At 37.5% G+C, this 128,032-nt stretch overlaps 1 protein-coding gene across 1 annotated transcript; it reads right to left on the bottom strand.

Annotated features, from left to right (window-relative positions):
• Positions 1-13,273: 13,273 nt before the first annotated feature.
• cntn1a (contactin 1a) lies at positions 13,274-111,103 on the bottom strand. Its single transcript, XM_062992964.1, has 24 exons — positions 110,996-111,103; positions 57,161-57,285; positions 53,494-53,529; positions 49,750-49,876; positions 45,075-45,256; positions 44,744-44,839; positions 43,550-43,765; positions 42,719-42,818; positions 42,115-42,296; positions 39,807-39,931; positions 37,761-37,878; positions 36,347-36,497; positions 35,609-35,736; positions 33,296-33,468; positions 29,688-29,820; positions 23,152-23,313; positions 21,348-21,497; positions 19,742-19,812; positions 19,423-19,657; positions 18,787-18,890; positions 16,263-16,446; positions 16,031-16,149; positions 15,005-15,161; positions 13,274-13,363 (listed from the first exon to the last, which is right to left on the bottom strand). The coding sequence occupies exons 2-24, from the start codon at positions 57,213-57,215 to the stop codon at positions 13,287-13,289; spliced, it is 3,081 nt and encodes a 1,026-aa protein (XP_062849034.1). The 5' UTR covers positions 57,216-57,285; positions 110,996-111,103; the 3' UTR covers positions 13,274-13,286.
• Between the last annotated feature and the right edge of the window lie 16,929 nt (positions 111,104-128,032).

Below are 128,032 nucleotides of genomic sequence, written 5' to 3' on the forward strand. Positions count from 1 at the left end.
AAACGTGCCGGCAAAATTACAGCAGACCCCTCTCATCCTGGACATCACCTTTTTCAAACTCTTCCATCTGGCAGAAGACTCAGGACAATAAAAACAAACACATCCAGACACGCTAACAGCTTTTTCCCCAGAGCTGTAACACTTTTTAACCAAAGTTGTTCTGTTGGGCAAATGTTGGTAAATACTGGTTAACAGTCCGTGTGCTGTCGGGTCTGTTAAATATGTTCTATGTTACATGTCATACATCTGTAATTATCTGTACTATTATGTGTATTGTTTGTACTACTATGTGGACGATTGTGTGTATTATTGTGTGTATCACCAAAGCAAATTCCTCGTATGTGTAACATACCTGGCGAAATAAAGTTATTCTGATTCTGATTCTGATTAAGGGATTTCTTTATTGCCAGCACCTGTTTCTTGCCACAGGTGGGTTTAAGCAGGAATGAAATCTAATTCTTCCTTACAATGTACTAAGGTGCAAATAATTGTGTCCAGTCCATTTCTGGAATTCTGTGTGAAGTGTTATCAGATTTACTTTTTTTACCCAGCTTTGTGTTGTTCTAATGTAAACCAAAACAATTAACGTGCAAATACCAAAGTAATTGCAACACTTTTTGGAGGAAGTGGTGCATTTTCTGAAAAAAAGTGCAGGGATGCCAGTTTTTTGGCCATGACTGTAGATAAAATGCTAATTTAAAATATGCAAAAGTTACTTTTCAGCAATTGTAATGTTCAGAATATTGAAGCTTGTCCCTTTTTTATAGTTAGAGCAATTTTATATTTAGAGCAATTTAATTGCAGCCATCTGTGAGGTCAAGTACAGTAACAAAAGTAATGGGACACCTATTCTAATTTTTAAATTCATGTGTTTTAGCCACAACAATTGTTTACACAACAGGTGTATTAAATCAATAATATAAAGGAAATGTCATCCATCCAACTTTGCAGCAATAGTTTAGGGAAGGCCCTTTCCTTTTTCAACATGACTGTGCATAAAGCAAAGTCTATAAAGACATGAAGAAAAGCTTGTTTTAAAGAAACTCCAGTAGCTGGAACTGGAACCTTAATTGAGTTTTTTCTTACCCAGTGCCAAGCCATTCAAATGCTTTTTTGACTAAATGGTCACAAATTCCCACAGATATACTTCAAAGTCTTGTGAAAAACCTTTTATTTAAACAGATCCCACAAAAGTCACTTTTTGACACTTGTCTCACCTGTACCTTGGAATTGCTTGTTTAATTGAATCTGTTTTGTCAGCATCATCCTTAAATGAGCTTTGATGTGTTGTCCCAGAATGGCGGTCACACACTCAAGGTCCAAAAAACGACACTTTCGTAGCACACAAAGCCTGGTCCTTCTGTTGAATAAATCCATACAAACCTGTCCACTCTTGCTGAATTGAACAAATGTCCACTTTAGTGCGTTTAGCTGCTGTACTATACTAACTTTGCACAAACTTGAAACTGACTCTCTCCAGACACCCTGATTATTCACTGGAGTAAACTACTCCATCCAAATTTAACTGCTCACTGTGAGGATCCAACCAATAAGGCATAGTCCTGTGTTTGAATACTTTTATTGTACAAGGGATCTTCAAAAGGTTTTCACACTTTTATATTTTGGTTGGAAATGGTGAGGGTGGGAGGAGTAGTTATTGGTCATGTCGGAGAGACTGAGAGAGCGCTTATAATCTGAATTTAGCACTATCTGATTTCCACCTTTTTGGACCACTCGAAGCTTTAGGGGGAAGAAGATTTTCATGTGATGATGTGAAAGCTGCGGTGCATCAGTGGCTAAACGCTCAACCAAAACATTTTTTGCTGATGGCATTAAAAAGTTGGTACAACGCTGGAAAAAAAGTAACGGAGGGTGACTAGGAAGAAAAGTGATGTAATTTGTTTTTGAAAGTTTTTGAAGAACCCTCGTATATGCTATTACAATTCAGCGTGCCTGACAATCATGTCCAACGTGTGAGATGTGGCACATGTACCACAGGTTGCCGACCCCTGTGTTATAGATTTCTAGTACTTGAGGCATTAATGTAGAAGAAAACCGGCTAGCACTCTGACTAAGGGTCAGTGTAGTATGCTGTCTACACTACTGAAAAGGTATGCTGGAAAACAGAGGCTGGAGTGACATTGGTTTGTGTTCCAGAATGTGGTGATTTGAATAGGCTTTTAAGACATGTTTAACATCACCATGTTGGATAACCACCTTAGATACATTGTTTCATTTGATTGAATTCAACAAACACTAATGTGGCCAACCTCAAATTAAATGTCTTAAAATGTGTTCGTTCAAAGGTGCATCATCTTAAAGTATGTATGACATACCTGTTCACGTTCACCTCCCATAATTCTAAATCCAAGTACATTGTTTATCCTGTGAAGAGTTACATTAAGCACTTCACCTTCTCCAATCTGTGTGAGAGGGAAAATAAACCTGTGAGACTAAAAATGATAGCGGGACTGTGCGTTTTAAAAATATATACACTGATCAGCCATAACATTAAAACCACCTCCTTGTTTCTACACTCACTGTCCATTTTATCAGCTCCACTTACCATATAGAAGCACTTTGTAGTTGTACAATTACTGACTGTAGTCCATCTGTTTCTCTGCATGCTTTGTTAGCCCCCTTTTATGCTGTTCTTCAATGGTCAGGACTCTCCCAGGACCACCACAGAGCAGGTATTATTTAGGTGGTGGATCATTCTCAGCACTGCAGTGACACTGACATGGTGATGGTGTGTTAGTGTGTGTTGTGCTGGTATGAGTGGATGAGACACAGCAGCGCTGATGAAGTTTTTAAACACCTCACTGTCACTGCTGGACTGAGAATAGTCCACCAACCAAATATATCCAGCCAACAGCGCCTCGTGGACAGCGTCCTGTGACCACTGATGAAGGTCTAGAAGATGACCAACTCAAACAGCAGCAATAGACGAGCGATCGTCTCTGACTTTAGATCTACGAGGTGGACCGACTAGGTAGGAGTGTCTAATAGAGTGGACAGTGAGTGGACCCGGTATTTAAAAACTCCAGCAGCGCTGCTGCGTCTGATCCACTCATACCAGCACAACACACACTAACACACCACCAATATGTCAATGTCACTGCAGTGCTGAGAATGATCCACCACCCAAATAATACCTGCTCTGTGGTGGTCCTGACCATTGAAGAACAGGGTGAAAGAAGGCTAATTGTAGAACTACAAAGTGCTTCTATATGGTAAGTGGAGCTGATAAAATGGACAGTGAGTGTAGAAACAAGGAGGAGGTTTTAATGTTATGGCTGATCAGTGTTACAAAGTGTTACATTTGTAGGAAGTAGATTAGCAGGCTATATTAAATGAAAGAAGAGACAGGTGGAAGATTTACCTGAGAGCGTTCTGTGATCGCCGTTGTGAAGTGCTGCTGTTTGTGCTGCCTTATCTTAGCTTGATGTTGAATTGATGTTAATCCGGTTAACAACACTGATTCCTTAATGGAGTCCTGCATTTCCCCGCTTCTGCTGTCCCACATCCTCACAGATCTGCTACAAATGTTATAGCACTGCACTATCTCAACTGAGTAAAGTTAGTTTAGTTTAACTTTACAGCGGTCTGCACTCACGCTGACAGGAACATCCCTCTCTCTCCACAATGTGCGCGCGCACTGCCGTGTGAGAGAGTTTTTTAAAGTAGCATTAGCTTCACAGTTTACTCCATTTGCGTTGTTATGCAGATTTTATGATTTTTAATAAAAACGTATTAGTATATCGTAGTAATTATTTATTTAACGTCATGTTTTACACACTGTGGTTACATTCATGACAGAAACGGTAGTTACAGTTTTTCTCAGTCGATTTGGTACATTTCTCACATCATGATTTACATTGGCATCACAACAAGTGCATTTCTCAAAACAGTTATTGCAAACAGCAAAACTCAATGAAATACCTGCAAAAGCACGTACCTCGCTCACAATTCTTTGTTTTTGCCTCAAAAGCAAATATTTATGTCAATCAACTTGTCAGTGCCATCAGAATGTCTAGTCTGTGTGTCATTGCCTATGAACAAGACAGTCAAAATACTTACTCATGTTGTCAGTGCAACAGTGTACACTGTAAGTATATTCTGATGGAAACTAGCTAACCTTTTGATTACAAGAACGCTGCACATTCTGTGGCATATCAATTGAAACAGTATGTGTTTCACACAAAATACAAACTTACACAGAACACAAAGTTACACATGACTGTATTTGGGAGACTGACAGCAAGAAATTGGACTGGAATCTAATTTATACAGTAATATTCTTTTACTGTATTGTTCACACTGCAATTTGTTGACAAAAAAATCAGATAGAAATTCAGGAAAGACAGACAACTGTTTGGCAGCACTCTATAACACAAAGGAAGAACTACAAAATTAGAAACTTACTCTAAACATTTAAAACAACCTGAGACAACAACTTAAGGAATTATAGTGCTTTCTTTTCTATACATCCTGACGCTCCTCTCTGTTGGGCCACATGTTTTCATCCACGTCACACTGGATATCTTCCCTTGCAATGCAGCATGGAAAGAATCTCCTGGAGTGCCTAATCCAGCCTCTGCAGGCATCTGCTGTGATATCCTCACAAGCCGCATCCATGGCAGTCAGCAGGTTCATCTGGGTGTGCGGCTGGTGATCGTACACCTTCCATCTCCAGGCTGAGAAGAACTCCTCAATTGGGTTCAGGAATGGGGAGTAGGGTGGGAGGAATTCCATCAGCATTCTATAATGAATGGCAAACCATTGCCTGATGGTGTTAGAGTGGCATGGACTCTCCTACCTCTTCCTCTGTTTTGTCCCCTCATTGGCTGTTCACCCTGTACACGGCCTTGTCTTTTCATTGTGAGACTTTGTGACATTGCAATGTTTTGTGTCTATATATGTTTGTCAATTGAAGGTTCATGAGATGTACCTCTGACCTATGGTTGAGAGCTGTTTGACCATTGGTTGATCTAAACCTTCACAAATTCCCCTTCTTAACTGAAAGCCAAGATTCACCTGAGAACAATTTAATCAATTTATAATAAATTACCAAAATTTACCAAAAAAGTTTCATAGAAATGTACAAATTATGCCTGAGAGATTATGACAACATGTTCAGCACTTTTGCATGTAATGACCTAGGCAATGACCCAAAGCCTAAATGTTTTGGAGGGTAAGACAATTCAACAGACAATCAGTAGAACACATTTTGATAAACATGACATAAGCAATTGATAATGCAAAAAACAGCAGACAATTGTACATGACCATTTGCATGAATGTACAAAAGCATTTGCAAAATGTGAAACACAATGAGAAAAGCTATTATGATCTGCACAAGTGACAAGGAGATGTGGAGATTGAATGAACAGTTTTGAGAATTTCAATTCTGATTTGAGAAATGAACCAAATCGACTGAGAAAAACTGTAATCATTACACAAGATTCATCAGTTCACAAGTTCAATGTCAAACACAGTCATGGACCATTTTGTATCTCCAATTCACCTCACTTGCATGTCTTTGGACTGTTGGAGGTAACTGGAGCTCCAGGAGGAATCACATGCATACATGGGGAGAACATTTACATTTTCAGCATTTAGCAGACGCTTTTATCCAAAGCGACTTACACAATGAGCAATTGAGGGTTAAGGGCCTTGCTCAGGAACCCAACAGTGGCTACTTGGTGGTGGCGGGGCTTGAACCGGCAACCTTCTGTTTACTAGTCCAGTACCTTAACCACTGAGCTATCACTGCCCCAGTAAAGCAAAAGAAAACTACATATTTTAAAAGCCCTTAAACTGTTAATTATTTACATTTACTGCATTAAGCAGATGCCATGCAAACATCCAAATAGAACATACAAACTTTACACAGAAAGAACCCGGACCGCTCCATAGGGTTGCCAACTTTCAGAACTGGAAATAAGGAACACCCTGGGCTTGTGGGTTGCGGAAGGCATAGGGTAGGAGGTGGAATGCTGGGTGTTTACCTGAGCGGGAACGGGGGGGCGGGGTAGGCAGTTAGGGTTGCACATATAAAACATATAACGGGTCTTACACCATCATAGGAACATTATCAAAATGTTTTATTTAGGCTGTTTAACATTTTTATTTTTATATTGTTTTCATTCTTTATAATAATAAATACCATATTTTTGAAAAACAACATGCATGAAGAACATGTAACATTTTTTTCTCAGTAGTGCAAACAACATCTTTACATAATCCGTCCTCACACTGACATGCAGCCCCAGTTCTGTACTGCATTGCTTAGGGGGGCAGTGAGAAAATCTGCGCCCCCATAGCGCCGGCCCTGCCAGTGTTACTTTAGTTTAGGGTGGAAAAATATGCGCGATGCGCTCTGCCCACTGCGCTACTCAAACAGCGGAGTCATAAACAGGTTGTTATGCTGATATGCCTGCGCACACACGGCGTTACTAAGACTAAAAGTGAACACCTAAAATAATAACCAAACGCTTTCTAAATTCCACGGTAGCAGCAGTTTCCTTCCGTTTCATACAGATCGCCCTGTCTCAGTCTAATCTGCAGCATTTCTCTCCCATTGCTAAAAATACGGAACAAAGTGCGTATCAGTTAAATACGGAATGCAGCGTTTAGTTTCCAAATAAGGAACGATTTCATATTTTGTGGGACGGTTGGCAACCCTACCGCTCCACCTGGGAATCTAACCTAGGACCTTCTTCTCACTGAGCCACGATGCCGCCTGTACATTCTGTTTTTAGACAGACAGACAGACACAGACAGACATATAGATGTGGTATGTGGTAGCAGAACATTATCAGTGTGTCCCTCAACTTCCATATGTTACGGGTTGGATCTTCATACAGTGCGTCCTGTTACATGGGTAAACAATGCACATTTGCTCCAACGTCCAGTCCCAATGTCTGCAGCAAAAGCCAGTTATAGGTGCTCTTGACAGCAAACAAAAGTGATAATTTTTGGCCTGTGACCACATAACCCCATTCACAGAAAGGTTTAATGCACTGGGTTATAACGCATTAATCTTATCACCAGTATTAAAAGTATGTGCAATTTGAGCCACAGTATGAGCCCTTCTGTTGGTATGTACCAGACATTATAGCCTTCATGTCCTCTGGCATCAATGAGTCTAGTTCATCATTAAAATATCCAGTCCAAGGTCTGTCTAAAACCCACCCTTTAGAAACTGCAACTAGCTCAAAATCGAAGGTGTCACAGATGTTTGAAGAAAACAGGCTATAAATGTAAAAAAAAAAAAAAAACTTACTTTGTAATTTTATATTCTAATTTATACTTTTTTGTGAATAATTTCTTTTACAATTGTATTATTGTTTACACTGTTAGTTTATCATTATATTATTAATATATTATAATATTTTATAATAATTTCAGATCCCAGTTAAGAACATTTAAAAGTAACACAACACTTCTTCTCCTGGGCCTTTGTCCCGCTCGGTTGCGGGGTCAGCTCTTCGGCGGATCATGATCCGCGCATCGATTTGGCACAATTTTTACGCCGGATGCCCTTCCTGACACAACCCTCCCTATTTAATCCGGGCTTGGGACCGGCGCTACAATGCACTGGTTTGTGCATCTAGCGGCTAGGTATCTATAGGACAATTCAGTGTTTCCAATTAGCCTGGTGGCATGTCTTTGGACTGTGGGAGGAAACCGGAGCACCCGGAGGAAACCCACGCGGACACGGGGAGAACATGCAAACTCCACACAGAAAGGACCCGGACCGCCCCACCTGGGGATCGAACCCAGGACCCTCTTGTTGTGAGGCGACAGTGCTACCCTCTAAGCCACCGTGCCACCCAAAAGTAACACAACACTAAATAAACTAAATTAGACTTTTTGACTTTTCCTCTCCTGTGGCCTGTACTCCTCTAATCCTTTTTTTTTTTTTTTTTTTACCAAGTTCAGCATCACAGTTCCAGAAGAAGCAAGTTGCCAACAGAGAAGCTTTCAAATCTGTGAGCTAGAAACAAGGTTAAACAGAAACACTCCCACATGTAGTGAATCAGCTGACAAGTCAATCATCTGCACTTCCATGGCCAAACATGGGAAGGCAGAAGGACATGATTCTATAATCAAGTCATGCTGCTGATCTCTACTGCAGGTAGGCTTGTCACACTGAAACTTAGAGAAAGCCATTCTACGCAAATTCATAATAGAGCTCTCTGGGCACAAGCTCATCTCAGATAGACCATGGAAACGTGCTTTAGTCTGATGAGTCCACGTTTCAGCTTGTTGTCAGGAAAAAATGGATGTTGATTCTTTGTGTCAAAAATAAAAAAGACCATACAAACTGTAATCCGTCAAAGGTGCAAGGTGGATTTGTGTCACAGTATGAGTTGCATCTGTGCTTTCTGCCCACAGCATTGGTGTGTTTCATATGTGTGAAGATATCATTGATGTATATTGGGATATATATCCTGTCATCAAGTCCATGGCTATTTCTGCCCATACTACAACTGCGTGGCTTCGTAGACACTGAGTGTGTGGTTAACTGGCCTGTCTTCAATCCAGATCTTTCTCCTACTAAAATATATGACACCTTATAAAGTAGGCAATCAGACTACGTCAAGCACAGACTATTGAGAAGCTGAAGTCTTGTATGAAATTCTAAATTTGTTTATTTTCAAAATAAAATTATGTTATGTTTCTGTTAAATACAATGTAGAAATGGGACTTATGTATCAATATACACACAGATGGGCCAAAATATTTAAAAAATCCACAAAACAATTGTGGTGTCTGGTACCAGGACATTACCACCAGGTCCTTAAAGTTCTATATGTTGGGAGTTGAAGTTTAAATTCTACACGAAAGGGTTCAATGCACTGAAAGCTAAGGCACATTCACCTCAACCTGTATTAAAATGATCTTCAATCAATGCCACAGTATGTACTCTTATGTTTGAGAGGGAGGACAACATCAAAAGGTGGAGTCTCACAGGACGATGTATCAAATATGGATACTATGAATTATCCATCAATGCAGACTCCTTAACTGGTAACCATTTGCAGCAGCACAAAGGTGGACTTTGCAGCATCAGAATAACTGGTATTTTTTATTATATAGTGTAAGAAAGGTTGCAGACTATACAAATACTAAAGATTTTCAAAGAAAACATGTTGGTTGGATTTGTTTTTATAAACTTTAATAGAGAAGAATGGCTCACAGGTTACATTTTACACATTTTCATTCAGGCTGAACACACTTTTATTGACTGACAGAGGCTGATAAGAAAAGTTAGATGAATCACCATCATTGCAAATGAGTATGGAGTTGTAATGCAACTATGATGAGTAATTTGTTTCCAGATCATGCATCTGACGGAAAACCATATTAGTACCAAAAATTGCTGAGTGCAATAATCAGATTAAAGGCTTTCATGCACTTGACAATTTTACATTAATGATACTGTTGGCTGAAGAAAACTGGAAAAGACAAAGCACTTTGTGGTAGTTTTTGAATATTATGAAATGTTGAAGCAAAGGCTAAAATGCACACATATTTAAGGAGACAGTCCATCTAAAAGCAAAATGTTTTACATATAAGTGGTAATACATGACAATAAATTAGCCTGATACTTGAAAAAAATAATCTAGTAGTAATACAATGGGGGCACCTTCTACTTGTATAAACATTTAGCTTCTTATCTTTGTCTTCAGATAGAGTTTTCCTTGAATATATCTGTGGAAATATCAAAATGCAGCATTTGTCATTAAATAAAGTCATACTACATGTATGCAGGACAATATTTCCAATGGGTTACATGTGAAACAATAATGTTACATTTAATAAAGCACTTAACAACAAATGACTCATATCACTCATGGGTTTGTTGATTTATGTCTCATAAGCAGTATTGCAGTGTTCATAAGAGTTTTGCACGTGGTAAATGCTTCAACAGATACACCCATCAGACATAACATCCTTAAGACATACTGAAGAATATACAAACAGACTAAAAAAGATTTTTTTTTATATCAGAATGAATTTCTAGGCATTTTTAAATTAACTGATGATTGATAATTGCTTCAATAATAATGGCTTACAATAAATATTCCTTGTTTATTTTATATATGTTAATGGAAAGCACTTTTAGATTTTACATCAGTAGCATGTCATGTCATGGCAGTTTTGGAATTATAATGATTTCTGGAACTCTACTTGATGTGTTAATGAATGGTTGGTACACACGTCATTGTTCAAAAAACAGTTGCAAAAACTATTTACATCTCAAGACTGCCATAACATATGTTCCTAACAAGTGTATGTAAACATTAACTGTAATTAAAAATGTTTTTTTTGGCATCCATCAAAAGTGCACTTTGAAATGGATGCCAAAATTGTTGGGACAGTATAGAAATGCAAATAAAAAAAAAAAAAGCCAGCAGTGTTTCTTACATTTACTTTGACTTTTCTCGCATTGCAGACAGTATGAACCCAAGATATTTTATGTTTTGACTGCTCAACTTAATTTTATTTGTTAATATACCTCCATTCCTGAATTTTAGGCCTGCAACATTCCAAAAACAGTTGGGACGTGGGCAATTTAGGGCTAGTAATAAAGTAATAATGTATTAATGTAATAATGATGTGATTTCAAACAGGTGATGTCAAAGCAGTATCCATGAAAGGTGCAAAAATGGACAGAGGATTTCCAGTTTGTCAACAAATAGGTGATATATTTATTCCTCTACAGTGAATAATATCATTATACAATTCAAGGAATCAGGAGGAATTTGAGTGTAAAGGGCAAGGGCACAAGGGCCCTCAGACAGCACTGCATCAAGAATCATCATATGTGATATGTTTTTATTATTTGCATTTTTCACACTGTTTAAACGTTCTCTGATTCAGTGTTGTAGATTTCACTTTTCCAGCCATGCTGCATTGCTTTTTAGGGCATATAACACTAACTTACAACATTTTATAACTGTGTTCACACCTTATAAAACATCTACTGCAACTGATGCACAAAATACAAAGATACAGTCAAAACGAAGGCATTCCCTTTTCTGAAAGGATTTTGGTTTGACAATAACAACTTATTAAGCACTGCTTTAGCATCACACAAGCCTGAACCCAAGGTAAGAATGATGGTCAAGGCTTGATCTTCTTAAGAACCACAGTGGATGCCATAGGTATCTTACAAAAAAACATGTACAGTGCCTTAAAAAAGTATTCAACCATTACCAACTTTTAATGACTATTTAGTCAGACTGCGCATTCAAATTCAGTAATGTGTGCTGCATCATGTTAAACCAAGTGGCCAAAACCTTTTAACAATTCAACAAATATTTACAGGTAACAGTGATATAATAAGAATTTTCTTATCACTTTTAAGACTAGCTTAGATCTCATATTACATTACATGGACAACTTAATTTCTTAATATTCAACACGTAAAAAAAGTAACTTTTTAAAACGAATACAGGGATAAATACCACATTCCTTTGTGAGGTCTCTAATCAGGGTAGACACTGTTAACAGAACAAATTACATATACCAATATTACCAAAGTAAATCCTTGGGCACTTAGTTCATTTCAATATAAAGGAGTGGAGAACCCAATAAATTACAACAGCACTGCATTTGTCAGGCTTAAGTTTATAGGCTGGTCAATAAACTACATAGGAAATTGGTAAAAATAGCCTTTAGGATATCAAAGTGACACTGTCATGCTGACTGAGATGCAGTCTTAAGCTTTACACTGACTTTAGAGGTTACACTGTACACATGGCCTTATTTTGCAGTCGCAGACAAAATTACTCATTGCAAAATATTTTCTTTGGTCATAAGTAAAGCCTGGCGGTCTTAGAGCATTCATTTCTACATGCTCACCAGTGGCCTATTTAGTGCTGCTGCGACCAGAGATCAGAAAGTGTCAGAAATTTTGCATCAACATCTCACAGTGATCAATGCTACAAGCCATGGTTATAAAAAAGATAACTAATGTCCTGTGTGGCCCAGTCGAGAGTCCTAGTCTTAACTGCATTCACCGTCTTTCCTGAGATGTTAAAACTGCTATACAACACCGCTCTCTAACAAAGCTGGCTAAAATTTGTAAAGAAGAATGGGCTAAAATTGCTTTATGTTGTGCAAATTGAAAACCTTTGCAACTAGGTAGTAAACAAGTGGGGTAAATACTTTTTCACTGTTAACATTTCAGTTTTCTTTATTTTAGCAGAAACAGTATATTTTTCTAGTCAAACTAATAATAAATTCTTGATGGTGAAACATCTTTATGAGAAAAAAGGAGGGTGGCTGAATATTTGTTAAAGCACTGTATGCAGACACAAACATGTGCATCCTGATAAAGTTAAAAGCATGGTTTGAAAATGTTTCTACATGTACAATACACATACAAGCACAATTACTCCCCCAGTATTGAAGTTCTGCAAAAATGATACTGTATAATAATTGTATTTAATCCACTGATCCTCAGTAAATCTGAGGCTACACATATCAACTCCAGCTCAATTCTTTTATGTAAGGGCTTTATAATAATCTACATTTTAAATTAAAATAATCCTTTTATTAGAGATATGTTAATATGGTAAAACAAATATAGTGAAATATATTAAAAGATCAATAGCTTATAAAATATTGCATATACATATACTAGCATGAAATAAATAGCTATATTGACTATTAGGTGTAACTTTCTGGTATAGCATTAAAATTTGCTTTGCCTGTGTTAACTAATGGAGGGGTGTATATTAGCTTGGAAATGAAACAGGGGCTGCAACTCATATACAAATTAAATGTAAAATAACTGTTACCCAGTTTTATGCTGATCCTGCATTAAACATCACCTGTGGGTAGAGAGAAAACAGCAAAATATGCATTCTTGCATCTCATGAATTCACTAGCTTAATGATCTGTGCTTCAGAATAAGCAAACATTTAGAGTTAAACTAACCCTCAAAACAATTATTGTATCTTTGTGTATTACAGTGGTCACTCTTTACCAAAAGCAGAGTAAGAGATATTGTAAGGCATACTGAATGAAAGAAAACTCCTTCAGTGCTGCTTCATGGTTAGACTGATACTGAATACAGAGAATCTTTTGAACACGGTCCATGTCCATTCAATATTTTTATGCTGTCTTTTCTTTCCACATCTTATTCCAGCTTGAAATATTCATTGCTGAGCATCTGAATTGGTAGAGTAAGTGTCCTGTAAGGCAACATCCTGGGAGAGTCCTTTTCACTGTATGAAGTGAAGACGGGAGGCATGGCGCCACATTCAGACTGCCAGGCTGAGTACTGCCACCAGGAGCAAGACACAGAGGCTGAGAGACTGGGCCACCATTACCCCTCCAGCTACACATACAAATCAGATGACAATGTTAATTTAGTTTTCAATAAATTAATTTTATATTTTTAAGTATATAGTTTTTTGTTCATTCCTGTATTTATGTATTTGTATCTATTTGTTTATATTGAATAGATAGATAGATAGATAGATAGATAGATAGATAGATAGATAGATAGATAGATAGATAGATAGATAGATAGATAGATAGATAGATAGATAGATAGATAGATAGAATTGTAAGTCAACATGTAAAGCAACATGTTAAAAATCTACCTACCTGGGCCCAAATGTATTATAAATGCAAGTGATAATAGAATATATGTATTTCAGCTTAAATTATACAACAGATTTGTCTCTATATCGAAGGTGGTGATTGATATTCCACAACTATAAGAAGGAAATGGTACCAGATGCAGGGTAAATGTAATGTAATGTAAGGTTATGTTACTTATTAATCATTTTTAAAGCAACAGCCAATTTACAAGGGCGTAACAGTTAATGTAATATAATGGAATGGAACAGAGCTGCAAACGTAATAGAGAATTTTTGATCTCTAATGTATCCTGGTCTAAGTCCAAGCATAGGAAATATTTTGATCTATTTAAGCTCAGTTTCATGGTGTAGCATACAAATTAAGATGAAGTGCAGATAGCTCAGAGAGTACAAAACAGGGGTGATCACTCACTTATATTTAGGGGCAATGTAAAGCAGCTACTTTACATTCTGCATGTTTTTGCAGGGGGAGAATGGAGTTCCAAGAGGAGAACACAACTTCTTAAAGACAGTGACCAAAGTTGAGACAGTGACTGACACTTTGTAGAAAGTAAAGGTGCTCTTCAATTTGTTTTAAGGTTTTTTGCATTTTTCCTCCAATTTTCCTCCCAATCTAGTGGTGTCCAATTACCACAATTGCATTACGCTCCTCTGTACTGATGCTGATCTCCACTCCTGACTGAGGAGAGCTGAACCTGACACACGCCCCTTCCGACACATGTGCAATACTGACTGCATCTTTTTACCTGCATGAGGCGAGTTCATATGTGGATAAGCTTTGTGTACAGAGAGACACAACCTGATCCTCATTATCCCCCGTCTCTGTGTAGGCACCTTCAATCAGCCAGCAGAGTTATGGGTAATCCCCTTCGGCACCCTCTGTGTTAGGCCTCCACCCTATAACACAGCTGAGATTCGAACCCATGAGTTTAAGATGTCAGCGTGTTTTACCACTGTGCCACCTGAGAGCTTATGGTGCAATTTTAATGGGCTTTATTGCAATTTCAACTGAAACAAGACAACATTTCTTTAGGACCATGGTGCAACACAACAAGTGCATTGTAGACTTGAGATTGGGAGGTTAAAGAAAACAAGTTTGGCATGTTGTTCGATTTTCTTTAATGTCTAGTTTTCTACCACCTCTCATATTATTGTCAGCAGGATTGAATTGTTTTCTTTTAATTGCCCCTAGGTGTGAGTGGGTGAAAGGTATGTGCAATGCCCTTGTGAATTGATTGGTGCCTTGCCCTAAGCATGTTCATGCTATGCATCCAACACTGGGCCCTCTGTGATATTAACCTCTGTGATACCTTTGATAAATAAATATCAGTACATTCTACATTTGTACAGTCATCTTTTGACACAGCATTTACCTGAGATGCGCACTTGTGCCACAGCTCCATCCCCTCCTTTGCTCTGTGCCCTCACCTCCACTAGGTAATTTCCATCTTTCTGCCTGGGCAGCTCTATATACTGTTTATTTGTAGTGTAGAGTTTCCAAGTACTTTGGTCTTCTGGTTTGTACAGAACCTGTAGAAGCAAGAACAATGCAACAATACGGTTGTAAAACTGTGTTAAATCACACTGAGTTGCAGTCCTGTGGTTTGTCATTTCTTCTAAATTATGGCAGACCTGTTTCTGGTAATAGGTAGATTATACCTAACAGGATAATCATTTTTTTTATCATATTTGGCAGTGAGCAATTAAATAAGAGCCAACAAACTGCCTTAGATTAGTTTTGTTATTAATATTACTACCATATTACACCGATCAGGCATAACATTATGACCACCTTCCTAATATTGTGTTGGTCCCACTTTTGCTTCCAAAACAGCTATGCAACTGTGATGCACTGTGTATTCTGACACCTTTCTATCAGAACCAGCATTAACTTCTTCAGCCATTTGAGCTATAGTAACTCGTCTGTTGGATCGGACCACACGGGCCAACCTTCGCTCCCCAGGTGCATCAATGAGCCTTGGCGCCCATGACCCTGTCGCCGGTTTACCACTGTTCCTTCCTTGGACCATTTTTGATAGATACTGACCACTGCAGACCGGGAACACCCCACAAGAGCTGCAGTTTTGGAGATGCTCTGACCCATTACAATTTGGCTCTTGTCAAACTCGCTCAAATCCTTACGCTTGCCCATTTTTCCGGCTTCTAACACATCAACTTTGAGGATAAAATGTTCACTTGCTGCCTAATATATCCCACCCACTAACAGGTGCCGTGATGAAGAGATAATTCACTTCACCTGTCCCCAAACCCCCTCAGGCCAAGTCTCCCAACACCTAAACCTTACAGAAAAAAATGCAGAAATACCCTGATCAGTGCTTAATATGTTTGTGTAGACTATTCAGATTAACATGGAACACTATGACTTTAACAGTCTGTACCTTATAGTTTTCAACTGTTGACTCATTGGCTAAAGACTGCACATGCTCCCAAGCAATTCTGACCATTTTCCCGCTGGGGTTCAACCTTGTGCTGATTATTTTTGGAGGCCGACTCGGAGCTGTAAAGAGAAGCGGTGTCATATATAGCACACATGCATATTGTACTTGGTATGATAACTGAAATGTTGTATGGTACTTGGAAAATGACAAATTTTCTGTGTTGGATGCTTACGAGCTTTTTCTGTGTGGATCTCACGTGGTTGGCTAGCTGGTCCAAATTCTGGTCCGTTGAATGCCTGTACCTCAATTACATAATGAGTATCAGGCTTCAGGTTATCCAGTCGAGTCTGGCTGTCTTTGCTGGAAATGCTCTGTTTTGAAACCTCATTCTTCATCGACTTCTTCCAGTACCTTACCTGCCACAAGCCACACATAAATACTTGACATAACAACATTTGTCCTGCTCTAGCAAATCTTAACAATTATTCCTTTAATTCTTAATTACCCATGAAGGCAAAAACATGATAATAAATAGTTAACATCTGTTTGATGGCTAGTACTGATTATAGAGGTTAATCTTGGCTCAGTTTTGTTACCAGAGCAAAAATGCACATTTCTCCCATGAAATTAGAACTTCTAATGGCTTGTGAACAGTTGTAGAGCTTGACAATGCAGCGTAATGACTTCTTTTGTTAGGTGAATTCTCTCCTACAGCACTACAAGTTAATCAAATCTTTTATTCTCTAATTAGTAGGGATTCCCTTAGTCACAGGGTCAATATGCTAGGCACAATATCTAGCTAATGACTCAGAGCAAGTGTTTGTCAAGGCATATCAGGTTAATGTCGAATACAAAAACTGACTAAATGCTGATCTACAGTACACACTGTAAATTGAACCTGACTAATGAGCAATGTGCCAAAGGTGCTCTATTGTTCTGTATTGTGATGCAAATCTCAGGTTGTGGCAAAAATTAGTGAAGAAGAGTGGAGAAGAAGCTTAGTGGGTCAGATCAAAGAATAAAGGTGATGCGCAGAGCTGCAGCAACTACAGAGGCAGATGTTTTAATACTTGGGGGTCTAGTCTACAAAGTAATGGAGAGTGTGGTAAAGAGGTGAAGAAGGGAGTGTAGGCAGTGTGGAGTGGATGGCGTAGAAAGGCATGAGTTATTGGTGATAAAAGGATATCTAACAGAGTAAAAGTAAAAGTTTACAAGAATGTAGTGAGGTCTGCTATGTTATATGGCTTGGGGAAAATGGCACCGATTAAAAAGACAGGGGCGGGGCTGGAGTTGGCAGAAAGGAAAATGAGATTCTTATTACAGTGGTAATTTGTTTAATATGTCTCTACATGTTTTGCACAGCTGGATTTGTGCAGTTTTTAACATTTTTCATGGTAGACTGTCAGACTGGATTGCAATGGTCTGTAAACTGCCATCTTCAGGCCTTTCCACAGATGATTGATGGCATTTAGGTCTGGGCTTTGGCTTGGCCACTCAAGGACATTTGGAGACTTGCCCCAAAGACACTCCAGTGTTGTACTGACAGTATGTTTTGGGTCATTGTCATGTTTAAAAATGAACTGTAGCACTTCTTGTGTTTCTGTGCTCTTTAACTCCAGGCTTCAAGTATAACCAAGAACTAACTGGGAAGCAACCAAGCCATATTTTGCATAGTTTAATCAAACCCTAAAATGTAGCCCAAAGGGGCCGGTTCCCTAATGGTTCCCTAAACACTATAGCTAGTGCTCATATCTAAAAGACCAATGGTCAGTTCATTTGGGTGATTATTGTAGAGCGGTTAAGGGCATACACTTATTGGGAACCAGCCGAGCCATAGTTTACATATTATTGGACAATTTGAACTATGATTTTGGGTAATTATTGGGTAATAACCATTAATAAATTCCAAACTGAGTATTGATGCATATGCAATGTTCCAGCAATTATTAAGAATTAAGGATTGTATCGCTAGAGTCATATTGCCAAGAAAGATAACCAGTCACTGAAATTTGCCTAAAGGTTCAGACTTAATTTCAAACCATGTTCTGCTAGAACATAACTAACACTTCAAACCCAAGTATGGTCTCGAAGGATGACCTTTAAGGAGAAAAAATCATCATGTACATCATGAACAGCATCATGTCAGACCAACATTGGCTAAAAACAAAATCCCCCACATGTTTTTGAACTATGATTTTTTGATGAACTATGATGAAATTATTGGGTGATAGAACACTTAATGAATTCCAAACTTGATGCATATGCATATGATCTTGATGCATATGTAATGTGCAGTAATGACTACGGATTGTGATTGAAATTTGCCTGAATGTTTGGACTTAATTTCAGGGCCGGTCATGAATTTGAATCTGCTAGAACATAAGTAACACTTCAAACCCAAGTATGGTCTTGGAGGATGACCTTTAAGGAAGAAAGAACATCATTAATGCATTCCAAACTGAATCTTGATGCATATGTAATGTACAGTAATGATTAAGGATTGTATTTGAAATTCGCCTGAAAGTTTAGACTTAAAGGAAGGGTTGTTTAAGGATGTTCTTATATTGGCTGCATTTACCCATCTCTCAGTTTTTACCAGTATCCTTATCCCTAAGCACCTCAATAGCTTCATGCTGCCACTGATGTAATGATGTAAAATGACTCTGTGTAGGACAAATATGCAGTAACAAAGGCATTCTGAACTGGGAGCAATTTATTTTTCATACTATACTACTCTACACAAGACTAAGACTTACCTGATAGCCCTCTACAGGCTGCTGTGTAAGAGGAAGCCAAGACACAATAGCAGTCGTTGCTGACAGGGCTCTGGCTTCTTCAATGATGGGGGCTTCGGAGGGTGCTGACAATACAGAAAATGGGCAAACATGTCAGTCACAATGTTTCACCTCACACTGGACTTTTATTCAGCCATCCAGCAAGCCATTAATCTCTATATTTACACACAGATCATTCTAATAATAAAAAAGGACAGTCATCATTAAATATATGAATTATTTTTTTGTTTATATTCCTCTGTATTCATGTATAGCAGTTAAAATAGTTTTTCTAGGTCAGTAAACATTGCAGTGTGACATTGCTTCTATCACACACATAGTATTGTTCTTAACTCACCAAGCAGTAAAAAGAAATTCTAATGAATATTAATATCTTCCTGAAGCATATCGATAAATTACTATAAAAACAGTAATTCATACTACCATGCAATTCAGTGCAATTTTTATTTGTAACATTTGTTTAGTGGGCTGGGCTGTATTTTAATGTTTTACAGTTTGTTACTTAAGGGGAGTACATAAGCAAACTTGTTATAGCTGTGATTACATAAAATACTGTATAAATGATGCATAAAATCCCCTCAGCAAACTGATACTCACCATCCTGAGCAGAGTATATGTCAGCAGTATTGCTGAAAGGTCCCTCTCCTTTGCTGTTGAAGGCTTTTACTTTTACATTGAACCTTGTGGCAGGAGGAATGGAGGGGTCTTTGTGGATGTAACGGCTGGCCTGAGGGTCAGCTATGGTCACCTTATGCCACTCAATCCCATCATGGGGCTTAAATGCGATGATGTAGCCAAAGTTATTGCCATAGTAGTACTTGGGCTGAACAGGCTAGAGACAGGGTAGAAAATACACTTTAAGCCTTAAAAGTGTGATAATAGTATTTTAAAAAAAGGAAAAGAAAAAACAATCTACCGTCCATGTGATGGTTAACTCTCTACTCATTCCATCACCTCCCCCAACACCTGAAGGTGCCACCACTGGCGCTAAAACAATAAATAAATGTGAGATGAGTACTAACAGTGATAAACATTCAGTGTCATTAAAAGTACTTGAAATCTTTGCATACTTTTCACATTTAATTGTATCAAAATGATAATTTCATTTCTTAAAAAAGTTATCCAACAGCAACTGACCCTATGAAAAATGTAATTAACCTAATACAATTGTGTTCACTTAGACTATACACACACCCAGGCATAATTGCTGCCTGTTACATTTTAACATCTCTTGAACTGAACCCCTCCAGAAAAGTGAAGCAGGCTAAAATATTTTAAGTAGCGCACTATGCCATAGATGAAGGAAATACTTTCTATGGGAGACTAAGAAGGTCACTCAACAATAATTCAGTACTGTTTCTTTAACCTTCCTTGATTAGGAAGTGTGCTTGAGATCAATGTCTTGATTTCCTGGAAAAATCCAAATATCACCAAGGTTCAATTTTACTACCTGATTTTATGTCTGTGTATTTATAATACCAGTCACACAGTCAAGATTGGCCATTCTTTCAGCTGATAAACATCCCCACATTGTCACTGTGGGGATACTATTCTGCAAAAGCCATAAAAAACCAACCACACAAACTGCTGATCTATATGGCCACTATGTATTTGTCACTCCATAGAACTGTGTCCCAAAACTTTGCATGCCTATAAAATTTATTCTGGTGTATTCCAGTCAACCCTTTCTGTGTTTATTGGTCAAGAGTGGCATGCATTGTAGAGTCCAGCCATGAAGGGTTTGATTGTAAAGTGATCTTATGGTTGCCACAGACACGTGTCCCAGCCTTTATCATGTCATCCCAGTTTTTGCAGTAACACAGTGTTTTTTTGGTTGCCTTAATGAGATTACTAAGGCATCTGGACAAAAAAATGGGCTTTTTTACCAAGATCAGGCAGGTTTGCTGTTGTGCCATAAGTTTGGGATTTCTGGACAATACTTCCAATGGTGTCTTTAGGAACGTTTAAGGTCTTGGAAATCTTCTTATACCCATTGCTCTTTCAGTGCAATGAAATGATCTCCTCCACTTTTTTCACCATGATTACAATATAAATTAAACACTTAAATCTCTGGGTGGTGTTAATATAACACATTACAAATTACACATTACATTCCCAATGGTTTAAGAGCAATGTTATTAAGGTAGGGATTGAATAAACATGGCAGTATAAACAAAATAATAATAATACTACATCAATAGTAATAATTCTACATCAATCATTTTTATTCATTTGCTGCATCAACTGATAAAGACTTAATTTAAAGCAAAGTGTGGATAAACATAGATAATGAGTAGTTCTCCAAACAGCCTTTGTGCATCAGCCAAACGGAACATTGTACAGTTATAACAATCTATAATCTCCCTGTACCTCTGTCTGTCTGTCTGTACCTCCCATAATGATTCAATGATCTTTTGTAACTGATACATGTTGTTAATTAGCAATTAACCTAATAAAAACACATTTTAAGAATTGATTTAATAACTTATATGTAAGTGACAGGATGGAGCTCAGGCACATACCTGCTTCCAGGGTGTTGATTTTGTGTAAGGGGTCACTAGGCTCTCCTGTACCCAGTGTATTTGTAGCAATAACCCGAAAATCATACTCCGTCCAAGGAATCAGATCAATTACTGTAGCTGTCTCTGCATTGCCTTCTATGATGGGAGGAGCTGTAAAGGTATACATAAGATAACATTAACTAGTCAGTGTACACTGTGTGACCTGTATACACACTGTACATTAGTTCCATCATTTAAAACCTTAATTAGCATAAACTCTTATTAAAATTACTGTAGGTTTTGAATTAACTGTGGACAATTACACAGGTGTACTTTACATATACAGTGAGGAAAATAAGTATTTGATCCCCTGCTGATTTTGTAAGTTTACCCCCTTACAAAGACTTGAACAGTCTATAATTTTTATGGAAGGTTTATGTTAACAGAGAGAGACAGAATATCAACAAAAAATCCAGAAAAAAAACATTAAATAAAAGTTATAAATTAATTTGTATTTAATTAAGGGAAATAAGTATTTGATCCCCTACCAACCAGCAAGAATTCTGACCCCCACAGACCGGTTATGTGCCCATGAGGCACACAAATTAGTCCTGTCCCTGTATAAAAGACTCCTGTCACAGAATCAGTTTCTTCCATTCAAATCTCTCGACCACCATGGGCAAGACCAAAGAGCTATCAAAGGACGTCAGGGACAAGATTGTAGACCTGCACAAGGCTGGAATGGGCTACAAGACCATCAGCAAGAAGCTTGGTGAGAAAGAGACCACTGTTGGCGCGATAATTCGAAAATGGAAGAAATACAAGATCACAGTCAATCGCCCTCACTCTGGAGCTCCATGCAAGATCTCACCTGGTGGGGTAAGAATGATTCTGAGAAAGGTGAGGTCAGCCCAGAATTACACGGGAGGAGCTTGTCAATGATCTCAAGGGAGCTGGGAGCAGAGAAATCCTGGATATGACCCCAAGAACACCAGTATTTCTTCCATTTTCGAATGATCGCACCAACAGTGGTCTCTTTCTCACCAAGCTTCTTGCTGATGGTCTTGTAGCCCATTCCAGCCTTGTGCAGGTCTACAATCTTGTCCCTGACGTCCTTTGATAGCTCTTTGGTCTTGCCCATGGTGGTCGAGAGATTTGAATGGAAGAAACTGATTCTGTGACAGGAGTCTTTTATACAGGGACAGGACTAATTTGTGTGCCTTTTGTGCACATAACCGGTCTGTGGGGGTCAGAATTCTTGCTGGTTGGTAGGGGATCAAATACTTATTTCCCTTAATTAAATACAAATTAATTTATAACTTTTATTTAATGTTTTTTTTTCTGGATTTTTTGTTGATATTCTGTCTCTCTCTGTTAAAATAAACCTTCCATAAAAATTATAGACTGTTCAAGTCTTTGTACGGGGGTAAACTTACAAAATCAGCAGGGGATCAAATACTTATTTTACCCACTATACATAATATAGTAATAAAAAACTGCATACATTTTTATTTATTTAATTTTTTTAATATATATTCTTAAATCTTAAGTCTTTAAAAATTTTACATTTATAATTAAAAAACATGTGATTCATGAACCATTATTTTTTTTGTGAAAATTAATGCAAGCAAATCTATAAAACAATTCTGAGCGTAAAAAATAATTATAATAATAAAGCACACTAATATGTACTGTAGTATATGATTAAGTCTCATAAAAATGAAATAAAGTATGCTGCACCAGCCAGCAAAAGCTTCTTTAAACGAGAGCTACACATATGTTCAGTCACTATAGGAGTTCTCTGAGCCAACACTAGTGTACTTACAAGTGACAGCATCTTTCCAGTCCTCCATGGTTTTGATCCCTCTGTACTGGACAGTGTATTTGGAGATAGGGCTATGGTTATCTGAGCCGTGACTCCAATGCAATTTCACAGTCCTTACCCCTTTGTCCACAACACGCACTCCTCCAGGAGCTCCAGGAGGACCTGAGAGTGAAATAAGAGCAAACTGTTTAATACAGGTAGGCTCACATCTGCATTTTTACTACGTAGCTAAAAAGTCTAGGTGTGGTTACAATAAAAAGCAATGGAAGCATCTAATATTTAGCTTAATGTTATCACATTTTAATGTACAGTGGATATAAAAAGATTACACATCCCTGTTACAATGCTGTGTTTTTGAGATGTAAAAACATCAGACCAAGATAAATAATTTTAGAACATTTCCACCGTTAATGTGATTTATAATCTGTACAATTCCATTAAAAAACCAACTGAAATCTTACAATAATTTGTTTGCGTGAATATGCACATCCCTAAACTGATACTTCGTTGAATCACCTTCTGATTTTATTCTAGCATTCAGTCTTTTTGGGTAGAAGTCTATCAGCATGGCACATCCTGACATGCCAATCTCTGCCCACTCGTTCTCGCAAAAGTGCTTAAAATTTGCCAGCTCTCCTGTGCAGAGCCTTTATCAAGTCACCCCACAGATTTTTAATTGGATTTTGGCTTGGACTCTGGCAGGGTCATTCCAAAATTTAGATTTTCTGGTGAAGCCATTCTTTTGTTGATGTGGAGACGATTTGCTTTAAACACATTAACATGCAGACACTGTAGTTTTTTAATATCTGTAATATTTACTATAAATCTGTTAAAGTATTTATGAGATTTTGGCGTTCAAAGAAAGCAAACCAAATACAAGCTCTCACTGGGACATTCAGTTTTTTTCACATATTGTAACTTAAACTACCAACTAAGTTCAATCTACCAACATTGAATGCAGAATCATTTCTTCACTTCCCCTACCCCTATTCTGACCATTAAAATACAAAGTTCTCATTATTTTCCTCTAGTATGTGAGACTTCCTATCTATTTAACTGGTCCATGTCACTGAGCATCTGGTGTATATATTCTATACATTCATATATTCTAAGTAGAAATAATGACCCCCCATTCTTCATTTATCTATCAGATAAGAAAGACAATCCCACCCTTTTTCTAATTTTTTCTCTAAGTCAGAAGCTCTAGCTCTAGCAATGTAACTGGGTAGATCAAAATAAAGGGCACTTCCCACTCACTTTAATCGCACTAGCTCACAGATGGCTAGAATTATCTGGCATCATATTATTAATAGAATAGACAGAAATGCTGTCCCTCCTACTTAATTTGCACATGTGCACTCTTTGTTAAATATAATACAATATAGTGTTAAGTAATAATAGTGGTAGCAGTAGTGTTAAGAAACAAAACATTATGCCAACAAAACACACTAATGTACATGGAGTGAAAACCAGGAAAAAACAAACACACTATTGGTATTAAAACCATATGTGTGTACAGTATATATATGTAGAGTTTTGTTTGTACTGTTTAGACAGTGGTAGAGATAGATCATGTAAGCAACTGATTCATACCATTTTCCACCATTTTTCTACAGAAATATATAATTTGTGATCAGGCATAACATTATGGCCACCTTTCTAATATTGTGTTGGTCCCCCTTTTGCTGCCAAAACCGCCCTGACCCATCGAGGCATGGCCTCCACTAGACCCCTGAAGGTGTTCTGTGGTAAGTTGCGAGGTGGGGCCTCCATGGATTGGACTTGTTTGTCCAGCACATCCCACAGATGCTCAATTGGATTAAGATCTGGGGAATTTGGAGGCCAAGTCAACACCTCAAACTTGTTGTTGTGCTCCTCAAACCATTCCTGAACCATTTTTGCTTTGTGGCAGGGAGCATTATCCTACTGAAAGAGGCCACAGCCATCAGGGAATACCGTTTCCATGAAAGGGTGTACACGGTCTGCAACAATGCTTAGGTAGGTGGTACGTGTCAAAGTAACATCCACATGGATGGCAGGACCCAAAGTTTTCCAGCAGAACATTGCCCAAAGCATCACACTGCCTCCGCCGGCTTGTCTTCTTCCCATAGTGCATCCTGGTGCCATGTGTTCCCCAGGTAAGCGACACACACACACCCGGCCATCCACGTGATGTAAAAGTAAACGTGATTTATCAGACCAGGCCACCGTCTTCAATTGCTCCGTGGTCCAGTTCTGATGATCACGTGCCCATTGTTGGAGCTTTCGGCGGTGGACAGGGGTCAGCATGGGCACCCTGACTGGTCTGCGGCTATGCAGCCCCATTGGCAACAAACTTTGACTGTGTATTCTGACACCTTTCTATCAGAACCAGCATTAACTTCTTCAGCAATTTGAGCTACAGTAGCTTGTCTGTTGGATCGGACCACAAGGGCCACATCTTTACAGTGATTTAATCTATAGAATGATATTGTTGTTGTTTTCTGTATTCATTTAATTTTCATCATCTGCTTTATCTTGGTCGGGGTTGTGGCGGGTCCGGTTCCCACCTGCTAAGCAAATTATGTCTGTGTAGATGCTTGGATTGTCAATAGCACAGCTGAGATTCGAATGTTGACCTCATATGTGGTGGGCAAGCGTAATACACTGCTGTGCCACCCGATCTCCTTTTTGCTATATTGCCAAGCCAAAAAAATCATTAAAACTATAAAATCTTTAAGAAGCTCAGACATTTTTAAACTGCAGTAAGCAACTGTATCCAGACCTGAGTATTACAAGTTTCAAAAGGGAGAGGGGAGGAGGACACAGTTTCCTGTCATAACTAGCAATTCCATGGCTCATGCGGTTGAAACTGTCCAAACTCACTTAGGAAACAGCTTTTTAATTCATCACACTGGCATATCTGTCCAAGATCTCATTTAAATACAGTGACTGTAGCTGATTGTGCTGATTTTGCAAAATGCTCACAACTTAAAACATTGGTTGTTGGCACACTAGTGAATATTTTCAGCATTCTAATGTCAACTGCCTGCCAAGATAAAAGTCTGCATGCAACAGTGGTCAGCAAATCTGTTGCTTGCCTTGTAACCACAGAATAGTATAGAGAAGAGCTGAAGATCAAAAAACAAGTACATACAGTGTATCACAAAAGTGAGTACACCCCTCACATTTCTGCAGATATTTAAGTATATCTTTTCATGGGACAACACTGACAAAATGACACTTTGACACAATGAAAAGTAGTCTGTGTGCAGCTTATATAACAGTGTAAATTTATTCTTCCCTCAAAATAACTCAATATACAGCCATTAATGTCTAAACCACCGGCAACAAAAGTGAGTACACCCCTTAGTGAAAGTTCCTGAAGTGTCAATATTTTGTGTGGCCACCATTATTTCCCAGAACTGCCTTAACTCTCCTGGGCATGGAGTTTACCAGAGCTTCACAGGTTGCCACTGGAATGCTTTTCCACTCCTCCATGACGACATCACGGAGCTGGCGGATATTCGAGACTTTGCGCTCCTCCACCTTCCGCTTGAGGATGCCCCAAAGATGTTCTATTGGGTTTAGGTCTGGAGACATGCTTGGCCAGTCCATCACCTTTACCCTCAGCCTCTTCAATAAAGCAGTGGTCGTCTTAGAGGTGTGTTTGGGGTCATTATCATGCTGGAACACTGCCCTGCGACCCAGTTTCCGGAGGGAGGGGATCATGCTCTGCTTCAGTATTTCACAGTACATATTGGAGTTCATGTGTCCCTCAATGAAATGTAACTCCCCAACACCTGCTGCACTCATGCAGCCCCAGACCATGGCATTCCCACCACCATGCTTGACTGTAGGCATGACACACTTATCTTTGTACTCCTCACCTGATTGCCGCCACACATGCTTGAGACCATCTGAACCAAACAAATTAATCTTGGTCTCATCAGACCATAGGACATGGTTCCAGTAATCCATGTCCTTTGTTGACATGTCTTCAGCAAACTGTTTGCGGGCTTTCTTGTGTAGAGACTTCAGAAGAGGCTTCCTTCTGGGGTGACAGCCATGCAGACCAATTTAATGTAGTGTGCGGCGTATGGTCTGAGCACTGACAGGCTGACCCCCCACCTTTTCAATCTCTGCAGCAATGCTGACAGCACTCCTGCGCCTATCTTTCAAAGACAGCAGTTGGATGTGACGCTGAGCACGTGCACTCAGCTTCTTTGGACGACCAACGCGAGGTCTGTTCTGAGTGGACCCTGCTCTTTTAAAACGCTGGATGATCTTGGCCACTGTGCTGCAGCTCAGTTTCAGGGTGTTGGCAATCTTCTTGTAGCCTTGGCCATCTTCATGTAGCGCAACAATTCGTCTTTTAAGATCCTCAGAGAGTTCTTTGCCATGAGGTGCCATGTTGGAACTTTCAGTGACCAGTATGAGAGAGTGTGAGAGCTGTACTACTAAATTGAACACACCTGCTCCCTATGCACACCTGAGACCTAGTAACACTAACAAATCACATGACATTTTGGAGGGAAAATGACAAGCAGTGCTCAATTTGGACATTTAGGGGTGTAGTCTCTTAGGGGTGTACTCACTTTTGTTGCCGGTGGTTTAGACATTAATGGCTGTATATTGAGTTATTTTGAGGGAAGAATAAATTTACACTGTTATATAAGCTGCACACAGACTACTTTTCATTGTGTCAAAGTGTCATTTTGCCAGTGTTGTCCCATGAAAAGATATACTTAAATATCTGCAGAAATGTGAGGGGTGTACTCACTTTTGTGATACACTGTATATATTGTTTCTAAATTCCATGTTGCACGTATCCCTTATCCAGATAGAGACTGACCATAATTATGTCTCCCTACACAGGAGACTTTCATAGCTCAGTGCTAGTTTTAGGTATCCAGGCTGACAAACCTGCCCCAATTAAAATAGCACAGCGTTTTTACACTTATTTGATGTATAACTTATTATCCACATTTCCCATAAAGCAGTGCTGCCAGCCATCAAACCCAGAGAGGAACATTTCTCTGGCTGTGCTGTACCCAAAGGCACACAGCATGTCAATAAGACCATAAAGTTTTCAGTGTAATTTTAAAATAGAACAGTACTTGCTGCGTTAACTTGAAGCAGGGTAGAAATACACCATCACACTCACATCAACTCACTGACACACCCCACTCCCAAAAGGCAATTTAAAGTAGCTAATTCATCTTCAATTTTTTGTACGTTGTAAAGAAACTGGAGTACTCAAAGAAAAAGGTGGACATGTAAAAATATAAGAAACTCTAAGATACTATTAAGCAAAGAATCTTGTCAGCACAGTCATAAAACACAATCTTTATTTAAATATAGGAACTTTGCAGATGCTTTTATCTGAATAATAATTGAGTATAAGCAAGCTTGCTCAAGAGCCCAATAGTGATCATTCTGTGATAGATACTGAACCCTCAACCTTCCAATAGTTTAGTATCTTAAGGACTGATCAACCACTGTGCAATAAATATCTTAACCACCTAATGAAAATGCAAAAAATGGAATTTATAAATACAAAAAATTAAAGACTCGTCTACTGTATTTATTTTTGTATTGGTGGCTAGGTAATATTCTTTCCTGCTTCATGTTGTTTTTTTTATATTAGGTTTTTAATGAGACACCTGCTGCCATCAAGGTAAAGTCTTTTCCTGAGTAGTTCATGATTATTTCAGCTAGAAAATACCAGGCCTCAGTCTGTTGGGCTTCGTTGACACAGAGTGCTTGTGCTTGACTGACCTGTCTGCAGTCTAGATCCGTCTCCTATTGAAAATGTATGGCATAGCATGAAATAGAGACATCGTCAACAATAAACTGAACAGTTGAAGTCTCGTATTAAGCAAGAATGGAGAAAAAATCCACTTGCAAAACTGCAACAATTAGTGTCCATTTCTGGGTTTGTACATGCAAGGCAAGGCAAGGCAAGGCAAGTTTATTTGTATAGCACCTTTCATACACAGTGGCAATTCAAAGTGCTTTACATAAGGAAAAAATTTATTAAAAGCATTAAAACATTCCTGAGATCTAGAACCTCAGAAAGACTTCTTGCAAACATTTAGTTACAATTAAGACAACATGAAATTCAAACAAGCGAGATAAAAAATTAAGGACATGAAAAATTATAAGAAAATATTGTAAAATATAACCTACAATTTAGGGAATATGAAATTAAAACAAGAGAGATAAAAAATTAAGGACATGAAAAATTAAAAGAAAATATTGTAAAATATAACCTACAATTTGGGGAATATGAAATTAAAACAAGAGAGATAAAAAATTAAGGACATGAAAAATTAAAAGAAAATATTGTAAAATATAACCTACAATTTAGGGAATATGAAATTAAAACAAGAGAGATAAAAAATTAAGAACATGAAAACTAAAAGAAAATATAGTAAAATATACCCTACAATTTAGAAGAGCATGAAATTTCTTCAAAGCTGAGTCAAAGAAAATGTAATTATTAGTACTTTCCTAGATAAAGTGTGTATGTCTCTGGTTTGTGTATGGTGTACCTCTAACCAGCAGCTCAGCAGAAGCAGTAACGTTGTCCACGGGTGTCTGGGCCATGCATGTGTAGTGGCCCACATGATGCAGCTGAGTGTCTTTAATCACCAGCTCACAGCTTGATATGCCTGGCTGACTATCCTGCAAAGACATTAACACACCAACATACACATTTAGATCTGACACGGCAGCTCATGATATTTAAGAATACTGATTATTGCGGACATTCACTAATTAAGCTTGTTCTACAAACCCAATTCTAAGAAAGCTAAGACAGCTACATGTTGCAGTGGCACAATGGGTAGTGCTGTCACCACACAGCAAGAAGGACCTGGGTTTGGATTCCTGGCCGGGCAGCTAGTGCCCTTTCTGTGTGAAGTTTGCATGATGCAAAGACATGCAGTCAGGCCAACTGGAGCAAGCTTCTAAAAATTGTGAGTGTGTGTGAATGTGTGTGTATGAGTGTTTATGTGTGCTCTGTGATGAACTGTCAACCTGTCCGGGGGTCTTTCCTGCCTCTTGCCCAATGAATCAGACCCACCACAACCCTTACAAATGATTGCTTTCTGTTTTATATTCATTTTATCTAATGTTATAACTGTTTTATTTAATTGGGTTTGAATTTTGTAATGCATTACAACAGTGGATTTAATTATTGTAAGCCTAGCAGAGAAAATAAATTCCAGCCATTTAGCTATAAGGTTCAGCCAAGATGGCTGTTAGCATTAGCAACAAAGTTTCTGATAAAATGCATCTTCAGGTCTCTCCTGTGAATATTCACAGTTTAAGCAATTCAGATTTGGCAGTGTTATAGAGTGTGGAAAGCACTATAACAGAGCAGTTGTAGCTGATAGTTAACCTACTGGACTAGTGATCAAAAGGTTGCAGTTTGGTTAAAAGTGCTTGCTAAATGCTGTAAATTTAAAACTAAGGCCAACTTATTGGGTCCCAAATAGCATCCCTCCCATCCAGTTAGAAATCACTTGTGTCCTTGACATCTCATTTTAAAAATAATACCCAACCGACACTAAATAATACACATTTTAGATAATCCCAAATTGTATATCACATCAACCAAAAGAGTATACTGTAATGTCTTTAACAACAGCATTAAGTGGTTCCAACAAGACCACAATAATTTACAAAAACTGCATAGGGTTCAATTAGCTTTGGCAATCACATCATCTCCTGGAATGTTGCATTATTCAAAAGAAATGCTATTTAGCAAAGTAAGCTCTGTAACTCTGCTAGAACACAAACAACATCAAATGGAACACTAACAACATCTAAGTGCAAAAAGCATCAAAGGTAAGTAGCTGTATAAAAGCAGCCTGCATCATCAGAGTGCATCATCCATCATTACTGCATTATAGATGCTTTCAGTAAGCAGGAAAAGGGAAATGATGTGTACATGCTTCCAGGCATGTGAGACTGAACTATGCCATGTGAGAGCTCATGCTTAACAGGTTTATTAAAAGTCGATGACTAAGGAAATCAGCGTTTAGTTTTGAAAGACATCAGTCATCATTCATAACTTAGTACAGTGTTTCTTGCCTTCTTTTAAACATGAACATGAACATTGTATTTAGTTTGCAAAAATATGGTACGGGTAAGAACATTTGGGAATTTAGAAAATAAATCACTTAAAAGCTTGATGCTGAGTCACATTCTAAAAACAAATAGTAATAATTAAAAGAAACCTGAGCAATTAGGTGAAGAAGCATATTGAGTGCATTTAAACAGATGGATTGCATAACAATGCACTTGTTTATTATCCAATTAAACTTCTAGTTTACTTCCTCTGATGCAAGTATTAACATACTAAGCATGCCCAATTAACCCTGATGTTAGACCAGCAACATAAAAAGTACTATATTTTTTAATGCATATCCACTTTAAAATTGCACCAGCAGCTGGATAATTTCACGGTATCAACAAAAAACATCTTACAACCCCTCTCTCTATTTTATGAGCTAAACCTATAATACAGAAGCACTCTGCACATATAATGTTACTGAATCTAATGTTTCATATATTGTCCCTCTGTTCTACCCTATCCAATAATTTTTCATTTTTCTTGTTCTCCGATGCAATTCATTTGTTTAAGAAAAGAATATAGATGCTTCAGTGGATCCCATTTGTCATGTTAGGTCACCTTACAATGGGAAATTAAAGACAATTTGCTAAAAGAAATAGAAAATTATACCCCATAGTTGATAAAAGCTCAACATGTCTTACTGTAGATCTCAAAAGCTGTAGATATAACAACAGCGTTGCAATTAGTTTTTTGGTGCCTGAATACCATTTAAACTATAAAATTCTTTAATTCTTTAAAATCCATAATAATTTGTTTATACAAGCAACATTGAGCCAATCGTTTAAAAATGAAAATGACAAGAAGCACAAATCATGACAAACAATATTAGCATCCCTGCATTTTTTCCAGAAAATGCACTACTTCTCCCAACAAAATTATTATTATTATAATTTTCGTATTAAAACAACACAAAATGCTGAGAAAATAGTCAGATCTTATATTATACTACACATAAATGGACTGCACAGAAGTATTTGCACCTTCTCAAATTTATGAGGAATAATTGGATTTCAATCAGGTAATGCTTCTTTAATTTGAAAAATTTAAACCCACCTGTGACAAGTAACTGGTGTAAAAATCACACTGCAATCAATGTAATTGGAAGAAAGCACAGAACTTGTACAAGGATGTAAGACCCAAAATTGGCAAAAGCATGGACAATCTCAAAATACTAGTCCATTTAAGGAGTAATAAATGTTCCTGTGTCCACTGTGCTCAATATGATCTTGATGATCTCTCATGGGACTGACCTTTCTGGATGTGGATGGAGAACAAAAATTGACAGAAGACTCCAAAAAAGGCTTATTTAAATGATGGATAGTAAACCTCAATTAAACTTCAAACTAATTTAAGCAGACCTGCTCACTATCCATCATCAGCAGCATTAAATGGGACGAGACCCAAAAGTGCTCCACCCACTGCTGACACAGAGACATAAAAAGCCAGAGCGGAGTTTGTCAGAACTTATATGAAGAGGCCAGAATCTTCTGAGATTGTTACATTTTCTGTTTAGTGTATCATTTACAGAAAACTGAATGAAGCCCTCAAAAAAAAAGGGCATGGTCTGTATGGTCAAACAAGTTGGAGGTTCACAGATGTTTTGGGGTTGCTTTGCTGCTTTTGGTATTGGGTGCCTTAATTGTGTGCATGGCATCATGGAATCTAAATACTAGATTGCAGTGCAGTGCAGTGTAGGTTCCAGTGTCTGAAAGCTGGATGACCCTAAGCATACTTCAAAAAGCATCCAAAATCTATTTAGGCAAAGTACTGGAAAGTTCTGAAGTGGCCGACAATAAGTCCAGATCTAAATGTCATCAAACACCTGTGGAGAGATCTCAAAATTTTTAAGTCTTATGTAAGGTTGCCAATATTTTTGGCCATCACTGTGCTGTAAACAATGTGTAAACTTATAACCTTAATTGTAAATAATATATAACTGGACACAATCAACCATAAACAGGGTCTAAAACATGTCAGTGCACTGACATCAGCATTGTTAAGTTTGATTCCGGCTCTCACCATTACAATCTGGTCATATTTTCCATCTTCTTCAATGTCTATAGCTTGGTCGTTGAGGGACCAGATGAAGGTAAGGTCAAGGATTAAGTCATGTGATGCAGCACACTGCATCCTGGCTATTTCGCCCATGCTCACATCAGCATTAGAAGGAGCCAGAGTTATCTTGGTGGCCTCTAAAAGACAGAGATAGAAAAAAAGTTTGAATATCCGTAGCAATCTTAGATAACTTTAGGCAAAAAACAAGGACACAATGAATAATGGATGTAAACAACTACCACTAGATCCCACCTGCAGATATCTACCTTCCACTAAATGGGTGTAATTCAATATATGATTAGTGCAGATGTTGTGATGGGCATGTTTACTAGCATGGGTTATGAAGCTAAATGATACTGCAAATACTGTATATACAAAGTTGTTCTTACACTCTATGAGGAGTTAAGTTTCCTGCAACCTCCAATAAAACCAACATTTTCATTGTCAAAAACATACCATGTGAACTGTGTATATAATGAACACTATAAATGACCAAAGGGTTTGAAATGAACTGGCACCATGTCCAGTTTGTATTTGTATGTTGTATTAGATGTATAACAGCAGAGGGCAGGGCAGAGTCATTTATAAACCTCAACCTGATGCATCCATTAGGAAGCATACTGTATTACCTTTCCTAACACTAAATATTTTAACGTTAAATTAAGTACACTGCAATACCAATTTAAACTTGATGCTTTTGAATTGATTTGAAAATATTAAATTATAAAATTTTACAAACAAACATATCATTCTATCCCATAATTCTTCCATCCCTACTCATTTTCCTATACACAAAATATACGTAAATTAATGTATCATACCAAACTTGGTTCTAACATAGTCATTTATAAGTGAAACGTATACATTTTGCTTATTTATGTTTTACCCATTAGTCTACCAGGGTCAGACTTTATCATTAACAACACCGTCAGAATCAAGACCAAACTCAGTATGCATTTTATAAGACAGTCTCTGCCTCCAGGGAGGCAAAGAAACAATAGTTACTAAAGCAGACTGCACCTAAACCATTACCCTATTATAATAAATACTATGTCTATTTAGTCCCTCACCAATAGTATAGTTACATACTATGTAGCACATAGTATATTCATTCACAGCCAGTATATCCATCATGCTATTTATGATCAGTTTGTTTGTTTGTTTATTGGGATTTTAACGTCATGTTTTACACTTTGGTTACATTCATGACCAGAACGGTAGTTACTCATTACACAAGGTTTATCAGTTCACAAGGTTATATTGAACACAGTCATGGACAATTTTGTATCTCCAATTCACCTCACTTGCATGTCTTTGGACTGTGGGAGGAAACCGTAGCACCCGGAGTAAACCCACGCAGACACGGGGAGAACATGCAAATTCCACACAGAAAGGACCAGGACCGCCCCACCTGGGGATCGAACCCAGGACCTTCTTGTTGTGAGGCGCCAGTGCTACCCACTTAGCCACCGTGCCGCCCATTTATGATCAGTACCCACCTGTTACAACCATTTATTTAAACTCACATGGCAAAAATCCCCAGATAACATGTTAGTCAAGTGTGATGATGTGGGCACTGAGGTAGCGCAGCTGTCTAATATTTTAGCCCACCACTGCTGAAATCAGAGTTCGACTTGCTGCTGTGCTATCCACCAGCTGGGCGCCCGTACACAGGTAGTCTCAGCCCTCCTCTGACAGTGTGAGGGGTGGTCATAACGGCATGATTTCAGTGGCTGGAAACCCGGAAAGAGATTGGAAGCATGAAATACTGTTTTCTTTATTTTGGTATCTGTAAATAATTAATTAGATGATAAGCCTAATTCTAGATTTGAAGATTAAGGTTGTTTACTAAAGTTGAATGCTTTGTTTGGCTTGTGTTACAGATTAAACTCTTCCTGCATTAATACTGTTAATATTCTATCTGGGTAGGTTTAGAGTTTATTTGCGTATGCCATATTTGACACCTTTGATCTTAAATCTTAAAAATGAAAGGATTTTAATTGGAAAGACAGTGTTTAGATGGTTTAAAAGATAAACAAAATATTAGGTTGTTTAAAGTATGAAAAATATATATCCAAAGTAAAACAAAAATATATCAGTCCAGTTAAGTTCATGAATAACTGTCAGTAATATATAACAAAATACTGAATCTTAAACAATGCTCCTGCATATTTTTGCCTTCAACTGGCAGCTTTGGCAAGACATTTTCTCATGAATAATGCATACAGCACAACATGAACATGCCGATTCACACAGCTTTAGTGTTTATCCTCTTACCTGTGACTGTAAGAGATCCAGTACTGTTGGCTTTGCCTCTGTTATTCTCAGCAAAGCAGGTGTATGTCCCCTCATCCAGCTTGGTAATATTACGAATTTCCAGACTTCCATCCATCCAGATAAAAATCCTACGACAATGTTTCATTTAATATACGTGTTCCTTTTTTAATACCAGTTATATTTATAAGGAATTGGAAGTTGCATAGTGTAATGCCACACCATAACTAACTGTTACTTTATAAAAAAAGAACAGCTTAAGCACAAATAAATAATCTGGTTATACTTTTGTAAAATAAACAGTAGAATAGTTTAGGAGCAGAATCCCACACCCCACCTACACAGATGATGTGTCTTGTAAAAATATTGCTCATGGCTTCATATTAGATGCCGTATGCGGTCACACTTTCATCAATTCATCAATAAAGCTGATGTCAAGTATGATCACTGGCATTACACCTGCTGTGATGTATGACATTATGACAGCTTTTATCAGATGTATAATTCGTGTGGCATAACCAAGACTTGGCTTCCATCTATGCCTTTAGTCACTTTTTTATCTCCCTGAGTATGTGTGAGTTTCATGACAATATTCAAGAAAAAATTCTTTTTAATACAAAAGTCTGATTTTATCCTTGTTTCTTTAGTAAAATTTGGCAATCATCAATCATGTGTACCACAATCATCTGACACAAAATCTTTAATAATGCAGTGTGGAAATGGCATATTTGTTTATTCAACCTGCTAGTGTTGGAGAGCAGCTCTGTGCCTTTGCTCCAAGAGAATACAGGTTTGGGTGCTGCTTTGGGTTTGCACTCAATCACCACATGTCCATTCTTGACTCCCAGCAGCCTCTTTTTCACTGGGTTCAATTCAAATGAAGGAGCACCCACTAACAACAGAAAAAATACAATTACAATGTACTTATTGACAATGCATGGAGTACTAGCTCTAAGTACATTTGCATGAGCTAGCAGCAAAGATGATAGGCTGGTTAGGACTAAGTGAGAAACTTCACATTAATAATCTGATCAGATATCACTAAGTTTTGTCAGATGTAAAATTATTTAAATACTTATTTAAACTTCATACTCAGAAATCCTAATTAAATATTTTACTAATTTACTGAGGCTATTCATTTAATGTACACCCCATTATCCAATTTATTATCAGACCCATAAAACCGTGCATGTGTGAAAACGCCTAGATGTGTCCTAAAGAACACACAGGGCATACATTGGTTACAAGACAAAATTAGTAGCATCAACAAATACTACTTAGTATTTAAACGTTTTTTTTCTATTTTATTTATGCATTTTCTCCCATAGTCAATTTGTCTTCCACTGCTGGGGATCCCTGATTGCAGTTGAGGTGGGTATGTTGCTGCTCACGCCTCCTCCGACCCATGTGCAACCCTTAGCGGAACCCTTTTTCACCTATACACTCTGCACAGGCGCCTCTCTATCTGCCAGTCAGGGTCCTGTCATCCCTCCCTAGCAGAGACATGGCTGCTGCATGAGCTGCCAATTATGATGCCGCTCAGCCAAACGGAGCCAACGCCGAGTTTCGAACCGAGGAGTTCAGAATAACCGAGGAGTTCAGGAATATCCCGCTGCACCACCTTCAAACTGTTTTTTTTTATTTGGAATGCAAAATGCTAACTATATTTTTCATAATTAAAAAATGGCAACAGCAGAGGCACTCGAATATAAACATGCTAACATCATTATTACTGTGCTTTAAAGAGAAAAGCAAGAAAAACACTGTGGCACTTATTAGAGCAACTTCACTATATAAATAGTTTAACTACATGCTACTGCATCACTACTGGCAACGTAAGTAAATTAACATCCACAACATACCCCCAAACACATTCAGTCATGCATTTAAAACTGACAGAAAAGTGGAACACCTGTGCTGATGAATACTGCCTGCCACCTCAATGACATTTTTTTCCTGTTTACAATCCCTGGGACATCTACAAAAGCCAGGTTTATTTCCTGAGCATATTCAAAAACGTGAAAGCAGGATAACAAGACATCTCCAGCATTATAAACAATTACTCTGTTTAAATCATACCAGCAACTAGTCAAATTTTTAACCTAAATCCAGATCGATCAGATGGTCCTACTTCCAAACCCATCTAGCAGCTTACCGAACACTCGTAGTTCAGCATTGGCATGTATCACCCCGTGACTGTTCTCAGCGATGCACTGGTACATTCCGGAGTCATCAAATGTCAGATTTGTGAAATGTAACTTGTGCTTGCCATACTGTCAGAAGCAAATAAACAACAATTAACATGGACTACATAATCAACATCAAACTGTCAGTGAACTGTTCTCTCTGCATATCTCTTTGAGGTAATATATTGTTTTCACATCATGTCTAAAATGTCTAAGTAAAAATGATCTTTTATAAATTATGAGCATATTTTCCCCAATACTGTTAACGTAATAGTGAAGCTATTTTAATTTTCTAGTAATAGGATGGTTGCATTGTTCCTTTTTATATCAATTGTAACAAGACCACTTTCCAAATTGATATTTCCTGCATGATGAAATTCTATAGATGCACACACACCAAGACTGCATTTAGTCCGATCCTAAAAGCATAACCAGATTAAATGTGGTAAATTTGTGACGCAAAACACCTGATCTGTTTAATACTGTTTATTATAACCACCGTTTACTGTTAAAAACAATATGATAACCTCAATATATATTATAAAGACTTTACATTACAGTTTTTTTGTGGTTTTAGTACATTAAACCATGTTAAGTTTACAATGTCCCACAAGAAGTGCTTTCACTCTTAATTTATTCAGTTCATTGTTTGATAGCTAAATATTTCACCGTTTTAATAAACAATAAAAGGTTCAGGCTTTAGGATGTTCTTTTCAAGCTGCACTTAGATGCATTTGTATGGAAGGCGCCTTTTGGCACGTCTGAGAGCCACCTATAAGCATACACATTGTTGATTATTATTGTATTACTTTGCCTGCATGCATTGTAAACCATAATATAGACAATTATTATAATTTCTGTCCTGCTCATCATGACACATGCATTCTGTCATCATGACGTGCCTGATTAGTGATTTCTATGTAAAAAAACAATCACACCATCTTTATTCAACAACTATATACTTTTTCTTAACATGGTTAAAGTTGTTACATAAAATCAATCCATAACCACTAATTCATTAGTCACAGCTTACTTCACTGTGTTAAAAATGGATCTCAGATCAGAACTACATGTTCTACAAACATTAACAAAAATGGTTTTAGGTATCAAGGGCTGTTTTACTACATAGGTTACTTATTTATTTTTGCATATGTATTGTCATAAGCACACTGTTGTTAAAACATGCAACCAACTCTATACCAAGACAAGTAGTTATTTTTTTCTCAGTGTTAATTACTATAGCCTAGCCTCTCTTTGAAAAACAGGCTTTTTCAAACTTCGAATTTCTATTAAATAGCATTTTAAATCAGTAATGACACTATGGTTTGGTTCTAATATGGCATACTATTTACCAAATTAAATGTGGTTTAACAACTATCTGCTTCATGCTTGCTTATCCATTCACTTCTACAGTCTCAGTTGAGCAGCAGAGTGAGTTTTACCCACAACCATTCACACTTCTTTACAACCAAATCCTTGAGGACTTAAGTGGATAAAACTGGTGGTTATAGTTTAGAAATTGACCTCTCTAAGCTCTGCTCATTAGTAGCATCTACCCAGCCATTTAAAGATTTAAAAAAAAAACAGGCTGTTTGAATAAAGTGGGGTTTTATTGATGAAGACTAAGAATTAGGCTGATTTAAATGTGGAGTGCATTCAGAGAGTAGATCCTGCTGTGCTATGCCCTGTGCATACACTGCCAGGCGTCTGGAGCTTAACTGTCTGTTGCCAAGGGTGTTATGCAATAGCGTCAGTACCCGATTGAAATTCAGAGAGTGAAGAACGGAAAAGTAAGTCTAGTAACTGCTGAGCAATCACAGTCTATTTGTTTATGTCCATTTGTAACTGTTGGCAAATTATACACACCATTCATAAACTGTTGTGAAACGTTCTGCAACTGGTGTAGCTTTGGCTAAATTAAATAAGAACACTGGCAACAAAATACCGTAAAATAAAAGTGTTAATAATGTCTTAATAATAACAGTCTAAAACAAGTAGGAAGTTGAGAGATTTACCTTTTGACCATTCCTTAGAATGTATACATGGGGTTTGGGTTTTCCACTGGCTAAGCAGGACATGGTGTAGTCAATGCCAATGTCCCTCTCACTACTACTAATGTGCTCTACCCATTGTGGAGCAGCTGGAAGAGAGAATAACATTTATGCCAAATATAACTAACAATGAAGTCTACACATGTTATAGAACAATATATATACACTGCCTGGTCAAAAAAAAAGGTCACCACCTGGATTTAACTAAGCAAATAGGTAAGAGCCTCCCATTGGATAATTACTGCATGGGTGATTATGTTTCAGCTGGCAACAAGTTATTTAACCCTAACTGATGCAGTAAGTAGCTTCTCATTTGTTAAACAACCATGTGGAAAGACACATCCTGTGGTCGTGGAAAAGATGTTAATCTGTTTCAGAAGGGTCAAATTATTAGCATGCATCAAGCAGAGAAAACATCTAAGGAGATTACTGAAACTACTAAAATCAAGTTAAGAACTGTCCAACGCATTATTAAAAAGTGGAAGGACAGTGGGGAAACATCATCTTCGAGGAAGGAATGTGGTCGGAAAATAATCTTGAATGATCGTGATCGGCGATCACTTAAACGTTTGGTGAAATCAAATGGTAGAAAAACTACAGCAGAACTCAGGGAAATGTTTAATAGTGAAAGTAAGAGCATTTCCACACACACAATGCAAAGGGAACTCAAGGGATTGGGACTAAACAGCTGTGTAGCCTTAAGGAAACCACTTGTCAGTGAGGCTAACCAGCAAAAACGACTTCAATTTGCTAGGAGGTATAAAGATTGGACTCTGGAGAAATGGAAGACGGTCATGTGGTCTGATGAGTCCAGATTTATCCTGTTCCAGAGTGATGGGCGCATCAGGGTAAGAAGAGAGGCGGCTGTACCCATCATGCCTAGTGGCTACCGTACAAGCCTGTGGAGGTAGTGCTATGATCTGGGGTTGCTGCAGTCGGTCAGGTCTAGGTTCAGCATTATGAGCCCAAAGAATGAGGTCAGCTGACTACCTGAATATACTGAACGACCAGGTTATTCCATCAATGGATTTTTTTCTTCCCTGATGGCACGGGCATATTCCAAGATGACAATGCCAGGATTCATCGGGCTCAAATTGTGAAAGATGGTTCAGGGAGCATGAGACATCATTTTCACACCATGGATTGGCCACCACAGAGTCCAGACCTGAACCCCATTGAGAATCTTTGGGATGTGCTGGAGAAGACTTTGCGCATTGGTCCAAATCTCCCATCATCAATACAAGATCTTGGGGAAAAATGTATGCAACTTTGGACAAAAATAAATGTTGTGACATTGCAGAAGCTTGTGGAAATGATGCCACAGCGAATGCATGCCGTAATCAAAGCTAAAGGCGGTCCAACCAAATATTAGAGTGTGTGACCTTTTTTTTGGCCAGGCAGTGTACATATACAGTATATATATATATATTCCCTGCTTATTCAAATGTTTTTAATGATTTTAGTTAGCCAATGTTTTTCTCCAAAGCAACTTAAGCAACCTGATGGCCTTGCTGGGTTGATGATGGTTCAACAACCTGAAATAACTAGCTAAAAGCATCCTGTGGTCACAACTGACACCGAAGATGGACTCAAGAAGGAATAAATCAAATTAGTCGGACTCCATTTATATGGCTACAGGATGTGCCAACAAGGTTGTTGTGTATAATAAAGTATACATTAAGTGTACAGTACCATATATGTAATGTAATCTTTGTGTGTAAAGGACGAGAACAAAGACCCTACTGAATGACCATTAATCCTACAGACAGCACTGCATAAAACATGCATGCTTTTCATTTTATTTATCAACCACTTTATCCTGGTCAGGGTTGTGGCATGCCCTGTTTTACCAGAAACATTAGGTGCAAAGCAGAACTACCATGAACAAGGCACCAGGCCACCCCTTCAGACATCTAATCTGTCTAAATGCTTAACCAGCCAATAGCACCACTGAGATTCAAACCCTGTGGTGGGCTAGCGTAATAGGCTGCTGCGTCACCCGTGTCTAGCTCCATGCTTTATGATGGATATCCCCACACTCACTCTAAAATACTTGCTGCATCCTCAAATGTTCCATTAGCACAGTACAAGCTATAACTGGTCAGTAAACCACCCCAAAAGTGTATTATGTATTTTAAATCCATATATCCAGTAAACATCTGTACATTATACATTACATAACAGTGAATATTAGATATGTTTTATTCTGTGATAAGATGCTACAACTAATTTGAATGAATTCAAAAACTCTTTCCCACAAGTGCAGTCTTACCTTCCACATAGAGGTGAGCTTTGTGCCAGTCCTTGCCTTTCGAGTTGATCACCTCACACTCATACATTCCCTCATCCTCATACTGCACGTTGTAGATGTGCAGCAGATTACCTGCTGTGCTGATCTCATGGTGGGCAGGTAGTGCTCCGTCTATCTTCCTCCATCCAATCAGGGGAACAGGACTGTCAAAAATAATTACATTTATTACATTTTAAATGATTACTTTTATATATTAAAAATACCAAAGACATACTTTTTATATTGTTTATTAAATAACCTTATCTAGCAAATTCTCTTCAACAGGCAACTAAAGATGTTACTTTATTCATTTGTGACTATCCCTTTTAGGCTATAGCTTTTTAGCCACCACATTGTTCTATCTTGGTTAAAGCATTTGCACTTGAGTTCTTTTTATTCTTGCAGGTGCAGGGCTTCACCTTTCTATTTGTGACACGTTAAACCTACACAAATTAAAGTTATGGGGTATCAATATATTTTATATTTACTGTTTTATAATAAAATATAATTGTATCAATAAGCATTGATAATGCTCCTAGGCTGTTATCGAAATACAGTAAAAGTAAATTACTTTAACTGCACCTACTTTCCTAATGCAAAACACTCCAGTGTGATGTTCAGGCCAACAAGTGCATACGTGTCGGGGAACTTCACATTTATATCGGCTGCATACTTCCGATTGGAACCTGTGGAGAAAGTATACATAACCATGCTAAGGCATCTGTTTCAATCCTATTACTCTCCTTAATCTGACAGCTCTGACATACTGTGCTAACAGTGACACTAACAAGTAAACACACTTAACTAAATATGACAGTAAATATAGACATTGCCTATGGTTTGTGTTGTTCTATAGGCATCAATTATAAATCAACATATGCATGCAAATCAGGAAAGAGTCATGCATAAAGACTGCTCTTTTGTATTTCACTCAGTACCACAAATATCTACAGGGTATCGACTGGAGGAGGGGTCTATGGACTTTAAGAAAGGATGATTGTGAAGGATCTGTGATGGCCATTCTGTTATCCAGACCTATCCAATTAACTGAATGTTAATGAGCTGCATGGAAGAATAGACAAAATGGTCTAGGAACCTTGAGAATCTGTCCACCAAGTTTCCTTGTTTTGTAAGCATTCTAGGAAGAAAAATTTGGCAAAGGAAGGTAGCACAGAGTACCATATCTAGGGGTGACTAAGGTTTGGTCAAATATGTTTAAGTAATTGAACTAATTTGAAATTTTTTACTCCTCTGTTTAAAGGAACCTGTTGGCCAAATGCTAGCAATAATTTAATTTTTTAATCTATGTAAAGTAAAACATCATATCCAGTGATACATGAATGCTATGTATCACTAAATTTCTTAATTCTAAGCAGTTTAATAATTGTGTGAAATTTTGATAAATGAAATGACATACGTTCAGAAGCATGAGGAAGTGGGATCAGAGGAATAAACTTGCTGAAGACGCTCTTAGCAATCGATGGGCTAGACACGAAGCAAGAGTAGTTTCCACTGTCAGTAGCATCTACTTTAGCAATGTAAAGATTTCCTGTTGTCTGAGATACAAAGCGTCGATCATCCAGAGGGACAAAGATGGGAAATTCATTCAACATCCAGCGAATGGTAAGGTCGTCTAAAAAGAAAAGAAAAGAAAAAAAAGTTTGTTTACTTGTGATGAATGTGGTGCAGGCTTTTGCATAAAACTAAAATATGTCATCTTACAATACTAGTATAATATCTTATAATGAGAAACATAAGATAAATTGGTTCATATTGCTTTTTAATACAATTAAGATGCTTATTGTGACATGGTGGTGCAACTGGTAGAGTGGGTTCTGTACAGCCACATAAGCCCTGGAAATTTGGATTCAATCCTCACCTCTAGTCAGTGTCTATAAGTAGTTTGACATGTTTCCTATCTGTCGGTGTCTTTTGAGTGTTCAGGTTTCCTTCAGTCTTTCAAATCATGTAAAGGTGGTCTGGCTGATCCACACTGCCTGTGAGTATGTGGTACCCTGTGCCCAGTGTTTCTGGTTAGATTGATCACTGGTTTGGGACCATGGTAGCCTATTGGGTAGATTTTTGGGCTATTAATTAAGAGATTGTGGTATTGCATTCTGGCTCTGCCACGCAGCAACTGTTGGGCTTGAGCAAGGCCCTTAACCCGCTTGGCTCCAGGGGTGCCGTACAATGGCTGACCCTGTGCTCGGACCCCAGCTTCCAAACAAGCACTGTACATTTGTACTGTACATGTGTATATGTATATATGACAAATAAAGGTGTTCTATTGTGTTTTAGAGTCAATGTCCTATTAATTAACCCTAGCCAGCATTAAACAGTTTACCTAGTTTCCTGCTAAACTTCAAAAAATAATTTTCTATACAAATAGTTTTTTACAATATAAATGATAGTGATGCCAAATTAGTTGCCAGTTAATTGCATCTAGGTGTAAGTAAGTACATTTGTAAGTGTGTAATGCCCTGCAGAGGATATGACCCTATCCAGTTTGTTTTGTACTTATAAATAGACAGCAAGAACCACACGTTTTAGTCTTTTTAGAAAAGTGCTTTTTGGTACAAGATCACGTGTGACTACAATACATTAAGTTTACCTGGGAAATGTAGAGGAGGGGCACATAAAAGTACCACTCCCTGACCCTCTTTTACTTGCACAGCTACTCGTTCCTCTGTGGAAAACATGTCCAGATCTATAGGCACACAGGATTTTAATGAATTACACTTATTTACACACCCTTTACTTTTCATACATTCCACAAACCAAAGGTTATCTAAAAACTCTTTTCAGCAAAAACTGCCAGTAGTTTTAATATGTATGAAATTTTAATAATACTAAAAATCTGATTAATGACAAATCAATTAAAAAAACTATTTAGCAAAATTAATTACACAATAGTGGGTCTTGGATCTGTCACTGTCACTCACATCCAAACAGGACAGAAGCCTCTTGGCTGATGATGGTGCCATACTTGTTGGTTGCCAGGCAGGAGTAGTTTCCAGTATGGTTGCTTTTATCAGGGTTGTTAATTAAAAGGTTTCCCCCCACCAGCCTGTAGTGGTCATTGCTTCCCTCATGGAACTCAATCTCTTTCTTATTCCGCATCCACCTGCAAACAGGAAAACAAATGGTACACTACATAGAGAAGATGGACTGAAACATACACCTGTTAGGTGCATGTTATAGTCTATAGACATTTCATAAACCTCCATAAGTTCATAAATATCTGCTGTGTCACCAATTAACATTTATCAATGTTGATTATTCATGTGATGGTGTTGAATGTTGGTGACATTCGTGTTAGTATAATTAACGCTGGCTTGACTGCACCTAATACAAAGCACAAAGCAGAAACTGGTATTCTGCCACAATTGGTAAAAATAACTCAAACTCCTGTTACCTTACAGCATGTCAAAAAATAAAATTTTCAAATGCAACAACTAAAAGAAAACTAGTCTCATAAATAATAAACTGCTAACACACAGGTGACATGATCAACAGTCAAGCAGGCTTACTTTATCATGGGCTTAAAGGCTGCCATTCTGGAAAAAGATTACGGTACCAAAATCAGCATTCTGAAGCTCAACTGAAGTTTGATCACATAAACCAAAAAAAAAAAAAAGCAGCGGTGGTTTTTGACATCCAGACGAATCTTCTCTACACAACAGTGATAGCTCGAGTTTACCTCGCAACCTTAGCAAACGCTTCTTAATGATCATAACCACATGAGCTCAAGAGTACTTCAAAAACCCTTGTCAGTAACACATTCATTGCTTACAAATGAAAGCTGAAACTTTAATACGCAAAGCAGAAACCACATGAGTATAACATCCAGAAAAATCACTGACTGCTCATTTTAGAAAAATTTATGCAAAGTAGAAATATGTGATGTGGTTCAACAAGTCCACCTCTTGAATTGTTTTGGAAATTAATTAACATTGTGTTTTTCAGATCAAAGAGGAAAAGAACCATTTTGTAACTAACATAAATGTTAAAAGCCAGCACCTTTCATAGGATGGGGGTGTCTTAGAGCTAATACCATTGTCAATCTTTACAAATGTAATTAATGCTGAGGGGTTCATATGCATTTTTGGGGCAGCATATAATGCCAACTAGCAAGAGTGGTAGCCTAGCGGGTAGAGCTTTGGGCTATCAACTGGAAGATTGGTGGTTCAAATCCAGGCTCTGCTGAGCATCCACTGTTGGGTCCTTAAACAAGACCCTTAACCCTCTCTGCTCCAGGGGCGCCATAAGTTGGCTGACCCTGCGCTCTGACCCCAGCTTCCAAACAAGCTGGGATATGCGAAGAAAGAATTTCATTGTACGGTACACCTGTATATATATAAATATATATTAGGGCTGTCGAAGTTAACGCGATAATAACGCATTAACGCGATCTCAATTTAACGCAATTTTAAAAAATAGTGCCGTTAACGCAAATTCTATACAGGAAAAATTTACCTATATAGGCAGTGAGTGCCATGTAGAATTACATCACGAAGACCCGCATTGTTATGTTTTGTACTTAACCACGAAATACAAATGACACTAGTTATGTGGAGAACGTGTTGTCTTTATTGCTTAATCCACAACTTGGAGCATCACACTTAAACATAACACGCCGTTACCCGCCGGTCACCTGATACACATATCAGCTCAGTGACGTACAGTGGTAACGTGATACGCAGATCACGTAAATGATATATATCACACGCATGATAATAATAAGCTTTTTTCTCTCTTAATTTTCCCTGACAAGTGAAAAACTAAATATAGCAACCTTAACATTATGAGGAAGAATTTCAAAGATATTCCTTTGCAATACTTTATCATTTCAAGAATATGATACAGACTGACCAACACTATTAAGCCAAATCAGCACTGAAAATTTACTTTACTTTTAATAGCCTTCTACAATGCTGGTGCTTCTTAAAACTGAATATTTTCTTTTAAACAGAAGTGTTATTTAAATTGTTTTCCAACAAAGTCCGCCCAATTTGGCGGATAACCGCCCAATCTGGCAACACTGGAACGCATTGTTATTATTATTGCGTTAACTTCGACAGCCCTAATAAAAACGTATTCTGATATCCAGTTAGCAGCGTAGGGTTTATATAGCAGCAGGTAGAATACGGTGAGAATAAGGTGCAAAAACAATGCAATATTGTGCAAAGATGCAAGTAATATAGTCACTAGTATGAGTTGTCAGAACCCAGGGAACAAGACTGTGTTGATTGTGAATGAGTTTTTGTGTATGTTAGTGTATGTACACCGATCAGCCATAACATTAAAACCACCTCCTTTAAAAAAAAAAGAAAAAAAGAAAAAAAGGCGATTAATCGCGATTAACTACATGAAATTCTGAGATTAATCGTGATTAAAAATTTTAATCGTTTGACAGCCCTAATATATATATATATATATATATATATATATACAGTATATACTGTATATGACAAATAAAGTGTATCATCTTCTTCTTCTATCCTCTTCTTGCTATGGTCAGATGAGTCTACATTTCAGATTGTTTTAAGAAACAACAGATGTAAACTTATCCATGCCAAGGACAAAAATGCCCATCCAAGCCAACATCTGTCATAGTATGGGTTGAATCAGTGCCCACACCATAACTGACTTGCATATTTTCGAAGGTACCATGGTTCCATGCTAGTCCATGGTTATTTCAGCTAGAAAATGCCCGATTTCATTCTGCATGCACTACAGCAGCATGGCTTCATGTAAACAGATTGTGTATGCTTGACTGGCCAGCCTGCAGTCCAGATCTGTCTCCTATTAAAAATGTGTGGCACATCATGAAAAGGAGAATCAGACATGGTGACCAAGGACTGTTAAGCAGCTGACATTAAGCAAGAATGTGTAAAAAGTACACTTGCAAAACTGCAACATTTAGTGTCCTCAGTTTCCAAACCATTAAAATTCTCATTAATAAGTAATGTGATGGAACACAGTGCTAAACATGCCTCTGTCCCAACTTTCTTTGAGTGTACTGCAGATATCAAATTCAAAAGTTGGTTATATTTACAAAATACAATTGATTGTATAAGACTATAATATAATAATAATGTATATAATAATAAGACTGGAAAACTTTTTTGTATTTGTAACTGATATTTCACAAGTTCTAAAATGCATTTTCTAAAATGTCCCAATGAGTACATATATATTCCTCAAAAAGTTTGTGCACTTTTTAAAACACTATTTATTAGGAATTTAAAAAACAAATTGCATCACATTTCTACAGTCATTGTCCGATGCATTTTTCCCGGCATTGTACCATCAGCAAAACATGTTTTTGGTTGAGTGCGTAGCCACTGATGCACTGCTGCTTTACATCATCATCACATGAAAATCTTCTTTCCCTTAAAGCTTCTTTGAGTGTCCAAAAAGGTGGAAATCAGATGGCGCTAAATCCAGACTATAAGGGGACTCTCTCAGTCTTTCAGACACGACTAATTACTACTTCTTTTTGCAGATCCCTCGTATATAGTGCATTTTCCTGTATTTATATAATGAGAAATTAGAAGCCCAGTTTAGTGGATTTTCGGATATGGCACCAGTCTGTTACACAAGCACACCACCACTGAAATCCATTTAAATCTCAGCAGTGCTATCGGCAGGATAGTGGCAGAACGATTAATCATCTGACAGAGGATGGCTAAAATCTGGCGATTGATTAATGCCATGCCCAGGTTTTTACCCAACACCCTAGCAAAACTGGACCTGTCGTAACCCTTAACACGATAAAGCCGTTGATGTAAATTAAATAAAAAAAATAAAGACCTTAAAAAGTTCTTCAACTGTCTTTATTACAAGTGCATTTAAATGTTTGGCTTTAAGTGCATGTAAACATGTTGACATGTAAACATGTCTGAACCTGATTTTTTTCAGTTAATGCAGTGAATGTAAACCCACTCAGTGCTGTGTTTATATAATTTGCATAAACTCAGAGTTTCTGTACTGTTATTACTTAATATCTCACCATCTGTTCTGGCAAGTGATACTCTACCCTGCAGATGCTCTTGTGGAGATGCCAGCTAGACAGGAAATAAGCTGAAAATAGGAAAACTACTTCTACAAATGGCCTCTGGCATTTAGGGCAGGTTGGAATAGAACGATGGTAACAGTGAGGTGATGGAGGGGAAAATTGAATTATGGAGGGAAGGCAGGTAGGAAAGGCAGAGTTATAGTCAGCGATTAATCTGAGGTGTAGAGAGTATAAAACCCCTCAAGGAAACAGAGTAAAAGAGAGCAGATGACAGTAGAGAGTCAAGGCCTATAGCTGACGAATAAGATGAATAAGCAGTCATGGAAGCCACTGAGAGAAATGGATGAGATGAATCACGAAGACCTTTTAGAAAGCAACACTATTGCAGAATGATGGAGTATAGAATTTTCAGATCTAGCCAGCACAGATTCCCCCTCTAGCTAATAATTTAACATGCAGTAATGTTGAATTTGAAATTTCAAGACCAAAACACTAAAGAACGATTGTGAATAGTATTGGATGCAATGTAGATGCATTTATTTGCAAGCTACCTATGAGACTAAAGCTCAGCATGAACAGTTAGGAGCATATGTTACTTGTATGTAGCAGGTGGGCTGGCTCGAGCTCGGCAGCTCATAATTATCTGGTCTTCCTGAGACTCTTCAGGGTAGATGGTGTCAACGGGCTGCTCCTCAAACACAGGTCCATATCCTGAGGATTCATCTGAAACAGAGCCAAACATGCCAGAGAAACAATCATACCTTACTTAACCAAACCAGGTATTTTATAATAAATCAATAAGCCACGAGAGGCCGTGCGTTACTGTGATTTTAGCACGGGGATGACGTTTTTGGCACGACGCGAAGCGGAGTGCCTAAAACTTCTTTCCCCGTGCTAAAATCATAACAGTAATGCACGGTCTCGAGTGGCTTATTGCTTTTATAAAACGGCGGTCAACAAAAAATATAATAAATACAACAATGTTTAATTCATAAATGTATTTATTGTGTATAAACTTACAATAAAGCATTCTTCCGCGACGCAAAATAGTTCGATTAACAGTGTTGCTAGGCAACATGAGGGCGAAAATAACATTAATTTTTTCTATTCAGTGGCGTATTAATATGGAATGATGTGAGGTGGTCATAGGTGTGCGTTTATCGGGGATTTTACAACGGCTTCGAACGCGGCTCAGCCAATCAGATTTTAGGACCGGAACTATCCGTTTTATAATTAAATTTTTACATTGATGATGAGGATTATAATATGGAAACACAGCATGGATTTCAATAGGTTATAATGATTACAGGCACTATATATCCATTTTAAATTAAATCTGCAACATGTTTAATAAACATAAAAAGCCTGACTACTTTCTGAAATCATTTTGTCTATATACAGTATATTTCAGAAAATCCCACCACTGACAACTGATCACACATTCAAACCCAGTCAAGGAAATTAATATGAACAGCTTTCACTGTCTACAAAATCTATCATTAATGATCATTAGTTGTTTTCACATAAACAGCTAGCATCATTTCTAAAACTACACCATATGAATTTTCGGCTTCAGTCAGTCTGCCAATTGTATTAGTGACATGTTAAGCAAATTAGCCTCAGTGAGCCACTGGAGAGCCAAACATCAAACTCCAGCCGTCACTCTGTCTGACACAAACAAGATGATGAATAAGTAATGGGCCAAAATGTCTTCTGCAATTAATTTCTGATCCTGTGTGTGTGTGTGTGTGTGTGTGTGTGTGCACATATGCTTCATATAGAATGTATTTTAATAGAAATAATAGTACATTTAAATGCTCAAAAACATAGGACAACATTTAATGAGCCATAAAACAAAAAGACACAGTTGAATGCTAAACTTCACTTTTTCTTACACCAAAATTTGTCATGTATTATTTTATTTTAGTTCATTGGAAAACAGGTGCAGGTATTTCAAACATATTCTGCAAAGTATGCAGGCATAAAAATAACCATTACATAATGTTATTATTTGGCATATGTATATATACTGTTTTTTTGTTGCAATTACACATTAGTAAAAGGACAGCAGTTTTTTTTACAAAACTATTAGCTATACTCATTATTTTTACATAAATAGTCTTCCCTGCATTTTAAGCAGCTGTTTGAAGCAGTTAAATAAAAAATCTACTGACAGACATGGGAATGGAACATTGGTAGCATTAACAGGAATACATACAGTGCCACTTAATCTTAACCATATATCAAGTAAAGTATCGCAGTTCACCTAGAAATATATTCTAGGACAAAGACAAGCCAGATTAAATCTGTCAACAGTTTAAGGCTCTGAGCAAACCACAGTGAAAATTACGAGTTATAACTATTCCTGGCCACATCTGGTCATCTGTTACACTGCAAAATGTGTGATGTAAAGAAATGCTGATTTTACATTATTTTAATTACAAAAAAGGTCATTTATAAAGAAATGTGTAAAGAAACAATGTACTAATGTACTAACTGTACACCCCGGCACCGAAAACAAGTGTTTTAATCCCTGTAATGTATGGGGAAAACAGATTAGTGAAAGTGTGTTATCTATTTTTCTCTGCTTTACCCAGATCTGAGTACATAAAACACACAAAAAATCAAAACAAGTTATAGATCATTTAAATTAGAACTGCTAAGCCCATATTAAAATATTCTACTACAATCATTGTCTTTCTTTTTAGCTCTGGTTTCAGAATAATTCATTAAAATAATGCGCCACCTGAGCGGCTGCTATTTGGTAACTTTTTTATGATGGCACTCATCTGCTAAATAAGAACATGATTTACGTTAAAATTGTCCCTGAAAAAAATGAATACAAATTTAAATAGTTACATAGTAAACATTTTTTTTTTAATTGTTGTTCATGGTATACATATAGCCCTCGCTTCATTGTACTCTTACTGATTCACTACCATTATCTTGGTCTGAGTCACAGTAGATTCAGTGCTACCTGAAAACAATGCTAAAGTTGCTTCCAGAAGCAGTTTGAAACTTGGTAGTGAGCTTACAAACTGATGAGAGATATTTTTATGCTATACACACTTCAGCACCTTTTTCTTAGTCTTGTTTTGTAAGCTACTACTTGTTTAAAGTTGCTAATCCTCCTATGTGTTTTGCTTGACTTAAAAGAGGGCAACTCTAGTAGGGCAGAAATTTAATATTAATTTTTTATTATTTTATTAATTTCCACAAATTGCTTTATCTTTATCGAGGTTGCTTTGGATCCAGCACCACCTGGAAACACTGGGTGCAGAGAAGAAAAATGCAAGTAAAGGACCATTAATTCAACTCTAATTAGAACTTGTAGATCATTAGAACTTGTATCATCTGAGCTTTATTCTAGTTAGGACTGTGGTGAAGACATCTGTAAATGCCATAAATGTAAGTGACTATATACTCAAACACCATTAAATATTTAACTAACAGTCTAACTTGCTGTATGTATATTTTTGACCCAGGTATATTTTTGGAAACAATGAGAAGTTTTGTGTGTTTTATTCTTTCACAGAAAAAGAACAGTTACGACAATCTATAATTTAAACGTCAGCTGAACAGCCATTACTTCAAGCCTTTGTTAATGGACCGTCGCACTTCACACAAACTAGTCAATGACAGTAACATATAATAACTACCCACATTATTCTGACACGTTCTGCAGAGTGAACACTGCAATAATACAAGCATTACCATCTCATCTCATAGCTCCTCAGGATTCAAAGCTGAATGCTAAAATCTGAATGCTAAACGCCTTGCTGTCAAAGAACATGCAATCCTATTAAAGCTTTGATGGAAAATGCAAATACAAAGTCTGAAATCAAAATGGTTGGTAAAATTATCATTCACTCTTCATATTGAGCTCTTTTCTGACTCTTTTCTAACTGAGAGAACAAAAGCTTTTCTGTATGCCGATAGTCTTTCAGTCTGTTGAACATGAATCATGGCCAAGCGACAAACATCCTTCTTTCTGTTGCCTCCCATTGCAGTGGCATTGGATCCTTATATAAAAGCTGTAGATTTATTTCAGATCAGATTCAGATCAGATTTGTTGTTTGATAGTTAAAGAGCTACAAGAATCTGTAGTAATGCTTTACCGGCACTCACAATCTTGCTAATTGGTCAAGTGCAATCAATTTTTCATACTGTTTGACTGCTTGTTGTGTTTGCTGGTACCACATTGACTGAAATAATTTTCTGGCTGGCACCAACTTCACAAAAACTTAGAATGGAAGGAACCACTTAACTGAAAGTGTGTGGATTTTAAAAGCAATATACTATAAATAAAGCTATTAGGAGAAAATATCAATATTACTCACCAAAGACTGACTGAGGTTCACCATAGGTAACAGCAGCTGAAAGAAGAAAAAAAATAGCAATAAAATAACGTCTGTGTTTTATAAGAGGAAAAAGCTTTGGGCTAAAACTAGAAATGTGAAGTAGTGTAGTGGAACTTACACTTCTATGTAACCACAAAACGTGCTTGCAAAAAGGTTTTCAGATTTAAGTTACAAATGCATCCACAGATTGCATTTTAAAAACCACACAATCCTAACATGGTCCAGTTTATTCTTTAATTTAATGTATTTACTCATACCGGCCATAATATTATAAGCTGTTAGATCAGCTCCGACCCATCAAGACATGGACTCCACAAGCAATTTGATGGAGTTATGTGGTATCTGGTACTATGACTTTACCAGCAGTTCCTTTAACCTTTGGACGTTGTGGTATTGATCATCCCACAGTGCATCCTGGTGCCATCTGTTCTATGGGTAAATGATACAGACATGGCTGCCCACATCTTAAACAAACAGGTTTTGCCTAACATTGTCCTTGTTCCAATAGCTACATGTCCAATAAAACTGTTTTCAATGTTGGACAGGAATTAGCATGGGCACTTTTACTGGCCCACCAGCATTTAAATGTTCTGCAACTTAAACCAGAGTAGCCCTTCTGTTGGTCTGTATCCATTGCCATAGCCTTCATGTCCCCTGGTATAAAAAAGTCTTGGCCGCCCAATAACCAGTCAGCATGTCTTTTCCCTCCTCAGATCACTGTCAATGGGTACAATGGGGATATAGGCAATCACCGCAGTTACAGTTGAACATTAATCCTTTTTTTAGAATAGCTTTCGAGAGTGTAAAGTAGGAATTAAAATGTTGCCTATTTAACTCAAACAGGATGACTTGAGAAGCAAAAAAGATCCCTCAGAACCCTCAGAACCAGTCGGGACTTGCAATGCACAAGCAGAAACCCAACCACACCAACTGGTGCACTCTATGGATAACATGGAGTTACAGATATGGTTTAATCCAGATAAGTAATGTCACTCCACCTCCGGGTCAATCCGCTTTCCCAAGACAGTTCTGTTGCAAGGCCCATAACTCCACAACACGGGATGAGTTCCCAAAAAGCTGTAGTATGTTGCCATCTCACACCAGTGGAAGACCAGACAAGACAGAGCGACCCAGTATTACGGTTTCAAAGAAAAGCAGGTGTGCAAACAAAGCAGCTGCCAAGTATGAAATGGAGAGACCCTGATTAAGAAAAACCTCCACCTGAAGAAAATTATCGCTTACAGGGCACAAGTGATTGACAAACAAGAGAAACTGAGCCGATAATCATCTGCTTCTCCATGCCCCCTCTGTCAGCCAAAATGGCAATGCAAAAAGGACACGGCTCTTAACATGGCACATAGCCACACTCATTCAGCAGCTGCCACATTACATTAGCAGTCATTAGATGTCAGTTAACCCGATAACCAACAATCTAAACGCGTCCCATCAAATTATATCTGAGTTCTATATCAACTCACATTTGCTTTATTTAATGAAAAAAAAAAACACTTTAACATTGTGAACATGATAGCAATGTAAAACAGTAAGTTGAACTTAAAACACTGTAAGCTAAACAGTTCAGCTTTTAGAATGTAGTTCGGAACGATTTGTTTCAGAATGTAGAGTGTCAAAATGTAAATGTGTATTCGGATTAAGCACTCACTAAACACACTAATGAATTGACATGCATTCAGTATATTAAAGCTTTCCCTGACAACATAAGTGTATTTAAAGATGATAATCACACTGCCATCTTTCTACTGGGACATGATGCAAAATATCCACATCTAGCGGCTATGTATCTATAGTACAATTCAGTGTTTCCAATTAGCCTGGTGGCATGTTTTTGGACTGTGGGAGGAAACCGGAGCACCCGGAGGAAACTCACGCGGACACGGGGAGAACATGCAAACTCCGCACAGAAAGGACCCGGACCGTCCCACCTGGGGATCGAACCCAGGACCTTCTTGCTGTGAGGTGACCGTGCTCCCCACTAAGCCACCGTGCCACCCAAAATATCCACATCATTTTTGTGAATAAAATAAGAAAGTTACCCATCCACAAATACAGATTTTGTACATGCAGTCAAACTTCATAGTGACACAAAACAGCTTCACTGTTGGTAATTTAAATAATGTAAGTATGCTGCATAATGCTACACTGGGGGCGGGTGCAGCATGACTGTGCTGTTACTCGTTAAAGATCTTTAGCTTCACTTCCAACTGGAATCAAGCGTCAGACATTTTTAACCAACAGCATTAATCAAACAATGACTTCTTTGCCGGTTATTGGCTAACCAGACAATCATTTATACCTCCAGGGCATTTTCTGTCTGGTATGAAATTGCTGCTCCCTATCATCTCTCCATTGAGTAATGTGAGGAGGCAGCTCTGTTTTAATCTGGATTTAATTAAGCTAGGCTTTAATACAAGGAACCAAATGCTGTGATAAAGTAGAATATGAAACAGAGAGGGTATGTGGCGGTGGGAAAGCACTGTAAAAATTCAATTTCAATTAGCAATTTGGCCTGACTTAGCATTTACCTATAAATAACCTTACTTACTACCTTAAAAATATTACATATCCTATCAATAGATCCGAAATTAAAGAAGTGTTATAGTAGTGTACAAGTGTGTTAGTAAAGCAAAATTAACATATTAGTTAAAGGCTGCTGTTTTTAGATGTCCCCTAGCAGGCTGCAGTACAATTTTGCTGCTACTGTCTAAGCTACTTTTTCCACAATCAGCTGGACTAGCCTTCCTTAGCCACCCTACACCCAAGACCAAAGGTATGTGGACACCCCCTCTAATTATTGAGTGCTGGTGTTTCAGCCACACAACTATATTAAATAAATTTTATGTGCTACCAAATTACAATTGGGGCAAAGGTTTTGGTAAGCCCCTATGCTGCTTCACCATTACTGTAACCCCAGTGCATAAAGTGAGGTCCAAAAAGACAAGGTTTAATGAACTTCATGTGAGTGAACATCAGTTGTTGACACAGCCCTGACCTCAACCAAACTGAAAACTTCTGAGATAAACTAAAAAACTGCTTATGAGCCAGGCATTCTAATCCAACATTACTCTCTGAACTCACAAACCTTTTTTGGATTTAATGAGCAGAAATTTCAACAGACTTACTTCGTAATCTTGTGAAAAGCCTATTGAAAAATAAAGGCTGTTAAAGTTTGCTCTCACTTTCCGTATCTATGTTAATGTGCATGGTTTTGGAATGGGATGTCCATTAGAATAGAATGGTGTGTACATACTTTTGGCCATACAGTTGGCCATATAAAAAAATGGGGCGGGGGCGGGGATAAACAAGTTTTATAATTTTGTGCAAATGGTTAGCAAATCTTAATAAAAAATAAGTAAACAAATTCTGCACATATTTAACAGACAGTTATTTTTTATTTATTAAATGTTATGTCCTGAAAAAGTTTATTACAATACTTTTTATTTTCCAACATGCATAAAATTATAAACAGCAGTAACATTTGCAAACAGTGCTATATCTTGATCCCTGTTAGAGATGTTTTTTCACTTAAAACAACAACAAAGAAACAGAAAATTTAACCAGGAATGTCGAAAGTATGTAAATGTGTGTACAGAGCTAAAAGAAGATTTGGGAATCACTGAATACTTACGATTAGAGGTAAGCATGAGGGAGAAAGCAAACAGGAGTGAGGTGAGCTGATGCATGGTTCTGGGGTGAAGGAGCTCCAGAAATATGGTTTACACCGGAATCTGTAGCGACATTAGCAGGTATTCCCTAAAAAAACAAATACATAAAACTACACATTAAAATATTAACCAAAACAGAATATAAACACAGGCAAAGACAGTGCACACTTGCTTACTGCTAATAGCATTAAAATGCCAATCTGTTTACATCTAAACATAATCAGCTCACACTCAATGTTACCATATAATCAATGGGTAGACTGGCAGTTCATTCATTCATTCATCTTGAGTAACGGTTTGTGGATCTTCCTTTTCTTTCTTTCTTCTAACATAATGTGGATATTTTGCATCATGTGAATTTCCCCACTGTGGGACTAATAAAGGATTATAAAGGATTATCTTATCTTATCATCTTATAATAACTGCACTAATGTTATCAGAAAAATCTTTAATATACAGACATCATCACAATTCATTGTTTAGTTACCATACCATGTTTAGTTACTGCTTATAATGGACTGCTGGCTTCTGCCTAAAATCTACATTCTGAATCAGAATCAGAATCAGAATCAGAATCGGGCTTTATTGGCCAAGTATGCTCACACATACAAGGAATTTGTTTTTGGTTACACAGATGCTTGCAGTGCACGAAAAATACAATACAGACAATCTTATTCACACAGCTCACTCTCTCTCTAACACACACATTCATACCTGTAAACATAGAAAACATTGTAAACATTTAGCATGTGCAATTTACATTGTAATTTTAAAAAGGTGCAGTTTTGTGCAATATAAAAACTATAGAAAATATAAAAATATATAAATATGAAATGGAAGTAAAGGTGAAAATCCTGTGTATGCCATTACATAAATGAAATAGGTAGTTTTTGATGTGCAAGTGTCCCGAGTATTAACAGTACAGTAGTGTTCAATTGTTCATGAGCGTAATGGAGTTTGGATAAAAGCTTCTCTGTAGCCTGGTCGTTCGGGTCTTCATGTGGCTGAAGCGTCGGCCTGATGGAAGGCACCGAAACAGGTGATGACCAGGGTGAAACGGGTCAGTGATGATTTTCTCTGCACGCTTCCTGGTTCTGGAGGCATGCAGGTCCAGCAGTGTGGGCAGCTTTACACCGATGGTCCTCTCTGCAGACTTGATGATGCGCTGCAGTCTCTTGGTGTCATGTTTTGTGATAGCGCTGCCCCACACTGTGATGGATGTGGTGACGATGGACTCTATGATGGCTGTGTAGAACTGCACCATCAGCTCTTGGGGTAGGTTGAACTTCCTCAGCTGGTACAGAAAGTACATCCTCTGTTGAGCCCTCTTGATGATGGAGTTGATGTTGCTGTCCCACTTCAGGTCCTTGGAGATCGTTGTGCCCAGGAACTTGTAGGACTCCACAGCCATCACAGTCCTGTCTAGGATGGTGAGTGCTGGCAGGGTTGGGGGTCTCCTCCTGAAGTCCACGGTCATCTCCACTGTTTTTGCTGTGTTCAGCTCCAGATTGTTCTGACTGCTCCAGAGGACAACCTGATCAACCACCCGTCTATAAGCAGACTCATCACTGTCACTGATGAGACCAATGACTGTAGTGTCATCTGCAAACTTCAGGATTTTAACAGAGGAGTCCATGGAGGTACAGTCATTTGTGTACAGCGAGAAGAGCAGTGGGGAGAGTACACAACCCTGTGGGGCACCTGTGCTGATGATTCTGGTCCCTGAAGTACACTTTCCCAGCCTCACCTGCTGTTTTCTGCCAGTAAGAAAGTCAGTTATCCACTGGCAGGTGGAGGCTGGTACGCTGAGTTCAGCCAGTTTGCTGTGTAATTGTCCTGGAATAATTGTGTTGAAGGCTGAGCTGAAGTCCAGGAACAGAATTCTTGCATAAGTTCCCGGGTGATCAAGGTGTTGAAGGATGAAGTGGAGACCCATGTTCACTGCATCGTCCACCGACCGGTTGGCCCGATAGGCAAATTGCAGGGGGTCTAGCAGGGGGTCCGTGATTTCCTTAATGTGGTTGAGAACCAGTCTTTCAAAGGACTTCATGACCACAGAGGTCAGGGCAACAGGTCTGTAGTCATTTAGTCCTGTGGTAGTTGCCTTTTTGGGAATGGGTATTATTGTGGAGCATTTAAAACAGGATGGAACCACACACAGCTCCAGTGATCTGTTGAAGATCTTAGTGAAGACAGGTGCAAGCTGGTCTGCACAGGTCCTCAGGCAGGAGGGAGAGATTCCATCAGGACCTGGGGCCTTCTTGACTTTCTGTTTTTTAAAAAGTCTCAGCACGTCTTCCTCGCAGATCTTCAGGGCAGGCTGGATGGGTGGCTGATAGTCAGATGGGTGTGAAGTGGTGTTGGATGGGAGCTCGTTGCTGGGCTGTTCAAACCTGCAGTAGAATCTGTTAAGGTCGTCGGCCAGTTGACGATCTCCCATTGTCTGTGTAGGTGGCCTTTTGTAGCTGGTGATGTTCTGCAGACACCTCCAGGCGGTTGATGGCTCATTTGTGGACATCATGCTGCTTAGCTTGTTGGAGTAGTTCTTCTTTGCAGCCTTGATCTCTTTGGTTAGGGTGTTCCTTGCCTGGTTGTACAGCGCCCGATCCCCACTTCTATATGCTACCTCCTTAGACCGGCGCAGCTGTTTCAATTTGGCATTAAACCAGGGCTTGTCATTATTATATTTAATGCGAGTCCTGGTGGGAACACAGATGTCTTCACAAAAGCTGATGTAAGATGTCACAGTGTCCGTGTGTTCATCCAGGCTGCTTGTGGCATCATCAAACACACACCAGTCTGTTAATTCCATGCAGTCCTGAAGCCTTTCTTTAGCCTCATTAGTCCATTTCTTCACCGTGCTGACCACAGGTTTGGCACACTTGAGCTTCTGTCTGTAGGTCGGGAGAAGATGAACTAAACAGTGGTCAGATAGTCCCAGTGCTGCACGAGGGACAGAGCGGTACCCACCTTTAAATACAGTATAGCAGTGATCTAAAATGTTGCTCTCCCTGGTGGGGCAGGTAACATGCTGTCTGTATTTAGGTAGTTCGTTGTTAAGTTTTGCTCTGTTAAAGTCCCCTAAGATGATGAAAACAGAGTCTGTGTGTTTGTGCTCCACGCTGAGGATCTGATCAGCGAGTGCGCTCAGTGCCTCGCGCGCGCACGCTTGAGGTGGAATGTAAACAGCAACAAGCACAACTGATGAAAACTCCCGCGGACAATAAAACGGAATGTTGCACTGGTTCTACTCATGGTCTATGTGTTCATCTTACTGTTCTACATCACTGCAAAATCTTTAGTCAATGCCTAAGGACTTTAGCATGTTGCCTTGCATCTACTGTACATGGATTTCCAAATTAAGCAGTGAAAGGCATATGGAGAAAACAGTCTGTACACACATGTCTCCATCCACCCACCAAATGCAGTGTGAATCACAATGATTTTAGAAGAGAAATATGACATGTACACACTGAAGTTGTTGATATATTGAGGTTGTCAAAAGAAGTAACACTGGCTATTAGTAAATATACCTGGATTTATCTTTTGGGGATATTTGAGGGAGTCAGGAAATCAAGAACATGGGCTTTAAAAACAAGAGGAGAAAGCATGTGAAAAGGGGTACAAGTAAAAAGCTTACAAGGGTTACATGGGTTATAAAACAATAAAACCTTCATATGTTATACTTGCATATAAAAATGCTATGAATGTACATTCAATTTAAATCTCTCTGCTTACACAATGTAAAAAGTAAATCCTCTATATTTTTCTTTACTTAAAGCATTTTAGTTACATGTCTTTATTCTGAAAAACTGCACAGCTATAACAAATTTATGTGAATAGTCCTATCAAAATGAGCATTTATAGATTTATACATTATAAGTTGATTTTATCTGATTTGGTTTATAACCAAACAGACCAAACTGCCATTTCTTATCTAATTCAATCAGCAGACTAATTCAATATCCACAGCAAGCCCACAGATGACTGTCAATGATAGTGATAATAAACCTCTGTATCAGTTTACTTTATCTAAGCATAGTGACTTATTTAAACCCTTTCTTTTTCTCATTAAATCAAAATCCCATCTATATGAAAAGCCATAAAATAGTTAATAATAAATGTATCCATAGCTTCTAGCAGCCCTTCTACAATGAAGTGGTTTTACTACCTCATCCTTTTCATCGACTGTCAATTATTCTACACAAATATAAATTTGCATCTGGCTATTCACTGTTGCATGGTAAACAAAATCATAAATACAGTACAATACATCAGCTTGCCATATATCTAACACACTCACATATGAATACTATACAGTGCATCAAAATGTGGTGATAGAGATCATCAATAAACCCTATATTTACAACAGCAGTGATTTTTTTTTACCTTACATTACCCATTTCGCTGTTCTCTACTAGTTCCTGACTTTAAGCAGAACACTGGTTGCTTGGCTTCATGACAAGGGCTGGCAGATTATATCCATGGCAAAGTAAATTATCTGGACACCAGTGTTAATTTCGTTGACGAATGATTTTCGTCATAGTTTTCGTCAACGAAAATTTTTTTCATGATGAAAACGAGACGACTAAATAAAAACTACAAAAAAAGATAAAAACTATGACGAAATGAATCGACACTTTCGTCAACGAATAAAAATGAGACGAAAATGTTTGGCAGAGACGACATCCAATCAGAACTGATTTAGTTTTGTGGAAGGTAGGGACAAGTTAGAAAGAGATCCAATCATAACTACTTTAGCGTATGTGGAGGGGCGGGACAAGCCGATTAGCCATCCAATCAGTACTAATCTTTTGCAGTACCGCGTTAAGACCACACTTGCACAAGTTTGATCTAAACCCGGGAAGACCAGACTAGCCTGTGAACTGTCTTTACTCATGGAACTAGGTTAACTCCACAATGTCAACAGGAAGAAAGAGGAGAGCCGATATCTGGACACATTTCTCATTGTGAAAAATAAGACGATGTGTAAACCATGTGGGGCGATCTAGGGTAAAAACACAACAAATCTGAAACATCTGGCACTGCTGGCAGTATAATGGCAACAATGTCACAGCTGCTTTTATGGTACCCAGTTTTATAAAGAATGTAATATGCAATTTGTTATGAACAATGCATATACTGTATGTTTCAGGCTGAGCAGGCCTACTGGACATTAATATTTTGTTATTGTTATGCTTAATAAGCAGGGTCAGGTAAATAAAGATGTTTGAAATAAGTTAAATCTGGTTTTGTGTGTATTGCACATTCAAACATTAATAATATTCCATAACTGGTTAAAAATGTTTTATTTTGTGTAAGTGTATATAATGACAAATAATTTAAGGGAAGTGATAAAAAAGCATTTACATTTTACACCCTTTACATTTATTTTAGGGCGGCACGGTGGCTAAGTGGGTTGCGCTGTCGCCTCACAGCAAGAAGGTCCTGGGTTCGATCCCCAGGTGGGGCGGTCCGAGTCCTTTCTGTGTGGAGTTTGCATGTTCTCCCCGTGTCTGCGTGAGTTTCCTCCGGGTGCTCCGGTTTCCTCCCACAGTCCAAAGACGTGCAAGTGAGGTGAATTGAAGATACTAAATTTGTCGATGACTGTGTTCGATATAAACTTGTGTAATGAGTAACTACCGTTCCTGTCATGAATGTAACCAATGTGTAAAAACATGACGTTAAAATCCTAATAAACTAACAAATATGTATTTTAGTCGACTGAATCGACTGTAGATTTAGTCGACTATATTCTTATGATAATTAGTCGACTAAAACTAGACTAAAACTAAAACAATTCAGATGACTAAATTATGACTAAAACTAAATCAAAATTTGCTGTCAAAATTAACACTGCTGGACACAACTTTACATATGTCACGCGGGGCTAAGGACGAGCTAAGGGGCGGACACACAGAGATGTAATAGAAAACAAAGGATTTATTAATAACAAAGGGCAAAACAAGGCAAACATAGCAAACATGGCAAAACAAAGAGCTAGCGTAACATGAGCTTGAAACATGGCTAGTAACAAGAGCTAGAAACATGGCTAGTAGTGATGTCAACCTCGAAACTTGTATTCGAAACTGATTCGATTCATTTGAAGCTCAGTGTTTCGAAACGTTGCTTCAAAGTCCGAATCAAAATGAAAGTCACGTGACTGTCCCGGAAAACGTTTCATTACGTCACGCTGTTTCGAAACGTTTTGAAACTGATCAATTGTATGTGTCAATGTATAATAAATATTGTATAGTCTGGTTGCACAAGCACTTCTCATTTTAACTGTATAATAAATAATGGTCAATGTCAAGGATACTCATATGACGGACTGATTTTTCATACCACTATCAAAACACACTTCTTTCAGTGATCTATAAGACAGATGTTACTGTTAGACCACTGATTGGACATTAGATGTCACTGTGATGCGATGATTCGAACGTTTCACAAGCTTGAATCTTTTTCCGAATCATTTGTTTCATTTGCTTCGATCTCTCAAAAGCCCCACTTATGCCATCACTAATGGCTAGTAACAAGAGCTAGAAACATGACTTGGTAACAAGAGCTAGAAACATGACTTGGTAACAAGAGCTAGAAACATGACTTGGTAACAAGAGCTAGAAACATGACTTGGTAACAAGAGCTAGAAACATGACTTGGTAACAAGAGCTAGAAACATGACTTGGTAACAAGAGCTAGAAACATGACTTAGTAACAAGAGCTAGAAACATGAATTAGTAACAAGAGCTAGAAACATGACTTAGTAACATGAGCTAGAAACATGACTTAGTAACAAGAGCTAGAAACATGACTTAGTAACAAGAGCTAGAAACATGACTTAGTAACAAGAGCTAGAAACATGACTTAGTAACATGAGCTAGAAACATGACTTAGTAACAAGAGCTAGAAACATGACTTAGTAACATGAGCTAGAAACATGACTGAGTAGCAAGAGCTAGAAACATGACACAACATGACTTAACATGACTTAACATGACTTAACATGACTTAACATGACTTAACATGACTTAACATGACTTAACAAAGCCAAAATAGTTCCCAACTCCGTGCTCCAGCGCACCTCTTAAATAGAGGGCAGCTGGAGCCAATTAGTCCCAGAGACCCAATCAGGAACGGGGGTGTGGCAGGAGACAGAGTGTTCATGGAGAAGAGGGGCGTGGCACACAGGAGCACACAGAGGGTTCAAGTGTGACAACATATTTAGGACATATCTTTTCAATCTCAATTTATAATATTGATACTATTGGGAGACTTTGGAAGCTGTCAATAAATTTATTATTTTTATTACTTTATTACTACTATTTTTAATTTTATGTTTTATTATTTTACTTTAGTACAAAATAAAGTCAGTTTAACTGTAATGGAAAGATGCTGACAGCTGATTACTGAATAGCTGAAGTGAAGTCCACAGCTTGCAAGGTATATTTCCAGAGAAATCCATGAATTCACTGAGACAGAGTCTGCCACTACTAGGCCATAACTTATGCACACTTCACGTGACAGCGTTGGCTAGCACAACACCTTGCTATCAGTATAGAGAATAATGGGCCACAAATAAAGCCATGCATTCATGATTTAGCTTCCTTCCAGACAGGGCAGTCAAGCCCTATCCTCATTGAGTATTGACAGTGCTACTTGTCACCCTAACACTCATTGTGTATACTGCACAGACGTCAAGCAGGGACAATGGCAACAGGGTCAGGGATACCAGGACCCCTGCATTAATGTGAATTGTAAGCTGTTTAAGAGTTTACAGCTTGCATTTAATGCAGAACAAAATCAATTACATGAAAATAATACAGTGCAGATTAATTAAATGCATGTTTACAGGGCACTACATTGAGTAAATTAATATATATAAAAAAAAAAACATATCACCCTATAACTTACTACACACTGTTTTAAGATGCTTATCTTACCATAATTCCAACCCTAACTGTAACCTCTAAAAATCCTTCATGATTCTGTCATTTTCCATATGAAATTGCATAAATAATTATAATAATAATAATTTTAATTCTTTTAATCAGTCAAGAAAAAAGCAGAAGACATTGTATAATTAAATGCTATAGAAAATCCCAATGTAAAAAGTAGGTAGCCACTTAATCTATGCACATTACAAGTACATTCATTGAATACAGACATTTCTATGAAAGCTAAGAAAAATTCTGACAGAAAACAAAAGGCAAAATAAAAAAGCTGTGACGGTGCTTAGATGTAATCTTCTTCCCCATATTTTTCAGCAGAATTTTAAATAACCTGCACAGTAATATCCAACTGCTGCTCTTTTGAAATGTGAAGATAAGCACTGTATTTGACCCTCTGTGCAAAATGGATGAAAGAAGCCCTTCCCCCATACTCTATATGTCTGTCATCCACTCTGCTCCCCCAGCCACCAACACTACAGATCTATTACCATAAATCTGATTTCTCACCATGAAACCTACATTGAATTTTTTCTTACAAAGCACTTGCAAAAAGCTGGAGCTTACATACTAAACTTGTTACAATAAATACTGTACATCGTTATGCTTCTAAACAGTAACACTGATACCTTATTTGCATGTTGTGGTTTTACTATTACTGTAGTGGTCCTATGAAATTGGTTAGATCACATACTTACTGTAACACAGTGAAAGAAAAGTGTTTAACCACTTTTGTTTATGTTATTTATTATGCTATACATGGTCAAAAGTATATGGACTTTCCCTTTTAATTACTGGGTTTAAGTATTTCAGCCAAACCCACTGCTATAGCACCTTATTTATTTATCAATGCATTTATATAAAAACATATTCACTTTGCTAAAGGTCTTATCCTGTTGTAGCATGACTGTGCCCCTGTGCAAAAAGTCCATAAAGACATGAAATGGCGAGTTAAAAGACCCTCTGACCTTAACACCACTGAACATCTTTAGAATTAACTGAAATGTCGATTGTGACCCAGACCTTTTTTAACATCAGTGTCTAACCTCACAAATGCATTCATGAAATGAACACAAATTCCCCTAGAAACAATCCACAATATTGTTGACAGCCTTTACAAGTATGTGAAAGTCGTTATACCCCTAACACATGACCTTAATGCTAATTACTGTTACTTTATTCTCACAGACATTTTTTAGTCATAATATGACCAATCTAAACTAAGATCTACTTTCTGAGATCCTTATGATGCTTGTGTCTCAGTCTAATGGTAGCAGTCAAAGTACCCCAATAAAATAGGCAGAAAAAAGTCACCAGCTTTAGTCAATCATAATCCTTAACAAGGAATCAAGATGCTTGCAACCGCACCAACAAATTCCATCAATATATTGCTGGTCTTTAACAGTAATAGGCTCCAATTATTGAAGAGCATTAATTAAATGGATTTAAGTCCTGAAAACAGATTAAAATTTTCAAGAATGAATGACTTTATTTATCATATATACATATACAGTACAATTAAATTTTTTCTGTGTATCCCAGCTCATTGTGAAGCTGGGGTCAGAGCACGGGATCAGCCATTGCACCCCTGAAGCTGAGAGGCAGCCAACAGTGGCTGCATGGCAGAGCTGAGATTTGAACTCTTAACCTTTGGATCGACAGCCCAAATATCTACCCACTAGGGTACCACTGTCCCCCAAAGGCTTGCTCCTTGATGTGACTTAAAACATGTAATAAATTATGTGTTATTCTTTACCAAAGAACAGTGGGTAATGCATGTTGCTTTGATATAAGCAGAAGAAAGCACCATGGGAAGTGATATAATTAATAATTTAAACACACCACATTGCAATGGATCATTTTTCTATAACAGCCTGCCCTCTCTCATACATGTGAAAACCAGGGACAGGGATGTGTTGTCCTGCATTACAGCTTACAGTTCTTTTACTCCTGTTGTCGAGTGGATCAAGTGTGATTTCTGTCCCTGCTTAGAATGTTTTTCCCCAATTCTTCTAAAGACAAGTGTGCTGCCAACTGTCCTAAATCCTTCAGGTCCAGTCCATTGTCTCTTACACAAACCGGCAGTGCAGGATGGAACACAACTCAAGTAGGAAAGTGAGAAGATTAAGTGTTTGGGCAGGAAGACAGCCTTGTTAATTCTAGCTATCGCTTTTTAGCAGCAACCCTTTTGGGAGCTCTGGGCGCAAACCCCTCCAAACAGGTCAGTTCCTAATCTCCATTCATCCCTCAATCTATTAAACCCAATCCAGCCATCATACCAGCAGTAAGCCAAACCTTGAGAGACTGAATATAGAGAGACTGAATAGAGTCAGCAAAGGCTGAGCATTAAGTTTGATGAAGCCTACACAAAGCTATTAGTGTGTTATAGGCTGTGGATATCTGTAGTTCAATGAGATGGAATTAAACCTGCAATGCATCAGTACTGATTACTAGAGGGATGTTCTGGTCGTTGCACTTCTGAGGTGGCCACCTGATTTATTTACTTATTTGTTTATATGAACACCTCAATCAAACATAACTGATTTATTTGAGCATTTTTATGTTAAGGTAGCCATATCCTACCATACTAGCAACTCAGGTTAACTATGATTACTGGCTGGTTCAAAGTACAGTTAAACTTTACACTGGCATGAGTGTTTGCTATGCTATGATCATTTTGTATGTAGGAACTTTAGGAAGTGCCTTTACCAGCAGTTTAGGCCAGGGTAATATAAGCACTGTTTTATTTGCAGCATAAATATCTTACCTTATTAGGACTTACCTTATTCTTATGTAACAACTGCATACACTGTACTCATTAAGCACTTTATTAGGTACACCTATCTGGTACATACATTTATTAACTATTTTATAAGCTACAGCTACCATACAGATGAATTTTGTGGAAATTATGATTACTGACTGTAGCCAATCCATTGCTCTGTACGTTCTTACCCTCTTTCCCCATAAGACACCCACTTACCAGATGTTATTAGGTAATGGACAATTCCTAGCCCTACAATGACACTAACATAGTAATAACATGGTAGACTGTTGTGTGAGTGTAGCAGGTGCTGCACTCTTGTAGGGATTTTTAAACACCTCAGTGTCAATGCTGGGAGGAGGTAGTAGAAGCTAAAAAGCCAACAGCATCTTGTGATAAGAAGGTGTCAACTGTTAAAATACTAGTGCAAATTTGAATTATGTGGGTAAAATTGAAGTGAATATATGCACCGGTTGTAAATACACTGATCAGCCATAACATTTGATCAGCTCCACTTACCATATAGAAGCACTTTGTAGTTCTACAACTGTAGACTGACTGTAGTCCACCTATTTCTCTACATACTTTCTTTTAGCTTTCACCCTGTTCTTTAATGGTCAGAACCCCCACAGGACCACCACAAAGCAGGTATTATTTAGGTGGTGGATCATTCTCAGCACTGCAGTGACACTGACATGGTGGTGGTGTGTTAGTGTGTGTTGTGCTGGTATGAGTGGATCAGACACAGCAGCGCTACTGGAGTTTTAAAATACCATGTCCACTCACTGTCCACTCTATTAGACACTCCTACCTAGTTGGTCCACCTTGTAGATGTAAAGTCAGAGACGATCGCTCATCTATTGCTGCTCTTTGAGTTGGTCATCTTCTAGACCTTCATCAGTGGTCACAGGACACTGCACACGGTTGGTGAACAATTCTCAGTCCAGCAGTGACAGTGAGGTGTTTAAAAACTCCATCAGCATTGCTGTGTCAAAGCATGCAGAGAAACAGATGGACTACAGTCAGTAATTGTAGAACTACAAAGTGCTTCTATATGGTAAGTGGAGCTGATAAAATGGACAATGTGTGTATAAACAAGGTGGTTTCAATGTTATGGCTGATCGGTGTATACTGAATAACAAAATTTAAAGTAGTTAAACATTGTAATCAGCATTTCAGGTCCTAGTATCTTTACCTCCTGCAAAAATGCTCAAATCAACTAGCTGTCAAACACTAAATGGCAAAGATGCCATTAAATGCACCTTAATAAAAAAGGTGGTATAACACTGTAAGATACAACCCCAAAGGCAAGTGAGCTTTAAGAGGTCAGCTACTGTGCCTATAATGGGCATTAGGAGATGAAACTTGACATTTCTTTAGTCAACAAAAAACAGGGCTGCACAACAGGGCTAGCCCTAAACTCTACTGGGCTCACAGATGGTATTTCCACTTGGCTGCATCTCGCTGAGCTTTATGATTGCTAATAAATAAACATGCTAAGACAAAATGATGAATAGAGTAATCCAAATGGTTAGCAAGTGTAAGTGAGAGTGAGAGAGAGAGAGAGAGAGAGAGAGAGAGAGAGAGAGAGTCAATATTTAAAGCCGAAATGTCAAGAGAAAATAAACAGTGCCGGTCCTAATTAAGATTATTGGATTTAGGTGGATGTAATCATGTTTTGTTCACCAACTATCCATAATACCGTCTTCTCAGCTCATTACTATCAATCTTAATGAAGCCATTTCAGGTGCAGTGAATACAAAAATACGTCTTAATAAGAACAGATGACTTTTAAACATAAAGCAGACCAACATTTACAAAGGACCTAATACTGTTGTTAACAGTTTAGGAACTCTCATTGCTGTGCTTTATCAGAACACTGGGTATAGTGCTCAGATTTCATGTAACACAGTCTGGGCACAAGCCCTTGCCAGGCAAGACATATTTACTTTCTAAATAGCCAAGAGAGATATTTCTTCCCAAAAAAAAAAATCTAACATATGAAGCTAAAAATAAATGACACTAAAAGAAACAGCCGCAACTCTGTGAACTAGTTCAAATGTATTGAATGCAGGTAATAGTAACGACCACACTATTACTATGAACACAATAACTCTCAGATCAAACCATCTGATAATGTCCAAAACATCAGTGTTGTTCAGGATAGCCAGCTATCCTTCTTCTTATGTTGCTATAACCTGACAAGATAATGCTGGTTTCTCCTCTAAAACATTAGATAGAATCACTTAGACTCTTAATCACTTAGAGCCTGGACTACTGCAGCTCCTTCATGACAGGTCTTACCATGTCCACTAATAACACCTGCAAATAAATCAAAATTCAGCTGCCTGTCTGGTTTTCAATCAACCCAAACATTGCCATGTCACCCCACAATTCTGCCCCCTATTCACTGGCTTTCTGTGGCTGCCTGCACTCAGTTTAAAACAATGATGCCTGCCTACAAAACCAAAAATGAACCAGCCTGACCTACCGTAGAGCACCTATCAAACCATGTTCCGTACCACATACCCTCCAAGCCACAAGTCTAGCTCATTTTGGATCCAACACCCAGAATTAATGCATCAAGGCTGTTCTCGTATTAGCATCTAGGTCATGGATGTCCAAACTATGTCCAGTGAGCTATTTGCGGCCTGTTACCATTTTGGAAACAGTACACAAGATATTTTTAAAAAAGATATTAAAGTTGGCCCACTATTAAGCTGTTAGAACTCTGAGTGTCGCTGTTGCATCAAACAAATCTAAAACTCTTCCCATCTTCTTTTCCCCAACTCAAAACATTAAAGTTACACCTATATTAATGTTCCCGAGTTTTTGGATAAACATAGTAACTCCAAAGAAACAACAACTACACAGCAAATGCAGAAGATTTCAGGCTTGTTAAGAAAATGACTTTAGAGGGAAGTGTGTATGTTTAATTTAAATAAGTACAATAATGTTTCCATTAGGATTATAAACTGGTCAGTAAAATTGGCAAAATCTTAGTTTACACAACACTGTCAAAGATAGATTATTAGTCACTCAAATAAAAAGGAAGTGTAATTGTTGTTAATCAAGTAGGTTTATTAAATATTTATTTGTTTTATTACAAAGAGTCAATGGCCTGTGTTTGCATATTTTTTACTCAATCTGACCCCCAACAAGAAAGGTTTGGGCACCCCTCATCTAGGTGGTGGAATAAACTTTCCCTCTTGCCATCTTCAAAAGATGATTAAAGACCCACTTCTTTAATAAGCACTTAAAAACTTACACTTTCTAATCTTCTATCCTTATCTACCAGGGTTTTAGCAGATTTATGTTTACAGACCATTGTCTATTTGTACTAGAGTTAGGAAATGTTTACTTGCGGAGACACTTCTGTAAGTTGCTCTGTATAAGAGCGTCTGCTAAATGCTGCAAAGGTAAATGTGAGAATGAGAAAGACATAATAGCTATAAAGAGAGGATTGAAATGGCGACAGGTTAAATTGCCCAGTGTGGGCATGCATCTTAGTCCTGGAAAGTTTTATCTTGCAACACCCATGAAAAGCTGGATAGCAGGTGGATAATGAGACTGTGATTCCCTTGCTGTCATTGAATTCTGGTTTCTTTCAAGTGCTGTGGCCAACACAACATGCATCATTAATCTGGTGCAGAGAGAGCCGCATCATCCTGCTGCCACACCTATTGATTACTGCAGTACAGGGGTAATCACACAGCAATAGTAATCCGCTCTAAAGCTTGATAAAATGCTTAGACTATGCCCTAATTTAACTACTACAAGCCCTTTGTTGATGTTTGAAATCAGTCTGCGTACACTGAAACAGCCTGCAAAGAATCTTAATTTGTGAAGTTAACTTGTGTGTCGGGTCACTGATTATCTGCAGTTATACAGTTCTTTAGAAAAAAAGTAAAAAGGGTAGGTGTTGTAATAATATAATAAAATCAAAGAGTCAAAGGTTCAAATCCTAACAATGCCACAACTATACACTGCTCTTAGTTTAGAAAAAAAAGCACAAATGACACTGCTCTGCGGGGGCTGTACAAACACAAACAGCTTGACATCAGAAGGCAACAACACCTACCCCAGGGTTCTTCTTTTGTGCTTTTCATCAATTAGTTTTAATAGGAATGCCTGTGTCTGATGTGTGTTTAATACTATTTTAGTTTAAATCTTTTCATGATTCAATTGTATGAGGTAGGATTTTTTTGAATGTTTATTAAATACAAACCAGATTTCTGAAATAGTTGAGACATTTTGTAAAATGTAATAAACACAAGAATGTGATTTGTTAATCACATCAAAGCGACTTACAGAACTGTGACAGTATGTTGTCTAAGCAATTGAGAGTTAAGGGCCTTGCTCAAGGGCCCAACAGTGGCAACCTGGCAGTGGTGGGGCTTGAACCAGTGACCTTTTGATTACTAGTCCAGTACCTTAACCACTAGGCATTTTTGGAATGGAATTTTTGCTTATTCCTGCTTAATACAAATTTTCAGCTGCTTAAAAGTCTGTTTGTGGTTGTTTAATTCTCCTTTTATTTTTATTTTTGAGAAATAGGTGTTCAACTTTGAAAGATTTGATTTGTAAGTACCTAGTGGAATGTACCGTATCACTCATCACAAGTGCAGCCTAAAATGAAATGAGGTAACTACTACTAGTAGTACAACCTTTGGTATTTTGGAGAATTACCTATATTTAAAGGACTGTTTTAATAGTGTTGCACTTTCATATTATATCTAGATTTTATAAAACTGCACTTGAACTCAAAAGTTCCTAAAACCTGAATGGACTGCTTATGCTGTATAGCAGGACATATACCCATGCTAGTAGTGCTGGGCGGTATGACAGTACATTCAGTATTCCTCATATCGTATGGATTTTTCAAATACAGCCATATTCTAGCATAATTAATACAGCAGCTGTAGGCTTCAGTAATCAGCAAATCATATAATATTCTTTGCCGCTAAAAGTGCTATGGAGCGCTGTGTCGATTAGATATCCCTCACGAGTTAGTCAGATAGCGTTAGCACAACAGCGTTAACATATAAGAGAGGCTTCCTCTATATGGTGAAAAAAATAAACAAAAACAGATGAAGGATGAAGAGAGGAAGACCAAATATGCACAGGAAGAACCTGCCAAAAAAATAAGGTGTGTCGGCAGTTTAGAACAGACTACAACACTCTATACTGCATGGTTTGTCAAGCAACGGCTGTTTCAAACAACGACATTATGAACGAAGTAACAATCCACATATGCAAGGACACGATTCCTCTACAGACAGTCGAGAAAGAAGCTTTTAGAGCAAAAATTAAAACACTGGATTCCATGTATTTCTTACGGGGTGAAAATACTTCAGGTCAGTCACAAAACCAACATTATAAGTGAGACCTTTGTTCAAGTTGTACAGTGGAGTTTGCAAACATCGTTTTATTTGTTAAAGGGAGAGCTAATTGTACAATGCTTAAATATTAAATAAACAATACAATGTGTACTGATTTTGTCATATATTGTGACATTTTGTGGGGCCAAGCAAAGCTTGTAGTACTCAAAACCTTCATTATATACATAGTAAAATTAAAACTTATATTCTATGTAGTGATGACAGTAGAATAAGCCACATACATATAAAAACATCCCAGTCATACAAAAAATAAAACATACCGTGATATACCATGAAACCGTCAGAATCTTCCGAAAACATTGTGATACAAATTTTTTGGTCATACCATTCAGCCCTACTAGAGAGCTTAGATCACTCTTCAATAACTGCGAAATTTCTTATCTACTGATAGCATGTCTAGTGTTTTATATGCTCACAAACAGAGCTGACTTTCACAGTGAAATATTTAGAAATCTTTGAATTACATGACAATGTTGATTTATTTTTTACTCTCTGTCACCAATGTAAATACTGTGCAAGAAAAAAACATGCAAGCTTAAAATGTGAACATCAACACACACAAATACTGACCATTCAAATAAAAGCTTATTTAGTCCTCTATCAACAATAGCAACACTAGCTAGTCGTGGATGTCTCTAAGTGACTGTATAAATAAAAATACAGTAGTTTATGCTCAGTTTACCTTATGTTTGCATAAATAACAATTTTAAAAGATGTGGTTGCTGACTTTACATGTTTATAAGTAGGCATGAGTTGGTCCCCACTCTCCAAAAGTGTTACCTGTCATGCAATATTCTAGACTCAGTAAGTAAATTACACAATTAAGAGGGACAAAAACATTAACCCTAATTATTTCCATTTTATTTTAAATGATGGCAACATAAATAAAAAAAAATTCTCATCACATTTAATTCAAGCGGAAACTATGGCACAAAAAGCATCACATCTTAGTCTAATCTTCACAGACACAGTTAGTGGTATTTCTTGTTGAACGAGCCATTAAGCTGTCTGCCAGTCTCCGCGCTGCCTGTCCCAGCGACTCTGAATTATAATTGACTCTGATACAGGGGCGCCAGATGTAGGTCATTACTTCAATCAGACTGACAAATGGGTTTGCAATGTGCAAATAACACAGCAACAAACACCCAGGAATCATGCATATTTGTTTATTTAGTTATAAATTAATTTAAGAGAATCATAAAGTTATAGTAAATTTCTATACATATGTAGACATAAAAACACAATTATTTCTCATTTTGTGTAAACTGGGTAAGCCTTAATAAATTAAGACTAACATAGGCATGAGCTTTAAGAAATTCAAGTGCAAGTCAGTTTCAGGCTACACATCTATTTTTGCACACAACAAACAACAATACTGCACATTTTTACTTTTTATTTACTTACATAGTGAACAAGGCGACATAGCAGCATAATTTCACACTTTTATCATAAGCATAATTTAAGCAGACAGTGTATTACCATATAAAAACAAATTTGAAAAAACCCTGACAGCTCACTGTGGCACCCCTCTGAATCTAAACGGCATGCTGGCCAAAAGGCATATAGCTATATGGGGCAATTTTTCATGCTGTGTGGAGAAAACCCACATTTTTTATTGAGGCAATGGCACTAGAAAGGTTTATGAAAACCAAAAGCTTGAGAAGGAAGCCTTTTAATTCAAACATCTTGCAAATGCAAATTACAGTGCATTTCCTAAAGCCATTTGCCCTCTGCATATTGAACCAATATTTCAGATCTACAAAATCTCTTGTGTGATCACAGATCCAAACATAACTACAAATATTCTGACAAATTGCAAACCAGGTCAAGTACTAAAGCTTGAAATGGGCAAGACAAAAATATCATATTGTAATATGTAACAACGTTTACAGGACATGTGATCTATACTAAACTAATACCAGTAATAACTAAGCATTTTATGTAAAAATATCACAAGTCAATAAACAATTTCAAGTTCCATTTGTAAACTATCTTCTACATGTATGTTATAAGCAATATTTAATGTTGTTTCTTATCAACTTAATTTTGTAGACACAAAAACGTTGGGACGGGGAAGTTGATAGTTACACACTACTGTGTAGTGGTCGAGTATATCAGGGATGGGCAGGAAGGTGAGTACAGAGACCTTGTGAGCAGCTTCGTTGAGTGGTGCGTGAGGAACCATCTGCTCCTAAATGTGTCCAAAACTAAGCAGATGTTAGTGGACTTCAGGAAGAATAGGACCACAATCAGACCTGTTACCATCATGGGTCAGGACGTAGAACTGGTGGACACTTTTTGATGGACAGTATCTGGCTTGACAACAGACTGGATTGGAGGGCCAACACAGAGACTGTGTACAGGAAGGGGATGAGCAGACTTTCTGAGAAAGCTCAGGTTCTTTAATGTGTGCAACAAAATGTTGACTATCTTTTACCAGTCTGTTGTTGTGGGGGCTGTCTTCTTTGCAGCAGTGTGTTGGGGAGGCAGCCTCAGCTGATCAGAAAGGCTGGCTCAGTCTTGAGCTGCTCACTTGACAGTTTTGAGTTGGTGGTTGGTAGGAGGTCGCTGAACAAAATCACAACTCGTCACACCCCCTCCATGACCAGCTAGTCAGACAGCGGAGCACTTTCAACAACAGACTCAACCCCGCTGTCCGCTGATATTCAGATTATTTTAAAGTGGAAAACTCTAAATCACTTCATAAGTCAGTGATTCAATTCCCATTTTCAAAGCACGATCTTCTGCTGAGTTATGAGGGAGAATAATTGGACTGTGGCCATGTATTGGTACGCTGTTTTAAGTAGTTGACATACTGGTCACAGTCGCTGATCGTGATTGAGGTTCCACCTAGAGCTCTTTCCTCCGATATTCAGTAAGTTTGTTTGTTTTGTTACTGTCAGACTCAACTCCACTTGTTCCCACTTTTTGTCACACACACTTTTATTTGACAGTTCTTTGGTTCCCTTATTTTGGATTCTATTCATTCCCTGCACTTGGGAGCAGAATCAGCTCGCTTGTGCCACCCCTGGCAGTAACAATTGAGTAACAAAAGAGTTTTTTTTAGATTTGGTTGCATTGGAGGGTTTTCGAACATGAACTGCCTGTTTAAGGTCTTGCCACCTCATCGCAATGGGATCTCAAAACTTAGTTAAACTCAGAACCTCGCCACTCCAAACCTTAATTTAGTATCTTTCGATCCTTTCAGAGGTGGACTTGCTTGTGTGCTTTGGGTCATTGTCCCACTGCATATATCAACTGTGCTTGAGCTTTTGGTCACAATCTGATGGGTAGACATTCTCCTTTAGGATTTTCTGATAGAGAGCAGAATTTATTTGTCCAAATCATCCAGGACCTATGGAAGCGTACCCAGAGCATCACTCTAGAACCACCATGCATGACTGTTGGCATTATGTTCTTATGAAAATATGTGGTGTCAGCTTTATACCAGATGTAATGGGACACGTCTTCCAAAAAGTTTCACCTTTGAATTTTGAATCCACAGAATATTATGCAAAAAGTCTTGGGGTCATTAAGATAAAGATTTTTTAATCAGTAGTGGTTTGTACTTTGCAGCTCTGCTATGGATGGCATTTTTGGCCAGGGTTTGTTTAAAAGTACTTTGCTCTGATTATCTGAAACGTACTAATGTGACAAAAAAAATTGGAAGGGCAAATTATTTTTCACAGCATTATATGCAAATGGTCATGTATTTTGTGTAACATGTCCAATTAATCAAAATGCATTGTAATTAACTTTTAATTTGTCTGATTTTTGCAAATCAGTTGTTTCTGGAAGCCTTTATGCAGCCTTTATGCTGCCAAATGCCAAATGTGTTTTGTACTGAGTGCTCGTCAACTGCAGACATCGCCTCTCTTCTCGATAGAGTGAAGTGTTTTCAAAATACACTCAGAGAAAGGCATACAGAGACATATACTGCCTATAACAGAATAATAGGACACTTCTCATGTTAGGCTTCTTTGTGACTGGTACAGGCCTATGAAAAGCAGCACAGAGATGGTATTGTGGCAAACCACTGTATCTCTGAATTAAGTCATGAGCAAAATATAGTCTGTCATTTCTGCCTGATTTAGTCAACTTGTGAGGTAAGAAATACATTTACTACAAAATACTTTAAAGTATGACTCTGGGCCCATTCAGTCAAAGTAGTATTTGTATGGCTGGGCATTGATGTTGGTCAAGAAAGCCTCGATTGATGTTCCAGTTAATTCTAAAGCTGCTCAGAGCTCTGTGCAGGCCTGGAGTTTCTTTAAACCATGATATTCTTCCTGCATTTATAGACCTTGCTTTGTGCACAGGGGTATAGTCATACTAGAACAGCAACAAGCCTTCCATACACTGTTACTGCAAAGCTGGAAGCTGAACATTTTCTTTCTGCAATAGATTTATTGCATACAGTGGGGCCAAAAAGTATTTAGTCAGCCACTGATTGTGCAAGTTCTCCTACTTAGAAAGATGAGAGAGGTCTGTAATTTTCATCATAGGTACACTTTAACTATGAGAGACAAAATGAGAAAAAAAAAATCCAGGAAATCACATTGTAGGATTTTTAAAGAATTTATTTGTAAATTATGGTGGAAAATAAGTATTTGGTCAATAACAAAAGTTCAACTCAATACTTTGTAACATAACCTTTGTTGGCAATGACAGAGGTGAAACGTTTCCTGTAAGTCTTCACCAGGTTTGCACACACTGTAGCTGGTATTTTGGCCCATTCCTCCATGCAGATCTCCTCTAGAGCAGTGATGTTTTGGGGCTGTCGCTGGGCAACACGGACTTTCAACTCCCGCCACAAATTTTCTATGGGGTTGAGGTCTGGAGACTGGCTAGGCCACTCCAGGACCTTGAAATGCTTTTTACGGAGCCACTCCTTCGTTGCTCGAGCGGTGTGTTTGGGATGCAACTCAGCATTCTTCTTCCTCCAAACACGACGAGTTGAGTTTTTACCAAAAAGTTCCATTTTGGTTTCATCTGACCACATGATATTCTCCCAATCCTCTTCTGGATCATCCATATGCTCTCTGACAAACTTCAGACGGGCCTGGACATGTACTGGCTTAAGCAGGGGGACACGCCTGGCACTGCAAGATTTGAGTCCCTCTCGGCGTAGTGTGTTACTGATGGTAGCCTTTGTTACTTTGGTCCCAGCTCTCTGCAGGTCATTCATCAGGTCCCTCTGTGTAGTTCTGGGATTTTTGCTCACCGTTCTCATGATCATTTTGACCCCACGGGAAGAGATCTTGCGTGGGGCCCCAGATCGAGGGAGATTATCAATGGTCTTGTATGTCTTCCATTTTCTTACAATTGCTTACAATTTTCTTCCTGGTGTCCTTCGACAGCTCTTTGGTCTTTGGCCATGGTTGAGTTTGGAGTCTGACTGTTTGAGGCTATGGACAGGTGTCTTTTAAACAGATAACGAGGTCAAACAGGTGCCATTAATACAGGTAACGAGTGGAGGACAGAAGAGCTTCTTAAAGAAGAAGTTACAGTTCTGTGAGAGCCAGAAATCTTGCTTGTTTGTTATTGACCAAATACTTATTTTCCACCATAATTTACAAATAAATTCTTTAAAAATCCTACAATGTGATTTCCTGGATTTTTTTTCTCATTTTGTCTCTAATAGTTGAAGTGTACCTATGATGAAAATTACAGACCTCTCTCATCTTTCTAAGTAGGAGAACTTGCACAATCAGTGGCTGACTAAATACTTTTTGGCCCCACTGTATCTTAGCTTTTGTTGTGGCAGAAACACATGAATTCAATAATTAGAAGAGGTGTCCCAATACTTTTGTCCATATTGTGTACATATGACATACACTATTCAGCCAAATTTTGTAGATACCTCCCACCTGAACATTGCATCCAAAATAATAAGCAATAACTAATGTCTACAGACACTGCACACTTAATTTTATGCACCCATTATTACTGAGTGTGACTTTAAAGCACAACTTACTGGAGTGCCAGACCTTTGGCCATATTCTGTGCTCAGAATTATTTTTGCAAAACAAGGAATAGAAAAATACAGTAATACAAAACAGAAAGAGCCTCTGATTACACTGACAGCCTTTCCCAAAGGAAGCCCACTTTGTATCTTTATCTTTCTTGGGAATTGTGATATGACACCTGGTGTGGCGTCTGTTTGCAGAGTACTGATCCGAGGGGAAGCAGTGAAGCAGCATGCTTTGTATCACCCCCACCTAACAATGGACAGCGTAACAAGCTGACAGGGCAAAAAGCCTTCAAGACAGTGAATTAGGTTAACACCAAACACTAAAGCACAGATTGAATGCATAAACAGGAAGCACTTAGGAAAGTCAGGAATGGTTTGGAAACACAGTTGTGACCATTACCACACATGCAGTCTGTTGCAACACTATACACTATCTGGCAAATGCTGCTTAAAGTGCTATGAGCAGAATAATAACAATTCTTTGTTATCAGAACACAGAAAAGATCAGATAACAGGTTATTTATACTATAAAAACTGTTTATAAGTAAAAATTTATTTTCTTTAGTCAGGAATATAAATTTTAGACTGTTACCATGTACCAGCCTGATAGTGATTGTATTCTCCAGGGCTTCTTCTAGCCCATCCCCACCCAGTTGCTGGGTTGTTTACTTGTGTTCAATAGGCACTTCTACACCTTGACCCCACACAACAGTGTCAAATTACATATTAACAAATTTTAATTGATAATAAATCAAATGGATTATTAGTATATTAGAGTAAAATACCTCAATAAATGAGAGTAAAAAACATAACTGCATATGCTTCCAGATAGGTGTAATGCATAATTAAATGCCAGTGTTTCTTTTATACAAACCCCATTTACAAAAATTAAGATATGTTGTAAAATGCAATAAAATGAAGAATCTGTGATTTGTTAATTTTCTAGAATCTTGACTTAAGTAGGAAGATAAGATTTCCTGTGTTTTTACTGTTTCACTGTTACTGGCAGTAAATTCTACATTTGTCAGTTAAGTTTTTTGCATAGATCTAGTCGTATGCAATTAAAAAATTCTTCTCTACTGATGCTGATCCCCACTTCTGATTGAGGTGAGCGAGACCGTCACACGCCCCTCTGACACGTGTTCAGTGGCCGACTGCATCTTTTCACCTGCACAAGACGAGTTCATATGCGGATCAGCTTTGTGTACGGAGAGCCACACCCTGATCACATTATTCATCGACCAGCCAGCAGAGGTCGTAATTGCATCAGTTATGAGGTTCCTATTCAACTTCCCACCCTGTATGAACAACAATGTCCATATAGCCGCCCAGCCCAGCCGGATGGCAGAGCTGAGTTTCAAACCGACAGGTTAAAAATGTCAGCTCTGGTGGGCTAGCGTGGCCACCTGAGCGGCCTTATAATAACCTTCTAATCATCTAGCTTTCCTATAGTATTTATATGAAAAAATAATATCAATAGAAAATAGAAAACAAAAATGCTTAGAAAGAACACATGTAGTTATAAAAATAAAGTACACATGGTTTAATGCATTCATTCATTTTTACTAACAGCATCAGCCTGGTCATTGTTGGGGTCGAAAAAGCATACATTTCTGCCAACAACAAAGTGAATATCATTAAAACATTGGGTCTTGCATTGTATTAAGGTGTAATATAAAGTATATAATTACCTTAAATTTAGAACCACCAATCCACCTACTCACACTTTTAAAAGGTAGAATTAAACCCACACAGACATGGGTAAAAATACCAGCAAACCTGCACTCCAGTTCTGCAAAATGCTTGAGCTGAGTGACATTACCATCATTTTTAATTTTCTAAGCAGCTGCATCAGATTCAGACAACCATAACGCATTAACGAATTCCAGTCCTAATTCAATCTAAATGTGTGGTTGCATTTAATCTAATAATAATCTAAAAAATATGAAGCTTCCCAGAACCTCAGCACACTAGCGCATCAGCGTCTCAATCAACATGCAGCAAACAACATGGCTCTTTTTAAAGTGCTTGCAATAATGGAGCACTAGACACTGTATTGATCTGTTTTTACTAGCAAAACTGTATTTAATGCTTGTTATAAAAAAATGGCACTTACTACTTGAAGACAGCATCATTTTAAATATACTAGCATAACTGGAAGATATAGCTAAGTAGCTTAAAGTTGGCAAATGCTAACTAAGATATAAAAACAGTGACTTAAAACCACTTGTATGTACACTGCCTGGCCAAAAAAAAAAAAATCACCACCTCAATTTAACTAAGCAAATAGGTAAGAGCCTCCCATTGGATAATTACTGCATGGGTGATTATGTTTCAGCTGGCAACAAATTATTTAACCCTAACTGATGCAGTGAGTAGCTTCTCATTTGTTAAACAACCATGTCGAAAGACACCTCCTGTGGTCGTGGAAAAGATGTTAATCTGTTTCAGAAGGGTCAAATTATTAGCATGCATCAAGCAGAGGAAACATCTAAGGAGATTACTGAAACTACTAAAATCGGGTTAAGAACTGTCCAACACATTATTAAAAAGTGGAAGGACAGTGGGGAAACATCATCTTCGAGGAAGGAATGTGGTCAGAAAATAATCTTGAATGATCATGATCGGCGATCACTTAAACGTTTGGTGAAATCAAATGGTAGAAAAACTACAGTAGAACTCAGGGATATGTTTAATAGTGACAGTAAGAGCATTTCCACACGCACAATGTGAAGGGAACTCAAGGGATTGGGACTAAACAGCTGTGTAGCCTTAAGAAAACCACTTGTCACTGAGGCTAACTGGAAAGAGTGGTTCAGAGAGCATGAGACATCATTTTCACACCATGGATTGGAGTGTTGGCTTCTTAAAAGGACATACGGATGCTTTTAGTCCTTGTTGCCAACAAAGAAAAAACATAATACCTTTTGTTCTCTACTCCCATGTCTTTAGGTTGCCCTTGTTATGTATGAAGACGGACATTACCCTCAACAACTCTTACCTCCCGAGGGGGTTCTGATGAGGACTGTTGAGCCAATTAAGGTACTGTTGAGCCAACTGCACTGTAGTCAAGCCATTTGCAGGCACTTGCTCCTGGATGAAGTGCATCCATGAGCTCCCCAATATCCAGCTTACTGCCTAGTTCTGGTTCCACCAATGGTGGTAAAAGCCTTTCAGGCGGTGAAAGGTCTTTTTTGGCATGGGCCTGAACCAGAATCATTGAAGTAGGTCTCTGAGAAAATGTCAAAATTCACAAGCAGTGCCAGTCTCAGCTCTGGATATTAGTTGAACATCTCATTCATGGCTGTATACGCCTCATGGACCTAGCCTGTCAACAAAGGAACAATCTATATCCTCCCCTTTGTAGAAAACAGACATTTTTGGCTCAATATGATGAACCTCTCAGGGCCTCTGCCTGGGCACTGCCTGTACAGTATGAGAAAATTGTGCCAGTTGAGGAACTAACTCTCAAAGATACTGTGATTACAACACAGGAATGCTGGGATTCTGGTATAAGAACAGGTACGCTAGGGCTCTGATCATCTGTAGATGATAAAGTTATCAAAAACCTGGCCCAACACTCGCCTCATGTGGTCATGTTCTTGCAAGGCTAGTTCTCACTTTACAGAACACATGAAGTAGTCTCTCTTTCTAGGTGAACAGAAACTGGTCAAAGTGTATTGTCAGTTCAAACACCACAGATGACTTGAGTAGATTAGCAAGAGGACGACCTTTGGTCATGCACCCTGTCCATTGTGTCCCACCGTTCATCTGTGTCTTCACAAGACCCAGCTTCTTTAACCATAGTTTCTTTTGGTAGTCTCACGTTCTTGTTGCTTGTGAACCCACCACTGCCAGCATTTATCACAATTTGCTTGCAGGTAATTGTAGATATGCTTCAGTAAGGTTGTGGGATATATTGAAAAAATTATGACTAGCCACAATAGCACATCCAGTGCAAGGGTGTTTATATAGTAAGTGTGAAAAATGTAATAATTTGAGGCAAAAAAACAACTTATAAATATTTACATGAACTAAAATGAGCAAAATTTCCCTTCAAAACACAGAAACTGCCAGAACAGCTGTTAGCCAAATCTTCACTTACTTAACACAAAAGAAATGAGGCCTTAAATAGACTCCATCTGGTCTAACCAACCCAGAGCATACCAGTCCTTTTCCTCTGCAAAGGGAGACACTTCTAACCACAGAAGATAACTTATATCAATGAAATGAATCAGGAACAAATCAGGACTTAAATAAAGGGGGTAAAAGGAAAACGGTCTAACTAGAGAAACTACATTGCTAATTCGGTCACACACACAAACAAACACACATATGTTCAAGTAGTCATTATTAACATCCATGTACCTTGCAATATGTTTGATGGATATTATAGCAGAATCACCATATGTGGTGACATGTCACTGACATGAATACACAATCAGAAATTTGAAATCAGCTTTTTCCCAATTATGCCCTATTCTTATGTAACATTAGTTTTGTATTTCCACGTAATCACAGATTAATGTCTCTAAATTGAGTCAGACATAGTGTTGCTGAACACCTGTAATGGCATGTGTACATGTTGTACAAGACTACTGATTAGTGTTGACTTTTCTAAAGGCAGACGAATGAGGCACTCTCATTGTAAATTATTTCTAAGAATCTGAAACCCTACTGATGGGTACAAACAGACTGGCTTCCTTCAGCATTTTAAATGCACATCCTCTCTCTACTTACTTAATAGCCTTTAAGTAGCTTGAATACTTTCACTCAGCCAGCAATGATCTCTAACAGGATTTAGTCTACTAAAAGATCTTTACAAAAGTTTCCTATAAGTTCAAGCAGGTTAAATCGATCTCTCTTTAATGAATAGCACAAAGAATTAACATTGCTAATTTAGTAGACATCATCTTATCTTGAAAATTGTTTCAAAAATACGCTTACCACTTGATTTTGTTCTTTTTAAGGTGTTTTAAAGCACTGGTGTACTCTTGGCATCCTCTCTTTAACCCTGGTACACATCAAAGTGCCTATATTTTCATGGCTGTAGCTGTATTGTCTTTTAGCTTAGACTCACAGCACTGTTATTTACTTTTACCGCTTGTACATAAATTCACAAACTGCTAAGTGCCTTGCATTTATATTATATTTAATGTAATTTCTTGGCTGCCTCAATACTCAGATTTGCTTTGACTTACAAGGTGTATAACTAAGGTCCTACCTAAATTGCGCCACGGCCCGTGAAATAAACAGTTTCCTGTGTTATATGCAATTTGATGTGAAATTCCAAATTGAAGGTTTGTGTTTAGCGATTAAACGTTTTTATTCGTGTAGCATTCAAGTGCCTCACGTTTACTGGTTAATTTGCAATATAAGGCGTAGCAATCTAATGACAACTGATTTAGCAATTGTTTAGTCAAAATGTCCAAGATGTCGAAGACTACAGCAGCTAAAACACTACTCGGGTAACTGAGTTTGGAAAACTCCCAACCAATTCTGTGGAAACAGAGAAGGTGCATCAAAACACTGACAAGTAATTTAGTTTTTAATACCGTCGCTGGTTTAAATTTAATCATTAAGGTAGGTTTTGCTGCGTACTGTAGCTTCCACTTCCTCTGTCATTTATTTAATTTATCAAAGTGACTGTTCATTGTTAATTTAAAATAAAAATAAAAAACCTTTTTAAAAAACAAACTTAAAATGTTGAGTTTAAGGGAAACATTGAGTTTGAGGGTACACATTTCTCGACGAAGGGAGTTTCAAAGATTTTGAGTTTAGGGGACGTTGAGTTACAAGGGACCACTGTGTATGGCTTTCTCTTTGCATAATATAGTTTTATGTTGCATTACTTAATGCAGCAGTGGACTGCATTAAGTAAACAATAATTTTCAAAAGTACTCTCAAGCCCATGTAGCTATGTCCATCACGGTAGCATAACTCACAAACAATATTGCCTGAAAGCCTGGTTACCGCTTTTGTCCTTGATGCACCACGATTTCCCCCTGACTCCTAGAATCTTTTTATGATTTTCATAAATTGTAGGTAATGATAAATCTAAATTCCTGCACAGAGAAACTGACAATTCTCCCACAAAGTTCGGCACAAAGTGGTAAACCATGACCCATCCTTGCTTGCAAAGATTAAGCCTTTGGTGGATGCTTCTTTTATACTCAGTCTTACCCTTTTTGCCTCTGTCCCAACCTTGTGTGTTGCAGGCATCAAATTCTACTGTTTTTTATATTTACAAAACACAAGTAGGGATGTCAGTAAACTAACTGAAAAATGTTTTCTTTGTTTAAAAAAGTTTAAGCGTAATTAAAGCTATAGTTTTTATTGTTTTTTTAGAAAGTGTCCCAACTTCTTTGAAAATGGTGTTTGTACATGCACACTGTGTACTGCTACAGGCAATGTTCATTCTGTCTGTGGAAATTTGCAATTCTAATTTGATTTCATTTGATTTCCATAAAAAGACGTATCTGTGCCACATATATTGAAAAAAAAAGATGTGCCTGCTTTCACTTTGAATAAAAACATGGTTTATGTTAAAAAGCCTTATATAAATAAAGCTTCTACACAATTGTTTTACATTTACAGCATTACCAGATGCCTTTATCCAAAGCAATTTAAAAGAATACAGAGCAAGCAACTAAGGTGTAAGGGACTTGCTCAGGGGATCAACAGTGGCAACTTGGCAACATTCTAATCACTGGTCTGGTTTCTTAACCACTAAGCTACTTCTGCCCATTTAGAATAATACACAATCATTAAAAACACAGCAGATTAATTTTAACCTTCTTTTTTCACATAAATGTATCAATTTGGTTATGGGGTAACAAAGTCTTCCTTTGCATCTTTTGCTTGAATGTGTGTGTGTGTGTGTGTGTGTGTGTGTGTGTGTGTGTGTGTGTGTGTGTGTGTGTGTGTGAAAGATAACATTTTCTATACTTTCTGTTGGCTTCACCTCCCACTGCTTTTCTCTGCTCATACAGCCATTATAGACCCTACATAAATATTCTAGCATGTTAAATTCTTTTCCTCTAGGCCTTCTTATTCTAAAAGCATAGTTAAATACCCAGCTTTTAAGCAGAGTCTGAAACCAGTGCATTATTTAGAACTATTGAAAATGAGTTGATAGATTTTAAAGTTCCAACGTTTGTTAGTCAAACAGTTTAGTAAATGTTTAGTTTTGCAATTATTCAGTTTCTAAAAAAAATAAACATGTAATATAATAGAAGCCTAACCAAACAGACTGTGTGTGAATATGCTTAAACAAATATCACATTTCAATAGTCTATACATCAAAGCAATCTACAACCCCAAACCAAAAAAACGTTGGGACGGTTTATAAAAGGAAAAAACAGTGTTTCTTACATTTACTTTGACTTTTATCTCATTGCAGACAGTATGAACCCAAGATATTTCATGTTTTGTTAGGTCAACTTCATTTAATTTGTTAAAATATCTCAATTCCTGCATTTCAGGCCTGCAACACATTCCAAAAAAATCTGGACAGGGGCAATTTTGTGATGTTAAGAGGTAATTATAATCATAATTTGGAACAAAAGCAGTATCCAAGAAGTCTTTGAGGAGCAAAGATGGGCAGAGCATCTCCAGTTTGTTAACAAATGTATGAGAAAATTATTAAAATGTTAATATTCCTAAAAGAGAGATTAGAAGGGTTTTGCATATTTCTCCCAAAGGATATAATAGACCATTATATCACATGACATAACAATTCAAGAAATCTAGAGGAATTTCAGTGTGTAAAGGGCAGGGGTGGAAGCCTAAGCTGAACACCTGTGATCTTCAATCCCTCAGATGGCTCTGCAATTTTTGCCACAGTTGTTAGAAAATGTCACAGAATTAGTTTTATTCTCATAAAATGTTTTAGGATGTTTTAATGCAAATGATTATTATTAAATTATGTATCAATGTATTTATGTGTATATTACAGGGCTGCCACTAACGACTTTTTATCGATTAATCGAACGATTAATTTTCCTCCAAAAAAATTCTCTCATTCATTATCTCATTTACGCTTCTTTTATTTTATCAACAAACTGTATGGCATAATAATATGGCTCAAACTAAATGTAAACAGGGTTTATGTCCATATTATCAAATTCTCAAGTGCTCCATATTAAACAAAGTGCAGCATGTGTTTATGGCATTCCATACACAAAGCAAAGTGCTTAAACTTATAGCAGAAATAAAACAGAGGTGGGCACGTCTCATTAAGTCCAACGTACAGTAACGACAGAATGAGCCCAGATTCTAACCTACACATTCACTCAACAATTACTTCACATTTTAAACAAAGTGGTAAGTGTTTCACATGAGCTTTGAGCACCACGGCAACCGCAAAAATCACAAGCCCAACACAGCAAAGTGCGCTGCGGTTTAACTGAACTTGCTAAGCAATACGGAATTCCAAGATCTCCGCAAGTATTCCCAAACTTTTGATTATTTGGGTCCTGGAAAACGTAGTTTTTCTTTGAAAGCTCTCTACAATCGGCCTCTGACTGCAGTGACTGGACCAAATACGACTTAGGTCATGCACGCAGCAAGTAGTGCTGAGGGAAATCATATGAATGGTTATATGAATGGAAACATTGTAGAAATTAAAAATGATCATTTATAAACAGTTTTAGCGTTGACGTCATCGACTAGGTCGACCAATCGCGGCAGCCCTAGTTTATTATATATTTTTTTCCTTATTTCCATTCATTTACCTGTCTGATTCGAATGGTTGCACTGTGGTTTAAATCATGGGGCTCCACTCAAAAAAGGTACTTGCTCTTCTAGGGCAGTTACATTGTAATTGCTGAGAGGGACCGCAACATTGGCTAAGTTGCCCAGAAAGATCAAAGAATGCCAGCATATGAGCCAGTGGAAGCAAACATTCTGGCCTGCCTTGCAAAGTGTAGGTTTCATATAAGCATGAACACCATACAGAGCATTGCAGTCAATAGAGTCAGTGGTGGGCCAACAAAGAAGGTATACATAGGGCTTATCCAGCTGCAGAACATTAATGCTAATGAGGTGCAGCAACTGCTTAGTAAAAAGAAAGCCAGGTCATCTGTACATCCATGCCCCCATAATGCCAGCCATAACAGTATGGCAAGTGCGCATGATTCTGTGACTCGCCACCATTCTGTAGGGCCCACCTTCTGACCCCTATGCCAGGCCTTGTATACATTACACTGGCAGTGTTAATTTATCTGAGGTTGTCTTTGGTGCAAATACTTAGGTTCATACCCAATTTGGCAAATTTGGGTAGGGGCATTGTTATACCTGTTTTTTTCACATGATCCAGTATCCTCCAGTTGCACAGTACTAACATCAGGTCGGCTACGTATGAAATATATTCTTTTTTTTCTTTTTTGCACCCTAAATCAAGTGTGGCCAGTCAGAACTTTCTCTCGTCGCTGCCACCACTTCCACTCTCAATCGAGGTGGCGCCCCCTCTGGCACCCATGCAGCTAATCAGTTCTTTTCATCTGCCTTCACCTACAAGTCGTGAGAGTGTGTAGGCGCTTGGCTGGCTGATAAGAGCTGAGGTTCAAACTCGAGAGCTCAAGATCTCAGCACTGATGGGGTACCATGTTTTATCACTGCCCCACCTGGGTGTCCCTTTATATTTGGTATTCTTATCTCATATTTACTATTTATCTATTGCTACTACTACTATTTTTTCTTTTATTTGCCGAAGCTTTAAGAGTTAGCTACCTCTCCTTTTTTAGGTGGCCAAAAGATCAGTGCACCCAGGCTCAAATATTCATGTGTTCATACAAGGCCACACATACCAAACTTGATATGCAGATTTAGGCCCCCTAAAACACCCATCACAAACCAATAACACCTATTCTGGGTTTATTGAGGGTTTCACCTATTCTGTACATAAGTCATTTAAATGTGCTACCCATGTGGGTACCACTCCAGTGACAACAAAATGCACTTTTTAGTATTTCCAATCATGAAAGTGTACAATGAATCCTAAAGTTCAAAACATGGATCAGTTGATGGCTGTATGTTGATGGCATTTTTTTGACATGCAAGATTAGTGTAGCATAGTGGTGTGTTAAGTTTTTGGGCCAGTTACAAATGTATTCTATAAAGAAAGCAAGGAGCCAAATAAAAACTACTGGTACTACTTGCACCTTAGTATAATTTAGTATAATTTTTTTGTCTTAGTATAAATTATGTGTCAACATAGGCTAGTTAAGTGTTTAAATTGCACAAAAAAGTTTTTAGCATTCTTAATCCTCTCTGATTTAACATTTAGTGGCAAGCACAGAAAGGACCTTTGAACAGCACATCATGGAACAGTAAAGCAAGCAAAAAACTTTGATGTGAATTTTTGTCAGCACAAGTGCCTCAGCCAAGTGCACAGAGAGAAGCCAGCTAAGGAACAAGCTAAAAACTATCCCCCAGTTTCCATACACACACATAGTTAAGCACATTAGGGCTGTATTTACGAGAACATTCTCTGTACCTGTCAAAAATAAACTGGCATTGCAAAATACAATGAGAGCAACGCATTACATCTTACAACGATCAGCCACAACATTAAAACCACCTCCTTGTTTCTACACACACTGTCCATTTTATCAGCTCAACTTACCATATAGAAGCACTTTGTAGCACTGCAATGACAATAACTTGGTGGTGGTTTGTTAGTGACTGTTGTGCTGGTATGAGTGGATCAGACACAGCGCTGCTGGAGTTTTTAAATACCGTGTCCACTCACTGTCCACTCTATGAGACACTCCTACCTAGTTGATCAACCTTGTAGATGTAAAGTCAGAGACGATTGCTCATCTATTGCTGCTGTTTGAGTTGGTCATCTTCTAGACCTTCATCAGTGCTCACAGGACACTGCCCACAGGGTGCTGTTGGGTGGATATTTTTGGTTGGTGGACTATTCTCAGTCCAGCAGTGAAAACTCCAGCAGCGCTGCTGTGTCTTATACACTCATACCAGCACAACATACACTAACACACCACCACCATGTCAGTGTCACTGCAGTGCTGAGAACGATCCACCACCCAAATAATACCTGCTCTGTAGTGGTCCTAGGAGAGTCCTGACCATTGAAGAACAGCATGAAAGGGGGCTAACAAAGCATGTAGAGAAACAGATGGACTACAGTCATTAATTGTAGAACTAGAGAAAGCTCCTATATGGTAGGTGAAGCTGATAAAATGGACAGTGAGTGTAGAAACAAGGAGGTGGTTTTAATGTTATGGCTGATCAATGTATGTTTAAATCTTCCCAATGCAACAATAAAAAGTAAGTCTCTCATACCAACAGTTGTACAAACCCCACTTTTTTTGTTCATTCTCTAGCATCTTTTATCTGACAGTTAATATGTCTAAAGAGTCATGCTATTGTAGCACATGCAGAATGAACCATGGCCGTCCCTGAAAAAGACTTCACCGTGATGGCAGCATGTGTCTCTCTAAAATCATAATATATGCTTCAGGGTCAATACTATGTTCAACACAATAGCATGACAATCTCTTGTGCAGCGTTGTCTGAGAACACGAAGGTCTTGTACATTCAACTGTGGTTTCTGACCTTGTCCTACATGGACTGTGATTTTTGTGCCTTTGGTGGATCCTCCTGTACACTCAATCATGATTGCCTCAGCTGTTACCAGTTCACCTGCTTATTGCAGACTGTTTTTTGCCCCATCTCCACCTATAACCATGCAAATACATGGGTTGAATTGATACATGGCCAGACAGATGCCCAGAGTGTTTCTGTTACAGATGCCCAGAGTGTTTCTGACTTCTTTCCCCACTTCTGCCCAAAGCTATTTAGTAATTGTAATAATGAGTCAACCAACACACTGTGAACCCTCTAAGTTGTTTCTGTACATTCTACAATTTTATTATTGTAAAAACGATTGTTAGGAGCTAAAGCACCTTCTGCCAAATACACCAACTCAGGCATCATAAGTTTAAATAAAAATCACATTAATAACCTGGAGATTAACAAGTCCAAGCGATAAAATGCTCCTTTCAGTAAAACAATGCCTGTGAAAATGAAACTAGAGAAATTGCCCACTTTGAGCATGATCAAAGTTAAGACTCTAAAAGAATTGCAGAGGGTAAATACAAATTGACCAAACAGTAGAGAATGAGGATTTATTAAATAAAGCTCATTTCATGAGGATTGGAAAGACTGCTTGTGCTAGTGCTATGTTACCCCTGTCTTTCACCGGTAATGGGATTTCTAGGCTTAAATGCACTTCCATATTATGCTGGTGTCAATGGTGAGAGGAAACTATTGATTCACAGCTTGTACACAGCTGCAAAGTGGAAAGCAGGATGCTGTGGATATATAATGTGTTTTCTGAAAGATAAGTCACAACAATTGACTTTTATACTATTATTTAATTTGCATGTTTACGCAAGACACAAACCTCATGCCTGGTGAAGTTGGAACATTTTATAAAATGCAATAAAAACATGAATCTGTTGTTATCTGGTGAGTCGTAGTAGACAATGGTTGTCCTGAGCTCATATGGATGTAATAGCACAGCAGCATAATGGTTTTTCATTAAATGTCATCTGAAGGCCAAGGTCATTGCATTTAACAATGGTTTCTCTAGACTCCCAGAATCTTATCATGAAATAATGTATGGTGCGTAGTGAAAGACCTAGATTATATGAAGTCTTGCATTGAGAAATGTTCTTATTAAACTAATTGACACTTCTGGCACAAAGCGATAAGCCACAGCCCATCTTTGTTTGCAAACACTTTTTTTTACACTCTGATGGTAATTACTTTACTTGTTACCAGTTTACCTGCTTATTGTGAAATGTTTCAAAACACGCTTACTTTGACCCTGTTCCAACTTTTTAAAATATGTTGAAGGCATCAAATTTAAATTTTACTTATACAGTAGACCCTTGACTTACAAATTTAATTGGTTCAGAAGGGCTGTTCTTAAGTCAAAATGTTCGTTAGTTATGTCATGCGGGGGCTACGGACGGGACAAAGGGGCGGACACACGCAGAGATGTAACTGAACAAAGGATTTATTAATAAGGCAAAACTAGGCAAACAAGACTAACTAGGCAAACATGGCTAGTAACAAGAGCTAGGAACATGGCTAGTAACGAGAGCTAGAAACATGACTTAGTAACAAGAGCTAGAAACATGACTCAGTAGCAAGAGCTAGAAACATGACTCAGTAGCAAGAGCTAGAAACATGACTCAGTAGCAAGAGCTAGAAACATGACTTAGTAACGAGAGCTAGAAACATGACTTAGTAACAAGAGCTAGAAACATGACTGAGTAACAAGAGCTAGAAACATGACTGAGTAACAAGAGCTAGAAACATGACTTAGTAACAAGAGCTAGAAACATGACTTAGTAACAAGAGCTAGAAACATGACTTAGTAACAAGAGCTAGAAACATGACTTAGTAACATGAGCTAGAAACATGACTTAGTAACAAGAGCTAGAAACATGACTTAGTAACATGAGCTAGAAACATGACTTAGTAACATGAGCTAGAAACATGACTTAGTAACAAGAGCTAGAAACATGACTTAGTAACAAGAGCTAGAAACATGACTTAGTAACAAGAGCTAGAAACATGACTGAGTAACAAGAGCTAGAAACATGACTGAGTAACAAGAGCTAGAAACATGACTTAGTAACAAGAGCTAGAAACATGACTTAGTAACAAGAGCTAGAAACATGACTTAGTAACAAGAGCTAGAAACATGACTTAGTAACATGAGCTAGAAACATGACTTAGTAACAAGAGCTAGAAACATGACTTAGTAACATGAGCTAGAAACATGACTTAGTAACAAGAGCTAGAAACATGACTTAGTAACATGAGCTAGAAACATGACTTAGTAACAAGAGCTAGAAACATGACTTAGTAACAAGAGCTAGAAACATGACTTAGTAACAAGAGCTAGAAACATGACTTAGTAACATGAGCTAGAAACATGACTTAGTAACAAGAGCTAGAAACATGACTTAGTAACAAGAGCTAGAAACATGACTTAGTAACATGAGCTAGAAACATGACTTAGTAACATGAGCTAGAAACATGATGTAACAAGAGCCAAACAAAGCCAACGTAGTTCCCCCCTCAGCTGTCCTCTTCAATAGAGGGCAGCTGGAGCTAATTAGTCCACGGAGAGGGGGGCGTGGCACACAGAGGGTTCAAGTGTGACAAGTTAAACCTATTTTTCCCATTAGAAATAATGTAAATAGAATTAATCCGTGCCAGACCTTCCAAACCACCAAATTACCTAACCTTTCTAATGTCTAAAATGGTCTTTTTTGTTATTAATACAAGTATATTTTACCTTAAATCTTAAATTATAGAATAGACATTTCTGTAATAAACAATAATAAACAACACAGTAGTACCGTACATAAAACACACATCACATTTCAGTACAGTACGTGTGCAGTACTACACACCATAATACATTTCCTTCTTTTTATATAAAATGTATCTACCAGAAACAACAATAACTCTCATATTTCTCTATTATTTCCTTCTTTATTTCAATAGTGTTGTATTTTGTAGGTGTAATTGCACGAAAGAAAGAATAGTTTACTGAGCTGAATTCCTTCTTCTCTCTCACTCACTGTCCCCTCTGTCTGATACACAGTGACAGCTACTGGCAGGAGTAATTATACAACAACAAATAGTGATTTTTTTTTTTCACCACTGCACTTCCTCTGCACCTTCTTTGGGGCCATTTTAATATTGAATTTTACAAAATATAAAGAAAACACCGGAAAAAAAACCCGTCCGCTGTCCAAATGTTCGCTCACTGTATATATATATATAGAGAGAGAGACGGTTGGAGTCAACTTGTTCCTGACGTCACGTGTTTCGCGAATTTCTGTTCGTATTCTGAAATTTGTTTGTACGTTAAGTTGAAAAAGATCGTTCGTAACCCAAAATGTTCAAATGGTAAATCATTCGTAACTCAAGGGTCCACTGTATTAAAAAAATACTATTGAATAAAATAAGTCAGCCCACACATTAAAAGTCTTTCTACTTTTGTCAGTTAAATAGAGGTTTAAGAGAATTAAGAGCATTTGCAAAATGTCCTAACATAACATTGCTCTGCTTCAGATATTATGCTTTAAGATAAAAGCATTAATACATGTAATACTTAAAATAAAACCCTATAGCAAAACCTTCATCACAATGAAACTATTAAACTAACCATTAGTAAAAGTTGAATTTCAGATTTAAATTAAATGAACACATCCTTCCTCACATAAACATTTATTAGGCAGCATAGTTGGTGAAAGATTCTTTAAATAAAGCACTTTGAAGGGCAAATCCTTTATAATCGACTTCTAAATTAGTCACTCATTCCCCTAAGACTTCAACTGAATCAGTTGTGCTAAAAATACAGAATCTTCTACAGCAGCAGCCATGAACCTCCCAACATTTTAAATAACCTAATTAATTACAAAGAAATAACATTCATTTATTCATTCATTATCTGTTTTACCACCACTTTGTCCTGGTCAGGGGGGGACAGTGGGTCTTATTCATCAGGCAAAGGGTAGGAAACAGGTCACCAGTTCATCACAGGGCAGACACACACTCAGTCTTGTGAAAGGAAAGCCATGTGGACACAGGAAGAACATGCAAACTCCACACCTTAAGGACCCAGGCCCTTCTTGCTATGAGGCAGCGCTACCCACTGCGCCATCATGTCACCCCTTAGATTTTAATGTTGTCTTTAACCTAAGTACCCTTGTAAAAGCCCTTTTACTGGCAACATTTTTTGTTACTACACAAGTTAACTTTTAAATGTATAAATCCCAGCTGATCTGTTGGGCAAACAATATGTCAGAAATATCAATATCGCTCTCAGACATTGTTAAATTACATTAACACCACTCTAAATGACAGAGATTACACAGTAAATACTGCTAACCAAAATGCTTCCATCTAGACTAATGTCAGGGACTAGAGATTAACTGTTCCTGTTTTGAACCCAGATGAAGAAGAACATAATATTGTTTCTTATTCAATATAGATTTCTTTGCTTTAAGGGGCAGCCTTCCATATTTCTGATATAAAAAAAAACTCTGTGTAATGCCAGAGTTTTGAAAAACAGCATTTCCCACATGGCCTTTTCACTAATTATGATGGTCCTCCTGGTTAACCTCATTTTCTTATTGTCACACGAGCCTATGCACCATCACTGGCAGCTTTCCAGATGCAAATTCATCCAGTTATTCAGCAATCAAATATTGCCAGTTTTTGTATTTACGGATACTAGGGTAATCAAAGGAAACCATTTTCACTGCTGAACATATACACTATATGGCCAAAAGTATTTAGACACCTAAGCATGAGCTTTAAAGACATCCTATTTCAAAAACAAATAGTAGTAAAATAGACGGACCTCTATATGGTCTTTTAAGCTATAACAGCTCTTCTAAGAATGCATCTCACCATACTTTAAAATATGTCTGTGGGAATTTTTGCCCATTCGGATAAAGTTGGACGCATATAACTTCCTTAACATAATGGATTTATTACAACTTATTTTTTGTCCCAACTTTTTTTGATTTGGGGTTGAACATTAAGTGTACAGCCATATCTATTCTAAGCATATAAAAGAGAACTTTTTAATAGTTTTCAGAGCTACATTTCCATCAGGAAATCAGTTCACTCAGAGTGCAGCTCTTAAATGTGTTGTTCTAACAGAAGTGATCTGATTGCACTAATAGTCAGATAACCACAATGAACAATGTCTAAAGGAGTAGTGTGTTTACCAGTAAAAGCATTAATAAGATTACAGTTAAACAACAGTTTCCAGAAATTCCTTATAAACAAATATTAAGTATATTATCATATTCTTGCTTATTCTCTTGTTTATACTCTCATTTAATTAAATGTTATGCATTACAGATTATTTAATGAGATAAAAAGTTTAAAAAAGATCCATTTAAATGCAAGTTTGTCATTCCATGTATAATGGACAGCACAGGGTGCAGCAGGTACTGTGTGCCTCATACCAACATGGATACTTGATGGCTGAGTTTAAACCTCACCTCTGGTTGATTTTGGCCGGTTTTGTCTGTGTCCATGTAGGTTTTTTTTCCCCCAAGTACATTAGTTTCCCCTTACCTCCCAACAGTCCAACCATTTCTTTACTAGAATTTTACATATTGGATGCTTGTAAAAAGGTGGGAGGGACAAAACTCCAAGTAACTATATTTCAATTGAAATTACAAACACCATTTGCATTAAATTATTATAAATATTTATATTTATATGGGACATTAATAAAAACCCAATTGAAACTTAAAACTGTAATTTGTTAAATCACTGGAATTTTATTTAACTGGGTACAAAGAAAACAGGCTAAGGTTATACAAGTAACACTGTTCTAAAAGGTTCTACAGTTAGCAGTTTAACTGAAAATAAAAGGAGCATCCACCAAAGCCTCAATCTTTGCAAGCAAGAATGGGAGAGAACGGTCAGTTAGCTCAAAGACAATGTTTGTCTGTTCAAGACTACAAAGAATTTAGGTCTTTACCATCTACAGTTCAGATTTCAAGAAAAGATTCAAGGATTCAGGGGAAATCTTGGTGTGTAAAGGCAAGGGGCTTAAACTCCTGCTGAATATGTGTTAAGTTGTCACTTAACACTGTCCACCATCAGACAATGGCGACTACAGACTGTGGAGACCAGTGGTAAACATTCCTCTGTCCCAGATTTTTGAGAGTATTTCAGGCATCAATTTTTACATTTGTTGACATTTAACAAAGAGAATTAAGTCTGTAATTGAAAACACTAAAAATCTTTTCTTTATTATTTTGTCTGTTAAATAAAGGCTTAAGTTAATTAAAGATTACAGATTTTATTTTTATTTTTACTGCATTTTTAAAAAGTGTCCCAACAACTAGAAATGGGGTTTGTAGAACTGAGTATATGATATGTCCATTATAATAACAATTTGGCTTTCTAATGAATGCTGAATGCAGCCTGATTCATACTGCTACATTGCTAAAGCCCTGTCACAATGTTTATTGTACCTGAGAAAACCATTATTATTGTTATTATCATTAAGATGTCAGCAATTTATTGTCTGAATTTCCTGTCCAATGTTTATATGCATATGTATTTAATGACTTGAATCTTCTTATTATATATGTATTGCTGTTTATGTTAAAATTCCAATAAAATGTTTTATACATGCTTTTGTGTACTTTACTTACAGGTTTTTATATATTTTTTGATAAAATAAAGTGTATATGTATTATTAATGACAACTAATTTTTTTAAAATAATATTTTAAATGAGAACTTTAATAAATAGAAAAAATAGTAAAAACACTTATGACATGAAGTTAAAGTTAGGGTTTACATTTGGGCCTGTAAGAAACATGTATGCCATGGCAGTGGAATTTCAAAGATGTCTGCAGCTCTGCTCTGAGTGACAAACACATACTTTCATGAAGCTGAGTTTTTTTATAAGTCTATTGTGGGTCAATTCTTCAGTACAACTTTTTGGCCATCAACCAAAAAGTTGACTCTTAGACACAGTTGGTGTGTTGCAGCAGAACAAGGAAAGTTTGTTAAATTTACATTCACAATATTTGGCAGACTCTCATCCAAAGCAGCTTACAGAACTGCTTTGTGTTACCCTCAGTGAACATTCTCTTAACTACAAATAGACAACAGTCAAAGAACATACAATTAATCTGTTCAAACCTTGTTGAACAATAAAGTTAAAATAACATTTTCATTTGTTTGCTTATTATTAAAGAAATAGTTAGGTGCAATATTAGTACTGATTTCAGTACAAAACCCATTTCCGGAAAAGGGACATTTTGTAAAATGCAATAAATCAAGGATGTGTATAGACAAAGTACACATACAGTATAGACAAATGTTATTAATATAGACAAAGGCGCAGAGCTTGGGGGTTCTTGGTCATAGAAACTTGTGGTGATCAGGGATGTTGGGTTGCTGTCGTTCTGCCTCTCTTGTCCAATCACTCCGGTTTGGGTAGGAGAGGTGGGCGCTGATGTCCTGTGAAAGCCTTCATGACCTTGTTACCTGCTCGCTCGTTATTATGCTGTAATAATTAGGGCTGCCGGAGTCTAAAACTCTCTGTAAAACTGTTTTACTCAACTAGCATTGTACATTATTAACTACATTCTCTGTTGTTTTACTCCAAAGGCGTTCTGATGGAAACCTGTTCACCCGCCGAGGTTAAGGATTAAAGTCGAGACTGCCGTGACAACTATGCTGCTCCTGCCGGACGTGACTGGTCTGGAGTAATTGCACCAAGAATGACAAGAAATCACTACAGACATTATTGAAGACTACAGCGAAGAACAACTCTATTATTATTTATCTATTTATTACCAGTTATAACTTTTAGATCATTTAATTCTGTGTTCGTATGCTCTGTGTAAATCGTGTATTTATTTAAAGTATCCTCCTGGCCACCCAAGAAGGATGGGCCCTGCTGAATCTGGTTCCTCTCAAGGTTTCTTCCTGTAATTTTCAGGGAGTTTTTCCTTGCCACAGTCGCCCTCGGCTTGCTCAACAGGGGTTTTTTTTGTATCTGTTGGTCCTGGATTTTGTAAAGTTGCTTTGAGACAATGTCTATTGTAAAAAGCGCTATATAAATAAAGTTGACTTGACTTGACTTGATGTCATTTGTGTATTCTCTTGAACCTGTACTAAACTAAGAAAAGTACAAAGAAAGATGTCCAGTGTTTTCACTGACCATATTTTTAAATAAATACAAATTTAGAATTTGATGCCATTTAAAAAGTTGGGACAAAGTTGTTTACCACTGTTATTAATGACATTTTTAATGTTTTGGGAACCAATGATACTAATTGTTATTGTTTTGCAATTTATAAATTGAAAATGATATCTTACTTGAGACAAGACTTCAGCTTCTTGACAGTCTGTGGTCATCGCTGTCTGGTTTTCTTTATATATTTATACATTTAAAAAACAAAACAAGCACCCGTACTCTATGAAACCATGCTGTGTAGCACCTGCAGATTAAGGCTTAGAATCTTCTAGTTGATATAACCATAGACTTCATGAAAAGAGGCTTTTACATTCTCTGTCTGGCATTTTGGAGACTATATTAAGAATACAGAGGGGAAAAGGTATATTTAACTATGCCTATTGCCTATTTCTTGTACAAGTTCATCATATTTGAAAAACAAGTGTCCACCAGCGTGGCTGCAGGTGTTTGACTCAAACACCTGGTTCCCCATGTTTAATCAGTGGGTCTCAGCCTTAAAATGACTGATGAGTATCAGGTGTGGATAATATTAGCTACTCTTTATCTAAATTAGTAATGTTTGAAGCATATCTCACAGGCTGGCTCAAGATACCATGGCTACTAGCCAGAGTACTAGCTGAGAATCAGAAAAAGTAACTCATCTTCTGCTTTTAGAGGCCAATTTGTTAAAAACTGTTTTCACACTTGATCAAATGCTACTTATTTCTCAGTCTGTTTGGAGCTGCTTTGACATTCCTGAACGCAGGGCAGGAATACCCTGGACAGGGTGCCAATCCCACTAGTGCTATCCCAATAGCACTGTTAAGATCCAGTGTAATAAACCACTGCACTACCTGAGTGTTGTTATTTGAGTAATCCAAATACATCCAAAGTAAAAATTCAAAACATTTAAATTCATCAAGTACAATAAGATTAAGCTAGAGCTGAAGGTTGAGTGACTCATTCAGCTTCTTCCTTTAGGGGTTGCCACAGCAGATCATTTTTCCTTGTATTTGATTTGGCACAGTTTTATGCAGAATGCCCATCCTGACACAACCCTCCTATTTATCTGGGTTCAGGACTGGCACTAAGGTTGCGCTGATATAGCTAGTTTCATTGGCTAGGTTGACACATTGCCATGCCCCTTCTATATTTGTAAGCCTTTTTGGAAAATGCAATAAAACAAGAATCTGTGATTTGCTAATGTTCTTGAAACTTTATTTAACTAACAAAAGTATGAATAATTTGGGCCCAGAGAACTCCATAGCTTTCTTTTCCATTGATTTGATTTATGGCTTTCCCTTTGTGTAAAAGTTTTAGGTTGAATTTCTTGATGAAATGGCGGACTGTTAGTTGCCAGTGATCCTGAGCGCATGTGAACATATTTATTACAGTAGCATGATGGTTTCTCATGCAATGCCATATGAGGGTTCAAATGTCACACACATTCAACAATGGTTTTCAGCCTTGCTCTACATGGACTGTGATTTCTCCAGATTTCCTGAAACTTTTTACAATATTTTGTACAGTATATGGTAAATGACCTAGATTATTTGCAATTGCATATGCAATTGTTTTTAACTGATTGACAATTCTTTCAGTAAGTTTGGCACAAAGTGGTGAGCCTTGAACCACCTTGTTTACTAGGACTGAGCCTTTGGAGGAGCCTCCTTTTATACCCAAAAAATCTTCACCTGTTGCCAACTAATCCAGCTGCTAAATGTGTAATGTTTCCAAACCATCTGACTTAAATTACTAGAACACCATTCTACTTGGTACACTTACTTGTACAAACATGATCTGCATCCTAATCAAAAAAGTCAAATGTCTAAAATACACAAAACAGCATCTAGATAAGCCAGAAACATTTTGAAAACAAGTGCTATGTAGTGATGAAGAGAAAATGTGCCTCGGTGGCAGGATGTAATCCATTCCGTTACAAAAAGTAGTCCTAGTAGGTGAGGGGGCAAAACACACTCACAACTAGGGGGCAATTAAAAACATCTAACTAATGTACTACAAATCACTGCAGCAAAATCACTATGATATTAATATATTTATATTTTCTTTAGTACAGTATATCTGTTGTTTTAGTGTGTCCAGACACAACAGTTTGCCATCACACATAGTTCAAATGTCAATGGTATAGTGTTCTGTACTGTACTACTATACTATAGTGTTCTACTACTTCTAGACACTGTAGTTGTCACTGAGCAACTACCTTTTTTGCCACTGTTTTTCACTTTCAAACAAAATACACCGTATTGCTGGACATCCCCATCTAAAACGATGGGCTGTAACAGTCATTCCACAAGATTTTTAAGTCTGTGTCTGGGAGTTTCAGCCCATTTAGCAAAAACAGTATTTGTGAGGTCAGGCACTGATTTTAAACAAAAAGGCCTTGCTTGCAACTGATGCTCTAATTCACCTCAATGAGTCTAAAATGTCATCACTGGGAAGAATGTGCACTTACTGTTGGTTGGCTGATGCTATTTTTTTACGAATGCAAAGTAATACAGTAATATAGCCCCCACCTTTAGCGTTGATTTAAATTTAAACCCAGCTAGATTTTCATATCATTTTTCCATGTCTTGTTTAATACACCTTTTTTAGTTAGAGGCAACATATCAGCTTTCTAGTATGTAAGTCACACTGACATCTGCAACTAAGATTCTTAACATACAGAATAAAATCAGTGAGCAAGCCCCACTAAAGTAAATGCCAGCTGATAATATCCACTCTCTCTGCATCTTATAACACCGGCATAGTCTGTAAAAACTGCTGATTTTGAGCACAGGTCTCTGGGGAATCACACTTTTTGCAGTCATAATGGATTTGACTGCTAGGGTCAACCAAGTACAACTGATTAACCAAGCACTGTTCCCCTGGTCCACATGATTTTTCTTACTTTGTTTTGATCTGAGCAGCCACAGAGTTTAGAAATGTATATCAGACAGCATATTTCATTAACAGCTGTCAGAATGTGACTAGAACTTAAGGGAAGCGGTTTCCCTAACCCCTGAGGAAGGCCCTTATTTCAACTGCTTGAATTGTGTTCAGCCACAACTGAACTGCTAAATGCCATGAAAGAAAACTTTATCAGACACTACAAAAAAGTGTTTGATTTAAAAGACACTGACTATACACCGATCAGTCATAACATTAAAACCACCTCCCTGTTTCTACACTCACTGTCCATTTTATCAGCTCCACTTACCATATAGAAGCACTTTGTAGTTCTACAATTACTGACTGTAGTCCATCTGTTTCTCTACATCTGTTAGCCCCCTTTCATGCTGTTCTTCAATGGTCAGGACTCTCCCAGGACCACTACAGAGCAGGTATTATTTGGGTGGTGGATCATTCTCAGCACTGCAGTGACACTGACATGGGTGGTGGTGTGTTAGTGTGTGTTGTGCTGGTATGAGTGGATCAGACACAGCAATGCTGATGGAGTGTTTAAATACCTCACTGTCACCGCTGGACTGAAAATAGTCCACCCAAAAACATCCAGCCAACTGTGACCACTGATGAAGGTCTAGAAGATGACCAACTCAAACAGCAGCAATAGATGAGCGATTGTTTCTGACTTTACATCTACAAGGTGGACCAACTAGGTAGGAGTGTCTAATAGAGTGGAAAGTGAGTAAACACGGTATTCAAAAACTCCAGCAGCGCTGCTGTGTCTGATTCACTCATACAGCACAAACACACACAACTCAGTGCTGAGAATGATCCACCACCTAAATAATACCTACTCTGTGGTGGTCCTGGGGGGGTCCTGACCATAGAAGAACAGGGTGAAAGCAGGCTAAAAAGGTATGTAGAGAAATAGATGGACTACAGTCAATAATTGTAGAACTTCAAAGTGCTTCTATATGCTAGGTGGAGCTGATAAAATGGACAGTGTGTAGAAACAAGGAGGTGGTTTTAATGTTATGGCTGATCGGTGTATTTAATAATACATAATAAACTGTTTAACTCCTTGCCAAAGCAAAGTACTGTACAGCTCTATCCATAAGAACGCTACATCTATCAACCAGAGCTCACAAGTTTAATGACTCCACGAGCCATTCATGTCCATAAGCTGAAAGCTAACTGTCCCTGCTTTCTGCGTGAATAGGATTGAATTCCCCATTTTAACCCCCATCTTTAAAATGAATGTATCCACCCAATGACATTGCATTTCGTAAAAAATATGATGGCTAGCTTAATGTGTCTCAAAGAAAGCACATGGTAGCCATCCACCTCACAGGGTGCTGTCACCTCATAGGGAGGAGTAAGTTGGTGCGTAGGAGTGGTGTCATTTGAGAAGAACTGGGAAAATTCTTGTGGAGAACATGCAAACTCCACACAGAAAGGACCCAGCCCGCTCGACCTGGGGATCGAACCCAGGACCTTCTTGCTGTGAGGTAACAGTGCTACCCATTTAGCCACCGTGCTCTACATTACTAACATTGGCTACAAATGCAGGCTGATTTTCCCCCTGATTAGAACCTACATTATTTGGAATGTCACTGTACACCATGCAGACGACTATGATCACTCTACTAAAGCTCATAATGAAACAATGTTGCTTCTGTATTTTGATGGGATCATTCAGTGACATGTCATATATACAGTATAATGTCTAGATATGTCTGTATAAGGTATCCTGTATCAGTAGGTGTCCAAAGACTCGCCCATGGACCTGGACAGAGGTTCATTTTATGTCATTTAAGGTAAGGTAGCAATATAGTCCACCTTTGGAGCACAGGCACACCTCTGATACCAAACGGACCTTAATTACAATCAAATCACTAATTTTGCTTTGAGGGAAAAAAACAACTATGCACTACAGCTTCTTTAGAACTACGTATCAGCTTAATCAAGTCGTGCACAGGTCCATAGAGTCAAATTCGCAGCACTTGTGGAATTATGGCTCCTATCATGCCATAACGCATCTCTTATTGAGCAGGTGTTTAAACAGCACATCATCTTTAGCGTGAACCACAAACGAGCTCTAAAAACCGACTGACATCTTGACACATCTGAAACGCAGAAGGAAAACGCTGCCATCGATGAAAACAGCTCTTATTGCTCTGCACTGCAGTACATGAGCAGCTTCATTCCAGGTCTAACACAGCGTGCAGTTTCACTGAAGCTATCACAATAATACATGCAGGCATGTCACCGCATTAAAACAGTAGTGAATGCAGCATCGTTACCTGTGAGAGTGACAGTGCGTTCCTGTAACCTTCAGCAGTAAGCAGCAGCGCCGAACCTCAGTACCAGCAGCAGAAGCAGCTAGCTCTCTCTCTCTCTCTCGCTCTCACCCAATCTCTCTTTCTCTCTCTCTCTCTGCAGCACCACATACAGCGCGTGGATGAGAGAATGAATAATAAAAGGACCTGTGATTGGATCGGAGTTCAGTACTGACTCTATAGGGGGCGCTAAAGCTGCTGCTTCTGGTAAGCATGGAAGACTCAGGTCGACACGAGGCTAACATTTAAACATTTGAAATGTACAGGCTGAAGATAACAACATAAAGATTCAATGTTCGCTGGTTCACACACACACACACACACACACACACACACACACACACACACATGAGTCATTCTATAATTTGGGGTACATTCCATGTCCAATGATAATAATTATATTTATTCTAACTATTTTCTTTAAAAATGTCATATTTTACCTATTAATGGAAAACATGTTGTAATATCACAAAAACATGTGCATCCTATGCTTCATTTAGCTTGAAATTTGTCATGATCTTCCTAAATGAACAGTTTTTGCTGTGTCCGTTTTTTAAGTTGAGGGTGCCTTGGTTTCAAAATAATGAATAAAATCATTAAGGGCAACAACATCTATTTTTTTATTTATTTAAACAGTTTAAATACTAAAGAAAAATAATATTTTTTAAATTGAGTTTCTCTTTTAAATAATTTAAATATCTTTATTTATTAATGTCTGCAAAAGTTCTGTCAACTATGTTACTAACAGAACTCCACTCAGCAACTCAAAAATGGTTTGTTCTAAAACTATGTGACCAGCATTACATGATATCATTTTTCTCTGTGGAGGGCATATTGAACAAACTGTGGTAAGTGTCCTCTTATTTTTTTTAAATATTTTATCTATAATAGAACATTGTCAATGAGCATATTAATTGACCGTCAACTATGTTACATACATTGTTATGGTTACAATTTTTTTATAATTTTAATTGTATGTGCAAATGTATGTTCAAATTAGACATTATTCTGTTCAAGAAATGATATGTGGTCAGCCAGGCAAGGTCTACCACTGAAGTTATGGGTCAAAATAGGGAAATTGTCAACTATGTTACCTGTCAACTAAGTTACCTAGTAGTCTACATCTACTGTCCCTTTAAAATAAAAAAAAATAAAAAAAATGTTCAAGCATTAATTTTGTACTTTTTTGGTGATGTGAAATGTACCCCAAATTATAGAACGACCCACATACACACACACAAAACTAACCAACAAACCTGTTAACTTCATTCTACCACCACTGCTACAAGTGGTAAATAATCAAACCCCCACTACACACCAGATGTGTTATTTTAATTTGTGCCATTTAGCAGACAGTTTTATCCAAAGCATCTTACAATTATGACTTCAAGCAACTGAAGGTACCAACAGTGTCAACGGTAGGTTTTGAACTAGCAACCTTCTGATTACTATTCCAGCACCTTAACCACTGAGCTACCACTGCCCTATTATGCTTTGTGTTATGTCCTACCCACCTAGGGTGGCCAGCCATCCGGCTTTAGGTCGGACAGTCCGGTTTTTCAGCTGCCAGTCCTCCGCCCATGCAACGCTAGGACGGACACTTAAAAATCCTCCTTTTGGAGTGAACTGGTTAAATTTTTCGATCAATATTATCTGTCATTGGCTCAGGTACATGTCAAAACAAATGCTTTGTATTTCATTGGTTTAACAGCCTCATTTGACTGCTTATAGTGCTACCCAGAGCCGTAGATAGAGAGAGTTGCGACACTCCTTGATCTCGCCGCCACGCGGTCACGTGGTTCATGTAACCCTCCGATAGTTCCAAACAAACCCAGCACTGTCATGTTCTCATATGGGACAGGCAGCAGTAAATGAAATATTAAACAGTAAATAATAAACATTTGTACAATTTCTGGGTATTTTCACCTGCCTTTACATTTACTGCATCTGCTTTAATGTCAATTTGGTATATGAAGTGGAAGATTGATGTTTATAATGACTTAATAGGTCGTTCTTGTTAACACACAGTACATTATATTAGCATACATTACATAATGCGATATCATTAAGTAGTTTAAACAGTTTTTTATGTTTTGTTTTTTACATAAACTAATCTCCCTTCACTTTCCTGAGGATTCATAATAATAATCATTTTGGTTAAACACTAAGCCATGTGGCTGGATTCATAAGGTTTACCTGCACTAAATGAACAGGTTCATAAACACACTACCGCACCTTTAACATTATAGTGCATGTACATGACATAGCATTCATTCATCTATTTCATGAGTAAGTAATAATTTATTTCTACATGTAATACATGAATTAATTCATAATTAATATGCACTAGTTCATTTTGTCTAATGTATGTGGTGGACAAGGTACACAAACCATGTAGCTGAGTTGAAGTAGAGATATCCAAGGTAAAATATTACTCCAGTAAAAGTAGTAGTAAAAGTAAAAATACCTCCACTAAAGTACTAAACTAAATTTACCTTCAAATGTACTTAAGTATGAAAGTAAAAGTATAATGATTTATTATGGCTCTGATGTTTTATTATCATTTCTGTAACAAGACTCTTGATTAATCAACTTTTAATTAATCAATTTTAGGTGAAAAGACTCGTGTCAATAATTTAGCTTAGCTGACTAAGCTAAATTCAGTTATATCTATTAATTAAGATAAACATGTAACATTTAGTGCTGAGCAAATGCTAAACAATAACAGTATTAAGTATATTAATGACATTAAATTCATTATTTTTTTTAAAACAAAGCAACAAACAGCTAAAAATGCTGGATAAGTAGTGGAAATGAATGAGGCTCTATGGGTTGTTTGGAACTATACAGAGCTCCACAACCCGGAAGCTGCACAGAAAATATGTCCCGCCCCCTTTCCAACGGTTCCCTATGGGAGTGTCGCCACTCTGTTCTCTCTACCGCTCTGGTGCTACCTATTGTGGGCGGACGATTCGCAGAAGGTCCGCCCTCTAAATGCTAGTCTGTGATTGGGTGGATTTCGTCGGCTCGCTCTGTTCTGCATACACCTCTACTTGAGTCAGTCAGCTCACATGCTCAGGAACGCTGTGAAAATGCCAAATATATCAAAAGTAGACACCACATTTGGTGAGTAAAACAATAATTTGTAATAGAATTCTTGCTTAAATTGGTCAAAAACTCTGTTATATGGGTTATGGTTTCATTCTGTGTGTTGCAGTATCATGTCCCCCTGTTCCTGGTATGACGTCCTCCTTTTGGGGGTGTAATGTCCTTCTTTTTGTGACTATGAATGTGGCCACCCTATACCCACCACTGTGGCACTTTGCTGTTCTGCTAATGAAGCTCCCAAGAAGGAATGTTTATAGGTAAAAAAGAAAAGTCTTAGGCCACCATTACGTTTGTTGTTTTAGCAATGTTATAATGGCCATATATAATTATTCCTCAGTCTCTTTATTAGAATACAACCAGATACAGGGAATTTAGTAATCAATTCCATAGTCATGATGCAGTGGTGTACGTCACCGCCATTAAGATCGAAGTTTGGGCAAGTGAGCACAGGAAAAGGTTTTGATGGTGAGATTTTTAAAGGCAGTAAGAATATTTTTATAGCTCGAACTACAACCCTAAATCAGAAGTATTTGGGACTGCGTGTAAAATGCAAATACAAACAACACAGTGTTTCTTATATTTGCGTTGACTTTTATTTTATTGCACACAGTATGAACCCAAGATATTTCATATTTTGTCTGGTCAACTTTATAAATTTTTTAATATACATCCATTTCTGCATTTCAGGTCTTTTAGGAGCAAAGATGTGCAAATGAGCTCCAGTTTGTCAATAAATGCATGGGACAGTTATTTAAACATTGTAAGCATTCAGCATTGTTCTTAGCAATTGGTTATGATAGGAACAGACTGGAATCCATTACCTGCAGTAATCAATAAGGCCCAAAAAACTGAGCATGGCCTTTTTTGTTGCAGGAGGTTTGTAAACAGCAATGACATCACCATGCTCATGAGAGATACAGGAGACCCTCTGAGACAGTTTTAGCCCAAGATAGATTTGCACCATTGCAGTTTGTCCTGTGATGCTTTGAACCCACTGCCCGCAAGATGTCATAGGAGACACAGAAAGCCCTTTACAAACACCTGTTTGTTAATTCTGGGCCAATACTAAAGAAAAGGTTTCAGTTCAATATCCCACTTCTGACACCAGTTTATTGGCTTTCTTCTAGCCCTAGCCTCCAGACCCTGCCACAGTCTAGCTTTTTCCTCACTGTTTGGACCTCAAGTGCTCACCGAAGAGCCCCAATAAATAAATACTGATCTAGTTTATTGAAACTGAGATTTTCAGGAATCACTGAATCTTTTTAAAATAGTATGTACAATAGATGATAAAAGACATGAACAACCTGCATTGAGAATTAAAAAAGCAATTTCTCTAGTGATGTTTGGTACAAAGTGGTGAGCCATGACCCACTTTTGCTTGCAAAACTTTTGGTGGATGTTCCTTTTGTACTCAATCATTATGCCTTAACCTGTTACCAGTGCACCTGATTACGCTGATAATATTAAAATGGTATAACATAAATATTCTATGAACTTTTTACTCAAGTATTAGAGGTGTCAAATTCAAAATTAGTTTTTTTACAAAAAGATTGAATTTTAACAAATCACAGGTCCCAAATATTCTAGAGAAACTACCTGCTGCACCACACTGCAACCCAGAACTGAAATACAGCAACAGAAATGCAAGAGATACAAAGAACACTGAGGACAAAGAACACTGTATCTCATTTTGAGTTTGATTTGAATAAATGTGCCACTGCCACCACAATTTAATATTCTGTATGTTTAGATTTTGGGGTTAGAAATAGGCCAAAGGGGGCTAGACAAGGATAAGAATATAATCCTTGGTTTGCCTTTTCATATCAGCAGGGGAGCCCCACCACAGTGGGTCTCCACCAAGGAAACCCCCGCTCACCCATGCACCCCTTTTCTTGATGCACACACATATTACATCTCTCTTTTCTCGATTTAACCCACCAGGGACATGATTTGGATGCAGAAGGCAAAAGGAGGAGTGGGGGATGAGTGCAAGAGATGGAAAGAGGAATGAGGCTTGAAAGGCATCAGTGTCAGATCAATAGAACAAAGTGCTCACAATATGTCCCACCTACAGGTGCATAGCACTCATTAGAGAAAGGGTTAATACATGACTACAGAGAATGAATTCATTATTTTAGCTTTGAGCTCGTCAAAGTGTCTGCCACCTCCACACAACAACAATAAATATAGAGACTGTCCTCTCTCACATTAATTACTCAATCATCCATTGCTGTAAGCAGGTCTTCTCTATTTCAGATCTGTGTGGGAGAGGTTAGGTTCTACGTTTTGTATGGAAAATGAAAATTTATAACAGATCAGAATGGTGGGCTGTTTCAGCAGACTGTTTTGTCGCTGTGCCATTTTTCTTCCATATGGAAATGCCAGTGAACAATCACAAATGATTATGAGATTAATCTTTCACAGCCACCAAAGGTAAAGGGGAAGATTTGCATGAAGTTACACAAGGAGGAAAGCCTACTAAGACACATTCTGCAAAGGCACTATATCTTTTTTAGAGTATATACAAAAATTATAATTGATTTAATATTATAAGAAATGTAATCCCCTGAATGCATTTCACATTAAAAATAAAATAGATTGTTTTTATTTTGTTACTATATTTGAATGACGGTGATGAAGGTAATAATAATAATAATAACAAAAATAACAACAACAACAACAATATTTTTGTTTGCATGTTCTCCCCATGTCTGCATGGGATTCCACCGGGAGCTCCAGTTTCCTTAATTTCCTTCGGGATTAATATAGTATCTGTCTGTCTGTCTGTCTGTCTGTCTGTCTGTCTGTCTGTCTGTCTCTCTCTCTCTCTCTCTCTCTCTCTACCACAGTCCAAAAACATGCAGTCAGGCTAATTGGAGGCACTGAATTGCCCTATAGTTGAATGGGTGTGTGTATGTCTGTCTGCCCTGTGATGGACTGGTGCCCCGTCCAGGGTGTTACTGTGTGCCTTGTGCCCATTGAAAAGCTGGGATAGGCTCCAGCATCCATCCATTTAATGGATGTAATTGCAATTTTAAAAGTATCCAAGCCCTTAATATTTTGTAAAGTCTATTTGGTAGCAATGGCAGTGTTCTTGGATTTACAGTACCTCTACCTCTTTTTTGTCTGTACACCAGGATTTGGGCAACTGCCAAAATAAGCTGCCTTCTTCAGAGCTCTCCACAGATGTGCAGTGAGGTTTAAATTTGGGTTTTGGCTTGGCCTATTCAGAGACTTGTCCAGTGTTGTTTTGACTGTATGCTTCAGTTTGTTGTGGTGTTTAATGTTCTAATCTAAGTTTGTGTTTTGTGTGCATGTTTCGCCACAGGAATGATTTAGCCAGTTGTTTTTTTGCCATACATAGTGCTTACTGTTCTGCCCAAAGAATTACATTTTCCTCATAATGCCAACGTTGTTTAAATACTGTCCTCATTGGCTTCTGGCAATTACGACCTCTGCTGGCTAATTGATGGCGCCTGCACAGAGATGAGAAAAGAGTGCTCTCAGGGTGTGTCTCTCCGTACACAACGCTGAGTTGCACTGCACTCGTCAAAGTGTAGGTGATAAGATACATACGGCATGCTGGCCACGTGTCGGAGGCGGCGTAGGTTAGCTTCGTTCTCCTCAATCACAGCAGGAATTGTCATTGGTGAAGAGGAAGCATGACGCAATCTGGCAATTGACCGCGCTAAAAAGGGAGAAAAAAGGGGAGAAAATGCAAAAAAAAAAAAATATTTCTTGTAAATATATAAACAAGTAGCCTAAGACTGTGGCCTATGGAAACACTTATAAATACCTGAGTGTTTATCAGCAAACAACAATGTGAACTGTTAGCCTTAATTACCTTTTCTAGAAATAACTGATTTATTGATGTTATTAATTAAAAATTGTGAGTGTAAAGGTTGGCATGGCAACAGTGATAATAGCCATATAATGAACCCTTTTATAATGTGATTCAATGATCCTTTCTGCTGATTAAAACAGCCCACTGCTAGTAATTGGGAGAAATAAAATGTGTGTAAAAAGGAAACACATGAGGCTTTGCTATTAGATGTGGAAGGACTGATTGATGAGAGCCAACCTCTGATTTGATGTTGCTAAGCACTTATCTGTGAACAGAACACTGCAAAGGAAAGAGCAAAACATAGCCATTTCTAACAAGATTAGCATTTGCATTTTTATTAGGCTCCAGTGATAAATCTTTGTGCTTTAGCCAGTTAAGCTCAATTAAACGCAATGAGCCAATTACCTAGATGTAATCACCATATTTTAGTGAGATGTACCATTTATGTTAAAGGATTACACCAGAACTAAATGCTAGTGATGCCAATAATTAACCAGCGTTATAGAAACCTGTTTGCAGTATGAACATGAGATCAGAAAAGATTTCATACATTGTCACTCCTAGCCTTTATGCATTGTTAACCAGAAAATAGATGAATTGTTTACATCTGAGACCATTACACAACTGAAGAATAAAAAAAACAAAATTGTTTTACAGTTGCTAAAATACATTTCCTGAAATTTTCTCTCCTTTCCTCAAAAACAGTAAACACAAAACCCAAAATATAAGCTACATTATATGTATACTGTATATAGTATATATATACTGTATATATATATATATATATATATATATATATATGTGTGTGTGTGTGTGTGTGTGTGTGTGTATACTAGAGAACCAACAAAGAAAAACAGTAAATGAACAGCAATATATTTATTAGTATGTGCACATACTGTACAGTATGCAATGTCATTCATTCATTCTGCCTCAGGATCATGTCTCTGGGCTGGGTCAGGCCACAGGACTTCATCTACATCACAATATTCTACCTATCTAGACAACAGGAAAGAATCCTTTTGCATGCCGAATCCAGGCTTGAAAATAATCCACTCTTATATTATCACATGCTGCATCCATTGACTGGACTAGATTTCTCTGGGTATAGGGGTTTCAGTCATAAATCTTCCACCCCCATGCTGAGAAGAATTCCTCAATCGGGTTTAGGAAGACAGAGTATGGTGGAAGGCTTAGATTTATGAAACAGTGGGTATTGGTAAACCACTCATGTACTTTTTGACCACGGTAAAAGCTCACATTGTCCCAAACGACAATGTACACAGGCTGCTCCCTCAGCTCAGGATCCCTGTGCTCAAGTCCAAGCAAAGCGTCTTGTAGACCATCCAGAAATGTTAGATGTTCTGTGTTGTAAGGCCCTAATGTAACATGGTGATGCAGAACCCCATTGCTGTTGATGGCCGCACATACATTTTACATTTTCAGCATTTAGCAGATGCTTTTATCCAAAGCGACTTACAGTATACAGTCTAAGCAACTAAGGGTTAAGGGCCTTGCTCAAGGGCCCAACACTTGCAACCTTCTGCTTACTAGGCTGCTCACTAGGCTACATGGTCACATTGCCACAACAATGGAAAGGCATTTCTATAATTGCATGTTGACCAGTTATGTGGCATTTCTGTTCTTGGTTGTCCTAATCTTCCCCTCGCCCACCACCTCTGACACGCTCTCCTCTACTTCTTCTACTGTTACTCTCCATTGCTAAAGTCACAATACAGCTCAGAAATGCCACATGCATTTAAACAGACTTTTATCCTGTTTACCTTCTGAGTTCAACCATAATATGATATGATACACGTGTGCACAGTTTTTATCTGTAGTGTGTTAACAATGACAATAGTGTGTTCGTTGTGTTTAAACTTTGTGGCATGTGTGCCATTTTTGTGCACTACCATTAGAAATGTGTTTTGCCAATGATAATGTGTTTAGAGTTTTGCAAAAAGTTTAAATCAGGCGTGAAAACTGTCAAACTAGGTGAAAATGGTTTAAGGTTTTGTGAAAAGATTCAGTAAATGAGTTTTGGCAGTTGACAGATGTGTTCCAAGAATGGGGTTTGGTGTTTTAGCAATACAGAAAAAATTTAATAAATTATGTCACATCTTTAATCTTTCAAATTTACAAAAACAAAAAAAGAACAAGACTTTTGAATTACTGTAATTTTGAAATTAAAGAGAACTTTTAAAAACGATTATCTGCCTTCTCTCACAGATGTATTTAAGTGGATGTGTGTGTGCGTGTATCTATACAGTTATTTACAATATGTATCAAATTATTTGAATGTTTGAAAAGTATTAATTTTAGACTAAGACTATATGATGGAAAGACTGTCTTTGGAGTTGATAACTTACACCCATGACATGGCAGCTTTATTTAATTTACAGTCCTTTTTATGTGTAATTAATCCATATTTAATTGGTCCAAAGACCAATTGTTTAATTTTTAAAAGCATATACCCTAAAATCCATAATTTTTTGTTTTGTTTTATATCAGAATGCTACCTCAGATGTTTCTTTTACCTTATCATTTTTTCAGATGTAATGCGGGATATAAATTATAAGTTGATTTTGGACCCTGTGTTCAGTCTGTGGTACAAAGGTTAAAGAAGGGGTAAATAATAAAAAAACAACATTAATTGAGTTTTTTAATGCTTTGATTTTATTGAGGATTATCTGAGCATGTTCTTCTGGTTGAAAGTCTTCCACTAGATCTCAAAGGTCTTTCCTATAAAACAAATAACTAGTAAAGAAGCCGGATCCTGGCCGAGCTAAAGAAAGAGGATGTTTTGCAGAAATAATTTTGAGCTGGTGCACTGGCCTGACTGACTGATAGCGGGACAGCAGACTGCATCTCAGCACTGTTTGTTTTCTGGGTGTTCTAAAACAAAAATGACATATAAGATTTTTAATAATTGGTAAATGTTGGATGAACATTATATTACTGTATGATGTTCTATAAAGTGTTTGCAAACCTCAAAAATATCTGTCAGTTTAGTAATCTCTCTCAGGAGATTCTCAGAGCACTCAGCATGCTTTTCATAAATCCTGTGAACTGATAACAGGATCTCCTGGCTGCAGGTGCTCTGCAGGTTCTCTTGTTTTTCCCCACAGTCCTTCTGTTCCTCACTCTCTTCTTCCACCTTCTCCTTCTTTTACAGCATTAAACACATAGTAAGCATAATGAAAGATGTAAATACAGTCGGATGGGTTTTTTTTTTTTTTAAAGAAAAAGAAAAAAAATTAATTTTTTACTCACAGGAAGAGGATGGATGATTTTGGGGCGCTTACTGAACAGTTTCCATATCATGTGTATCCACTTACGCATCCTTACCCACTTTCTTACCTTACATACAAACGAGGAAACAACAGTAAAATACGTACATCAAAACAAAGCTGTGTATGTTACTTTAGATTTTTCATTTGTAAAAATAACTGCTTTTATAGCCTTTTTCATTAAGACGTACACAGTGTTCCATTCACCGCAGCCTATAACTGCTTGTAGTGACGTGTTGAGTATAATAAGCACTATATACTCGTATATACATTACTACAATATACATACATATATACTTATATACAGTACTACAATATACATACATATATACTTATATACAGTACTACAATATACATACATATAAACTTATATACAGTACTACAACATACATATATATATACTACCATACAGTACTGCAATATACATACATATATACTTACATACAGTACTACAATATACGTACATATATACTTACATACAGTATTACAACATACATACATATATACTTACATACAGTACTACAATATACATACATATATACTTATATACAGTACTACAATATACATACATATATACTTATATACAGTACTACAATATACATACATATAAACTTATATACAGTACTACAACATACATACATATATACTTATATACAGTACTACAACATACATACATATATACTACCATACAGTACTGCAATATACATACATATATACTTACATACAGTACTACAATATACATACATATACACTTACATACAGTACTACAACATACATATATATATACTTACATACAATACTACAACATACATACATATATACTTACATACAGTACTACAATATACATACATATATACTTACATACAGTATTACAATATACATACATATATACTTACATACAGTACTACAATATACATACATATATACTTACATACAGTACTACAACATACAGTACATACATACATATATACTTACATACAGTACTACAATATACATACATATATACTTACATACAGTACTACAACATACATACATATATACTTACATACAGTACTACAATATACATACATATATATTTACATACAGTACTACAATATACATACATATATACTTACATACAGTACTACAATATACATACAAATATACTTACATACAGTACTACAATATACATACATATATACTTACATACAGTACTACAATATACATACATATATATTTACATACAGTACTACAATATACATACATATATACTTATATACAGTACTACAATATACATACATATATACTTATATACAGTACTACAATATACATACATATATACTTACATACAGTACTACAACATACATACATATATACTGTACTTACATACAGTACTACTATATACATACATATATACTTACATACAGTACTACAATATACATGCATATATACTTACATACAGTACTACAACATACATACATATATACTTACATACAGTACTACTTTATACATACATATATACTTACATACAGTACTACTATATACATACATATATACTTACATACAGTACTACAATATACATACATATATACTTACATACAGTACTACAATATACATACATATATACTTACATACAGTACTACAATATACATACATATATACTTACATACAGTACTACTATATACATACATATATACTTACATACAGTACTACAATATACATACATATATACTTACATACAGTACTACAATATACATACATATATACTTACATACAGTACTACAACATACATACATATATACTTACATACAGTACTACTATATACATACATATATACTTACATACAGTACTACTATATACATACATATATACTTACATACAGTACTACAATATACATACATATATACTTACATACAGTACTACAATATACATACATATATACTTACATACAGTACTACTATATACATACATATATACTTACATGTTCGTTCACTCAACACAAAAAGTACTGTACTCAGTGAATTTATATCTGACAGTGAACTAGACTTTTTCTGTCTCACTGAAACTTGGCATAAACCCTTGGATTATTTTATGTTAAATCAGACCACGCCAATGGGATACTCGTATATTGATGAACCTCGTATGGAAGGGCGAGGTGGTGGTGTTGCTGCAGTCTATAGGGATGATATTAAAATAACCACTTTGTCTTTTCCTGCTGCTCTTTCTTTTGAACACCTGGCTTTCAAGTTGTCAGGGCCTACTCCTCTGGTCACTGCTGTAGTTTATCGTCCGCCAAAGCCAAACGCTTCCTTTCTCTCTGATTTTTCAGATTTTTTAACCCAGCTTAGTGCCCTCTCATCCTCTGTACTGCTTATGGGTGATTTTAACATCCATATTGATGACAACAACTGTAAATTTGCCAGGGAATTTTTGGAATTGTTACAGTGTTTTAATTTCACACAACATATACATTTTCCAACTCATAAAAAAGGTCATACTCTTGACCTTGTCTGCTCTACTGGTGTCCTAGTTCATCAGCCGTCCAGCCATGACCTTACTGTCTCTGATCATTTGACAATCATCATGGACATTGAGGTCACTAGGCCCATCACTAGAGCTAAACGTAAAATATCCTTCAGGAATCTTCAATATATCTCTCCCTCTGCTTTCTCAGATTCTCTTGTTAAAAAGATGTCTGTCTGTCCTGTACTGTCTAGTAATTCATCTGACCTTGTCGATTACTATAATGACATACTCGCCTCATGTCTTGATGAGCTGGCTCCTTTGAGAACCAAATTTGTTTCATTTAGTCATTCCGCACCATGGTACACAATTGAGCTTCACCAAATGAAATCCCGTAAACGCCAGCTTGAAAGACTTTATAAGAAAACCGGTCTAACAGTACATTATCAGATTTATTCTGATTATCTTCAACATTACAAAGACGCTCTTACGGCAGCCCGATCCACTTACTATTCCGAACTCATACATGCTGGATCAACAAATCCTAAGACTCTCTTTTCCACAATAAATAAACTTCTCAAACCAATTGACAATACTACCAATTCCTTTACAGTTGACAAGTGTAACTCTTACCTCTCATTTTTTCAAACAAAAGTTGAGAATATCCACAATTTTCTGACAGTTTCCCCTGTCATCTCTGTTTCTCCGCCTATCTCATCTCAATTTATTACCCAGCCTCTGTCTCAGTTCTCACCTGTGTCTCTTTTGGACCTATCTGAGATCTTAACAGGGATGCGAAGCTCCACTTGTGTTTTGGATCCTGCTCCATCAAAACTTGTTAAGGGTTGTTTTCCAGTTATCTCATCACTTATCACAGAGATAATCAATTCCTCTCTTAGTTCTGGCTCAGTCCCTCAATCACTCAAATTGGCTGCTGTTACTCCCATACTTAAAAAACCTGGACTTGACTCTAACATTATGAGTAACTTTCGGCCCATTTCCAATCTTCCATTTCTGTCGAAAATACTGGAACGTGTTGTTGCCTCACAGCTCAAAGATCACCTAAATTCCAATAATCTATTTGAATCATTTCAGTCTGGTTTCCGCCCCCAGCACAGCACTGAGTCAGCCCTCCTCAAAGTCACAAATGACCTTCTTCTTTCCTCAGACTCTGGACAAATTAATATTCTCGTCCTCCTTGATCTTACTGCAGCTTTTGACACCATTAATCACTCCATTCTTCTGTCCCGCCTTGAATCCTCTGTCAACATCACTGGTACTGCCCTTTTGTGGTTAAGGTCATATCTCATAAACAGACAACAGTTTGTTAATATCAACAATTGTAGTTCTGCCATTGCTCCACTGTCCCAAGGCGTTCCCCAAGGCTCAGTGTTAGGTCCCCTTTTGTTTATTCTTTATATGCTCCCCCTTGGTGACATCATACGTCGGCATGGTTTACATTTCCACTGCTATGCTGATGATATTCAGCTTTACATCTCCTCCAAATCCATTAATACTGAACTTCACTCCACTCTGACAAATTGCATCACTGAAATGAAATTGTGGATGAAAGCTAATTTCCTCAAATTAAACTGTGAAAAATCAGATATGATCATCGTAGGTCCTACAACCCTGGCAAAAACCACAAAAAATTTTCAAATTACCATTGATAATGACACTTTGTCTCCGTCTTCTAACATCCGAAATCTTGGTGTAATTTTTGATAGCAACCTCTCTTTTGACCGCCATGTAAATCACATCACCAAAACTGCTTTCTTTCATCTAAAAAACATAGCACGTCTACGTCCATCACTCTCCTTTTCTGCCGCCGAAACCTTGATTCATGCTTTTATTACATCCAGAATTGATTATTGCAATAGCATCCTTTATGGTACATCTAACAAAATCCTAAAAAAACTTCAGTATATCCAGAATTCAGCTGCTCGCCTCCTTACTCATACTCGCTCCCGTGATCATATTACACCTGTTCTACAAAAACTTCATTGGCTTCCCGTTGCTCAACGCATTCAATTCAAAATTCTTCTATTCACTCACAAAGCTCTCCATAATCAGGCCCCATCCTACCTCACCGACCTGCTCCATCAGCACATTCCCTCCCGTAGCCTTCGCTCTTCTGAGGCTAACCTACTGTCCATACCCTCTAGGACCAAGCACCGGACCTGGGGTGACAGGGCCTTTTCCATAGCTGCTCCATCTTTATGGAATGCTCTCCCCAAACACCTACGAGATTGTCCTGACCTGTCCAAATTCAAGTCACTTCTCAAAACTCATCTATTCAGAGTGGCATTTAACTTGTAACAACACAAAATAAATGCTTTTATTTTTGCTATTCTTTTTAATAGTTTTTATACTTAGATCACGACAGAAATGTGAAGTCCTAGATCCTAAAACTTGTAAAGTTTTCAGTTTCCTGATTGCATGTAAATCTGTCCTGTTTCTGTCTAATTTTAAGAAATTGTTCTATATTTGTTGTTCTCTCTCATAATTTAGCTAATTTTTAATGAACTGTCTTATGCTGCTCTCTTTGTTTTTATCTTAATTATTCTTGATGTTGATGTACTTTTTTGATTTTGTACTATGATTTGTATGGTGTATGTACGTATTTGTTTTTGATTATTTGTCTTATGTAAAGCGTCTTTGAGTATCTTGAAAAGCGCTATATAAATAAAATGTATTATTATTATTATTATTACATACAGTACTACAATATACATACATATATACTTACATACAGTACTACAATATACATACATATATACTTACATACAGTACTACAATATACATACATATATACTTACATACAGTACTACAATATACATACATATATACTTACATACAGTACTACAATATACATACATATATACTTACATACAGTACTACTATATACAGTGTATCACAAAAGTGAGTACACCCCTCACATTTCTGCAAATATTTCATTATATCTTTTCATGGGACAACACTATAGAAATAAAACTTGGATATAAGTTAGAGTAGTCAGTGTACAACTTGTATAGCAGTGTAGATTTACTGTCTTCTGAAAATAACTCAACACACAGCCATTAATGTCTAAATGGCTGGCAACATAAGTGAGTACACCCCACAGTGAACATGTCCAAATTGTGCCCAAAGTGTCAATATTTTGTGTGACCACCATTATTATCCAGCACTGCCTTAACCCTCCTGGGCATGGAATTCACCAGAGCTGCACAGGTTGCTACTGGAATCCTCTTCCACTCCTCCATGATGACATCACGGAGCTGGTGGATGTTAGACACCTTGAACTCCTCCACCTTCCACTTGAGGATGCGCCACAGGTGCTCAATTGGGTTTAGTCCATCACCTTTACCTTCAGCTTCCTCAGCAAGGCAGTTGTCATCTTGGAGGTTGTGTTTGGGGTCGTTATCCTGTTGGAAAACTGCCATGAGGCCCAGTTTTCGAAGGGAGGGGATCATGCTCTGTTTCAGAATGTCACAGTACATGTTGGAATTCATGTTTCCCTCAATGAACTGCAGCTCCCCAGTGCCAGCAACACTCATGCAGCCCAAGACCATGATGCTACCACCACCATGCTTGACTGTAGGCAAGATACAGTTGTCTTGGTACTTCTCACCAGGGCGCCGCCACACATGCTGGACACCATCTGAGCCAAACAAGTTTATCTTGGTCTCGTCAGACCACAGGGCATTCCAGTAATCCATGTTCTTGGACTGCTTGTCTTCAGCAAACTGTTTGCGGGCTTTCTTGTGCGTCAGCTTCCTTCTGGAATGACGACCATGCAGACCGAGTTGATGCAGTGTGCGGCGTATGGTCTGAGCACTGACAGGCTGACCTCCCACGTCTTCAACCTCTGCAGCAATGCTGGCAGCACTCATGTGTCTATTTTTTAAAGCCAACCTCTGGATATGACGCCGAACACGTGGACTCAACTTCTTTGGTCGACCCTGGCGAAGCCTGTTCCGAGTGGAACCTGTCCTGGAAAACCGCTGTATGACCTTGGCCACCATGCTGTAGCTCAGTTTCAGGGTGTTAGCAATCTTCTTATAGCCCAGGCCATCTTTGTGGAGAGCAACAATTCTATTTCTCACATCCTCAGAGTTCTTTGCCATGAGGTGCCATGTTGAATATCCAGTGGCCAGTATGAGAGAATTGTACCCAAAACACCAAATTTAACAGCCCTGCTCCCCATTCACACCTGGGACCTTGACACATGACACCAGGGAGAGACAACGACACATTTGGGCACAATTTGGACATGTTCACTGTGGGGTGTACTCACTTATGTTGCCAGCTATTTAGACATTAATGGCTGTGTGTTGAGTTATTTTCAGAAGACAGTAAATCTACACTGCTATACAAGCTGTACACTGACTACTCTAAGTTATATCCAAGTTTCATGTCTATAGTGTTGTCCCATGAAAAGATATAATGAAATATTTGCAGAAATGTGAGGGGTGTACTCACTTTTGTGATACACTGTACATACATATATACTTACATACAGTACTACAATATACATACATATATACTTACATACAGTACTACAATATACATACATATATACTTACATACAGTACTACAATATACATACATATATACTTACATACAGTACTACAATATACTACATACATATATACTTACATACAGTACTACAATATACTACATACATATATACTTACATACAGTACTAAAATATACATACATATATATTTACATACAGTACTACAATATACATACATTTATATTTACATACAGTACTACAACATTGCTTTTCTTTTACTTCTTATTACTTTTAACATTATGCTATTAGGTCAAGTGATCAGTTATTCATTTTATTTATTACACATTTCCTGAAATTTCCTCTCCTTTTCTCAAGACAGTAAACACAAAACCCAAAATTTAAGCAACAGAAAAATTGTAATAAACCCAGTATCTTTTTATCTGACACATACAACATCTCAGTTCTCATGTTCACACCCCTATGCTGAGTTGCATTATAAGAAATAGTTCCAGAGATAATTTATTTATTTATTTTTATTTGTTAATGAAACTACTACTGTTAACACATAGACTATAATATCTGTAGCATGTCAGGGATGTCTGTAGCTTGCTATGTAAGCACTATTTGGCATGCAGTTATATGAAAATAATCAGATAGCTGGTGATGGGGTGGCGGTTGCCATACATGATTTGCTCATTTTCCTTCAACAAAAAAAGACTTTCTTTTGTTTAGTGGTATTCAGAATGTATTCACACTTAATGCGATTAGAAAATCTGTTTTTTGCTTGTTTTAATTTTATTTTTTAGTATAGTGTTAGACGTTTTTTTGCTAAATAAATGTAGAATTTTATACCCTTAGCTTAGACTAGAGATTATTGTAGTGCATTTTTATCTTGTCATATCCAATTACCCTGACTGCATTACGCTTCACTTCTACCGATACAACCCTCCACTGCTGACTAAGGAGCTTCCCAACTGACACGCACCCCCTCCGTGTGTAGAACCCACTGCATCTTTTTACCTGCAAGAGGCGAGTTCCTATGCGGATCAGCCTTGTGCACGGAGAGCCACACCCTGATCAGCAGTATTCCCCAACTCCCCAGCAGAGGTCATAATTGCACTACTTATGAGGAACCCTGGTCGGCTCATCCCACCCTGTGAATAACAGCAAATCGTTGTTCATGTGGGCGCCCAGCCCAGACGGATGGCAGATACGATGTATTTGAAATCTCAGCTCTGGTGTGCTAGCATATTTTACCGCTGCGCCACCTGAGCTGCATTTTTTTACTTTTTTGAATAAACAAAGATTCATTTACTTATTGGCAATGAAACTTCATAAACTACTATTGTTAACATGTATAGCATACTTTATACTTTTTTTCTCAGCTTTACTGTAATTTTGATTTTGCAACAAGGTAAGTATGTATAGGGCTGGCTAAAATCATTTCCATTTTCAGCAGACGCTTTTATCCAAAGCGACTTACACAATGAGCAATTGAGGGTTAAGGGCCTTGCTCAGGGACCCAACAGTGGCAACTTGGTGGTGGCGGGGCTTGAACCGGCAACCTTCTGTTTACTAGTCCAGTACCTTAACCACTGAGCTATCACTGGCCCTGGCTTATGTGTTTACTTATGCTCTTTTTGTGTAATATCCTGTATTGGTCAGCAGTGCCCAATATATTTATATTGCTGAAGCTATGCTTGCAATTCACGTAAAGTTTTAGAGCCTCAATTCTGTGCACTGCAAATATATAATTTTAAACTGTCTTACCAGTACTACCTTTCTTCAGCTTAAATGCTTCTTGACTGCATACCATTTTAAAGACCCAGATTCATACATAAATGTGTAATTTATTTATTCATGTTTTGAAAGAGAAATGAGGAACTCTATTTAACAGGTTGGCATGAGTTCTAAGTGCCACCCACCAGACGTCTGTGCTTGCTGACACAGTAATTCTGTAAACACATGACAGATGGCCCCAAGTCTTGGTCCTGCAGCTCCAACTACTCTAAAAATATAACAATAACACAAATAAACACATCTTCAAGGCTCAGCAGCACATAGACTTGGTCCACATTTTTTTGTGTTAGACTAATCTCATTATGAGTGAATGTATGAATGTGTGCACTGATGTGTGACAATAGCATCATATATATTCTGCTTCTGTGTATTTTATGTTTCTATCAAAATCACCAATTTCAGAACTAGCCCCCATTTTAACAGCAGGGAAGGTAAAAATGACCTATTGCCTATTATAAACACACAACCTATTTTACAGTCACACATAGACGCCACTGTGTGAGTTAGAATCCACAGTAGGACAGAAAATAACATTCTGGTTTATTTCTGGCAATAGCAAATATCACACAAGTACAAAGGATTGTAGAGTGTCTTATAAAAAGGACAATGAAGTCACTACCTACACAATATAACCAGCAGTAAATTAATTTTACAGGAAAACATACATAGGGGGCTTATTTGTGTATCTGTAAAAATGCCATTACTGTCTGCAACATATCAGTGAATATAAATAAAGTGTTAGCCTCATGTACCCTGTTCATTGGAGACTCCACCATATGACCATCACTTATCACTTGGGTGCTGGACAATTCTCAGTTTTGTATTATACCAGATGGGTTAATCAGTAACTGTAATCTGCAAAGTGCACCTACTAGAAGAGTGCCGATCTATTAGAGGGCAATGCATTTGCTCACTTAAACCTAAGGGAAACTCGGACTAGCCAATTCTCCTTCTGCATATTTTGGTAGGGCTAAAAGAAATGTATTTATTAGGATTTTAACGTCATGTTTTTTTTTACATACTTTGGTTACATTCATTACAGGCCAGGTAATTCATGGGTAAACAAGATTCATCAGTTCACACGTTTTTAATGTCAAACACAGTCATGGACAATTTTGTGTCTCCAATTCATCTCACTTGCATGTATTTGGAATGTGGGGGGTATCTGGAGCTTCCAGAAAAAAACCCCCATGCAGACACGTGGAGAACATGCAAACTCCACACAGAAAGGACCCAGACCGCCACACCTGGGAATGAAAGCCAGGACCTTCTTGCTGTGAGGCGACTAAAAAGATATTGAAGTACAACAATTAGAGGCAAGTTAGTATTCAACATTGGAGTACCAAATTCACAATCAATAAAAACACAGCCAATAATACTGAAAGTAAGAATGATTATTGCAAAATAAGTTTTTAGTGTACATGTAGGCAATAAAAAGTATGTTAATTTATACCTACTTGTCTGGTTGATTTGCAAATGCCTAACTTCCAAGATATATAATCTATCCTGATTGTTTTAGCATAAGAATGAATTTGTATTAAATTCTGAGAAAACATTCTTTATACAGTTAAAAATTATTTGACAAACATGCGTTTGTTAGTGTCTACTCAGGCTGGTGTCTTTGCAGTGGTGGTTGTGCATTAAACTGCAGTGTTTTCTTTTAAGGTCACGAATAGAACCCAAACTGACATTACGCTGATATTTCAGATTCATATTGATGGTAACATTTCTGGTCTGCCATAAATTAAAAGCTGCTAGAACTCACGTGTCACTAGCCGCAATCGCATACTTAAACAGTACGTTCTAGATTCGAGGAAGTATGCACTGCTCAGCTGGTAAAGCAGTAAGCTTTTTCAGTATGCAGCGTCATACGTACTACGGCCGCCATCTTACCAACATCACGTGATGCATGACATTACATCGCCGCAATTTTAAAAACAAAGATTTCCACAAAGCTACCAATAACGCTACGCAGGGTTGTACGCAATAATAACATTTTTAATGTTTGTCTTACTTACATTATGGGATACATTAGCGGACAGAAAGTGTGCATAGTTTGCATACTCAAAAATGGCTGTCCATGAAGTAGGTCATCCGGGTACTTTTCGCATACTCTTTAATGTACAGTATACTACATATTCGGACATACTAACCGCTCTCGCGTACTGCTTTCGCGTACTGTTCAGTATGGAAGTATGCGATTTCGGACGCAGATACTGTTTACAGTCGAGCAAGCTTTACATCAATATGGACTTAAGAGGCTGCAGCACATAGAATTCAAAATGTGACTAAAATGATATGCTATAACACAGTTGCATGCATTGCTGTTTTATACAAACTGGTACCACAGCCATTTGTTGTTTAAGTATTCTTTCCTCCAAAATAATATAGAATTTAAAATTCCTTAAAGAACTTATTTCAACATAACATGGGTCAATTTAATTGAGAAGGAGTCCATTTACTTACTGTTTACCCTAGGCTTTTACACCACTGCTGTGAGAAAATATGGAAAAGTCATAGGATTTCAGAGTCTCAAGCTGCTGTGTGGCAACAACATCTGCTGCAACCACCATTCCACCCTATTTACTGCCCATGTAAAGCCAAATAAGTCCAGTGTCAAAAAGTAATGTTGTAATATTTATTCATTCAATATTTGCTTTACAGTTGTTGAAACTTCATTCTTGAGATCTCAAACAGAAAACTTAAATAAAAGAAATACAATTGTTAGTTTTGGAACAAACATGTTTTTATGTTCATATGCAGAGAAATAAAAAAAGAAATGGAAATGACTAAACTAACGTGTAAATTTAAAATATACAGATCCCAGTAGAATGCTAAATCATATCTTGTAGAAATTCCAACAGTCTCTATTGTGCTTGAAATATACAGCACAAATTTGTTGTTGTACTTTATTGGTTGGAATAGCAGTTTTTAATTGCTTTGTAAAAGTAAGACACATCTTATTCTGTTAAATGTACAGCAATCACAGCAGAGGAAAGATTAGGGTGAATAAAATACTCCACAGGCCTTTACACCTCAGATGCTCAGTTAACTTTCATTTCATTTCCTTAGAGCCAACAAGTCAATATTATATACAAATTCAATAATAATATCTACATATACAATTCAAACTAAAACTTGATGCAAGTTATCTCAAAATAAAAAAAACATGAAAACCCGTCCATCAGCTAGCAGTCTTAATGCTGAAACGTGGAATTTTACAATGTATGCAAAAGTATGGACACCTCTTGTTAAATTCCATGTTTTGTTTATTTTCCGAGTGAAAAATCACACATCATCTAGAGGTAGCAAACTTAAATGTGATGTTTTCTGATCATTTTAGTGCGCAAATTGTATTTAACATATAAAAAAAAAAAAACAATATATGTCGGGTGACATTTTATGTTTTTTCTAATATGTTAAATTAAAGAAATAAACAATTATTGTGGACACTGGTCACTGCAGAGGCTGTGTTATAAAGGAACGTTTTAAAAGTAAATAAATAAAATAAACGTAAAAGGAAAAACATGGAATTTAACCAGGAGTATTTTTGCATTAGACTATATGTACCAGTGTAGCACACATACACCCAAAACAAGCACAAACACAGTGCTACAATACAACAAGGTGAGGCAAATAATAAAGCCTACAGTTCTCACCCTGAAAAAGTAAACCATGACAAATTTAAATCACACTTATTTTACCTGTATGAATATTATTTTCCTTCCAATAAAATGTACTGTTTTTTCAATACACATACTTAGGCTTAATAAAATGTATTTTCCTGTAATTTGACCATGGGTGCATTTGTGAAGAAAGGCACTATGTTGTAAAGGCCACCAAGCACCCATTTATATTTTCAAATACAGCCTGAGCTATGAAAGGGCACACAAATTAAACTGCTTTAATTGTACTTTCTATAAACACATGGGTCTCGTGCGTTTAGAAAATGGAAGCACCAAAGTGTACCTATTTCGTCACTGGAATGGTACCCTGAAGTGTACATACAAGTCGCATAAGGTACAATGGCATGTAATTCACCTCAAACTCAAAAGGTACGATGTATGCACTTTCTCATTTAAAAAGAAAGTAAATCTGAGTACTTCCATTGCTGAGTTTGCTAAATCTTTATCATATAAAGCCCAAAAGTTTGTATGCAGGTCGAGGTGGTTGGGATGCAATATGAATGATTTATTTGTGACAGAAAACAAATCAAAATGGCACAGTGTTGGAACAGTGGCACCTGTGGAAAATCGCCTAATGTATTATGTAACCACTTTATTCTAGGACTTCTTATGTCAGGTCATCACACATATATCTGTTATACAAATCTTTGTTTCTAAAACTATTTACATATACTCCTTCTGTCTTGCCAAAAGACATGGTAATATAATAAGAACTCATTTCATTTAAAAATGGTAACACTAGTTTTATGGGTGATAGGGCTATAGGACACCTACATAAAACATTTGTAAGATTTATTCCAAAAAGGTGAATGTCAGCTGTCAAGATTTACTTTGTTGATTGGACATGACACCTAGGACCAGTGACATACTGTATGTTTCTGTATGTCTTATGACACTTTTCATTATAAACTGACTTTTGAATTAAAAAATTGACTTTATTTGATGAACGAACAAAATAAGTTTTATAATGTCGTTTAAGCTGCAGAATGCAACAGCTTCTGTTTAAGACTGAAAAGGATAATTAGAGAGGAAAAA

This window comes from Trichomycterus rosablanca, chromosome 1 (assembly GCF_030014385.1).
Source record: "Trichomycterus rosablanca isolate fTriRos1 chromosome 1, fTriRos1.hap1, whole genome shotgun sequence".
In the NCBI taxonomy this organism is placed as follows: domain Eukaryota; kingdom Metazoa; phylum Chordata; class Actinopteri; order Siluriformes; family Trichomycteridae; genus Trichomycterus; species Trichomycterus rosablanca.

Coding starts and splice junctions, on each gene's coding strand:
- cntn1a (XM_062992964.1), bottom strand. CDS start 57,215: ATGCATCAGCTCACCTCACTCCTGTTTGCTTTCTCCCTCATGCTTACC. Junction 53,530..57,160: donor CCTCATGCTTACCTCTAATC/GTAAGTATTCAG, acceptor TTCTTCTTTCAG/CTGCTGTTACCTATGGTGAA. Junction 29,821..33,295: donor AATATGACCAGATTGTAATG/GTGAGAGCCGGA, acceptor ATGTCTTTGCAG/GATAGTCAGCCAGGCATATC.